Source organism: Canis aureus, chromosome 31 (genome assembly GCF_053574225.1).
Source record: "Canis aureus isolate CA01 chromosome 31, VMU_Caureus_v.1.0, whole genome shotgun sequence".
NCBI lineage: Eukaryota > Metazoa > Chordata > Mammalia > Carnivora > Canidae > Canis > Canis aureus.
Window position 1 is genome coordinate 24,283,155 of NC_135641.1, and position 119,286 is coordinate 24,402,440.

The window sequence follows — 119,286 nt, forward strand, 5'->3', positions numbered from 1 at the left end:
TTAGGAATATAACTTAAACTCCTTGAGTCCCATTTTCCTTCTCATCAAAATGGTAATAATACCTGTGCTTTGTTGGGCTATCATAAGAAATGAATGATGCACTGTTGATAACACTGCCTGATACAGAGCATATGCCCTTCCCTTTCCTCTTTCAGCTGGCAGCCTCTCCTTCGAGTCCTAGGGGGCTCTTTGTCTTTGGATTGCAGCTCTGTTGATAAATGCATTAGGTGGGAAAGAAAGAAAGAAAAAAAAAAAAAAAAGGAAGGCAAGGGTTAAGTTTCTAGCCAAAGGCTAAGAACTATTTATGTTTATTTTAATATATGTGGAGTCATTTCTTTCCTTCCTCTAAAATTTATTTCAGCAGTGACTTCATTTTTCCAGTGGCATGGTAGCCAGCCACTCTTCATTCTTCAAAGATAGCTATTTAAAAATCACCCCAAACAGAAAACACCAGTGATTTCTGGGCTCCATTCCCGTTAGCTGAAATACCCAAGAAGGAATTTAGTTGGATTCCAAGTCCCATTCTGGGTTCTCTGTAGGACTCCCTGAGGAAATTCCTCTGGAATCATTTTTGGGCCTCTGTGGGTACTGTCACATGCACTAGGGAAATGAAACCCACCTGTTGTGTGGCTATTTTGTGATGAAGCTTGTGAGGGTAGGTGAGGGTGGGGGTTGTACTATCGAGAGCTCATTGGCCTGGGGTTTGGGCAATGTAGGTCCCAGCTCTGGGTTAGATGTTATCCAGGCATCTCGGCTGCTGACCTTGGATGACTTAGTCTTTCTCCTCTCCTGGGTCTTGTTTTTCTTATTTGTAAAGCAAAGAGTGGAGGTGATCTGACAGGTTCCGGCTGGCCCTGACCTCGCTCATAAACTGCTGCTTAGTCTTATGTGTCCTCATGCACTTGGGGTGGCCCCTAATGCTGAACCGCCCAGCAGATTATCTAGGTTCAATACTTCAGTCTGCCTATGTGGGTGTGGCATTTCATCTTTTTTCTTTTTCCTTTCTGGAGGCAAACTTGTAGATATCTTGCTGTAACTAGACCTCTCTGTAGCGATATTCACATTTTGAAAGGCAGTTACCTTGAGAGGTGCTGTCTTATACAGAGACTTGTGTGGTAGCAATGGAATTTCTGTCTGTGTCTTGTTCCCTCACTTCTAAAATAGGCTCAATAAGTCTTCACTCTGGTCTATTCTCAACATGTAGTCAGTCATATTTTGAGGACATAATAAGATTTTCCCTATTTCCAAGATTCATTCATTCAACAAATGTTTATTGGATACATATTATATATCAATCATAGTTCTAGGCATTGCAGATAGAGGGGAGAACAAAGTGACTCAATAGTTTACCTTATGAATAATAGAGGAACCAGACACTAAACAGTCTAAGTAAGATGTGTGATATATTAGGGGATGTTCAGTATAAGGAGAAGAATGAAGTAGTCAAAGGAGATAGAAGAGTAAGGGCTAGCGGTACAATTATAGATTGTGTGACCAGGGAGGGTCTCCCTAAGAAAGTGACATCTAAAAAGTGAAAGACCCGAGGAAGGGGAATGGCAAGTGCCGAGGGCATCTGAATATTCAGGTGTGAGGAGCCCAAAGTGGCTGGGATGTAGTTCAGGCTTAGTAGTCCACAGGGGTCAGAGTAGTAAAGGGAATCAGAGCATATAAGTCATCAGTCCTGGCTGCGACATTGGTTTTTCACCTGAATGAGAGAAGAAGTCACTGGAGGGTTGAGCTGTGGAGTGATGCCATCCAATTTACAGTTACCACGTTGAGAATAGACTAGAGAGGGGCGAGAATGAAAGAGGAAGGTTTACCTGGGATGCTTCTGCAGAAGTCCAGGAAAGAGGGGATAGTGGCCTGGTCCAGCGTGGTGGCAACTGGCATTGAGTCTGGATATATTTTGAAGGTAGCATGAGAGGACTTGCTGATGTCTCAAACATGGGGTCTGAGAGAAAGAGGAGTCAAAGAGGCCCCAAGGTTTTCGGCCTGGACAACCAGAAGAATCTCTACCCCTTTCTGAGATGAGGAAGGCTGTGTGAGGAATAGATTTGGAGGCACTGTCAGGAGCTGGGTTTTGGACATGTGAAATTTGAGATGCATCGTAGGCATTCTGTTAGACTATTTAATGTGAGGCATTAAATTTGAGAAATGCAAGGTGGCTGTGAAATGTTCATGATTGCAGTTCAGAGGAAAGGCCCAAGCTAGAGATAAAATTGGAATCATCAGTATTTAGATGATATTAAATGTCATAAGATTAGCTGAGATGCCTCGGGGAGTGAGGGTAGAGAGAAAAGAGGCTGAGGACTGAGCCTGGGGCTGTTCATGTAGAGACGTAAAAGAAGAAGCAGCCTACCAGGGGCTGCGGAAGCTGAGGCACAAAGAACATGATTTGCTTGAACTTCTAGAACCATCGAGCAGCAGAGCTTGGACTGGAAGCTAGGCCTTTGGGGTCCGGATTCAGAGGGCTCTTTCCACTGTCCCAAAGCACCTTCCCTGTCATGGTGCCAGCTCGCTCCCTGCCTGGGAGTCCTGCCCCTCTCCCTAGCCCGGGAAGTGTCATTTCATCAAGTCTGAGCAGGATATGGATTTTTGTTTCTGTTTTTCTCAGGGTATTTGAAGTATTTCACAATTTTAAAATGCACTAAAATTAAAAGGCTTTGTGGGAGGCCTAGACTGCCACGATGGATTTGAGCAATGGACACACAAACTCGGACCAAAGGGAAATGTTGTCGGAGTTGTTTAAAGGAAGAATTCTGTTGTCTTGGATCCTGTTGGCAGGCCTGGGCCACGTGTGAGCATTTCGATGGTTGTGGATTAAATAAGCCAGATAGTGTCAGGAAATGGGCAAGATGGGATAGTGTCGCAGGATAAACAGCTCAAGGGGAGATGAAGGTCTCCTTTTTCAAAATAGGTCAGCATCTCAGGCCCAGACCATATCTACACTGTGCCCTTCAGATTCCCAGGGCTTGCTCTGCTTGCTTCTGGCCTATGGTGTGAATTGGGGTCATAACTTGTAAATTTGCAGAGGCCTCCACTGGGACTGGCAGACGTTGGTAGGAGAGATGTGTTCCCACCCACGCTGATCTGTTCATTCAGCACACTTGCCCTGGGCGCCATCCGGGCTTGACACACCTTCCCCTTGTCATAATACTGTCTTGTCCTAACACTCCATTCCTCAGAGGGGACTCTCTTGGAGCCTTTGTGATCTGCCTAGGTGTCGAAAGGGTCTTGGCTCTTGCTCCTGTCATCAGAAGCTCATTGCTGGGAATTGAGCCTAGGTTTCTGCATCCAAATGATTTTTCTTAACTTCTTCAAAAAAAGACCAACACATACCAGATGCCGGAGATGGTTGCAAAAACCCTGTGTGTCCTTCCCTCAAATTCAGGGACCCCCATGGATTCCTTTCTGGAGATAAGCACTGATGCCTGCAGCTCAGAGAAAGATCAGGGGCCTGGAAAGCCATTACCGCCCTTGGATTTGGGTCCGTGCCCTGTTTCCTCTCTGCTTCTCAGCTAATTCACCTTGAAGTGTTAACAGAAGCTGGGAATCTCTTAACAGTGTCTCTTTTAGGCTCCACCCTAGATTCCCAGAGCTCTGAAAAGCAGATTCTGTTCCTCCCCACAGGCCTGTCCTTGTTCAGGACCAGCAAGTCCCTTGTCTGATGTCTGGAAGTCATCCTGAGTTCCCTACCTTCTGCGTTTTCTTCCTCAGTTTCTTCTCTGCATTAAGGCATCTTTTGAAAAGTCAAGTGATCATGTATCTTTCCTCAGTTCAAAAAGCTCAAATGTCTCCCTGTTCCCAAAACCAAGCTGAGCATCTAAGGCCTACACTTCAGATCTTCCTGATGGTGTTCTCTTTTCTCCCAATTTTTCTGGCTCTCCAGGGATACCAGCTTAGTTTCCCCCAAACACCCACTGCCCTTTCATATCCTTGTTTTTGCATATGCTGTTCCCCCATGCCTGGAGTGCTTTTCCCTTCCTCAGTTTACCATAGCAAAGTAAAAAAAGACTATTCTTTCCAAGAAAACACTCATGCAGACACATCTTAATGATAGTTTTGTGGCTAAGTCACAGTTCTGGATTGTGTGCTAGAGCAGCAGGGCTCCTACCTCACTTCTACTTCCCACCAGCTGTGTGACCTAAGTCAAAGACCCAACCTGGGGAAATAGAGGCTCTCAACATTCTCCAGGTCACACATGGGCAGGATAGCCTAGTAATATAGTTCTCAAACTGGATACACATTACCGTTACCTGGGGAACTTTTAATCCCCACTCACCAATGCTCAGGACTTACTGCACACTGGTTATATCTGAATCTCTTGGTGGGGGTGCCACCCAGACACTGGTATTTCTGGTGCCACCCGTGTGCAGTCTACTTTGAACCACCAGCATCAAACTGGTGGAGTAAGACCTCGGGCCCTAGAATCCATAAGAACTGGTTTCAAAATGCAGTGTCCTGATCTCCTGACTGAGAGACCTTGGGTCATGTTTTTAAAGTAGAAACCTTTGATTTTAAAATGGTTTTATATTCATAGAAAAGTTGTAAAGATGGTACAGAAAGTTCCCATAAACCCTTCCCCAGTTTCTCCTATTATTAACCTCTCATGTTAGTATGATTCAATGGTCACAAAGAATAAATCAGTGTTGATACATTATTCTTAACAAAAGTCCATCTTTTATTCAGATTGCCTTAGTTTTCACCTACTGTCCCTTCTCTGTTCCAGTGTGCCATCTAGTATCCCATGTCAAGTCATGGCACGTCATTTAGTTGTCAAGTCTCCTTAGACTCCACGTTAGTTTCCTAGAGCTGCCATGACAAGGCACCCCAAGCTGGATGGCTTATAACAACAGAAATCTATTGTTTCATGGTTCTGGGGCTAGAGATCTGAACTCAAAGCATTAGTGGGGCCATGCTCCCTTTGAAACCTGGTGGGGAGTATCCTTCCTGGCATACTTCCAGTGTGTGTAGTTGCTGGCAACCCTTGGCCTTTCTTGGCTTAGTTGCGTGGCTTCCTTCCGCCTCCAACATCACATGGTGTTCTCCTTCCTGAGTCTGTGTCTCTGTGTCTCAGCTTTTCTTCCTATAAGGTCACTAGTCATATTGGGTGAGGGGCTCACTCTACTCCAGTATGACCTTATGTTAACTAGTTATATCTAGTTATAACTATTGGACCCTAGTTATAACTATTGGACCCTATTTCCAAATAAGGTCATGTTTGGAGATTCTGAGGATGAGAACTTCACGTATCATTTTTAGGGATACAGTTCAGCCCATTACGGGCTTTTCTTGGCTGGGACAATTTCTCAGACTTTCCTTAGCTTTGACGACCTTAATTCTGAGAAGTATTGGTCAAGTATTTTGTAGGCTATCTTTCAAATGGGATTTTTCTGATATGTTTCACCTGATTAGGCTGAGGTTACAAGTTGAAGGGAGGAAGAATGCAGCGGTACAGTGCTATTTTCCATATGGCGTGTCAAGGTCACACACTATCATTGAACTGTCATTGAACAATGACTTCTCATTGTTCATATTGACTGTGATCCCCTGGCTGGGGAGGGTTTTTGTTAGGTTTCTCCACTCTAAAGTTATTCTACTAACCACCCAATTTCCATACCATGCATTTTGGAAGAAAGTCACTGCTTGCAGCCCACACTTAAGGTGGGGGGAGAGTCATGTTCCATAATTAGAGCAAATTACTTACATAAATTATTTGGCATTCTCCATGGAGGATTTATCAGTTCTTCTCCATTTACTTATCTTCTCAATAACTTACTTATATAAGTATACACTCATGGAAATTTAGTTTATACTTTGGGTTATAATCCAATCCTGTTTTCTTTTGTTGCTCAAAGTGTTCTTGCTGTGGCTTTTGGAGCTCTTCCAGTTGGCTCCTCTGTCCCTTTGACATACCCCCATCACTGTGCGTGATCGTCTTACTTTCTGGAACAAGATATTCCAGGATCATCTTATATGTTTTCTGCCCTAGTCCTAAAATCAGCCATTTCTTTAAGGAGCCCTGTTCCTTTTCTTGGAGACTAGTGTTAGAAACCAAAATCTGAACACTAGTGTGCTTGTTGTTACTAGGGTGTTGCTGTTTGTAGGTTAGGCCACATTTTTAACCTCAGTTTCAGTTTTCTCACCTGCAAAATGGGAGAATAATAGTTTTTTTGTGAGGCTAGATTTGAGAATTATGAGAATTATGTCAGGGCTTAGTGTGGTCTCAGTCGGATAGTAAATGCTCAGAAATGTTAGTGATTATTTCCCATAGAACTTTTTATGTTTGAGCTACATTTAGTTTCCAAAGTTCTTTTTTATCTGCTAATTCATCTGATTCTACAACCCTCAGACAGAGGTGGGGCAAAGATTTTTCTGCCAGTTACTAGGTGGAGAAATTACGTGGATGAGAGTCAAGTCAACCTATGCTGCACTAGAAACTAAGTCTCTTGTTTTAACACCTCTTCTAGACCCAGATTGGCCACCATTTCTGTCACATGATTGCTATAGGTTTCCCCTCCCTGATCCTAGTTACCTTTGCTTGAAGGGCCTCTTGTTGGTGGTGATTCTTTGATTTCTTGCCATCAGGGAACAAGATTAACTCATAGCAAAGAAAAGTACATACTACAATCTAGAACAGGACATTCATAGACACGGTGCCATATTTTCTGAACCAAACAATTGAACACATGATCCAAAAATATGTTTTTTTTTCTATTCTGAGTATAGATGACAATCAAGGAATGTGACTTGGGGAGCACCTGGGTGGCTCAGTGGTTGAACCCCTGCCTTTGGCTCAGGTCATGATCCCAGCGTCCTAGGATCAAGTTCCACATTAGGCTCCCCATGGGGAGCCTGCTTTTCCCTCTGCGTTTGTCTCTGCCTCTTTCTTTGTGTCTCTCATGAATAAATAAATAAATTCTTAAAAAAAGAAATGTAACTTGGGTGCTGAAAGATTGGCATCCTGGGGTATTTAGGTAATTGATAGGAACAATAGGACAAGGTGTTTAATTGGAACTGATCTGAAAACCCTAAGACATGCTATTGTATTGACAATCCAATCTTCCTCCCATCTCTTTTCATGGTACAGTGATACTAATCAGATTCAGAGAAATGTTGATAAATGAAAACACAACTTACCAGAATCATCAGTGCATGAAAAACATACAAGCCAAACAGAATGCTTTGACTCAATGCAGATGTTTATTGGAACAAATGTGTAGTTACTCACAAGAACAATAGCTTCTGTTGCCAATGAAATTGGCATGATCATTATTGCTAATAACAACATTCATGTTATGGAATCACAGCTTTAGATATACAAACTATATTCCAGGCAGGTGGATTTTTATTGCATAGAATAGGCGATCTAAGAGGCAGCACATTTTGAAGTTGGGATGAGCTGCATTTGGAGGTAATGAGTTTCCTGCCTCTAGATAAGATGGTCCTAATAGACACTCCAAGCCTCTGTGATTCTATGACTCTGAGAAATCTGGGTTTCTTGAACCTTTGCAGAACTGCAAGGGCTGATATATCTAATAAATGCTTGCTGACAAGGGTGAGCTGAAGTTCCACAATGCATTTAGCCATTTCCTCAGAATAAGGATAAAATTGTAGATGAGCACTGGGTGTTATGCTATATGTTGGCAAATTGAACTCCAATAAAAAAAATAAAAAAAAACTGTAGTTGGGAAAATAAACAAGATGAATTGGGTGCAACCAGAAGTCAGGATTTTTACACAAATTGAAGTCCTGTAGTTGTCTGATTTTCAGATGTTGGGTCTGATCCCAGAATCAGAATAGTGGTCTAGTAAACATGTCATTTTTGTGAGAGAAACTAGTGTAATCTGAGGAAAACCTGAGTGGACATTTACTCTTGTCCTCCTTTCACCTGTTTTACCTGTGGAAATGCCCACCCTTCTCAATGGTTAGCACCAACACCATCTCCCCTGGGATATCTTCCCGATGACCCCTATTCCAATGTTTCCACACCAGAGTGGCCATTCTTTTGGCTCCATGTTGCTCCCAAGGATAGCACTTAGCAGAGTTCATTCTGTTCATGGTAGTCACTTGCATATGTGTCAGTTCTTTCTATAGGAGACCCTGGAGGGCATGACCATGCTTTCCTCATCTTGGTATTCTCCATAGTAGTCAGCCCAGCCTATCACACGGGAGCACCTAGGCAGTGCTGTGAAATGGGGTTTTGGAATGTCTTAGAGCAACCCCAAAATTTTGCATTGCAATTCTTTGGTGTCTGAGATAGCTCCAGCTTGCTTGACATATCTCTGGTGAAGCTGGGCACCTACTATCATCTTTCCTCTACACCACAGACTGTAGGGCACCAAGAGGTTCGATGTCTTACTCATGAAACCAGAAGCAGGATGTCAATAGCTATCCCTGAGCATTTAGACTATGCCTTAGTCCATGAGTTCTCACCCCTCACCCCTCTTCCAGCAAGAGATCCTGAATGATTCCCCTAGCTGTAGTGAAGGTAAGGGACTGAACTGTCCCATGAAGACTGATTTTGACAGAACAGAGGACAGGAACTTGGGGCTTCTGATCTCTTGAAGGGTCTAAATCTTAGAGCTCTGGAAGGGATGAGGTCTCTGGAAGCTTCCTGATAGAGGAGGTGGCTTTAGGAGGGAAGAGGCACTCTGCCTGGGAAATGTTTATGACCCTGCAGGGCTGTGGCATTAAGGGTGAGGGACAGAAGTGAAGAATCAGTGGAGTCAGCTGTGGACATAAGGAGGAGAGTGCAGGGGCCTGGTTCCCAGGTTCCCAGAAAGGGAAGGAGCAGATGCTCTGCCTAGGAATGAGGGAAGTTGTCTTGACCAACACTTTGCTGGGCTAAACTCTTGGGAACCAGGGCCTGGTGGACAGAGTGGGGGTGGGGTGAGCATTGCAGCAGATGCAGTATTGGGTCTGCAGCAAAGCCCTATCGAACCTTAAGGTAATTTTTGTCTTTTGGTTACTTATACTTTACTCATCTCATCAGGACAAAATGTCTTTGTTGGATTCTAGACTGTCTTGCATAGAGTCACATGGGAGCTGAGAGCAGAGCTAGTTCTAGAACCTGGCATCTGACTTCCTAGCCACTGTTCCTGGTCCCTCCCTCATTCTCATCCTGCTTCTCTCAGATACTCTCACAGTTTGGTGTCCAGCTCACATTCATAAGCATGTTGCTATGGCACATGCTCTAGGACAAAGAATTTTGTCTCTGCTTTTTTATGAGAATGGGGATTGGGACAGGAAAAAAAAAGTGCATGATGGCAAAGAAGCATAGGATATTTGCAGGCAGATGAAGGAGATGGTCAAGGTTGAGGGGAAGGGTGCATACTGATCAGCCCTAAGACCCAGTGGAATTTGTAAGAACTTCGTCTGCCTTGTAAACACAATGACTTTTTGCTAAGTCATGTTTATTGAGCATTAGGTTATGTCTGTACTGTGGTAAGTACCATGTATATATTAATTAATTTGATCCTCATCAGACGTTTACGAGGTAGGTAAGATATGCCATTTCCATAATATGGAGGAAGAAAGGGGTTCAGAGGTAAAGTCACTTGCCCAGTGATGCAAAGCTAGTAAGTCACTGGGCCTGGATTCAGCCTTACGTGCTGATCACTCAGCTACTGGGTGGGCTGAGATGCCCCCCTTATTGGCCAGTGAAGATGGGCTAAATGAAGTGGGTCAGGGTGAGGGACGGCCTGCATCAGAGAATTATCCTGTGCTGCTGATTGACCATGGATGATGGTGTGAGGGGTGGGGAATTGAATTCAGTTCCTCATCCTGGTGACCCTCTGGATCCAGTCCTTATTGTGGTAGATGTAGGAATATACCCCATAGCGGTCCTTCTTTCCACAGTCCTCGCCCCAGGACACTGTGCCCACCAGGTACCATTGGCCTCTCTCCTTGTCCAGGGTCACCATGGGGCCTCCAGAGTCACCGGCACAGGCGTCCTTCCCCCCTAGACGAAAAGGAGATGCGGGTTAAATTTTCCCTTTCTTAGCCCCAAATCCAAAGGAACCTCCTTTTCCCTACACCTGACTTGTAGTTCAGAGAATCGGACGCGAGGGGGAGCAATAGACCATGTGTCCCAAACCTGGGCTGAGAGTGGTTCGGTCCAGCCTCCTCAGAGCTCAGCAATTTCATAAAGTGCGGGCAGGTTCGGGACTTTTCTTTCAGAGGGAAAAACTCGGATTTGGAGAAGGGAATGATGGGAATTCCTTAGCGCTCCTTTCTCTGATGCAGGGGAATTCCCGGTGGAATCCTTCCTCTCTGACCTTCCTCCTTCCTCTCCTCTGACTCCTCCTTCATTCAGCCCTCCAGACTGGAGGGTCTCCAGCCTTTCCATTGCTTGCCAGTGGTGCCCTGTTGTACGCCTTTCTCTCTCTTTTTAAAAAAAATTTATTTACTTATTTATTCATGAGAGACAGAGGGTTGGGTGGTGGGGGGTGGGGGGGGTGGGAAGACACAGGCAAAGTGAGAAGCAAGCTCCCTGCATGGAGCGTGATGTGGGACTCCATCCTAGGACCCCAGGATCATGCCCTGAGCCAAAGGCAGATGCTCAGCCATTGAGCCACCCAGGTACCTTCCTTCTTGACTTACCTTCCTTCTCTCCAGCACAGATCATGTCCCTGGTCACTTTCTTCCTCAGAGGGGCATAGGCCTCTTGGCAGGTGTGGTGGTCCACAATTGGGATTTCGATCTGGAACATAAGGTTACCATTTATCTCCACCCCTGGCTGAGGAGTCCCTCTGCTCTGACACCCCTAGAACTGGCTCCTTAGACCTGGTCTCAGAAAGTACCCTATGGTGCAGGTGAAGAAACACTAAAGAGTCAGGAGATCCATAGTGGGCTACAGTCTCAGTTATGAACTTGCGGTGTGACCTTGAGTAGGTTTTTTGCCTTCTCTGGGCCTCTGTTCTCATTTGTAGAATGGAGGTAGTATTTGCCAAGCACATTCATGATTTCAAATGTGGAAATGTATACAAAACCTATGGTCAGTCTTCTTTCCCCACATTCCTACAAATGCTGGTTGCAGGACCTGTGGCACTTAGTGTAATTACTGCCTTTTAGACCTCTGAGACTGCTTCCTCATCTGAAGAATGGAAGTCACAGTATTTGACATACTAAACACATGCAATGGTACAGAGGAGATGACTGAGAGATGCTTTGTGAACTACCAGCGCTGTAGAAATGTTAAGTGCCGTAGGGGTTACTCTGCTCACCTTACAGCAGGCATTTACTTACTTTCTCCCTCACTATAGTATGAGCTTTTAGACACTTCTACTTACATAGCTTGGAATATAGTCAATACTCAGGGAAAAAAAATATATATTTTTTATATATAAAGACATTGTGATTATTATTGCTCTTGGGGCCTGGGAGTAAATGTCGGAGTAGAAGTCTGGAACAAAATGGGGAAACACATGAGTCTCATTTACCCAAACCAAGAACTGAATGAATCACATGCCCCAAAAGTTTAGCTTCTGTTGAATCTCACCCTTTAGGTCCCTCCTGGACCACGGCCTTCCCAGATAGGTGGGAGGAGAGAGTCAGGGCAGGGTGGTCATGAGCACATATCCTCAGCAAACCACCAAGTGCCGGCTTCACCTCTGTTTATCGTTCAGGAACTGATCAAGTGTCATTTCCTTTGGGGAGTCCTTCTGGACCCGAAGACGAGGTTGGATTTCCTGTTATATATTTTGGAGCTTCCCGCACTTCTTCCTCATCACATTTATCATGTTGCTGACTCCTTTTGTCCTTCTCACTTGACTATCAGCACAAGGAGGCCGGGGACCCAGTGTGTCACCCCCTCTCCCAGCATACCTAGATACCTAGTGGCTAGCACAAGGTCTGGTACATGGAAGGCACCAAGTAAATACCTGGGAGCTAATGAAGGGAGGGGTGAATGGTTGTCACAAATCCCAAATTTTAAAGTATGTGAAAATAACATGTTGAAGGATGCAGAAATTAGCTGTGACAGTTACCAACCCCAGTCATGTCAGAGCCAGGCAGCTCTTGGGGGACACCTAGCTAGCATCACCCCTAACTTTGCAGCTTGAGATACTATACAAGGCTCTAGAGAGACAAAGGACTTAAGATCACCCAGCAAGTTTGTAGGAGCCAGTACTTGGAGCCACGGCTCCTTACTTCTAGTGCAGTATTCCTTTATGAAATGATATAAATGTGAACTTGTAAGTGCAACCATCAAGTTCGTTACTGCGAGAACTGTAGCTCTCAGGAGGCCATTCTTTAGCTCATTCTTGGTTACTCCAGTATGTGAATCCTTCTGGTATACAGATGGATCACCTTCTGGGGCAGCCAAGCCTGCTGTTTTTTGGAAGAATTTCCATCACCTGAGCCTTTAATATACTATAGAAACATTAGACAATGTTTAGAGATAGAGCCCCATGTTGAGCAGACCAAGCTTGTTGGGATTCAAAGTCCCAGTGATCTTTGGAGGTGAGATGGGGCCCCTGGTGTCTCTCTTTCACCCACCCCCCATGCCCAAGACTCTGAATCCCTGAGAAGCAACATGGAGCAAGAGGGTGGATGCAGGGCAGACACATCACTCTCTATAGGACATAAATTGAACTTCACCTCCATCAGGGTCTCTGGGAACCTTTGCAAGAACTGCTTCCCCCAGCCACTGACGATGACAATGGCCCCTGGAGGAAAGAAGACACAGTGAGAGAAGAGTGGCCATCTGTGGGGTTTTCAGAGGGTTGCATCTTGCTCCATCACTCTCTGCCTGTGAAGGAAGGACGAAATCTCACCCCTCCACTGAGAGAAAGGCAGCATGGTGGGAGGAGGACCGCTGGGCTGGACCTTACCTGCAACAGAGGTTTGGACTTTTGTTTCTAGGTTGATTTGTTGTCCGTTACCTCGCACTCCCCTCCAGCACAGAACCTAGGCTCCACGAAGGGAGGAGTCTCAGCTATCCCACCACTGCTGTATTCCCGCGCCTACTGGTAGTGCTGGCACATAGGAGGTGCCCAGTCAGTAATTGTGAAAAATGTAAAGGTTCAGCTTAGTTCACAATGTGCTGTGCTGCTTTGGTGAGGCCCCACTCCTGCCTCCTTTGCTGAGCCTTTGCTTCCCTGTCCATGAAACAGAAAAGAAGAGGCTGGATTTGATATTCTCTAAAACCTTCTTCCAGCTAAAGAAGATATCCTTTTAGATATCCTAGAAGTCTGTGAAGTTGGCAACTGTTGGGACAATGTGGAATTGGGTTGAGCACTGATAGAGCAATCATTTCTTCATGGGAAAAAGAGTCTGGCTATTGAAAACAGCATTGAATGTTAAAGTAGGTAAACCTGGCTTCTAGCCCCAGCTATGCTTCTTCCAAGTTGTATCTTGGGTAAGTCGCTTCATGTTGCTAGGCCTCAGTTTTCTGATCTGGAAAATGGGACTACAATATCGTTTTTCACAAGGCTTTTATACATAGTAAATAAATTAATGAAAGTAGAGCAACAACTGGCATATGGTGGGCACATAGCACCTGATAAATTAGAACCATACCTTTGCCTTTCTTATTGGCTTGGTTCTATTGAGCCATTTTTTGTAACTTGTTTGAACACAAGGTTAGCTCCAACACAGCACCACTGAATTTAGAACAAGATGAAAAGGAAGCTGATATATTTGAGTATATTATTTTACTTAAATATCACAGCCACCCTATGGGGTGTTATCCTCAGTGTACAGGTAAAGGACTTGAGGTTTGAACACTGCCTCCACATCACCCAATTGGGAAGTGGCAGTTCATGGGGTTTTGAACCTGTGCTGGTGATTTAGCTATTGTCCCTCATCTCCAAACGTACTCTTTTGCTCTGCTTTGTGATGCTGCAGACGAGACTCTGCAGTAGCAGTTCTGCTTCATCAGGGAGGGGGGGTCCCCAAAATAGGAGGCGTTTCCAGGAAGGTTTGCTGTTCCTTTTGGCATTGCCGTAGCCCTGGGGCCGAGTCCCAGCTATTCCCCCAGCATATTAGCATGGGGCCCCTCTGCAGGCTTCTGAGTCCCTTTTCTAATTTCTAGATTCTGTGACTCCATCCTCTTCCCCTGTGTCCCCCTAGCTCCAGGAGATGTGGTTCTTTCCTGCGGGTGCTATGCATTATGTTAGCATCCCCTTTATCGCCCTAGTCCTCCAATGCCCTGTATTAAATTCTCTCTCTTGCAATAACTAGTCTAGTCTCTGTTTTCTCATCTGGACCCTGACTCATTCAGTATTGACAGCACTGACCAAGCCTCATCTCTACTGTGCACTGCCTTTAACTAGTTCTGACCTAGCTCTTTGAGGGGAGGCAGCTGCGGGATCACGCAGACACTGTCAGCTGGCTCAGTTGGCACCAGAGCCTCACCAGTGCTGGAGAAGTCCCTGTGGAGGCACCTGCTGCTCTGCAGACGTGGGATGAGGGCGGGTGGGGCAGAGTACCTTCCTCTGGGGGCTCCTCAGGCAGACAGATGGGCATCACAAAGTCATTCAGCACCGGGCTCTCCAACAGCTCCACCAGAGCCACGTCATTCTCAAATGTGTTGGGGTCATACAGAGGATGGAGGAAGATGCGTTTGACCCTGAGATGCTGTTCATTCCCATCTGACCGGCGCCTCCAATGCTTGCCTGGGTAAGAGAAGGCATATGAGGCATGGGGATAATGCAGGCACGGAAGGTGAGATCACCCCTTGTTCCCTATTGCCCCTTGTCCCATCCAGGCTGTTTTCAGCCTTGTCCCTTTGCTTCCCCTCGCTCCCCTTTTCCTAACCATCCCACCCTACGTGCCCTTCCCCAAGTATTCCCATGGGTTCCCACCTCTGTCTTTCTTCTTGAGCTGATCCCATTGCCTTATAATACTCATTCTGATGCTCATTGCCATGTGTTCAAACCATATCATCACATTTCAGTGCCTGGGTCATGTGTTCCCTCCTCCACGAAACCTTTCTGATTCCTGAGTCAGATTCTTCAGTTAGAAGTCTCTTTCTTGTGAATTCCCAATGGCACCTTATCTGTTCCTCTCCTATAGAACTTACTGCTTCCTATCTGATAATCCTAGAGGTCTCTGTGATCATATTTTATTCCTTTATTAAGCTGTAAGTTCCTTGGGGGCAGGGACTAGGTCTTAATTATAGTATGTTCTTAGATCCTGGCCTAGTGTCAGTAGGCCGAACCAAAGGTACATGCTGAATCAAACTGAATCAGCTGATGGTCTAGATTTCATAAAAGAGAAGGTAAGCTTGGATTGTCTGGGGATGACTTACTTGAAACCATGGATTCATAGAGGTCTGATGTGTCTTTAGAATTATCTAGACTGGGCTTTTATTTTACTATTATAGAAACGGAAGCCTAGACTTCAGTGACTTGCTCGTGGTCTTGCCGCCTGAAAATCATAGCCTTGGGCTTGGACTCAGGCCCCTCAACTCCGGTTCATTCTTCATCCCAAGGGTCCTGCCCTGATAAACGAGTGAGTGGACACACCTCATGCCCAGAATCACTACTGACTTCAGGCTGCCCCTCTCTCACCCATGATGACTTTGAAGTCAGAAGGTCTGAGCAGGTCTGAGTCATGTAGGGCTGGGTATTCTGAATCGAGTGACTGGTGGAGGCAGTGAGCTGCAGTCACGATCCAGCTAGAGCCTGAGAACAGAATTAAACATATGAACTGCTGTGCATTGCCCTGTCCCGCCTCCCATTGCTTCAGACTACTGCACAGTATTCCTTTCCATTGCATTTCAGAGCCCCACATCAGACACTCATATGACCCTAATCTGAAGGTGAGGAGTTAAATCTGTGATTTCATCTGCCTATTCTAACCAAGAGGCCAAGACTGAACATCTTAAACAGGGTTTTAGGGCTCCCTTAAACCTGTGGGCTTGGGGAGCTCCAGACAGCCCAACGTGGGTCCACAGAAAACCTTGGGCTTACTGGCCACCCTTCAGGACTTGTAGTCCCTGGGCCAGCAGGAGCAGCCTCACTTGGGAACTTTTTAGAAATGCAGAGTCTCAGGCTCTACCTCAGATCTACCGAAATAGAATCTGTATTCAGTAGTAAAATCTGACGATTTTAACAAGACCCTCAAGTAATCCCTATTCACATTGAAGTTTGAAAAGCACTGATCTAGCTTGGGGCTGTCCTCACCTGACTCCACTGCTGGGGAGGGCAGTCAGTGAGAGGTGAGGCTGGCAGTCTGGGGGCTGCCCAGACAGATGTGGATGCATGTGGCCTTCTTCCTCTGTGATGAAATGAGACCAAGAACTGTCCAGGGGCTCTAGGTTGCTATTAATTTTTCCTATGATGTCAGAACTTGGATGGCCCTTTGATCATCAGGGCCAAACTGTGGCAGGAAGAGCCATCAGCCATTTCTTTCCCACCCTCGCTCCCACTCCCACCCACACTCTCTCCATTGCAAAATGCTGACAATCTTATTTCCTAATGCTTTTGAATCTACCTTACTGCCATCCCTTGTCCCCTGTCCTTATTCTGAGGTTAATGACTTCCCTCTCCACAATTGCAATAGCCACCTCACTGAAATCCTGGCTTTAGGATTTACTCTCTTTGGAACCTGTTGTTGCCCCTGGGGAGAACATCCTTATAGATCTGCAGCAGCCTTCAGGATAGATTTAAATTCCTTAGATGGTTATTCAGGGCTTTTATAAGTGTCTCTTCCCTGACTTCTCCAGGGTGAGTTTTCTGGTTCTCTCTGGTCCCACAGCCTTGGTACACCTTGACTTTGAGCCTCATGTAAGTGCCTTGTAATCAATGTTTCAGGGTCTAATTCCTCAACTTAGTCCTTCCCAGTGCCCGAGACTGACCAGGATTTCATACATGTTTGTTGATGAAGGAGCAACTAGAGCAGAAACACATGTCTTCTAGCTCCACGTAAGGGCTCTTCCTACCACACTGTCCTTCTGGATCTCACTACTAGTGTGGAGAGTGATTCTGGATGAAGAAATCTTGGTCAGTCTCAAAGAAGATGGTTGTATTCTTTGGCTTTCACCCTGCCCGCTAATCCTGGGTTCCCCATCCTTTCCATATCTCCTTACCTAGAAGGGACCCCCCACAGAAGGGCTGCTCATTTGGGTATGACAGCATGGCAATCCAGGGGGTGGTTCCTTTCTGGACTGGGCGTCCATTGAAGATCCTGGCCATCAGCTTCCGGGAGAACTTGGGGACCCCACACACTGCAGTCAAAGGACGGAGGGACAGATCACACTCTGGTTTGTCTTGCTCTTTGCCAGAGCTACCAGCTCAGTACCCTCTCTTAGAAACATCTATTATTTTTGATTTCTTCTCAGCATTCATTGCTCTTTTAAGTAACAGCACCCCAATTTTTTTCTGGGATCCACTCTTCCTCCATTCTTAGTCCTTATGTCCTGAGGTGGAATGATCTTACCTCTGATTCTAGAGGTAGGAAAGTGACTGAGACCTGATAAATTAAATCCTCATCCTTGGGGACAACAATTGCTCAGAGATGGGAATGTAACCCCAGGCAGCCCACTGAAGGTCTGCCTTGGGAGCTTTGCTAAACATATTAGAAAAGAGAAGGTGTTTCTCTGTTTGGGTTGCTAAACTGGTGACGATAAGCCAAGATCTGTCAATGATCACTTCATGGGGAGTCTTCTGAGAATGATGCTACTAGTTGAAAAAAGTGGGTCTCGGTGATGAAGAGTGAAGCAAGAGGGAGATTGTATCCTGATATTTGAACTCCTTGATCTAACCATCCTGAAGCCTTGTGATATGGGCTTTTCAGCTATGTGAGCCTATAATCCTCTCTCTCTCTCCCGTAAGCTGTTTGTATTGGGTTTCTTTCATATGAATGAAAAAGTCCTGACTAATAAAGAATTTTCATGCTCTACCCACAGAGAAGTCCTTCTTCAGGGTCTTGGGGGGTTGAAGACCCCTACAAGTGTCTTCCTGCTCCATCTTGTTTCCACTGACACACAGCACCTTATAGCAGAACAGCCTTTGGAGACCATCTAGTTCATCCCTCTCATTGTACAGCTAAGGAAACTGAGGCCCTACGAAAGGATTAACTTGCCAAAAGTTACCGTATGAGTTAGTGGTGAGGCTTTAATTCTAGGCCTCCTGACTTCTGAGCTTTTCTTACCCTGGCCAGGACCACTAACTCTTACCTATGTGACTTCCCAGAGCACTCATACCCTAAGCTGGATCCAGGTAGCCATCTGCTTTCTTTGTAGCTATCACCAAGCTGCTGAGTAGGGCAAGGATGCATCTTTAGCATCTCCTAGTAGCTTCATTCTACATGCCCTTGGCCACTGCCTGCTAGTGTCCTGTACCCATTCTCAGTAGAATCTCAGAGCCCACTGGATTGGAACTCCCTCAAGCATCCTTTCTCCATCTGCCCCCTCTGTAAACTTTTTTCTCCTCAGAAGTAATTCTGGACTCTGGATCTCCTCAGTTTCACATTCCTGGGGACCTGGCTTGGGGGATTCTCACCCCTCTGCAGTATCTTGAATCTCTCCTTTGCCTACACCTTTAAAACATAGCCAAGTCTTCTTACCCTAAATGCCATGCTTTCACTTTTCTGGCTTCTCATCCATTCTGTAGTCTCTCCCTCTCCTCCCTTCCATAGCCAAGCTTCTGGAAAGAGGAGTTGACACTCAATCTCCACATCCTTCCCTCTCCTTTGGAAGTGGATTTGGAAGAAGGAAGTGCCGGCTCTGCACACACTTGGAAATAAAGTAGCTATTTGGGTATTTAATAGATCCACAATCATAGATGGAGGTAGAATGGCTCTGGGCCCATACGTGGGACATCAACAGTGATATTTACATGTGTAGGAAGATACTATTTGAAATTTTCTCTCATGTATTCTTCATCTCCAGGAATTCCCCCTTGCCCTCTGGCTCCCTATTATTAAAGCTGGAGTATCCATTGTTTTAGGTGAGGCTGGATGCAAATTTAAGTTTTGAAAGAGCAAAGCAGAAACCAAAGTTGGAAGTGCACATTTTTTTTTTGAAGAGTCAGGGATTGTGGTAAAAGATTTGTATGTTTCAAGGAGCCAAAACCCAGAGAACTAAGCATATAATCACATGATTTTTATATTAAGTCATAGAGAAAGGAGGATGTAAGGATAGTTTCCTGCTTCAGGAGAGAGACAAAACCTAGGAGAAGTCTGGAGACAAAGTGGGGAAAGGAGAGAGGGAGGGAGAGAGGGAAGAGAGAGAAGAAAGTGGGAGAAAGAGTGAGAGGAGGAGAGGGAGGAGGGGAGAAGAAAGAAGAAGGGGGAAGAGGAGGGGGAAGAAAGGGAAGAGGAGGGGAAGGGGGGAAGAAGAGGAGGGAAGAAGAAAGGAGGAGGAGGAGGGAGAGGAGGAGGAGGAGAAGAGAGGGAGGGAGAGCTGGAGACTTTAAACACAGCAGGCGGCCTGCTTCCTGGATCCTCTCAGAGTTGACAGTAGAGGCTGGATTCTTGTCCCTGGGGAATGTCCTGACAGAGGACTATTCTTCAGAGTGTCCAGGCATTGGCACTCTTGACTACTTAAGCCCTCCTGATGCTCCCTCCTTGGCTTCTGAGCACTTCTCTTCCTGTGTTTCTGACCTTTCTTTTTGGTCTCCTTCCTGGGGTTTCTCTTCTCTCCATGCCTTCCATGCTGAAATACCCTTGAACAGTACTTGGCCTTCTCTTCTGCACACTTTTGGTAGATACTACCAGTCTTCTCCTGTGCCACCCTACCACCTCTAGCATACCCTGATTTCAAATCCATGTCTCTGAACTTCCCTGTCCTCTGAGCGATTCCCTTCTTGCTTATTCCTTCCTTACATCTCCCCCTGGATTGCTCATGACCTTCTCCCCTCTGACATTCCAGATGTCTGAGAATGCCCACATAGATTGCATCCCTGTTGCCTCTGTTTCCTTCAACCTCCATATTCAATCAGCCTCTAAGCTGGTAAAAAAATCACCAGAGAAGCAGAGAGTAATATATTTCCTCCATCCCATGTCATAGGGTGCTTTCCATGTAGCCATGTAGCCTCATGATACCTCAGTGTCTCCATACATCTTTACACAAAATCCTAATATCTAGAAAGGAAAAATCTGAAACATAGTAGAACTCAAGACATAAGACAGGCTAATCCTCAAGACCAGCTGACGTTTTATGTCAAGCATAATTTGGGATTCTTTTAGTTTTCAATAGTGTAAAAAACATGATGTTTCAATGATAATACAAACCCCAAACAAAGGTAAACCACGAGTACATCCATGGAGAGGCCTCACTAACAGGTTAGCTGTGCACCACCAGCTCCCCTCGCCTCCCCACACCTGCACCCTTTCATATGATGTCTATACACCAAGCTCTGCTGAATGCACTACTTGGATGTTTTAAACTCCCCCTGTGCCCACTCCCCCTTAGCCCTAAGTCTGGTGGGTTCTCATCATCTCTCCAGAGTGCCTGCAGCAGCTTTCCCCCACTTCTCACATCCTGCTGCCCATCTTCAGGTCTGCCCATTCAGAATTCCCTGTGGATGAGACCCAGGAATCTGCATTTCTAATGAACATTCCAGGGGATTGTGATATACTCCCAATTAGAGAATCACTGGTTACAGGACAGAGCGTGAACATAGTATGGCCTTCAAGACTCTTTCCATTCGCCCCGATTCTCCACTGCTCCTGCTCCACTTATGCACGCTTCCCTGCTTGATTCATCCACCCTGGCTTCTCTCCTGTCTCCTGGTACATTCTCTGCAGCCTCTCTGCAAAGCTCTTGAGATCCCCTTCAGTCCTGTGCCTCTCTCTCACCTTTAAGCCCCTGCGCTGCCACAACCTCTACTCCTCTTATGACACTTCACTGCTTTCACCTGTGTGAGACCTAAATGCATGGGACACTGCCTTGCATGCTTGTTTGGGCTCTTTGAAGTCAAGGACTTGGCTGAAATGGCAGGCACTTCAGTAAGGCGCATGTAGCTTAGGGGGACACATGTCCATAATAGACTCCATTCCTCATTACCCTTTCTTGGATGATGCCCAGATGACAACATTTGTGACTTTTCTGTAATGGGAGAGATAGTAGCTTAACAAGGGGCCAGTTTCTCTTCAAAAAGTCAAAATAGGGATCCCTGGGTGGCTCAGCGGTTTGGCACCTGCCTTCGGCCCAGGGCATGGTCCTGGAGTCCCGGGATCGAGTCCTACACTGGGCTCCCTGCGTGGAACCTGCTTCTCCTCTGTCTGTGTCTCTGCCTCTTTATCTGTGTCTCTCATGAATGAATAAATAAAATCTTTTTTTTCAAAAGTCAAAATAAACAAGCACCAACAACAATCAAACCCCAGAATGAAGTCTATTGGCTATCCACAGAGAGTTTATTTCCACTTTAGATCCCTGACAAGAGAAACAGAGCATAGACGCGCCTTGCAGAGTAGTGAAGCTTATGATATAAAGTATGCAAAATACAGTATCCTCTACATGCACTGTTCATAGACAAAGGAGTGTGCTTTCATGAACTGAAAAGTGGACACTTTCCAATCATTCTCTTGGAATCCCTCTCAGGGGCTGCCTTTCTCTGATGGAGAGTCCCCAGAAGAGCAAGCTCTGGGGAGGAGGAACACAATCAGCCTGTGAGGGCTAGAGAGAGGCTGCTGGCAATCAGAAGACTGAATGCTAGAGATAGAAGGACCCTGAAGGAGATCTAATGTCTTCTTTTTAGAGATGGGGAAACAGGCCTACACAAAGGGAGTGTGATTTGTGAGAGGTTATAAAGCCAGCTCGGGGCAGAGCTGAGGCTGGAACCCAGCACTCTGGGCTGTGTCTCTTTTCATTGCCTTTCATGGGCAAGTCTCTGTTTCCCTTTTCTCACTTCTGGAATCATGAGGAGTGGGTCACTCTGAACATCCATGCCGGGTGGGTTCTCTGAAGAGCTCAGACTACAAGTATGCTGGGTCAGGTTACTTCCAATGTCTTGAACCCACTCCTTCTTCCATTTTCCTGCCTAGAAACACAGTGGGGCATGGTGTGGGCCTTCTCTTTTTTCAAGGATCCAGTTGAGTCTCTGTGTCTGAGGCTGGGGTTCAGGTTGTCTTTTCAGATGATACACTTCAAAGTTGGAAGCTTGCTTCCTACTTGTCTGGAGTGGCAGGTGTAGACACCCATGTTGTCAGCTGGTATTGGAGAGTGATATATGAGTCTAAATGATGTGTTCAAAATTGACAATAGGAATTTATCAGGGATGAGGAACCTCCCACTGATAGTCTCTTCCCCTTAGTCACCATAAACCTTCCCAGCTTTCTCTTTTTCCTTTAATAGAGAGATTTCCTTTACTAGAGAACACAGGGATGAGGCTTGGACTACAAGAAGCCTTTGGGAGAGAAATCCAAGGGACAAAATTATCCCAAGACATTCCACTAGGAGACTAGATCCCAGGCTTTGGGGGTCTGATCCCTGTCTCCTAAAGCCTAAGCACTTTCCCCCAAGAAGGGACTAGACTTATCTGTGCCAAGGGCCAATCTGGGAAAATATATGGACTCAGTGTTCAGCTCAACATAAGGAAAGATTGTCTAACAATCAGGTCCATGTACGGCACACTAACAGTGGGACGGAAAGGTTTGATAAGTGAGTAGGAGTGCATAAGGCCACCAAGGTCAAGCACTCCTGGAGAGGAGTGCTGGGATTGGCCAGAGGTCTAGCCCCCTCATTGTACTGCTGGGGAGAGTGAGGCCTATAGAGGGGAAGGGGCTTGCTCAGGGCCATGGACTTAGGCCTCTTGCGTGCAGCCTTTCCCTGTACCACACTGCTGCCTCTCAGAGCCCTAGGGGCTGTCTAGTGAGGATGGGAACAGTGTGTTCCATTCCATTTGGTCTGGTAAGTAACATGGAGTGTGCCATTGGAAGTGTGTGTATAGCCTCACTCAGGCTAGGGGAGGGCAGGTAGGCCCTGAAGAAGTTAGTTGGCTCACCGTTCCACTTGGAGGTCCCCCAGACCTTGTGGGGAGCCCATCTGTTCCCACAGCCAGTCCACATAGTTGGAGACCTTTGTGTAGACCCCATAGACCTGCTTGCTGCCACATTCTTCAGGGCCCCCCCAGGACACCAGGCCTTGGGCCACCCAGCGCTGGCTCAAGTCATCCAGAATGACAAAGGCCCCACCGCTATCTCCGAGGCATGTGTCCTTGCCGCCCTCGTAGTAGCCAGCACAGAACATGTTCTCTGTGACGCTGTAGTTCCCTGACCGGGACTCGTAGCTGGTTTTACATTCAGCATATGGTACCACAGGTAACTTGACATACTGCAGGACATCTGACAAGGTCCGTGTGCCACTGCTGATGATTTCGTCCACTGTCACATTGGGATTGGAGATACCCCAGCCAGCTACCAAGCCCAGCATATGGGGCTCTGGGCCTTCAGGCTCAGGACTTGGCAGGCAAATGGGCATGACGTGGGGTCCGAGGGGCACAGGCTCCCGTAGCTGCACCAGAGCTATGTCATGGTTGTAGTTCTGGATATTGAAGTCGGGGTGGAGCACCACTTGTGCAGCTGAGCTGTTGACAGCCCCCGATTTGTCCCGCACATCATGCAGGCCCAGGTAGACGGTGACATGCTCCTTGGAAACCGGTGTCACTGTGTTGTCTCTTCGCTGGGAGCGCAGCACATGGGCTGCTGTGAGGATCCAGGACTCAGAGAGCAGGGCCCCACTCCCAAACCACTTGTCATTTGGCACCCTCGAGGTGTCCTCCACCACTATCAGGGCCTGCCATGGAAAGAGGCCGGGCTCAGCATTCCGGCCCCCGATGATTCTCTTGACCAGGTTTGGCAGAGAGCGGGAGGGCTGACCGCACACTAAGGAGGAAGGAATGGGAAGAAGAGACAGAGACTGGTCAGATCAGCCACGTGAAAAGAGCCACTGAAAGAAATTCACATATCATCCACTGTAGATTATGCCACCATGAGAGCCTACCCTACATCACAATGCCATGGAAGCCCGGGAGAGTTCCACACAGGTGTTACCTTTGACTTAAGTCTTTCTGGTTGGCTTATGTGTGGTCTGGCCCTTCTGTAGCCAGTGCCATCTATGGACCAGACCATTTCATGTATGGGCCGTCACCATCCTGCATCATTTCCAGTCAAGGTCACTTTGGCCTGGATGATCTCATATTCCAGAATTGGCTCATGCAGGGGATACTTAGAAAAACCATAGATCATGGGGTTTGGGAGATGGAAAGAAACTAAAAGACTAACAGGTCACAGCAAACACTGGACTGGGCGGGGAGATACCTGGGACCTTGACCTGGCTTTTCTCTCCTAGGTCCCATATGACTCTGGGTAAGTAAATTTGGACTTAAATTTTTGATCTGCTAAATGAGACAGTTGGTCAATATGATCTCTGTGGATCTTTCAAATTCCAAATTCCCTCAATTTTTATTTCATTTCCCCTGGCCACCTCCATTTTATGGTGAGTAAAACTTCCCATAGGTTAAATAATTAGCCCAAGGTCACGTGGCTATGAAGTTAACAGGGGCATTAGAAGAGGGCTTAACTAGATTCTAAGATCAATGTCTTATCCTCTATCTCACAGTTCCTCATTACATATACAAATCATGGTCATGGACTCTGTAACTTTTTCTTCTTTGGCCAAAGGACTCATGCTGTGAGTGCATGCCCAGGCCATCCAGGGTCAGGAAAAGGTGGCATAATCTACAAGCAATGATGCAAAGGCCCAGCTCTGAGGCACCCATCATTGCACCCAGGAACCCTGTAGTACCTTCAGGGGAAGAAGAAAGGTCTGATCAAGCTTCATTCCACTGAGTTGCACCCCGAGCATGCACATGCATCACCAGCCTCCTGCAGCCAAATGCCTTTGGCCCATGAGCAGGGGGTCTTCAGTACCACTCCTCTGCTGGCTAAGAACAAGCTTACATGAGCCTTCCCAGCAAGGTTCTTAGGCCTAGGAGGTAAGCGTGGTGTGAGTGTGGGCTTCCTTTTGGTTGCAAGTGGCCAGGCTATAATCTTTGGTCCCAGACACTTTCAGTGATCCTTTAAAGACTAAGGAACATTTGACTTTTCTTGGCAACTTTGAGAGGTCAGGCTTTCAGCAACCTAATGCTTTTCAGATGCTCTTCTTCCTGATGCCAAAGGCTTCTTACATGATTCTTAAGCACTCTGTCATTCACACCAGGCCAGATGTGAGCTGGCCTTTGCTAACTTTTTTGGGGCCTGGTCTTTCAGAGTTGAAGGCCAGACTCTCAGCTACAAGCCACAGACTATGGAGTGACATCTCAAAGTGATCTGTGACTGGCCCTGCACAATAGTTCATTTAGTGCTGAAATGCCCTCATCTGGTTAAAGCTGGGCCTGTGGCTGAGTCCATGCTTACAACAAAGCTAGTGCTGAGAGGTGTTTTTCTCCACTGTCAGAGCTGGGGAAGCTTGGAGAACCACTAATTTACAGATGCAGAAATCGAGGTTCAGAGAAGGCAAGTGACATACTCAAAGACATTAGTGACAGAGCCAGAAGTAGAGCCCATTTCTTCTAGTTCTTGCTCCATTTTCTCCACTAAAGTCTGTTTTTCTTCTTGATATGCTTTTGTCCTTTCAAGAGGTTGAATGATGCAACAGGCCTTGAGAGAGCTCATCGAAATGAGGCCATTCTTTTTGGCTGCTACCATTCTCCATCCAGTCTTTCCTGGAACAAAGGAATCTTCTTGAAAGAAGCCAGATTTGGCCTCTTGAGCACTGGAGGTACTAAGAAGGGCCCTTAAAACAAAATGTGATATTCTAGAATTCTGGGTCCATGAGGATGGCATGAAACATAATCAGAGTCAGAAATGGCTTAGCATTGCTTGTGTTAATTAAAAAAAAAAAAAAAAAAAAAAGTCTTGGCTTCAGCTTCCAGCTCTGCCCCTAACTCTGTGGATAATCTTTGACAAATCATTACACCTCACTGAGCCTCTGTTTATCTCACATGAAAATGAAGGGCAGATATGGTTAATAAGGTTCTTTGGAAGGTGTATATTATGATGCTAGATAAAATGGCTTTCTCCATTCCAGCTTGCTTCTGTGTTCAATTTTGGTGTTTTAGGAGGAAAGAATTTAGAAATCTCTGGCATGGTCCAATGGTAAACCACAGTTCTTTCCAATACCAGGTATTAAAAGAATTTCATGATTCCCTGTATCTAAGATGCTTTGTATAAATATAGAGGGTAATGACCACTATGGGTCATAGAACGTTATGGATCACCTGGTCCTGCTCTGTCACTTCTGAGGTATGGGATCCTAGCCTCAGAGAGGTGAGATTACTCGCTAAAGATCACAGTAAGAAAATGGACTAGGACCGAAGTCCCTGACTCCCAGCTCAATACCTCTTCCCCTTCCAGAGGTTGTAGCATGGCTGCCTAGGATGGAATCCACCTGAAATGCTGTTTTCTTTGGCCCACATGGTACCTAACTCTTCTTATCTTAACTCCCTAAGTGGGAGTTAGGTTTTTCAGTTCACCGCATTCCATCTTCTATGAGGGTTCACCAACTATGCCCTAGGGTATGCTCTGGGCTAAGCCTAAATGAGATGATGGGGATCAGCAGAGTTTGAGTGGGCTGACCTTTCTTCTGCTCCACCTCCTTCAAGTTCTTTATTAGGCTTCATAAAGCCCTCCCAAGTGAAGTCTTCCTAACCAGTCCTCACCCCTCCATTCCCAGATTATCACACACAGTAAATGTCTCCTTCTCTAGGATCTCATAGCAACTGTGATGGCCAACATGGAATGCTGACATTTTCTTTGGTTCTTAAGGATAATGGTAAACAATGCCATAGTCTTTCCATTTTGACATCTAAATCTAACATCTAGAAGCTTACTGAGGGGATATTGAGGGTTACTAAAATGTGCCATTCAGATAATACACTAGCTTAGTTTACCCAACACTCTAATTCAGTAAAATACAAATGCCACCCGACATAGAACTACACTGCAAAGCTCCTGCTGTTCTGCTGAATGTGCAGACAGGACCTACATCGCTCCTCAGTGCTGTCCTAAATGGTTATATCTTTCAATGAATTCTGTTTGATTAATTAAATCAATTCCAGTATTCTTGCTTTTATTAAAAGTGTAAATTACTATGCCATGACTCTTAAATTTTTTGGTGTGGATTATTTGTTTCATCCTACAGTGTGCATTTGAGGCTATAATTTTCTAGTTAAGTTGATTTGAATATAAGTGTGTACTATGATTGCAATACAAATCACCCATGCTTTTAATGCTAAAGCAAATATCCACAAAATGTCCCCCAAATCTCTATTCACAGTGACACTTTCTATTACCACAGAATTCTTTTTTCATTTTAAAGTAGGGTCAGTAGGTGAACCATGGGGTTGTAGCAGTCAGTAAGACTTGAACACGTTGCTCTTTGGAAGAACTTCTTACTCTGTCCTATAGTTATTTGTTGTCTTAAGTTGCTCATCTCCCCTACAGCACAGTGAGTGTTTGAGGACGAGGTGCCCACTTTCCTGATTTCCCTGGTGCACAGCAGGTGTACACACAAACTGTTGGAGGGAAAGCCTGGTGGGAAGGGAGCAGAACGGCAAAGACAGGAGACAGGAAGGCTCTTGATGTGATAGCACAGGCTGAGTGTAGAGGCTGGTTGGTTTGCAAAGGCTAGAGGCTGGGCTTCTCTATTTTTGGCTCTCTGAGGTATCTCTTAATAAAGAACCAAAGCATCATGCTCCCCATCCCCACCCCATCAACAGCCAGAGAACCTTGGGTGGGAGACCAGGAGGCAGAGGACTGGAGGGTCAGGTACCTGGCAGGCAGGTGGGCTGGCTTCTCCCCAGTACTTCATTCATCCAGACTCCTTGGGCAGAACAGGTATATACACCTGGGAGAGTGAAAAAAGGTGGGAGAAGAGGGAGAAAAGTGTTGGTTTGTAGCACATGGAATATAGATCTGGGTTCTTAATTCTTATATGGACTGCTGCAAGCCTTCCACATGGTCTCTCTGATGCCATTCTCTAAGCCAGTTCTCCCTGCAATCTGAAGGATCTTTCCAAAATGGGAATCTATGCTTCCTTTCTGCTCAGAATCATCAGTGGCTCCCATTGCCCTCAAAAACAAACAGCATGCTCTTCAGCACGGTGCCCGCGGGTCTGCATAATTGGACTCCTGCCTGCCTGGGGGCTGCTTCCTCCCCTGGGCCAGCCCAGCCCCTGGCAGGCACTTCCTCCCTCTCAGGCACCAGGCTCCCACAGTTCTCTGTGGCACACTTACCTTTCTTCCTTTCCCCACTTCATAAACTCTTTAATAAACCATGCTTATGCCCACCATCTCATCTGAGTCTTATATTAGCCCTGTGAATTATATTGCTGTTGCCCTTGTGAAAAGCAAGGACTTAGAAACTTAGAGAAATTGGAAGAATTTTTCTTAGGAGCAGTCTGTGGCAGACGCAGAACTGATGGGCTTTACCATCTCCCTGAGGGCTCCTTCTCTGCAAGGGGCTCTGGGTGTACATGTGAAGGTGCTGGGATGCCATATGGCTTAATCCCTGGGATGGCAGCCTGAGGCAGGGAGAGGTGAGGTATGGCCCCAAATGTTTCTCCTCCCAGTTTCTCTCAAACTTCAGCCAGTGGCCTGACTGCTGCAGCCCCCAGTCCAACCCTGAGACCCAAATGGTGTGAGGTGGGAGAGGGCTGGTTTAGCATGGAGGGCTCACCTGTGATATTGTGGAGCATCTTATAGTAGGGCTGCTGGCAGGAGTATTGGATCTCAGATTTATATGTGGTAAGGTTGTTCCTGGTGGAGAAGGTGATCAGCCCATGTTTCAGCTCTGCTGGGGCTCCACAGTCCGCAACTGAGAGAAGAGAGTTAACACCTCTCAATTAACCTTTGCTCTTCTTCTTGGGGCCATATGGTAGGTCTGTCTCATACAGATGTGCAGGTTGTGCACTGTGCACAACTGCAGAGAGCAATGCTATAGTTCATGAGAGTAGTACCCTAGAGATTGTGTAGGGCCTGTGTAGCCATGGGTGGCACTGCTTTGGGGGTCTCTTCCATCTACCGTGGCACTACCGTGTGGCCAACTCACTGGACCTGGTGTTGATTCCAGGGCAGGGGCAGGGCTACCGAGATTGAAGCAGACCCTGGTCTTTTCCCCATGTAGCCCTCTTCTTGACTTCCAGTTCTATTGTGCAACCCTCTTAGTCTCTCCTGCCTAAGCATGAAGTCTCTAGCTCAGCAAAAAAACTCTGGCTGACACAAACTGAAGAATCTTCAGTCCTCCCTGACTCGATCACATGCTGAGTAAGAGCAGTTAATGTGCTCACATTAGTGCTTCACATAAAAAAACCCAAAAGCAAACAAATAGAAAACAGCTCCTGCATGAGTACACGACCCCATCCTGCTGTCTCTCTCTGTAAGCATCTTGCTTGATCACAGAAGGTGGGAGGTGGGGTCTGGGGTAGACTAAGTTTTAATCATTCATCTGCTTATGTTCTCCAATTGTTGGGGCCTGGATGTTGGGCTTGGCTATAGGATGGCTGCTCCTCAGAGGTGATCTCAGGGCCGTTGCCAGCACAGAGTCCAGCATGAGTCTGTCAGAAGCCAAGTCACAGGCTGAGGACCCAATTTGTCAGGGTTTCTTCAGGGGCTTCCTTTGGGGGGTGGTGCTCATTTCTAAGGAAATCTTCATCTTAGGTCTAACAGCCTATGCCAGAGCTGGAGAATCATACAAAAATCATAGAACTTTGTGGCTGACAAGGGACCCGAAGGCAGACAATTCAGAGTATCTACTTTACAAACTGAGCTCATAGAGGAGACCTGACTGGCCTAAGGTCACGTAGCGAGTTATAATCAGAAAAGTAGACCCGACTTTAAACTCAGTGTTCTTTTAAGAAAACCATCTGACAGTTCTTATGGATCTGCTTTCTAATTAAAATGGCTTAAAAAATCAATATTAACCAGGTAATGATGGACATTAGCTATTAATCTTCTGATAATTTCAGAGGACAACATTCCAAAACCAAGAATTTCCAATTTCCCCTCACCTTGGGAAACAGAGAGAGGGCAATTTACCCCTGAGATGCTACCCTGAACTTGTAGCTTTTGAGTTTAGAACTCTAAATTCATCATTTTGATTGAATAAAGAGTTATCTAATATAAAGCATGGATGACACCAAGGCCCTCCATTGTGGAGGAGAGAAATGAAGGCTGAGAGTAAAAGCAGGTGCCTTCTAGCCACAAGGAAGGCAAAAACCAAGAGGACTGGATAATGTTTTGTCTTGTCCTCTAATCCCCTTAAAGAAATTTGTTCCCATTCGTTTTGGTGACCCAAAAGTAGAAACATGCTTCCACTCTGTGAGTGAGGGTCAGCACTAGGATCACAAGAGGCAATAATATCTATTATTTAAAGTTACAAAATAGTTTTAAATGTATTTTCCTGCTGAGTCTCAAAGCAGAATTTTCTTCCTTTTCCCAGAAATGCCATTGACTGATGCCTGAATCTTGACTTTGGTCTAGCAGTTCATTTCGCCTAAAGTAGTCTCTGGACCTAATACCTAGTTCTAAGGGGAGGAATTGCAGGGTTGACCTTGGACATGGCTAGATGGTCAGGCTTTTGAAAGCCTGTTTACTTGGCCAGCAATAGTAGGGAGCTATTTCCTGAGTAGAGGGCCTGCTTTCATATCACTCCAGAGAAGTAGTTTGCTGGCCCTACAGCCAAATAGAGGTGATAAGTAGTATAAAATAGAGGGTTGCTTCAGCTTGGGTATGGTAAGTGGGGTGGTATGCTTCTACTCCCAAGTCTACAGTGGCGGATGAAGGGCCATGTGTCTCTGGGACCTGGAGATGACTTCCTTTTCTGAGGAGCCTGGAGCCCTGTTAGTCACAGTCAAAGATCTACACACCCAGAACCCGCTTCCTCAGCTGGTCTAGCTTCTTCGCTTTAGGAAGGGTCTCATCCCTTCTCTAATGCTCTCTCTGGCTACTTCCACACCCTGGAATCAAAATGCCCTTCCTTTTTCCATTCCATTGGCCTCACTTTCTCATCATCCTCTGGGATGGGACGCACCACCCCACCCTCTGTCTCTGGTGTCACCTCTGGCTGCCATTTATTTTCCTTCAGATATGTCTTTCTTGACCTGCTGACCTGAGTGTGCTTTGCCACAATCTGGGGCTTCCTGGAGAACTATGCACCACGGACTCCCCCTGGCACTCAGGCCTCAGGGGTGGCTCCTACCCCAGCATCCCTTCATCTCTGCCCTCCATGCACCCATGCTCCAGCATCACAGACGCTGCTCCCTTGCCAGCTTTCCCCGCACAGGAACCACTGTGGTCCATACTCTGGCCACCCTCGAGGCCTTGATCAAATACTGCTTCTTCCTGAAAGTCTTTTCTCAGTATTCTAATTGGACAGGGCACCTCTTCCTTTCTCCTTACAGAGGCCTCTATTCATCTCTCTGATGCATTTGTCTTCTGTTGCCCCGTATTGCCATTATTGGGGTCCATATCGAATCTTCTGCCTAAATTAGGATTCCTTTCATCTCACTGAGTACAATATCTGTTACACTTTGTGGGCTCAGGCATATTGATTGAACCGGTGCTCATCTTTACTGCCCACCTCATCTATGCTCTCGGAGGCACCCCTGCCCTAGGCTGGCACCACAATCTATGCACCTGCCACTGTCCACCCTTGCAGGAATCTACCTCATTAAAGCCCATTTAATCACCACATGGACTGAGTAGTCACAGTGTAATGCAGGGATTCTCTTGATACATCGATTCTGGTTTTGTTCAAGCTGAAGCAGAGGTTCCTGTTGCCACTACAGAGCCCTTTATCGCGTTACCCACTGATGTCCCATGGCACCAAAGCAGAGGACTGCTGCTTTCAAGTGTGATATCTATCTCTCGAAATCTTTAATCAGGGAATTTTCAGAAATGCAAAATTTATAACTCCCAGCCCAGAGGAAAGAACCTCTGATAGTGGATTTTCAGCCCCGAGTTAGGTATAGGTGGAATAGAAACTTTTGTGGTTGAGGATATGCCTATATTTCCTAAAAACCCATGCTCTCGGAGTTATTGTTAGTTTCACCTACTCATGGTTGTTAGAAAGTAACAACAGATAAAAATATTACAGTCCTAAAGTCACAGGCCTTCTGGCCCATTTTATCTTGAAGTGTGGAGTGGATTAGGAACCAGAGGCCACTTTGACCTTGTCAGCCTGGGGCCATGTGGTTTTATATGACATCTTGGGTCTCTAGGACCAAAGTGATTTTTTTCTTCGAGAAGAGTACCAGTCTACTTGGAGTTGCTAAAAAAAAAAAAAAAAAAAAAAAAAAAAAGGAATGCCTCTTGTCTTTACATTATTTTCCAGAGTACTGTTTGAATGATGGATGAGCCCTCCAGTGGAGAAATGTTCTCCTTTACGCAGCAGTTTCAACTGCTCGACACTGTGTTGCTTTGTTCAGCATCCACACTAATCCACAAAGAAATTGGAAATGGAGCGTTGGCGGGGTGGGGAGGGGTGCAGTAGCTCTGGGGCCCCAGGGTCTTGTGAGTGGTCCATTCCTGGACGTCTGCACTTTTGTGGGGTCCCGTCATTCATTCTGTCTGTTGCTCTGACCCGGGTTCGTTCTCCTCATCCATTTCAGTTTCTGCCACCAGGGTGAAGATCAAAGAAGGGTCAGGAGGTGCAGAGAAAGGAAGCAGAGAGAGGAAGGGAGAGAGAAAAAGAAGAGAAAGAGAAAAATTAGCAAGCAAAGCAGAAACAGTTTATGCAGGAAATACAGAAATCGCTCCACCAGATTGATTAAGAATGCAGTTTAGGTACAGCTGGTGTGGATGACAGTTGGGGATGGTGGAATTTGTACCATTCTGAGAATCTGCACAGTCATAAATCCTGGCTCGTGAGGATTACAGCACTCTGCCCCGGAGCAAGCTTTGTATTCATCTGGTCCAAACCTTCGTTTGACATACAGCATTCAGGGTGGAGCAGTACTTGTCTCGGGTCACCATGGCAAGGTGGAGGCGGTATAACAATGCATGATTTCCGCTTCCTATTCCAATACAAGTTTCTTCACTACACATGTACACTTCCTGTCTGTTCCTAACCTCTTTTCTCACAATCCCTAGGGACTTGAATTTCTCAGTCTTGCTCATCTTTGCACATCCTTAGGACCCAGCACATGCCTGGGCAGAGAGATGCTTAGTTAAAAACCTGCTCAGTGAATGAGCAGAGACACCAGGAATGCCTGAATGAGGATCCTAATAATTCAAATCTGGGCTATCCTGGGAGAACCAGGTCATATTCAGGAGGGAAACAAAACAAAACAGAACAAAAAAATTCCTCTTCTCTTTAGTACAAAATGGCAGGCGTTCTTTTGTATACTAACAGAAGTCACATAAAATGCTACCATCAAATACAGCTGTGCGTGACACTTATCAGCGCTTCTGTTACAATAAAAAGTGTGCATGCTTTATTAGGGAAAATATTACTATTAAAATTTTCTACCTCCAAAAGCATGAATGAGAGAAACAAAACCTCTGCCTAATGAGGCGATTTGGTGTAGGTGGGGGGGAGGGAAGAAATAAGCTTTTATTAGACTCTCACTTATTCCTGGTAGCCCACAGGTATAATTCAGTTAATTGATCCTTAGAAGAATCAGGAATGCAGGAAGCTGAGGCCAAAAATCTGAGTAAATTGCTTACGGACATTTGACTGGATGAGTCTGGATTTGATCTAGAACTTCCTGCTATTAAATATCCTGTCCTCTCTACACCAAATTCTCTTTTCCTTCCTCCTTCAGAATGTCCCTTTGCTTTGTCCCGCACAGTGCTTCCCACAGAACTCAGTCACAGCACTACTGAGTCGGAGAAGGTGGTGGCTGTGTTTACTGACACTTGAATTCCTCAATTTCTCAACCTGTGTTTTCTATCTAAACTCCCTATAGGCATCCAGTCAATGTTTGTTGAAACCAGTACTTGCCCCCTCTCTTCCCACAATGGGTTCTGACTCCAGCCACATCATTATATTAAAAAAGAAAAATTAAAAAGCAAGAATATCCTCCAAGATTCTGTCTGGGATTTGCCATAAGAGAGTTCACCCTGACGGTGTTCTCCTGGGACTGAAGGAGTGGATCTGCCTGCCTAAAGAATCTGAACCATTTAGAAGAAGGAATGAGGACACCACTTCACAGTTTATACGAGTCATGAAATGAGGATGGACGGGATCAACCCTAGTGCTTGACTTCTTACCTCTCCATCCTAAAGCCAATCCTCCCCTTGCTCCTTCTCTTCCTTCTCTTCTCATCATCATCACACTTTCCTTCCTCACTGCTACCATAATGAGTTTCCTAAAAATGTGGTCTTTACAAGTCTTGACCTAGAACTACCTGGATAGGGGGACAGGGTGGTGACTGGTAATCTATATTTTTACAATGTTCACTAAGTGATTTATATGGATTACATTATTTGGAAAACACCCCAATATATTCTAGAGTATTAAAGCTAGTTCAACTTTTTATTTTAAATTTAAGGTGAAGGATCTTATCCATGGTTGCAGGGTGGATTAGGAGCAGAGCCAATGTAAGAACTCTGCGCTGACCTCACAGCCTTTCCTGACAGGTCCTAAATCATGAGCTGTTCCAGAAACCTTAGTGGGTATGGCTGATGGCCACATAGAGACTGGCAAGGTCATTGAGCTCTGGGCGCTGGTGCTGAAATAGTTTCCTGAATTAGCAGTTGCCAGAGCTAGTTTCAAACCTGGGGACAAACTACTCCTTTAGCAAATTTGGCAACCTGTCTATAGGCAGAGGTAAAATTAGTATTTAGGAAGTAAACTGGAACCGACAAGAAGTTTCTCTTGGAATTCTAATGTCTTAATGCCAAAAGAAAAATTAATAGCCTTTTGGTCCAGCCCTCCTGTGCTTGCTGCATTCCTGCCCCCACCCCTCTTTGAGCCCATCTGTCGGGTTTTCACCCTTGTGTGGTCTCTGGTTGGAACCAACCAGTGCTGGGGAGCTCACTATCCTTGTCACAGACCAATATGGCTTTCTTACTTTTACAAGTGGGAATCCTGTTACTCCATGTCCCATCCTTCAGACACTCGATCTGGAATGTATCCATCTCCACATTATCCTAGGAAGAAACATGAAGAAGATGCAGCAAGAAGGAGGAGTAGGGTTGGTGGTTGTTTCCCAGTACAATCAGCTCAAATTCCAAACCCGGTTGTCCTTGACTGAGATTTTCCAACTATGGGCCTCCAAGGGCAAGCTTGATGATAAGGAAAAGAGAGATGCTGAATTCATAGTCCCTATTCCTACTCTGGAGAGGGGCAAGGACTATGTGGAAGAGAGGGTTTGGACAACGTCTGGGAGGGGAAACCTGTACCCCTGACTCCCTTTCCAGAGCAGTGGCTCTCAAACACAAGTAAGCACTAGTATCCTTGAGGATTTGCACAGACTGCTGGGCCTCACCCCCAGAGCTTCTGATTCAGTGGGTCTGGCCTGGAGAGCAGTTTGAATTTCTAATAAGTGATGTGATGCTCTGGAGACCCCATGTGAAAACCCATTCCTTAAGAGTGTTCCTCCAGCTTGGCTCACATCAGACTCAACTGGGTAACCTAACAGAAAAACCAATCACCCATCCTGCCCCGGAGATTCTGTTTTAATTCATCTTAGGTGAGGCCTGGGAAGTAATTTTGTATCTTTAAAAAACTATCCAGGTGATTCCTAGGAGAGTGAGCAGCGTCTGTCTGCCACCTCTAAAATCTCTGCTTCCTGTCCCAGTTTCCCCCAGTAAGCCTGATCGATGAACTTTATTAAGGTTATGTGTCCTGATAGTAGGGTTGAATGAATCTTAATTTGTGTTTGAAATTCAAATCAGCCCAAGCTCTGAAAGAAGACTTCTGTGCCATTTCCAGAAGTGAAAATCTGGGATGCATGCTTTGGATTTTCAGAGGACTGGAATTTCTGAAGCATGTTGGAGATTTATGGGAAAGTTAGCAAATACTGTGGTGGGATCATGCAAGCTCTGGAAGCCCATCTGCCTTGGGGGGGCACTGGACCATTTCTCTGACCTGATGGCTCTTCTTCCCCCCGCAGGACCCTGTACCTTCAGAACTTTGTAGCCTGTGTCACAGCTGATGAGCACCTGGTCTTTGAAGGAATACGTGGCTTGCAGGGGCTCGATTTTCCCGTGGGCAGGAAGCTCTGGATCTGGACACTCATTCCCTGGTGGGAGCAATGAAAGATTGGTGGGTGAGAAAACAAAGAAAAATCTGCAGCAGGCAGCCAGCCCCCATGGTGCAAGCAATGGTGCAGGAGAAACCCACAAAATGAGTTGTTGGGGGCCTCGTACCTACTAGGCCCTGATAACTTATTCTGGAACCTTGAGCAGGTCACTTTTCAACTTAGACCTCTAGTTCCTCAACTGTAAAATGAGGTGGTTGGCCAAATGATTTCATCACGAGTCAGGGTTTAATATCCACGGCAGGATATTTTTTTTAAATTTATTTTTTATTGGTGTTGTGTAACCCTTATCTGAGGCTGCGTTTACAACATGTTCAATAGTAGTCATCAGACATCTATTTGCATTCCTACAGTGACAGAGAGCTTAATACTTCTCAAACCTATACCTTTCTTACTGGACTTCTTTGATCAAAGGAACAGTGTTTTCCTATTCAACCATAATCTATATCCTTGTAATTTGCTCTCACAGGGCAGAGGTTGTCCTCTTGGGCAGCTCAGGATGACTTTAATCGCTCTTTCTCCCCAGGACCATTCTTCAAAGTGTTAGAGAGAGAGAGAGACTGTGACCATATGCCTCTGAGCTCTCCCTTCCAAAGGCCACATTGGACAGGATTCCTAGGTCTGAGTCTATCCCTGACATTTTTTCCTGGACAAACTCTCTTTTAATACCCTCTTTACATCCTTCTCCAGAACTGGACACCAATGTGATAATGCAGGCAAGGCCAGGATATCAGATCTATAAACTGGATTACCCACACCCAGCACCCTCTTCTTTCTTGGCTAACTATAAATCCCTGAGGCAATGGCTCTATCAGGGTTTGGGCCAGGACTGGCTGCCTTGGAGTACTGGGAAATGAGACCTGTGGGCACTGCCAGTCTGGTGCTACAGGAGGCAAACTGCCACGACAAAACATTTTAAGCTATGGGCCCAAACTCAAATTCCTGCCCAAAACCTGGAAAGGGCTGAGTGGGAGGGTTCTCTCCAGGCCCAATGAATCAGTGTAAAAGAGTTGAGTTTAGGAAATAAGCAGTTTTCTTTCTTTATTTGTTTTTGTTTTTTAAATCTCCTTATGTGATTCTGAAGTGCAGCAAGTTTGAAAACTATTTCTAGTCTAAATCCACCATTTTTGCTGCCCTTGCTCCCATTTTATGGATGGGAAACTCAGGGTAAGAGAAGGTACTTGGTCCCACACTCTTCTGTAGCAGAGCTAGGTGTCCTGCCAAATCCCCAGAGGAGTCTCAGGCCTGCACTGCTCATCCCTGAGCCACCCCTCATCCCTCAGCTCATGAGGGCTGAGCATGGTGACCAAGCATGATCCATGGAGGGAGAGGCTGTGTTACCTGTCGCCCTGTATGAGAGCCTCCAGCCCTGGTTCTCCCCTGAGTTGTCGCTGCGGAATAGAATCTGGACGCTGTGGCTCTCTGTGTTGATGGGTTCTGGGGCTTTCTCTCCACAGAAGGGCCCCAAAACTTTTGGGCCAGCTTTAATCTGTGATTGGCAAGATAGAGAAAAAAGGTCACATCTGAGTAGTGGTGGCAGCCGCTGGGACCACCTCTATGGTGCATCCTGGTTTTCTGGAGGCCTCCATGTGAACCCGTAGTATTCACTCATGTTTTAGTGGGCATTGCCATTCACCAAACAGTTCCATTTCCACTCTCTCATTTACAGATTACGACGGCCTTGGAAATGGATGAAGCTGGCTAATAACCCTCTGCTCAAAATGAACAACATATGGCTCAGAAAGGGACAGAGCTCTGTCCAGGTGCATGGGATAGAGAAGGCCTCTGCTCTCAAAGAACCTACAGCCTAGTCGAGGATGGCTGGGATGGGGTAGCAGATGGGACTAATAATAAAGATTAAGCAAAAATAAATAAATAAATAAATATTAAGCAAAAAATTACATGCTGTGGCAAGAATTATAAAAAATATTAAGCAAAAAATTACATGCTGTGGCAAGAATTATAAAAAATAATCAAGGTGATATACACACATCAGATAAATACATGTTATATATTTTTAATTATGTAGTAAAAGCTATGTAACCTAACTCATTACTCATATAATAAATAAAACTTTATTTTTTATTTTTATTTATTTATATATTTTTAATTTTTGTTGTTTATTTAAATTCCATTTAGTTAACATATAGTATAATATTCGTTATATCTTAGTAATTCATCACTTACATATAACACCCAGTGCTCGTCATAGCAAGTGCCCTCCTTAATACCTATCACCCATTTAGCACATTCCACCGCCCACCGCCCCTCCAGCAGCCCTCAGTTTGTTTTCTCTGGTTAAGAGTCTCTTATGGTTTGTCTCCCTATTTTTTTTTCCCCTATGTTTGTCAGTTTCATTTCCTAAATTCCACATGAGTGAAATCATATGGTTAAAATGCTATTTTTAAAAAATTTAAAGTTCTCTTTCAAAGAAATGAAAAATTTTTTTAAGATCCATTTTTTCTAAAAAAAAAAAAAAAAGATCCATTTTTTCTATTTACCTACATAGTTAGCATTTTTGGTGCTCATCCTTTTTTCCTACAGATCAGAGTTTCTATCCGGTGTCAACTCTTTAATAGTGCAATCAAAAAACTTTATTTTTTATTTATTTTTTATTTTTTTAACTTTATTTTTTAATAGATAAAACTTTAAATAGGTGGTCAGGGAGGGCTTCTTTGAGGAGGTGACATTGGATTTGAAACATGTAGGATGAGTAGAAACTTGTTATTTAAGGAAGAGGGCAAAATATTTCCCAAGCGGAGAAAGTAGCATATGTAAAGGTCAAGGTCAAAGGTGGCAAAGGGCTCAGCAAGTATTAAGAACAGGAAGGAAGCCAGAGTGGCTGAAACAGAGGGAATACCATAGCTTGAGGTAGGCAGGCAAGTGCCATATTGTGTTGAGGAATTTATGTTGATTTCCAAGAACAATCCTGATTTAATCTGGCTTTTATAAAGATTAGCCTTGATGCCATGGTGAGCAGACTATGTAGGGCAAGGATGGAAGCAAGAAAACCAGCTAGAAGCTTTGCATCAGACCAGGAGATAATGGGCATTGGCCTGGGATGGAGTCAGTGGGATGGAGAGAAGGAAGTAGGTACTATTAGCTGATCTAGATTTCCTGACTCCCAGACTCAGTTCCTTTCTGTGCCTCTAACTCTTTTTCTTCTATCTCCAAGGACCAGGACTCCTGAACCCTCATGTGGTGACTTCTACAATCCTGGATGATATCTCCGTCTTGTCGCCCTTATTGTGGATGGGGGGGAAGTGAAGCCTCATGAGATTAAGTGTCTGGAGAAGGCTCACAGCGTAGCTCCGGGGATACTTTGTGTGATAAGCAGAATTTTAAGATGGTCCCTATGACCTTCACCTCTGGTGTGACTTCATGATGATATCATGTAACATGGCAAAAGAGATTTTACAGGTGGCTGAGGAGCTAGTGTTCAATCAGGGAAGGTCCCTAGGCTGGATCTGATTAAGCTGGTAGATGCTATTTTAACTAATTACCTTTTGGGAAGCAAGAGGCTTGGTCCCCTATCCCGGGAGAAGGCAAAGGGCCAAGAATATCAATTTTCCCAATTCAGCCAAGATTTCCCAGTATCCCCAAGGCCAACATCCACTGTAGGCTTACCTTGATGTAGTCATAGGGGCAGGGCACCTCAGGATGATCCTCAATGTCGAAAATGTCCTCGAACTGCAGGCTGACCATGAAACCCTCCTCTAGCTCTATCGTGTAGAAGCATTCTGAGCTCTTAGGGTAAGGGTTGGGGAAGTCAGGGCTGGTGATCACGCCTGTCCTCTGGGTATAGACGTTGTCACTGCACTCCACTGTGGAACACATACCAGAGCAAAGTGACACACCACAACCATGGCTAGGGCAACCCGTTTCTTATCTGTTACTGTACAATTTTCTCACTAGTCCTGAGCAGCAAGCAGGGAAGACATCACTATCCCCATTTTATTGATGGGTAGAAGCCCTCATGGAAAATGGCCAAAGCCTTCCATTTCTCCATCCCTGCTCCACCTGGAGAGGACATCAGGGTGGGCATATGGATGAGACATGAAACAAAGATAGAAGGAATAGGGCATTTTCTTGCTGTCTCTCTTTGCCTCTCTCCTCCCTCATCTTTCCTTTGGACTGAGGTTCTCTTGATCACAGAGGAACTTGGGAGGCCATAGGAGTGAAAAGAAAAGGAAACTGCTGGGTGAGGCCAAGCTTATGGCTCAGAGCGATGGGACTGGTAAACCCATGTTTTCCCATAACTTGGCCAGCCCGGGTACCTACAGTAACCAGGAGAGCAGAAGTTGCTGCTATCCAGGGAGAAAGATGGCCTAGAGCCTAGGGATTCTGAAATGTGGTCCTTTGAAAACCTGAACCCGGACTTCCTGGCTGCTAGGCATTTCAGCATCTTCATCCATGTGGTATCTGAGGCAGAGCTCTCTGGCTTCATTTTTAGTTATTCCTATTCCATATGTATCCCTCTTCTGAGCCTCCCCTAATCTTATTGGGAAACTCAGCACAAAATGGTGATATATATACAGTGTCATCTCTGGGGCCCACCTCGGCAAGTCCTGTTGTCTGTGTGGAGGAGGTAGCCAAAGCGGCAGGAGCAGTAGTAGCCGCCAATGTAGTTATGGCAGTAGTGGTCACAGGACAGCTCCTCATCCTCTCGTTCAGTGCACTCGTCCACATCTGCAGGGCAATCAATCCACGCGTGATGATGAAGACAACAGCCAACATTTACAGAGCATGTAGTATGGGCCTCTCCCTGTGTTAGCCCCACACAAAGCCCAGAAGTAGCCATTACTTCCATTTACAAATGAGGACACTGGAAATCAGAGCAGCGAGGCAACTTCCCAAGATGACAGAAAGCCAGGTTCAAGGCCAGGCAAGCTGACCCCCGGTGGTGCTAGTGCCCTCTAACAGTTGTGACAATAGCAAGCAGGACTCTTACCATCCCCATTCCACAGATGATGAAACAGAGACTTGGGGCCTTTAAAGAACTTACTCCAACTCACAGAGATGGTATGTGGTGGAGTCAGCATTCACACCCAGGTAGGCTGGCTCCAGAACCCACTCTTTACTTCTAGTCCATGCTGCCCCTTTCTTTCTATGTCCCACTTCCCTGGGCAGTGGCAATGTAAACGTTAAAAAAAACTATGCTCTCAACCCAATGTAAAGATTTCATGGTACGTTTTTCCCCAGAAAATATAGGAATGGCCAAAAAGCACATGAAAAAGATGCATGACATCACTAGTCACCAGGGAAATATAAATTAAAACCATATGAGGTACCACTACATACCCCACCAGAATTCTAAATTTAAAAAAATTTAAAAATTGACATCAAACTGTCATTTGTTGGTGAAGGAATATAAAATGGTGCAAAAAAACTTTGTAAAAGGTCTAGCAATTTCTTATAAAACCAAATATACACCTGTCCTATGATCCAAGGATTCTATTCTTAGATATTTACCCAATAGAAGTGAAAATATATTTTCACAAAAAGTCTTCTACAAGAAAGTTCATAGAAACTTTATTAATGGGAGCCAAAAAAAAAATGGATAGAGTGCAGGTGTCCATCAATGGAAGAATGGATAAACAGACTGTAGTATAGTCATTCAATGGAAAATTACTCTGCCAGGAAAGGAGCAAATTTCCAATGCATTGCAACATGACTGAACCTCAAAAACTTTACACTAAGTAAAAGAATCCTAACTTCCAAAATATATTCTGTGTATGTTCATCTACATGAAATTTAAGAAGACGCAAAATTAATCTATGGTGGAAAAAAATTGGAACAATTGTTGCCTCTAAGGGAGATAAGAGCAGAGTGTGATTGGGAAGGAGCATAAGGGAACTTTCTGGGTTTAACAGTAAAGTTCAATATCTTGTTAGGGGTTTGGGTCACATGCAAATATAATTTTTTCAAAACTCAACAAGTGTGCCTAAGGTTTGTACCTTTCATTGAATGTAAATTTTACATTAAAATAAAAAAATTGTGGGTAGATATTGAACTTTAGCAAAATGATATGCATGCTGAAATATTTAGGAAAAAGTGTACTGTTGTCTGCAATGCACCTTGAAATGCATCAAAAAAGGATGGACTGATGGATAGATGGAGGATAGACAGATGGGTAGATATGTGATAGAGCAAATGCAGTAAGGCAGTAAGAGAGCATAAGGTACTTTTAGTCTTTAGAGAGAAAAGGAGATCTCGGGATGAGCCACCCTCTTCTCCAACATACCCACAGCCATGTAGTGGGCATCAAAGCCCGTGAATCGCTCCTCATTGGAGAAATCTGACCGGAAAGTGATGGACATGAAAGAGCCGGGGGAGAACACGACTTCCTGGCCGGGGGTCTGCTCTGTGTCTGTAGTCTCCCTGCCACAGAAGGTTGCCAGCACCTGCTCTTCAGTTTCTACCTTTGGGATCAAAGAGAGAGGGAACAAGATGAGTTGCTTCCCAAATTAGCTTCCCTGATGGTCTCCAGGAGAAAAGAAGGAGAGTCTGTTTATGAGTAGATCAGGGATAGAGATAAGGAATTCGGGATTCTGGGCCTTGAGGAAAGATACCATACAGGTTAAGTCTCTGGGTCTGTTCAGTCACCGTTTCATTCATTTGTTTAGGCCCATCAGGAGTAGCTTGGCATTTATCATTCCTATTACTGGCTTATTTGTTGAAAATAACTCAATATTAGAATTCAGAAAGAGATCACCTCACTGATAGATTCCACATGCAACAGAAACTGACCACATTTCCAAAGAAGAGAGATAAACTTCAGGTCATTCATTGAGCATTCAGTGTGTGCTGCGTGAGCAGAGCATGGGAGCTGTGCATGGGGAGGCAGTGTTCAGAGGGACGCAAACACAGACAGGGCTATTATACAGTGTGACAAGTGCTTTAATGGGAACACAAGTGCTGGGACTGCACTCCGAAGGAGATGAAAGATCCCATCAGAATGGAAACTGCAGGAGAGCGAGACTTTGTTTTCTTTACAGATGTGTTTTCAGTGAGCGGAGCAGGATCTGGCGCATAGCACTTACCCAACAAATGTTTGTTGTCAAGAACTAAAATGCAAGGCTTGTTCTGAGAACAATGAGAAGCCAGGGAGTCTGTGGGGATTATAGCAGGAGAGGTTGAAGAATAGGTTGAAATGACATTATACTGTCTTTGAATGCTATCATAACACTACGCGACTCTTAATTCTGTGAGTAAAGATACTGAAAACTTTTGAGCAGGGAAATTGTGTATTTAGAGCTACATTTAATAAATAGTTTTAATAATTCAGAAATGACTGGGTTCATCCCTGAAACAATTGTGTTTGTGTTAAGACTCAGAGGCAAAAATGACCTATTTGCTAAAAGAATTCCCTACTTTGGAAAAGCTAGAGGCCCTGTGTAAATTCAGAGACCCAAGTAGAGATCCTAAACTGGCTGCCTAAAGCTGATTTTGTGTGAATTTGGTTTGGGAAACAGTGTGATAGCTGGCTGATCTATTTATTTGACTATGAACACTTGGCCTACCTACCGCTCTTACCATTTACACTAACTGGGTTCTTTTAAGGTTGTATTTGTGTTTGCAAGCTCTAGATTGACATTTTAGCCAAGATGCATGAGAAAATCTTTTAGCAAGAATGATTCTGCTGCCTTTCCAAGTCATTAAAGGAAAAGTTCTCAAAGCCTCTGCCTATCTCTAGTAGCTTCTAATGCATTCATTGTTTTGTTCATTAGCTTAGTATGTCAGAAGTATCTTGACATTTGACACTTCTGTTTTGAAACTAATGATTTATTTATTTAAGATAAGTGGGAGTTTTAAAGAAAAACAATTTGCCCTGGCAACAAAACACAAGGACAATTAATCACTAACTTTGGGAATTGAAGTGTAAACAGAAGATGAGATCATGGCTTTGCTGTTTATTCCTCTTCTCTGCAGATACTAGCCAAACTCACACCAGCCTTTTTAAAGTAGAATGTACCTATCTGCACACAGTCACTTCCTTGACCACCACGGCTGATTAGATCTTTCGCTTACCTGAGTTTCCTAGATAGCTGAAGTTTTACCTGACTATAATTAATTTATCATCATCATCATCATCATCATCATCATCATCATCATCATCATATTTGGCGTAATGCTTTATAAGGTGCTTTATACAAATCTCTGCTTTCTTAGGTGAAACATGCTAACCCTCTTTGGTGATCCGGGGACCTTTTTATGAATGTCAACCATCTTGGGGATATTGTGTTGTGTGATGTTACTTGCTCTGCATTGAACATCCCCAGACTATAATGCCTTTGCAATTCTTATGTCTCCTTTATGTAATGTTTTATTTTGTGTCTTTTTAAAATCAGTTAGCTGATATATGTTATAAAATAGAATCTCATTGAGCTGCTCTTATTAGAACTTAATAAAGATAAGACTAAATAGTTTTAGTGTGAAGGCCTAGGAAAGGCATGAAATTGGGTAGAGGTCTTGGTGACTTCTGCTTTGGAGTAATATAAGGTAGATGGACCTGGCAGTTAGAGGTCATGAGCTTATTCTTGACTACCATAAACAGTTATATGGCCACCTCCTCTCTAGCTCTCAGTTATCCACCTGATAGAACAGAGTTTTGAACTAGCTGAGCTATATGTTCTCTTCCAATTCCGACATACTAGTATTCTAACAAGTCACCATACCCACACATTCGATAGGCCAACTAGAAGATGATGAGCAGGAGTTTCAACACAGTGATTGCTTTCTGTTGAAGAACTTGATGAACTCGAACTTCTTCGTGACCTATAACCATGTAATACCAGGTCAGTTATTTAATGAATAGTGACGCCTTGAGCATTAACACCTCCAGACTCACAATTCCCTTCCTGTACTTTGATATCCCCAAAGTCTTTGTAGCATGGACACGTTCCATGTAGCTACTCTCTGTAGCTTGGACACTTTCATGTGAAAGCAACCAGGGGAGGGGTGCCTGGGTGGCTCAGTGGTTGAACGTCTGTCTGTGGCTCAGGGTGTGATCCCAGGATCCTGGGATCGAGTCCTTCATCGGGCTTCCCTGCAGGAAGCCTGCTTCTACCTCTGTCTATGTCTCTGCTTCTCTCTGTGTGTCTCTCATAAATTAATAAGTAAAAGCCTTAAAAAAAAATAAAAAAGAAACCAACCAGGGATAACTTAGATCGGGGGAGACCTAATGAAAGACTGTGATAATAAACTCTCTTATAAATTCCTGGATAAAGGACATTTTCATGATGGCAGATAAAACAGTCATCCCATACAGAGCCACACTATTGCAGAGAACATGTAAGCATGTTTTGGCTGAAGCCCATGGGAACATCTGAGACATCTACACCTTTAGGAGCAGGGAAGAGAAGGCCCTGGAATCCTGGGAATTCAGCCTACAGCTCAGAATAGAGTCTTGGAATATCAGAACTGAGGAAACTGAGGTCCAAAGGCCAGTGACTTGCTCAGGAGTAGAGAGATAACCACAAGCATTTCCTGATACAGTTTTACTTTTGGAACTATTCTGACCCTGAAGAAAGGAACCCACCAACCCAGAGAATACATGACCAAACACATAGGCACTTTGCCAAACAAATTTTCTGGCTCAAGGGCCTCTTCAAACTTTATCTTGGGTTCGTGGACTGTCTCCCAGAGAGGATGTGGCTCAGTGACAGCTCCAGCCATAACCCAAACAGAGGGGTCACTGACCTTGGTTAATATTTGCAGCCCCTGCTATGAATTAAAAAATTCTACAAAAATCATTTACCTCTGAGTATAGGCAGAAGATTGAGTCCTGGCTTCTGTTTGGACTGTCCCATTTCTAGGGTCATCATATTAACATGATGGAGGGAAGTACCTTATCAAATGAAGACACAAAATTCATAATAGAGAACTATCTGGCCAGGGATCACAGACTCCTCATTTTTCTATTTTTTATTATGGCAACCATATCCTTTCAGGCTATTGTTATTTAGGGCAGCAACACATGGATGCATGTCCTCAATTTGTTTTCTTTCAACTCAATTCAAAAAATATTTATATACCAAATTCTGTCTGGACTACAATGTGGAGGATGCCAAAAATTACTTATTTGTTGCATGAGCTTAAAGAGCAAGTCCCCTGCCTCTGGGAATGTGAAATTTAATAGGAGAGTAAGATAAGTACTCAAATGGGTATGTGTCAGGGCATAGTTATTGCAGTGAAAGATAGGAATCTCCAGGGGTTAAAGGAGGAAAAATAAATTACATCCAGCTGAGGGAAATCATAAAACATTTAGGAAGAAGAACATTCTTTGAGCTGAGGCCTGAAAGATGAGTAGGACTTAGGGAGATGGAAATAGTAGGTGGAGGGTAGGGGGTAGCAGGAAGAGCTTCCAGGCCGAAGGAATAGTGATGTCTCAGAGATATTCAGAGTCTCAACTGTCCCTTCCTTCCCACTACCACCTGCCATAGGAAGGGGGTTCTATTGAGGACAGGGAGCTGGGGAGAGAGATCTAAGGAGGAGAAGCCAGAGTCTGTTTTCTATGAATTTTCACCTTAGTAGAAACAACAAATTTGGCAAAGAACAAACTTTGGCAAAACTAAGGCAGGGCTGAGACATTTTGGCCCAGTTTCTGTGGGAGGACCATGGTGGCTGCTCTCCATGTGTCTATAAAGTCATCTCATCAGAGATTAATACTGACAGCTCTCCACCAGTCCCTGGAGCAATGTATGGAGGAGGTAGCTCAGGAATGAGTGTTCTCATTTTATAGAGGAAAATCTTGAAGCCCAGCTAATTTAAATGAATTAGGCCAGGTTATTATCTATCAAGTGGTGGTTTCAGGCCCGGGATTGTAGCCTAATTTCCTGGCCAATAGCCTCCTGCTCCTTTAAGGCTTGAGGCAAACAAACAAAGACTGTCATACAGATCTAAATACCTCAAGGCTTTGCTTGTCAGTGTTCCCAAGCTAAATCTTGGAGCTTCTCCCATCTTCTTTGGGCCTTTGAAGTGCTTTTCAGAATTAATTTAGTCAGATATTCAGGGAGTGTGCTGGATTGTCCTGCTGTTGATTTAGTTAATCTGGGAACTACATTCCCCAGAATCTCCCTTCTTGTATACTTCCAGGCTAGAAGAGAAACTTGTGTGAGTTTAGAACACAACAATCCTTACTCTCTGCAGGGTGTTTTGTGATCAGATACCAAGATGGACAGATGTAGATGTGCCCATTAGGTTCTAACCTGTCTCACTTTCCTCCACTCTACATCCAGTGCCTCTTTCCAACAACTGGCTCTAATGACCAACAGTGGCCTAAACATACCACCGCTTGTAGATGGACCCACAGATGTGGGAGTTGCTCAATGCCAACAGCTTCTCACAGAACTCCTCATGGGCCCCCTTCACAGGCCCACTTTGGCTCCTTAGATGCTCTTGAATTCTCACATTCCACTGCAGATGTCAACATCTGCACCCATGCCAGGGCTTCAGGAACACTGATTAGTGACTGATCCTCTTAATTCCAAGCCCTGCCCTTCACAGCCCCAGCTTCTCCTCTAGTCATGTGATTTCTGATACCCAAAATAGCCATTACCTCCCAATCCTCACAGAGGATCTGCCTTCCTCACTGAACTCTGGCTGATACAGTTACTAGAGCCAGAAGTCCAGTGTTGTAGTAACAATTAAGACCTGTGGCTTGGGTTTTGGGATTGTCAGCAAGTAGAGGGTAAAAAAGCAGTGAGCTATAGAAAGCTTGCAAAGGCACTGGAGTCACTTAGTGGTGAAACGTTTGGCACAACTCCCCATGGCCACATAGAAGATAGAAAAACGTACACAATAAACTTGTGGATCTGCTAAGGAGATCTCTAGGCAATGTTGAAAGTGTCAGTATGTATTTCTAGCTGTATATGGCAAGGTACTTCAGGAAGAAGTAGGTCTTCAGTGTGTAAACCTGTGACTTGCTTTGACAAAAGGCATGTGATATGCAGAGATATGCCACTTCCAAGGGGCCCTGTAGCTCTTTCAGGCATCAAGGGGTCTTGTAGCTCTTTCCCATGTGAAATAGTGCCCTGAAGCCTCCATGTGAGGAAGCCCTGCCAGGCCTACTGGAGATGAATCACCCCAGTTCAGGTCTCTAGGCCAACCAGCTGACAGCTACCACCAACTGCCAGACAAGTGAGTGAGGCCATCTTGGACTTTCTAGATTCTCAAGCCTCTACTGGAATGGCCTTGGGCATATCCAGCAAAAGCACCATCCTGCTGAGCCTATCCCAAACTTCTGATCACAAGATCTAGGCAAACGTAATGGATGTTGTTTTAGCTACTAAGTTTTAAAGTGGTTTGTTGCACAGCAAGAGATATGCTATGGGGTATAGGAAGCAACTTCCGACAAAGGGAAAGATGGACATTTATGAACTGACACTTGGAGAATTTCAATCTCATGGGTTCTCGAGGCCTTGAAAGTTACTTAATCTAATTTCTTATCTTTGTACCACACCTTATAGCAGTCATGTATAATGGTAGAAAACCAGAAACAATGTAAATATTCAATTTTAAGAGAGCAGTTAAATTAGCCTTAACTTAGTAACCATTAGGCACCCATTACTTATCACATTAATGGAGAATTTGCAATGATCTGAAAACTTTCCTAGTAGGTTATATTAAGCAAAAAAAAAAAAAAGGGGGGGGGAACCCATGTACATGGTGAAATTACAATTATGTTAAAGGAATACAAAAATAAAAAGGAGAAGGAATTAGAGCTAACTGTTAACAGTGGCTAGTTGAACTACAGGTAATATTTTTTCTCTGTTTTTATATTTTAAAAGTATTTTGAAAAGAAACCTGAACACCGCCCCCCCCCCCCCAAAAAAGAAACCTAGACCCACAACTACTTCCCTCTATAGCATAAACTCAGTTAGTTGGGGTGTAAATGGATGGATGAGAGGAGACAGAAGAGTCCCTGTTGTGGAGTTCATGAAGACTTTGTGAGAAAGAAGAGGGGGGAGAAGAGAGACAGAGAAAGAGAGAGAGAATGTGTGTATATGAGAGGTGGGAGGGATTGGGCATTTAAGACTGTTTGCGGTAAGAACATCACTGCTCTGTTTTGGTTTCTCAAGAGAGAGTTGAATTGTGAATTGCTTTGAATTTTAAAGTTTTCTTTTTTTAATGTAACCCCTTGCTGAGACTGGATCATGAGGGACATCATCTTTATATGAGTCATACATGAGTCTTCACCAATTATTACATGCTGGGAAAATCACTTAAATTCTCTGTGTTGTAGGTTGAATTGTGTCCCTGCTGAAGTATATACAGTTAAATCTTAACCCTTGGATTTGACTTGACCTTATCTGGAAACAGGTCCTTGCAGACGTAATCAAGATAAGATGACATCATGCTGGCTTGGGGGTGGGGGGACCCTAATTCAGTGATTGATGTCCTTATAAGAGGGACATTTGTTCACAGAGACACACACAGAGCAAAGTGTGAAGGCAGAGGGAGAGATTGAAGACACTGCTGCCACATAACAGGGGATGCCAAGGATTGGAAACAAGCACCAGAAAGCTAGAAGGGGCAAGGAAGGATTCTTCCCTAGAGCCTTCAGAGGAAGCATGGCCCTGCTGACACTTTGATATGAGACTTTGGGCCTCCAGAACCGTGACATAATATATTCTTGTTATAGGCCATCTAGTTTGTGGTACTTTGTGATGGCAGCCCTAGGATATGCAAATACTCTGGATGTAGGTTTTGTCATCCGTGACACAGTGACAGCAATAGTGGTAATATTACAGGACTCTTGTGAACATGACATGAACTAATACTCATAAAATACTTAGAAGGGCCCCTGGGATCTAGTCAGCACTCAGTACCTCGGTGAGAAGAACAGGACTGCTGAGGTTCCATCATCCGAACAGAGCTGCTTCTGGACTCCTTGCTAGGTGGGCATGGGTAATTTCACAATTTGAAGAAGAATGAGAGTCTGGAACTGTCCCTGGATCCCCTCTGGTTTCTAATTCCTAATCTCACTGAAGCCATCAGCATAGACTCCTTTCCTGCGAGGACTCCAGAACCCTCTTAGTCCTGCCACTTCATTTGGCAGGTGGTGTCTGTCTTAGGTTCCTTTAGCCCTCAGGGGAGCCTCCTGGCAATGCTGGGAGGTGGGTGACAGGCAGAGGACAGGCAAATGATACTGATCTCCCAGAGGAATGTGAGGGATCTCTAAAAGCTTTCATCCCACAAGAGAATGTAAGTCCAGGAATCTCCTCACTTCCCTATGTTTCAAAGGATTGCTCTAGATGTGTGAATTTAGGTCAGTGATTCACTCACAGCCCCAGCCCAGGACTTCTGACTCAAAAAGGAGTGCTCTGCCCTTCTGGGGTTGCGCTCTCAGTAAGTCTGTCACCTCCAGGGACTGGGCCAGGGCTCCACAGCCCAGTCTTGCTATTTTACCCACTTGCCTACATTTCAGTTAAAGATCATGAGAAAGAGCAAATTAAAGTTACCGGATTCAGACAAGAGCCTGGGACCAGGGGAAAAAGGAGATGTATGTGTGCACGCATGTTGTGTATTGCACTCGGGAAGCTCTTGAAAGCAAAGCCATGGAAGTAAAAATAGCACAGCTGGTGGGTTTAAGACTCATGATGGCCCCATCTGAGAGGAGCTGGAGGTTGATGCTTTGATTTTGGCTGAGTCATTTGGCCATAAAGCTAATAATAATAATAATAATAGTAATACTAGTAGTAGCCATCTCCCTCCTCTGTGTGGAGCTTTCCAGCAGACAGGTACATTCACCTTCTTTATTGAATATATTTGCTTCTTTTTAAATTTTTTTTTATTTTTTAAAGATTTTATTTATTTATTCATGAGAGACAGAGAGAAAGAGAGAGGCAGAGACACAGGCAGAGGGAGAAGCAGGCTCCATGCAGGGAGCCCGACGCGGGACTTGATTCCGGGACTCCGAGATCATGCCCCTGGACAAAGGCAGGTGCTAAACCACTGAGCCACCCAGGGATCCCCAATATATTTGCTTCTGATGGAGGCTTGCAATGAATGCACTTCAGGCTGATATTATGCTTCTGGACCTGAAGAGGTGACATGAGTTCCCAAGGGAACACAGCTTAGGAGTGACAGACCTGAGACAAAACCCTGATGTCCTGACTTCCAGCCCTGGTCCAGTAATTGGAATCAGAGAACCATAGAAGGTCAGAGATAGAAAGGATATGAAAGGCTATCAAGTTTATCTCTTTTCTTTCTTAGATGGGCGCAATGAGACTCAGAGAAAGGAAGTAATCGGCTCAGAGTTGCATGGCCAGATAATGGCAGATCCAGTCTCAGAGCCCAAGCGTATGATGGTCCCAGGACAATGTTCTTACTGACATGTGAACCAGAGTAAAAAGCTCCTAACAGAGCTGGGTGAGCCCCTAAGAAGGTATTGTGTCCATGCAAATGCTAGACACCGTTAGCAGCAGGGCCTGAGCCGTGCCTGGCAGGTCTTTGGAGTCCAAGATTCCATTGCTCCAGGGAAGGATTGCCGTTTTGCAAGGAGGGCTCTGGACAGAAAAGGGGATGGTCTCTAGGCAGCATGAACACGGGGAGAAAAGGAGGGCTGGCAGGGAGGGGTCTCCGAGAGCCTGGGAAGCGGGCGTCCCGCAGGTGGGAAGCTGGCAGCGCCCACCGTCCCAGCAGGAGCAGGGTTGAGAGGGGGTAGGCCAGACAGTCTGGGAACTGGGGCCAGTTGGAGAGCCAGGAAGGATTCACTCTTTGGCCCTGAAAGACTCCCCACCCCGTGCCTTCTGGGACTCCAGAGCCAAGCTCATTCACATGCAAATCTCCCCAGGGACTGGGAGGCTGGGCCTCAGACCGTTGAGAGCTGGAAAACAGTCCCAGGACAAGAAAACACAGCAGTGTTGTGTTCTTCTGTGGCAGAGGCAGCCTGGTTCAAGGTATGTCATGGGACAGGGGTGAAAGCAGTGATTGAGTAAGAGCTGGGTACAGCGAGGGGACCCGCCGCAGGCCAGTGTCTCCAGGCAGAGTTCCCAGGAATGTGTGAGCTGGCGTGGTCCCCCGCCACTGCCCTGGACCCTGTCTCGCCCCAGCCTCCCATCTTCATGTGGAAGCCCCTGTAGAGCCCTGGAATAAGGACTGGACGACCTGGGTTCTGGTTTGCGCTCTGCTACTCATATGTCATGTGTCACCCTAACCCCCGCAGGCAGAAGTATGCCCACGCTGGCTGGTACCAGTGTATAAGGCCAAATTGTGAACTTTTCAGAGATTCTGCGAACCCTGTTGTTAAATGCAGTCATCATTCGGAATTAGGTTTCATAAAGTTACAATTCATCAAATTATATTAAAGACAAATTACACAAAACCGCGCCCTCTCCTATTTTTAGCATCTGACGACTTGCTCTGCTCTCAAGGTCATTAAGGTCTAGCATATCTGAATGGTGAATGGTGTGCTACTGTGCCTCCCTTCTCCCTGCCAGTCCAGATCCACCTGTTAATCATTCACAAGCACACCACTGTCTTCCGGTCTTGGTGTTCACAGACATCAAGGTGGGGACAGTGCATTAATACTGTCCTCTAAGAGTCAAGAGGTCATGAAACACTGCCATGGGAACAATGTGTAAAGTCTATCATTCATGGCCTGTTGGCACCCAGCAGGGGCCTTATCTCCCAGCCCCCTGGTGACCTGGCCCTCCTTCCTTGCTCCCTACCTGCACCTCTATCTCCACTTCTCATCCCTGTCCTTCCTACTCCAGTCACACTGCTGTCCTTGCTGCTCAGCAGAAGCACCAGCTACTTGCCTACCTCAGGGACTTTGTGCTGACTATTCCCTCCAGTTGGAAGGGTTTTCCCCAGAAAGCCACATGGCTAACTTCCTCAACTTCTTCAAGTCTCTGCTCAAGTGTCACTCTGTCAATGAGGCCTATGCTGACCAACATATTTAAGTCACAGCCCTCACCCCTCCTCATGTAGACCCTCTTTGTCTTGCTCTATTGCATTTCTCTGCCTATCACCTTGCAACTCACTGTATAAGTTAGTCGTGGATTATGCTTAGTGTTTATCTCCTGTTTCCCCCAATGCAACATAAGCGTCTTGCTGGCAGGGATTTCTGTATGTTTTAATTACTGCTACACCCCAAGCTCTAGTAAATAATAGGCCTTCAATAAATATCTCCTGAATTAATGAATAACTCTCATTCCCTACCTTTTACCTTTATGAACACACCAAAGGAAATTCAAGCTCTGCTTTTTAGCAAGGTATATCAGAGAGCGGCCTGTGTCCACACAAGCATGTAGATTTGCACACCAGGTGCAATGCCTCCCCAGAGCACTGCACTTCACACTCCTCTGAGCTCTCCTGTGTGCTCTGCCCCACCACTGGAACCTTCCTTCTGTTTTCCATCACCCAGAGCCTGTGCTGTTTGCACTTCCTGCATAAAATGAGCCTTTGTCACACTTTTCTGGAGCTCATTCCCCCTTCCTGATTTCCGTGTGCCTAGAATTGAAAACCGCTATCTCGGGAGTAGAAGAATCCCCCTGCGGACTACAACCAAACTTCATGAGAAACGTCTCTCCTTTTCTTCTTTCCTTTGGGGACCAAGGCTGCCTGCCTGTCTACTCGCAGAGAATTAGCAGAGCTCCTGCAGTAGCTGGGGTCAGCCACAGCATGAAGGTCGAGGGCATGTTCTGAGTAAACACAGAGCATTGCACAGAAATTAGGAGCCTGGGGGTCAGGGGAGTCAGTCTTGGAGCAGGGCCATGGGAGGGACTTATCTCTCAATAACATAGCAGGATACAGACTGACCCAATGAGGCCTGGGGAAGGGAGCACTGGACTGGGCGTTGTAGGCCATCAGAACCGGAAGGGCTTGGAGAGGCTGGCAGGTCCACTTTCCCCATTGGGCAGATGGGGAAACTGAGGCCTGAGCAGGTTGCTCACGTGTCCAGCATCTCAGCAGGAGTCAGTGGCTGACTTCTAGACCAGAGCCCCTTCCTTATGCTCTCTGCTGAGAGATGTATGCCTTTTCCTGCTTTGCCCCAAGACTGTGCTTGCTGCTGGAAACAAACCTTGACGTGGACCTTGAGGGGCTGATGGTCTAGTAGAATGACCTGGAGTTCACCGTTGGGGCTTGTTTGCCACAAACAGATAAATCAAGCATACTCATGCCTCATAGCTCACTCTCCATTTCTTGTTGTGTTTGTAAAATATATTTCTTCTCAATGTGAGGATAAAAGAGAAAGTTCTTTAACAAAATCTAGACAACAGAAGGACCCTCAAGGGGTTTTTGTGTTATTAATTTTACTAAATTACCCCGACAGCAGAGTTGCCTTAGGAATAACACATAGGCAGGGAGCATATCCAGGTCTCTTCCAGGACAAGACCCATTCTAACAGAGAAGGACTAAGGAGACAAAATTATGACGGGGGTAAGCTGATCAGGGGCTGAGAACTGGCTTTCTATAGAGACCAGACAAATTCCCTCAGGTTCTTTGTGCTGTTTCTTTTTCCTCTTTATCTCTTTTTTTAAAAATAGGCTCCATGCCCCACACAGGACTTGAACTCACCATCCTGAGATCAAGACCTGAGTTGAGATGGAGAGTTAGCTACTTAACCTACTGAGCCACCCAGGTGCCCCTGTGCTGTTCCTTTGACTGTAAATGAGATGTAATCATCCCTGCTCTTCCTATTCCACGAGAATCAAGCATGGCGATAAATTAGGAACTACCATAAATGTGTGTTACTACAAGGGAAATACACAGGAAAATAAGCTTTTGCATCTGATCAGTCCTTTTAAAGTACTTTTCCATAAATTGCCTGAAAATACTGAGTGACATGAGCAGGGTCATAGACAGTCAGTTAGTAGTACAGTCAGAGCAGATGAGAAAAATGACGTTCATTAAGCACCTAGTGACCCCAGCAGGCACTTTATTACTCACACTGCTGCCATCGTTGCCGCTCTAACAGTATTGTCGAGTGAGTTACACATGTCCTGGACATACGTCATGAAAACATTTGCCTCGTTTGGCAATATGCCCACAAGATAGGCATTATTATTATTATTATCATCCCCATTTTATAGTAGGAGATGGAGGCAGAACCTACGCCAGGTCTGACTGTCCCTAAAGCCTGATCCTGGAACCATTGGGCATGCTTGCCTCTTGTAGTAGGAATTCCACTTACAGTCAGCATTTCATTTGAATCCTCCCACAACCTGTGAGGAAGGTACTATGTCATTATGAACTTCTTCTTCTTCTTCTTCTTTTTTTTTTTTTTTTTTTTGTACTAATGACAAAACCAATGCTTAGGGAGATAGAGAGGCTTAGGGAATTGCACTGTGATCTCCTATTTACCCTTCAAGACCTGTCTAAACATCCAAAGCCTTTCTTAAAACCCAGAAATGACTACTCCCCGTCTTATGTAGTGCCTCACATCCTTTGTGATACTTTATACAGCTTTAATTTATTAATAAGATATTTGTCTCATGATGCACAGTGAAATCACAAATTCTTTGAGGGCAGGTGCTGTCTCACTCATGTTTGTAGGCCCTGTCTTTGGTGTAGTGTCCAGTTTCCAGTGGGTTTTTACTGGGATTCTTGGACGTCATTCCACAGACAGTGGGGAACCATTGAAGGATTTAAGAGTGTTGCAATCAAAGACATGTTTTAAGATCTCTCTGGACACATGCCTCTAGAGGGTGGACTGGTTGAGGAAGGACTATGGCTCATAGAAACTTAGGAGATGATTGCAGTAGATTAAGTGAGAGGAATAGGAATTGGAATGAAGGCAAGAACAGTGGAAAGAATGGAGGAAATGTTGAGTAGGTCAAGGGTAGACGGTTGATAGGAGAAGTTGTGTGACATTACAAGAGCATCCAACAGACGCCAGTGGAGCTGTGTGCACTCAGTGAGAAAAAGAGAAAGAATAAAAGTGAAATGCAGCTTCTTATTATCTCTTTTTCCAGTGAACAGGTGCTATGATGTGAACTTGAAGATGGGGTATGTGTGGCTCTGGTGTTCCCTCAGTGATTCTGGTTTCTCAGTACATCTTTTCAGTGACTATGACTCTGGGGCCCCTTTCTAGGCACGAGTCCCCACTTCATCTGATACCCAACCAAAGGAACTAATTTGTTATATTCCTGGGGAAAAAGGCCCTTCTGGACATACAGAAATACAGTGGTCTATTGTACTGAAGAGATTCAGTAAGTTTGACTATTGGCAATTTTTGCCTTATGTTACACTGATTTACATGTACATTATAAGATGCAGCTTCACTGTCATTTAGTTTTTGTTTTTTTTTTAAAGAAAAGGGGAACTCACAAGATGGGATTTCACTGTCATTTAGTCGTTGTTGTTGTTGTTTTTAAAGAAAATGGGGCACTTGGATGGCTCAGTGGTTGAGTGTCTGCCTTTGGCCCAGGTTGTGATCCTGGGGTCCTGGGATGGAGTTCCACATGAAGGTCTCCACAGGGAGCCTGCTTCTCCCTCTGTCTCTGTCTCTGCCTCTCTCTCTGTGTCTCTCATGAATAAATAAATAAAACCTTAAAATAATTAAAAAAAAAACATTTAGAAAGAAGAAGAAAAGACTGAGAGTCTTGAGATATAAATTCTGGTCCCAGTGTGGCCCTGGACAATGAATTGTCTTTCCCTAGGTTTTGGTCATGATGGCCATAGAGTTGAACAGTGATTTCTGAGGTCTTAGACACACAGACTATTGGGGCTGGGGCAACTTCGGAGACCGTCTGCTTCGACTTCCTGTATTTAAGAGAGGAGGAAGTAGAGTTCCATCTAGAAATATTCACTTGCCCAAGGTTCACTAATAGAGAATGACCCCAGGGAACCAGCTTTTCCTACTGCACAGCCAGCATCCGTGCTCTGCCCCTGCAGTGTCAACCGGCTGTGACTCATATGCTACATCTGTGCACTGCAGGAATCCACACATTGCAGCCACATTCCAAGGAAGCAGATGCTGTCGTGCAGATGTGCACATGCCTCGAAGACCAAGGACTGCGGGGAGTCAGGCTGGAGAGGAATTTTCATAAAATGAGAGCATCCGGACCACAGCCTTGAGGTCCTGCTCTTCTTCAAGCTACTGACGTACAGAGTCAGCAGTTCCATCATGGTCACCCCTAAGAGCCGGGGTAGGGAGGGCAGTTGTGAGCGTAGGCGGGGCCAGAAGGGGATCCCTGGGAACTGGAGGGGGCTTTAAATCTCTTCCTTGGCCTGTCAGGGGAATTCAGCCACAGAGTGTAAAAGCTTCAAAATAGGTGATAGGATCCCATCAAATGGAAATCAGTGGTATTTAAAGTTGCCTGGAAAAGGACAGTGGTGGCATAGTGTGGTTCCAAGTTTTCTTGAGATGACATGTTGCCAAGGCATCCCCAGTGGACGGTAGGCTCTTATTGGAATGCTTATGGCCACAGAACTTAGAGGAGTGCATGTTCTAACATATTATTACCATTTCTGGCATTATCCTAGCAAGAATAATGAGGGTTTATTGGGGTCATCTGGACTGTTCTGGCAGGAGGATTAGGATTAGAGTCCAGGAATCTGAGGGACTGCAGGGATCATCTCATGTCACCCCCTCATGGAACAGATGAGAAAACAGAATTTTGGAGAGGGATGTTGACTTATCCGGGAATGACATGGCGTGCTCCTGCTTTATTGCTGCTCTCATTCACAGCCAGGAAAGGCACATATTTTGGTGGCAGAGGGAGTGAGTCAGTTAGAAAAAAGTGAATGGGTTTCAACTGTATGTGGAAGGCTTCTGGATTCAGGAGTTCAGAGGCCAGAGGACTAGTCTTGTGCTTGAATTCTGAGTTTCAGGCCCCTCTTCTGTCCTTTGGTGACAAAAGCAATATTCGTTGTAAATCCCCTAAGGTAGGATCCTTTTTGGAGGATGAGTGAGCTGAATAAGCTTCAGAGCCACCTTTAACCTGCCAGCTGCTCTTCTGTCTTCTATATTGGGCCTACCAGAAGATTTGTTAGCAGAAAGCCAGGAGAAAATGTTTGAAAAACAATACTAACAACAACTCTGGGATTAGATGACTCTCTAGAGGGCTGCTGCAACTTGACCTTCTGTGAGAGTTCATGACTCCAGGACAGGAACCCTACCAGGTGCTTGTGGACAGAGGCATGGGGCCTGTCTCCACATTAGCACCAGTTGCCAGCCAACCAAGGTGCGGCGTCCTGCAAAGAGGGGCCTGCTCAGGCCCCATGGCCAGTGGAACCTCTTCAGGGAGGCTGATGCCGATGCTGGGACGGCATCCTGGAAGGGAGTCAGCACGAGCAGAGAGATACATCTTGCCTGCCCTGCCTAATACATTAATCCCTTTTCCCAAAGGACTTAGGAAAAGGTGCCTGAATCAGAGAGGCTAGACTATTAGGCACTTCAGGTAGCAGACGGCTTCTTTGCTATGCCAAGGGTCACAATCTTATTGGGAGTGGAGAGGCTACTCCAAGATTTTATTCATTCATGAGTTAGTGGCAGATCGGAGACTAGCCCAGGCATTTCCTGAATGTCTGGCAAGAATCCAGGACCACGCTACCCTTCCAGGAGACCTACCTCCATCTGCCTGAGCTTTCATGAAGGTGTCTCACTGTTCCTGATAGAAACCATCAATCAGTTTCTAAAAAATTCTCCAGCCAGAAAGGCCAAGTTTTGGGTAGAATGTATGCCAGGGTCCTTAATTCAGTTTCAGAAGAGGTCTTCAGTTTCTTTCATTGCCCTTGAAAAGTACCTGTTTGTTTTTATTTTTGTTTTTTGGGTTTTTTTTTTTTTATTCTTTTTTTCTGTTACAAAATGCAGCTGATATCAGCTTCTTAATCTGCTTTGCCAGGAGGTTCAGTTTATTTGGGACAAAGGAATGAGTTAAACCCTCTGTTGTGTGTTGTCTCTAGAAGGGAGTCCTAACAAGGTCAAGCTTGGCATCTGTCTGAACAAGAGGAAAACTTGTGAGAAATGATTGCTTAGTGTATTATGAATTGAGAGTTAATTCCTCGGGTAGAGGAAGGATGGGGTGGATAATGAAAGTAAGTTGTTACAGCTAAAGAAAAAAAAATTTCTGTAATGTCCATAGTCTTAAGACCTCAACTACTAGTAAAAGCAAGTGTTTTCTTTCTTTTTTTTTTTTTTAAAGATTTTATTTATTTATTCATGAGAGACGCACAGAGAGAGAGAGGGAGGCAGAGACACAGGCAGAGGGAGAAGCAGGCTCCATGCAGGGAGCCTGACGTGGGACTCGATCCCCAGTCTCCAGGATCACACCCTGGGCTGAAGGTGGCGCTAAACCGCTGAGCCACCTGGGCTGCCCAGCAAGTGTTTTCACTAAAAAAAAATCTAGGTGGTTTGACATGTTTGAAAATAGAGAAGAAAGTAGTTAGGAAGTTCACATCTAGCCTTGTCTAAACCTATGGAACTTTCTGTGGTATTGAGCCAATGTTTGATCATTTTCCTTCTGGTTAAGTCCACTCTCTAATCCAAATATTTGAGAATGCCACAGTTTTATGACCAGCATTAGTTGGGGGAATGGGCTGGAGGAGTCAGCTAACCTAATGCTCCCTACCCACAACGCATCTGCTCCTGGAGTCTGGCTCTAATAGAGGCTAGATTATATCCTGGAAGATATAACTAACATGCTTGTCAGGAATTTCACTTTATGATGATGAACGCATAGGGTCTTAGTGAATACTCCTTGCTGGATCCTTGTGACTCAGAGAAGTTGGCTCCATTTTTAATGAATTCACAGAAACTCTATGTCAATCTAGACTGCCAACTTCCATTATCTCCTAGAGCAACTGGCTCTCCCTTTTCTCATTCTTTATCATCAGTCTTTAATTGTCGTTACTTTTCCATCTTATGCAGTGGCTACTTTTCTAGGCTCACTTCTCTTTGTAAGGGATCAGATCTTTTGTATCTTTAAATTCTCATAGTCCCCAGCACAGTACATTCACAGGGGTGCAGCATCCCACTGAACGGTGGTTCTCAAATTAAGAGATTCTGTCCCTCTGGGGATAGGGCCAGCTTCTAGGGATATTTTTGTTGTCACAACTGGAGGTAGAGTGATATTGGTGTCTAGTGAGTAGAAGCCAGGCATGCTCCTAAAAATCCTATAATTCTCAAAACAGCTTTCCTCAGCAAAGAATTATCTGTAGGTTAAAATATCAATGGTGCTGAAGCTAAGAAACTGTCAGAGAGCACCAATTTGAGGGAGTTTTTCATCACAGAAACCTTGTTGTAAATGAGATATTTGATGCATGCCCAACATATAAAATAAGCAATACCCAACATTTAAAATGTGTTTAAGCAGGATGGGGGTTCATATTCCCACTTAGCCCCTCCTTCCTCCCAACAGTAGTCTTACAAGTTCCTGCAGTATCCTGCGGCTCAGTGGAGACAAACTTGAGAGCAGTTCAGTGTAGACAAAAGAGTATGGGATTGAAAGTCAGAAGACATGGGTTTGGAAATTGACCCACCACTTACTAGCTGTAGCTTCACCTTCTTAGGTTTGTTCCTTTGCCTGTGAAGCAGGACAGTAGTACCTGTCTTATAGAATTATTTTAAAGATTGAATGGGATTACAAGTATAAAAGTACATTGTAAACTCACTACTTTGCTGTTGATCCAATATTCTGGTTAATACAAGGTCAACTCCTGTTGAATTACTGGCTGTGGAGAACAGAGATCACATTAATACTAACAATATATGAAGTCTACTCTAGAGTAATTTGATGAGATCTTTTCCAGAAAGCCAGAGAGAGCTTAGAAAGTAGGTTCTTGGACCTCCAGATCTTTTTGAGCCAGATACAGCCTTAGTAAACTTGATCTCTCAGAAGTACTCCAAACTTTCTCAGTCCCACTTTCAAAGAACAGCTTTCCCATCCATGGCATTGTTTGTGGGTTCTCTCTAAATTCCAGAGAATAGGGCATTGATGTTGTAATCATTTCCTGTTTCTCTTCCACATGGTTTTTACATCCAGCTCTGATGGCCCCTCAATCCTGCCAATACCCTTTGCAGAGAAAATCCAAACTTCTTAGCATCGCATTCAAGACCCTTCAGAATCTCACCTCAATCCAACCTTCTGACTTCATCTCCTACTGTCTACTACTCCAACCTTTCCCAAATACTTGGGAACTTGAGAGCAGTTCAGTGTAGACAAAAGAGTATGGGATTGAAAGTCAGAAGACATGGGTTTGGAAATTGACCCACCACTTACTAGCTGTAGCTTCACCTTCTTAGGTTTGTTATGACCAGCATTAGTTGGTGGTCATAACATACTCAACCTTTCCCAAATACTTCCTCTTTACTCAGGGAAGTGGGCAATGCTTTTTAATGCCTCAGCTTTGGACATAATTATGGCTGTGTTTCAGTCTGGTTATCCTTTTCTGGGGTCTCTGCCCTTTTCTTTCTGCTGGTAAAGGATTAGTGGAAACATTAAGGACTTTGAGAACAGAAAGAAAAAGTAGAAGTTATGTTTGGCTGAGTTATACTTCACCAGCCCCAGTTTCCCTTGTGGTCCTTTCTAGATCTACCATTCAGTCTGCACCTAGCATACCACCCCCAAACTTCATCATGTAACTTTGTGCATATTCCTCACTGGACTGCTACCCTGGGGTGGGGGGTGGCGGGTAAGCACAGTATCTAGTTCATCTGCGCTTCTCTAACTCTCAGCAGATTCTCTAGTAGAGAAACTGCCTCAGTTAGGGAACATCAGAGGTCTCACCTTCACATAGTCATATTCACAAAGGTAGGAGGACTCCAAGTTGAAGTGCATGAAGTAAAGCTTGATCCGAAATCCCTCTGGGACAGTGATATTCCAAGTCACCTCTGAATCACTCGGATAGGAGTCTGGATAGCCAGGTGACTGAATCTGGCCAAACATATTGTTAAGCTCCACGGTATGGGCCGAAGCTTTCAACAAGGAGAGGCACAGAACATGATAGAGAAGGAGCCACCTGAAAGACATGAATGGATTCTCTTACATTCATGGACACAGGTCCCCACCCTTTCACTAAGTCAGCAGCCAGGAGACCATGCTATCAGCATATCTCTGCCACTGACCTGCTGCATTTACTTTTCCCCACTCAGGGCCTTGCTTACTCTGTCCTTTCTACAGGGAGATGGTGACTCCATGATTTCTAAGCTTTCTTCCCGCTGTGCTCTTCTTTTTATTATTATTTTTTCAAGATTTTGTTTATTTATTTGAGAGAGAGAAAGCATGTGTGCGCATGTGCATGAGTGGGAGAAGGGGTGGTATGAGGCAGAGGGAGAGGGAGAAGCTGATTCCCCACTGAGTGGGGAACCTGAATTGGGCCTCGATCCCAGGAGCCTGGGATCATGACTTGAGCTAAGAGTAGATGCTTAACTGATTGAGCCACCCAGATGCCCCCAGCTGTGCTCTTCTGAAGATTTGATAATAAAGATTCAATTCTCCTAGACAGTGCCCTATTTGGGACTCTGACATACATTATTTTATTGTTGAGAATGTCAGTTTCATAATTAGGTAAAAGTTGTGTCCTTTCTTCAACTCAGCTTCATTTAAGAATCATAAACTCTTGGTTCAGTTTTGTAAGAAGTAACTAATAGTAACATGGTAATGGCGAGATAAGACTTCTACTCAGAGACGGGATCTTGCATTACTTAAAACAGATTTAACAAAACTATTCAAAGTATTATGCAAAGTTTTGAATTAAGAAAGAATAAGCAAAACAAGTTTTTTCCCCTCTTGGTAAATATTCTTACGAAAGGATCAGAAACCTACAATTTATTTCCAGCTGTAGGCATCAGAGATAATGGAGGGTTAAGAGAATTGCCTAAGGAAGGGGCAAGGAAAACCCAATAAAACTTAGGGAACACACCCAAAGTGGCGCAATAATGAGGCAGGATATCCAAGGCTAATCAGAACCCTAATGGTCAATATGCATAACATCAGGCATCTAATAGACTGCTCCCCTGCAAGACCCAATGATCTTGAACTCGAACCCCCCAAACCTGGCTCATCGACTTCTTCCCTCATTCCTGTTTATTCTGCTTCCTATCTTTTGGAAATCCATCTGCTTCTCTCCAAGTCATTTAATTTAAATGTTCTTATCTGGCCTATCGCTACTGCATCCTAAGTAATCTCCCCTTACTCCATTTCATACCATTCAGCACTTTTCTGCCAAAGTTGATTTTTTAAAACACACGTGTGACCATACTGCTTCACTGTGCCTGCAGCATAAAGCATCTGCTCCCAGGATGGCAGATGAACCCTTTTTGATCTAGGGCTGATCTGCCTGTCTGGCCTCATCTCAGTGCCAGCTATGCCCCGGCATGCCATTCTGAAAGTCTGTCATGCCTGTCCATGCTTGGGCCCCCTTGCACAGACCCTACTCATTCTTCATCTGCTTGCCTTATTTATCCTCCGTTATCCAGCTCAAAGCTTCCGAGGCTATGGAGTACCCTTCACACCTCCAGATTCCATTCTGTGTATCTCATATTGCACTGCTTTTAGACACAGTTCCTGAAGTTAGATATATTGGGTTCAAATCCCCATTCTTCTACTCACTGGAGGTGAAATCTTGGATAATAGTCTCTCTGAGCCCTAGTATCCTCGCATGTTAAATGGGGATTATAATTTCTAATTATTGGACTCCCATGAGCATTAGAGATGATGTATATAAAGGACCTAGTATACAGCCTGGTTTATAGTAGATGATGAATGAATAAAATGAATGGATGAATGAATGAATGAGTGAATGAATGAATGAATGAATGAAAGAAAGTGGTGCCAGTGCCTTCTATAACCTAAATTCATGCTGGGAAATTATACCAGCATCCTCAGATTACAGTATTTCTCCTTATCCACTATTTCCTTTTCTGTGGTTTCAGTTACCCATGGCCAGTCCTGGTCCACAAGCAAGATGATCCTCCTTCTGACATATGGTCCAAAGGTCAGTAATAGCCTAATGCTACATCATAGTGCTTATGGCACTCACCTTGCTTCATCTCATCACATAGACATTTTATCATCTCAGTACCATCAGAAGAAGGGTGAGTACAGTATAATTAAGATTTTTTTCAAAATTTTACATATTTATTCATGAGAGACACAGAGAGAGAGGCAGAGACACAGGCAGATGGAGAAGCAGGCTCCATGTGTGGAGCCCGATGTGGGATTCGATCCCCAGGCCAGGATCATGCCCTGAGCCAAACAAAGGCAGATGCTTAACCACTGAACCACCCAGGTGCCTCACAATTAAGATATTTTGAAAGAGATCCCATTCACATCATTTTGTTGCAGTATATTGCTACAATTGTTCTATTTTATTATTAGTTACTATGATTAATCTCTTATGCCTAATTAATAAATTAAATTCGAGCATAGGTAGGTATACATAGGAAATACATTGTGTCTAAAGGGCTCCCTGTTCTCTGTGGTTTCAGGAATTCTCTGAGGATCTTGGAACCTGTCCACTGGGGATAAGCAGGCATTACTGTAATGCTCATACTTTACTAATCGGCAAGTTGTTTCTCCCTACCCAGACGCATGTATGTGTATATATGGATACGCATGAAGTTTTGAATATGTAACACAACAAGATAACTGTAAACGTAGATTATCTAGCTGTCTCATATGATATTTACATGAAACGTAAATAGTAAATGCAAAAAGGCCTAGAAGGATATCACCAGTGTATTAACAGTGGTTATCTCTGAAATGGGAATATGAAAGTTTTAAGTTTAATTTTTGTGTATATGCGATGTTCATATTTGCCAAGAAGGACCTTCTACTGTTTTTTCAATAAAAACAAAATAATAAAGTCATTTAAATTTTTTCCAGTGTCCCTACAATAGTAACTTGTGAGATTTCAACTGAGGAAACAAAATGTTTTAATCCAATTGCCAGGGTCAATATTTTTTTTAAAACCAATCTTGTGGGGGTAGGGCCTCCAAGGGAGAGAGAAGGGAAGGCATAGGTCCAAGCTCTCCAGTGAACTCACAGGAAAGCAGAGTCTAGAAACCCCGTCTCTCAGGGCCCACGCAGCCCCAATTTCAAGCGAGGAAAGGTGTGGATGTTACCGGGAGCTGGGAATTCCGGTTCAGTTCTGCCTGGGGGAGGGGAGAGCCCTGGACTTGGATCAGAAGATCCATCCTTTGACTTTATTTATCTGACCCATCTCGGGGAAGGCATATAAGCTCTCAGTGTCCTCGTCCAGTAAGCGGTGATAATAATAAGTTGCCATCGGACTGCTATCAGAGTAAAGGAGGATTGGAAAGTCCTTTGTTAACTGTCCAGCCCTCAGCAAACATTGGTTATAATTACTCCATCTTGCTGCTTCCCGAAAAGCAGAGGTTAGGAAAGAACTTTGGCTCCCAGGCTGGACTTCACTGCAATAGCGACACCCAGATTATGCAAGGCTGAAAGGTCAACTTTCTCCATGCCTGCTTTTTCCAGACCACATGGAGGAGACTCTGAGCCTCCTAATGCTGGGCCTGTCAAGGGCTGGCTGCCGACAGCCCCATTCAGCTCCAAAGGCCCACATGTGGTAGGTAACTGGCCAGTGTGGGAAGAAGCTTTCTGTTCTATTTTGTTTGCATCTCAAAACAGTTTCAAACATATGAAACAAATATCTCCTTGCACATAATGGGCTTGAGCATATGCTTGCTTGCTTCAGGGGCTGCCAATCGAAGAACGAAGAACGTAAGTGGTAGCTTTTGTTTCTCATCACACTCTCTGAATGCTTTTTGCTTCCCATACACCAGGCACCGGCTGTACAATTCCTGACACCTGCTACCTATTCTTGAGCTCATCAAAAAGTTTCACTACATTTGCTTGAAATGTCAAATAATATAGAAAGCTGGGATTTGATAGGTCCTCCTGCTGGAGCAGGCTATGGGGAGTAGACAAAAAGCCTCCGTGTGTCAAAGATTGTGGAAGAAGTAGCACTTTGTATCCTCTTCATTCCCTCCCTTCACTTCAACCTACACTACACCAAGACTGTTTTTTAGTAGAAGAGTTGAAAGCGACTGTGTAGATCCCTCGGACAATGCGCTTATTTGACAGATGATGAAAAGGATACCCCAAGTAGTGACATGTCATGCCCAACACCATATGGTGAATTAGTTCAACAGAAGAAGGGAATAACAAAAGCTAACAGAGGAAGCCGCTGGGTCCATGCCCATATCATGCCTAGGCATTTGGCCAAAGCAATTAATCCTGTGAAAAATAATTAAAAAACTCACGGCTTTATGTAGAAATATAAAAAAAAAAAGATACTAATAACAAAGCCCCTCCCCAACAAATTCTAGTTTAATTGTTTGGAGTAAGGTCTGGTCATTGGCATCTTTGAAAGCATCACAGATGATCTTAATGTACGACTAGAATCGAGAGCTGTTGGTATAGGAAAATACACTTAGATGAGAGTCTGGCGGAATGTAGCAGAAAAAATATTGGACTTGGAGTCCAGAGACCCAAGTTTGAGTCAGAACCTTTTCAAGATCATCTGTATGGCTTTGGGCAAGTTACTTAATGGCTTTTATCCTCACTTCTCCATAAATCCTCACCTCATCTAAAATCTAAAGACCAGATGAGAGAGGACTATAAAAAGTGCTTTGCAAACTCTGAAGTGCTGTGTCCCTGCAAGGCAAGACCCCTTGGAGACTTCTAGTGGAGCACTTCTCTACTGGTTGGTTTGCTAGTCAACTGAATTCCATTCAGCTAGCATTTATTGAATGCTTCTTAGGAAACATACATTATGCTAAGTGCTGGGGATACTAAGAAGAACAAGACACAGATCCTATACCTTTTAAGGAGCATTCAATCTTGGAAAATCAGATAGACATTTGAACAGTGAAATATTAAGAAGATGAAGAGAGATGTAGCTCCCAAGAACAGAGATAGCACGAAGGAGAAGATGCTCATTCTGGGGATGCTGGCCAGAGAAGAGGAGATGATGTTTGAGCTGTGGTTTGAACAATCTGGTCCTTTAGGTGGAAAAAAAGGAGGGGGGGCGGGGAGAGCTGTTCTGCGCTAAGGGGGAATTGAACACAAAGATACAGGACTGGTAATCAGCCTGTATGTTGTTATGGATGGGGCCTGGGGTGGTAGGTGGGATTCTGATCTCAACAGACCAGCCAAATTATCCCTCCACATAGATGGACATAAATCCTATCTCTTTCAGGAGAAAGGAAAATGAAGTTAGATGGCAGGCTTAATGTTACAATGGATTTTAAAAGAACAGATCAAATTAACCTTAGAGGCCTGATTATTTCTCTGAACCACAGGTAATCTGAGCTCAAAGAGTTAACCCAGTGTGAAGCCCCCCATTGGCCCCAGACCCAGAAAAGTTGCTAGGTGACTTTGCAGAAGAGAAACAAATAGAAATCCTTTTCCAATTGAGAAGAAAATCAATGAGAAAAGAGGTGCTTAGGGACTTAACACATCTGCAGAGTGTTTTTCTTCTCCTTTCTCTTTTTTGGTATTTTTAACGGCATTAACACTTATAAATAGCAAAAATAATTACAGTGGTTAGGTTTTGAGACTTGCAGAGGAAAACTTAGAAGGAATGCCTGGTAAGAAGGATCAAGTAACTCTAAGTATAGGCTGAGGAATAGGAAATGTTGAAGAGTTTAAAAACAATTAGAATTTAAAGTCCTGGATTTAGAACGCCAGAGACTCCTTTTTAATTTTTTTTTTTTTTAATTTGTGGTATCCCTTTAAGAGCCATTCAGTGCAAATCATACCCTGATTCATGCCACCAGCTGCCTCTGATTTCAGGGAAAAATGCAGAAATTTATAGGGAACTGTAAAATGGGAACAGGTTTTTACTTTTCTAAATTGAGGTTTTAACGGGCAAACTTCTGAAGGTTTAAGAAACGGCAGAGCCGAGCTGTGGGAAGCTGGTTTCTTTTCCGGTCAGGACAAATAAACACACAAACACATACCTAACTCACAAAGTGTTGGAAGAGATAAACCCATGCTCTTTGCAGAGAGGGAAAACCTAAAGTCGGCCTTGTGGGCAACAGGAGGAAAGTCACATTCGCCAGCAGACAGCACCCTACGCTGGCAGAGGGAGAAACTGAGCTTCAGCAGGAAGCTGGGGCAGGATTTGCACAAAGTCTCCCGTCTCAAGCTGTGGGTCTCCGCAGTCCCAGGGCAGCGCCCAGCCCACATCTCCTTTCTCAAAGCCCCAAGGATTGATGAGAAGCCCCTGCAACACCCGCAGGACGCGCAGGTGAGTCTGCCCAGAGGCAAGGTCAAATGCTCCAGGGCTACTTGACACCTGGTTCCCGAAAGGGCACCCGTGCCCCCTCCTGCCCTAGCACTCACCTCATTTTCCTGCCTGGGGTGCTCCTGGCTGCCTGGCTTTGGTCCCCTCGGCCTGACTTTCCTGTGAGCTTGTCCCCGGTGTGGTGTCAGCGATGCCTTATCTTTGTTCTGAGGTCCCTGTGTGTCTCTGGAATTGGCTGGCATTCTTCATTCAGGTCACGCCTTCCCCTGCCTGCAACAGATCCCCTCTCCCCCTCTCTCTCTGCCTCTTCCTCTCTCTCTCTCTCTCTCTCTCTCCCTCCCTCCCTCCCTCGTCTCTCGTCTCTCTCCTCTCTCCCTCTCTCTCCCTCCTCTTTCTTCCCCCCTCTCTCTCTCCTCTGACTCGCTCTTACACACACTCATAGGAACCTGACAGAACAGAATCTGTCTTCTTGCTTAAAAGATCTGCTCCTCTAGTTCCTTCCTTTATCCTGTGTGGCTAGCTCCAGCTCTTGAGAGGAAACTGAGAGGCTCAAAAAGGTATTTGTATCTGTGTGTCTGTGTGTGTCTGTGTGTGTGAGTGTGTAAGTGTATGTGTATGTGTGTGTGGATGTGTATGAGTGATTTGTATGAGTGAGTGTGTGTGTATGAATGTGTTGAGTGAGTGTGTGAGTGTGTGTGTGTGTGTGTGTGTGGAGGGTGGAGAGAGACAAAGTCTAATTTCTCTTTAGTCTCCCTTGCCAGATGGCCGTAGTTTTCTGCTCTTCTTCAGGACACCAGCAAAAAGACACCAGTGAAGCAGAAACAACCAACTAAGAAGGCAATTCTGACATCTACACTAGGAAAGGAAAAAGGTCCAAATCCCAAAGCCTCAGTCAGCCTGCAAACAGCGAGACAGATTTTCCTGTGCACAGAGCTGTTGGCCAGGAATGTGAGGGAGCCCCAAGTCCTGCAGTTGGCTAGTGGCTCTTCTCCACTTAAAAAGCAATACTCATGCTGTTTTACCAACTCAGGGTGTTGGTAATCCAGCCAATCCAGCCCGGTGAGGATCCCTCACCGCAGGAAAGCCCGCACCCCATGGGTGTAGAAAGCCCTAGGTCTGTACACATGTCTACACTCTGAGATCGTGGAGAAATGCAGCACCAGATCTAAGCCGAGCTGAATAATAGAGGTAGTTACTTCCCCCACAACAATGACAACCAATACTGAATAGGGAGAGAGATGTCTGGGTGCAAAAAATGGATTTTACAGAGAACCTTTTCTGTGTTAGGCACAATGCTAAGCCTAAGCATCATCTCAAGCACTCCCACAAACTTGTAAGAGGCCCACAATTGTACTCATTTTACAAATGAGAAAACTGAGGCTCAGAGAGTTTCGGCACCTCGCCAGAATCATCCAGCTCTCTCCTCTTTTTACTCCTTACTGCTACTACCGCTAATAGTCAACATTTATTGAGCACGGTGGGTCAGAGACTGTTGTAGAGATGTGTTAATTCCTTTCAATCTTCTTTATACCTTGGATAGTTGAGTAGTTGACAGATGAGGAAACTGCCCAGAGAGATTAAGTAACATGCCCAAGGTCACACAGTTGGAAAGTGCTAGGGGAAGAATCTGAGATCCTACCCACTCTGTTGCACTGCATCTCCCTCATATAGTCTAATGCATTTGGTATTTCAAATACAACACTCATGGAGAAACTCAAGTTGAGGCATCCTGAAAAGAGCAGTAGACGTAGAGTCAGACTTTAATCTTTCCTTTCTGTCCAAGCCAACTCTGCACTCCGGGTCCAATCCTTAACACCTCTGCTCCTGCTTTGCCTCTGGGGAATGAGGGTTGCTATGAGGCTGCAAGGAGATTATGGCTGTGGAAGTGCCGTGTTAGCTGTCTGGCGGTGCACCTGACGTTAGGCCCCGCGTCCAGTCTGACCAACGTAGCAAAAGCATGTGCTACCCACGCTCTAACACTGCTGCTTTGGCACATTTGGGGGAACACTGGTTTGAATCTTGCTAGTATTCCCTCTGCTCCCTTTTCTCTCCAGTTTCTCTATTTTAACACTTTCAAATGTCAGTCTTGCCAGGCCTGGCATTAGTAAGAGGCTGTGGTCGATAATGTGGGTGCAAATATATGAGATGAGAGAATATGTTTGAACTCAGGCACTGTTTTAGCAAAATGTTGCTTTCTGTTTCAGGCAGAGTGAAAAAAAAAAAACATTTAAAAGTCCCATTAAGAAGCCTCACAGGCTCCTCAGACATCAAATAACTCTCACAAAACAACATTTTAATGATTTAAGTGTAAATGAATCTGAAACACATGGACTACATTTCTCTTGGAGTACCCAAGGGTTTCAAAACTGAAGGAGAAAGAACTTGGCTCGAAGCACAGTGCGCTGTGCAGAGGGCTTTGCCCGTCACAGACATTCCCTCTATTCATGCGGCAGCAGAGCTGGCCCTCTCCTCATTTAGGACACATACAGGAATATGCAGTCATTTGTTCTGGGCACAGAGGGAAGAGCTTGGGAGGGAAAGCCATCAGCTTCTCCTTGTAAAGTGTCATAGAGCAATCGAGCTTCCCAGAATAATTTCCTGGCCATATTTTTTCAAGGCTGCCAATGTTCAATGGGAGGGATTTGAAATACGTTCTAAGCCAAAGTTCTGCCAATATACAGCAGATCTGATATGTGCTTCCCTGGGAGTTAGCCAAGGCTCAGATGGAATCTGCACGAAAACAGGAACTACATGGCTCAGTGAATGATCTGGGTGAGATTCAGGGCAGTTTCCCACTAGCCTAGAAGACATTGGTGATATTGTCCGGACCTTTTGATAAAGACTCTGAAGGATCATGAATAGATTATGCGAAGTAGGACGAATGTGAGAGACACTGATCTTGGAGTAGGCTCAGTGTCAGTAGGCTGACTTGTATGTGACCTTGGGCAAGTCATCTACTTTCTTGGTTGGAGGGAGGGAGAGGAGGGGCCTCCATCTGCTACTGTACAGTCAGGGGATTGGACCCTGTTGAGATGATGGAGCACATATAAATGTGGGTATGAAAACTGGGGAATGGTATTGCAGTGAAGGTAGTCATGTGGGTTACTCTCATGACCTGTGAAGAGAGTGGAGTCCAGAGTGGCACTTTCATCTTGACACTTATTTTATCTGTGGTCATAGCAGCATGCTCAGGATTCAATCATAGGCATTCATAAAAATAATTTTTAATAAGATTCAATTAGTTTTTAAAAAGTTTGACAGAAAGGTTAAGATATGCCCACAATGAACTAACAGTATGTCACATAGAATCATAAAATGTAGAATGACAGATGTGGGCATCATACCCCTAGGTTATTGTTAGGGACAAGGATCAGAAATGTAGTTCTAAGAGAGTACATGTTATAGCATTCCTACCACTAGAACCGGGTTTGGTTTACATGCTCTACCGAAGTATTTATTATATGCAACTCCTGAACTGAGACTTTCTGGAATCCCATGAATGTGTTAGAAAATGTGAAGTATTTGGGCAATGGGATTTTGTTGGCAAAGTCTGAAATCCAGGCTTCCTATAGAATATCTAAGAAACTGATAAATAGCCCCAAAGATGGCACATTAGAATTAAATTTTGGGTTCTACAACACATGACTATGCTAAAAGCCATTGCTTTGGATCCTGGATATCATATTATCAGAATAATACAGGGAATTAGAAAAAATACCAATCCCTAAGCTTCATCCCAAGAGATTCAGATTCAGTGAATTTGGGGTGGTGCTCCTGAATCTCTAATTTTAAAAGCTCTCATGGCATGATTTTGCCAACTTGGGTACAGAGATCATAATGGTGCATCTTGTAATTGATGTCATTTTAGATTTGATGAAATATCCTTAGCATGTGCCAGATACTTCCATATACATTATTACATGTAATATTCATATATTTTTACAGAGGAAGACAGAAAGTTTCAGAGAGACTATGTCAACAAGAAGATGGTTGATGTGTAGAGCTCAGGCCTTCTGACCCCGGATCCCGGACTCTTTCCCCTCATCTACAGGCTCGGGATCCTGCCTATGGATTTTGAACATCCATGAGCCATGCTATCTTGTGTCTGCAAGATTGCAGGGAAGGAAAAATAATTTCTATTAGAAAATAAACTACTAGGCTCTGTTATAGGCTGTACTGTATCTTTTCAGAATTCATATGTTGAAGCCCTAACCTTACCCAGGACCTCAGAATGTGACAATTTGGAAATAGAGTCTTTGAGAGGTGATTAAGTTAAAATGGGGCCCTGATCTGATGTCATTTGTGTCCTTATAGTAAGAGGAGATTAGGACACAGACAACACAGAAAAAAAGACCACGTGAGAAAACAGTGAGAAAATGGCTATCTGCAAGCCAAGGAGAGATACCTCAAAAGAGCATTTTGACCTTGAACTTTAAAACACATGCCAACATCTTGATTTTGAAGTGCTAATCTCCAAAACTATAAGAAAATAAATTTCTGCTGTTTTACTCCCCAGTCTGTGGTACTTTGCCATAGCCTAGCAAAGCCCTAGCAAACTGACACAAGCTCTCTTACGCAAAGTTCCTGAAAAGCATGAAACACATGTCCCCCAGGGGTGTCAGGCTGATGTCAAGTGCCACACACATGGAATTAAAAAATACTGAGTTAATTAATATTCTGGTAAATAATATTTGGTAAATAATAAAAGAGACCTTCACTAATGCTCGAATAGAATTTATTTTCCTCACATAGCAGGAAGTGAGGAGGAACATAGGTCTGGGGTAGCTGCTTGACATTGTTTTCTTGTTTTCTGCTCCGCCAGCCATAGTATATGGGTTTCATCCTCATGCTTGCCACTTCATGGTCACCAAAAGGCTGCTGTAACTCCAGATGTCAAGTCCACATTCAAAACATAAAAAAATGAGGAAGAAAAAAAGGGGACTGGGGGACTTCTCCTAATGTCTCACAGACCAGAGCTGGGTCACATGGCCACCACTAACTGGAAAGGAGACTGTGAAGTCTGTTTCTTACTTTTACAGCTTTATAGAGCAGAGCCAGGTGGCAAGGAAGACAGGGATTAGAAATGGAAATTGCATGAGTCAACCTTCAATATCTGTCACCACCATATGCCAAGAAAGTCCTGCCTTTTTCATTTCTCTTTCACTCCTGATATTGTTGAGAAGAAAATCTCAAGGTGATGCCATTATGCCACTGATGCTCATTCTCATTTAATAAGGAAAGACTGGTCTCAAATTCAGAGTCTTGAAGAGGCAATATTATTCTGCTAGCATTTAACAATTTTTACTCATTATTTTTATTTTTATATTTAGAGTAGCAACATACTTTCAAATATATGGATTTCAGTTAAAAAAACAAATCCAGAGTAAAATAAAAATATGAAATAAATAATAATAACACAGATGATATTCATGGATACAAAAAATTTATAAATGTAAGTGACTAAATATTGGAAACATTGTTCTAGAGGGTGGACACGGTAAAAGCAGCTCAGCACTTTGGAATAGGACTGGCCTATGAGTCAGTATGCTGGGGATGGGGGTCACATTCCGCCCCAATCTCCTGTGAAGCTTTGTTTCCAGGAAGAATGTTTTCATCCTGAAAACAACTGACGAAGGCCATGCATTATTATCTGTATTTTACATAAATGATTAATAATATTGAAATGAGGTCGTTGAGTCCTAGTGGAGAGAAATGTGTTGCCCAGGGTCTCATTGAAATTAGATGGTGGGCTGAGACCATGAATCAGAGTTCCCTACTCCCATGTTATTTCCTGTTAGGTTGTTGGTCACTCTATTTGAGAATGAGTACTTTGAAAAGAAAACTTACTTGTTTTTCTGAAGGCACCAAATGATCCTTGCCTGGCCAACACAGCTGGCTCTCCATGACACATTTTTATCGAACAAGGAGGTTGATGAGGTGTTTTGACCTCTCTTGAAGAGCAAAATCTTCATGCTTCCTCAGCTGCCAGTAGGCTTATAGCTTCTAGAATCTACTTTGGTAGCTGTGTAAGAGAGGACACCTCTCTCCTTTTCCCACTTTTCAGCCTATCCTGATTCCCACCTCTTTCCTTATGCTTCAGGCCATAATCTAAGCTTATTAGTGGGCAGTGGAAGTAAATCAACTGGCCATACACATCAGCTTCTCTTGCTTTTTTGCTTTATTTCATTCAATGAAAAAAATATCTGGGAACTAGCCTTCTTTGGGTCTTCTGGCTCCTCTTTGCTCTACTTTCTCCATGCACCTGGCCAAAGAGTGATAGGGGAGGATATTAGGATTTAAGTTCTGGCAGGCAGTGGGCATGCTCTTTTTAAACTTCTGATCAAAGGAGGTCTTGTCATGGAGCCATTGAGCTCCAGCTTTACTGGAGACCCCAAGTCTGTGGAGCCAGGTACTAGCCTAGCTGGTAACACAGGGTACCTGGTTTTCTGTTTGGTAATTGGTCCTCATGGTGATCTTGCAGAAGGAGGGGTGATGATGTGTAATGATCCTGGGATTCTTAAATACTTGAGACATATACCATCTGTTTAGGTTGAACTGTGTCCTTCCCAAACTCATATGTTGATGTTCTAGAATATGATTCAAGGAGAGGGATCTCAAGAGAACCCAAATCTCAGAATATGATTATAAGGAGAGAGGTCTCAAAAGAACCCGAACCTGCCAACACCTTGATCTTAGACTTCTAGCCTCCAGAACTGTGAGAAAATAGATTTCTGCTGTGCAAGTAACCCAGTCTGGTATTTTGTTATGGCAGTCCTCGGAAACTAATACACCTTCCATATTTCCCATACCTTTGCTCACCTAAATCCATTTTATAGCAACTATAGTTGCTATTTACTCACATTATGTCTCCTCTCTCCCAGAGGTTCCCAGGTACTAAGGCCACATGGACCAAGCAGATCCAACCATAGGACAGTATTGATTATGCCATAAGAAGCAAATGGACATTTGGGGTAAGACCATGGGGCGGGTTCAGATCTTGGAGGAGTCACTGTCCTTACTTCCTTAACTACCTACTGCTATTTCATGACTACTATTTTTCACATCTATTTCCAAATTCCCTTGCTCTTCTATCACTCTGGCAAACTCTACTTATCCCTGCTACTTCTACCTTCTGACTTCTTGGTCCTATTTTTTGTTCTTTTTTAAAAGAATTTAGGCATGTGGCACCAATGCTTACCTTTCCTTCAGTTCCTCTTGATGTCCTGAGTGACACTAGGCTCTTGTCCTTTGACCTCCTCATCTTAAGTGATGACTTCTTCCACTTTACCTTAGCTTTACCCATACTGCATCCACCTCTGAAAGCTTCAGCTCCTAACACCCCATTATCTCCTATCTTTCTAGGTCTTTTACTCCTTCAAAAACCATATAGACTCCAATAACCCTAGACTTCAATCTCATCAAGACATCCAGTCCTTTGACGCCATTCCATTTTAAGATTAACCGATTCTCTTACCTTCACATCTTTTCTGAATCGCACAATCAATCACCAGCACTCCTTTGTGGACTATTTTTTCCCCACTTGCTTTCTCAGCTTGGTTCTTGCTTCAGAGGAATTATTCTTTATCTTTCTAGTGAATCACTGAGAATCTAATGGAAGGTAGATTTCCTGTCTGGAATACACCCAATAAAGCCACATAGCACACTCCCTCAATTCCTTTGACTCTTTCTAAAAGTGTTACCTTAAAAAAACCCAAAAAAACAAAAATAAAAAATAAAAGTGTTACCTTCTCTGTGAGGTCCTTCCTGACCATTCTATTCCACTACTACTTCTATTCCTACCCACACTCACAATCCCCATATTGGTTTCAGTCTTTTTCATGGCACTAACCACCAGCTAATATACTACTTATTTTAATTATTTATTTGTTTGTTGCTGACTTTCTGTCCCATTAGAATAACAAAATCTTAAAAAAAAAAAAAAGAATAACAAAATCTTGAAGTGGACAAACAGTTTTGTATTTTTTTTTAAATTTTTTTCAGTTTTGTATTTTTTATTTACTGTTTTATTTCTAGTACCAGGCCAGTGCCTTTGACTTGTACATAGTAGGACCTTCATAAACATAAACTCAACAACAAAGAAACAAACAATCCAATCATGAAATGGGCAAAAGACATGAAGAGAAATCTCACAGAGGAAGACATAGACATGGCCAACACGCACATGAGAAAATGCTCCGCATCACTTGCCATCAGGAAAATACAAATCAAAACCACAATGAGATACCACCTCACACCAGTGAGAATGGGGAGAATTAACAAGGCAGGAAACAACAAATGTTGGAGAGGATGTGGAGAAAAGGGAACCCTCCTGCACTGTTGGTGGGAATGTGAAATGGTGCAACCACTCTGGAAAACTGTGTGGAGGTTCCTCAAAGAGTTAAAAATAGATCTGCCCTACAACCCACCAATTGCACTGCTGGGGATTTACCCCAAAGACACAGATACAGTGAAACGCCTGGACACCTACACCCCGATGTTTCTAGCAGCAATGTCCACAATAGCCAAACTGTGGAAGGAGCCTCGGTATCCATCGAAAGATGAGTGGATAAAGAAGCTGTGGTCTATGTATACAATGGAATATTCCTCAGCCATTAGAAACGACAAATACCCACCATTTGCTTCGACATGGATGGAACTGGAGGGTATTATGCTGAGTGAAATAAGTCAATTGGAGAAGGACAAACATTATATGGTCTCATTCATTTGGGGAATATAAAAAATAGTGAAAGGGAATAAAGAGGAAAGGAGAAAAAATGAGTGGGAAATATCAGAAAGGGAGACAGAACATGAGAGACTCCTAACTCTGGGAAACAAACAAGGGGTGGTGGAAAGGGAGGTGGGCGGGGGATGGGGGTGACAGGGTGATGGGCACTGAGGGGGGCACTTGATGGGATGAGCACTGGGTGTTATGCTATATGTTGGCAAATTGAACTCCAATAAAATGAAATTAAAAAAAAATAAAAAAAAATAAAAAAAACTTTGTGGAATGGGCTTTCTTTGGAGAAAAATTTAAATATGCACATATTCTTAAAACTTGCTGGTGTTTAGTGCCATGAAAAAGACTGTTGTATACTGATTACTTACAAATCTATTTCTTGAGCATGTCTTTTTTTTTTAAGATTTTATTTATTTTTTTATGTGAGACACAGAAAGAGAGAGAGGCAGAGACACAGGCAGAGGGAGAAGCAGGCTCCATGCAGGGAGCCTGATGGGGACTCAATCCAGGGTCTTCAGGGTCACACCCTGGGCTGAAGGGGGCACTAAACCGCTGGGCCACCCGGGCTGCCCTAGCCTACATGTCTTGCCACAGTTCCTCACTCACTAATCAAATGTCTGTCCCCACCTCCACCTGAAGTGTCCATTGGGTAGAGATTATCTTTCCATTCCAACCTGCTCATCCTCCTGAACCAAAAATGTCCATGAACCACCATCAGCTCAGAAACTCAAGCCAGATATTTGAGTGTCATCCCTGATTTATTTTTTCCTCCCTTCTCATATGCCATCAGTCAATCAGTTCCATTGTTTACATGTAAGTATCTTTCAAATCCAACATCAAGCATAGCTTCCATTCCCTCCTGCCCTTGCATTACTGGAAGATTATCTTAACAGCTTCTTAATTGGTTTCTCTGTCTATAGTACCATTCTTATAAAAATATAAGTCTCATTGGGATCCCTGGGTGGTGCAGCGGTTTAGCGCCTGCCTTTGGCCCAGGGCGCGATCCTGGAGATCCGGGATTGAATCCCACATTGGGCTCCCGGTGCATAGAGCCTGCTTCTCCCTCTGCTTATGTCTCTGCCTCTCTCTCTCTCTCTCTCTCTATGACTATCATAAATAAATAAAAATTAAAAAAAAAGTCTCATTAATTCTGTCCTTTTGTCAAACCTTCTTCTAAAGGCCCTCTTTGCTTAAAGAGTAAAATAAAAATGTCTTAAAATAATATTTGAACTCTGAAGCCTCATGTTGACGTGAGGTGCCATGAGATCGAAGTAGCCTGCAGTATTGAGCCAACATGTGGAGGGCAGCTGCCTTGGAAAGTCAACTGGGCCCACAGCACACTTTTCATGAGTGAGAAAAAACCCTGCTGTATGAAGCCACTGAACTTTTGTTATTGTTTGTTTCTGTGGATGATCTGGCCTATCCTGACTCACATAGTACTTTTACGAGAGATTGTTCTTTCACTTCTTTATTTTTCACCACATTTAGGCACACACACTTTAATGTCTAGAACTGGTTCCAAACTAGTTGCTTAATCCAGATTCCATCATGCTCTTTCACACTTACATGCACTACATACTTGGTTCTCTTGGTCTTTAGTGTTATTCCCTTCCTCATTTGCTTATGGAATTTCTTCTAATTTGTCCTTTGAAATCTTGCTTAAATGTCAGTTTTCTTTGAAATCTTGCTTAAATGTCAGTTTTCCTGGAAAATCTTCTCTGATCATCCAAAAGGGAATTACATACTACCTTGTTCCTTACACATGCTTTAAATTATTGCATGTGTCAAATTACAAAACCAATATTTGTCTACTCATACCCTTCTTTCATTATAGTAATTCAAGAGCCTGAACAATATTCTTGGTACCTTGGGATCAGTAGTGCTTTTTGAATAGATAGATGTTCAAATAATCTTTAAAAAGGCATCAAGATAGGTAAGCACACAAATTAATGTATAATTACAAATTGTGATGATCACTATGTAGGAAGAGGACAGAATTCTATGGGAGAGACCAATAGAAGGACCTAATTTATAGTAAGTGGTCAGCAAAGTCACAGTGACACGGTGGCTAAATAGAATGGGCGTAAGTTAGCTAGTGAAGGTTTGGTGGGTTCAAATGATGGATTATATTACCTGGACTTCAAGACACACATAAATTCCCTATTTCTGTATCTAATCCATAGAAATAAAAAGAAAGATAAATGAGATAAATAAATGAATAGCTGCACTCAGAATCAAGATAAGGAATTATCTGTGGATGAGAAAATAGAAAGGTCTGTACAAGGAGGTCTGTAGATGAGAAATTGTAGCAGTGAGCTGAGGGAACCCATCCTGATTGGGAAACTCATCCTGTGGGAACCCATCCTGACCATATGGGAAACTGTCAAGGTCCCATAGGGAAGCTGGAAGCTGACAAGGCTGTAGCATGAGGTTACTTGGGAAGAAATAGAAACCACCACTACTGAAACATTGACAAGAATCAATAAATTCTTTTTTTTAATTTTAATTTTATTTTTTAAGATTTCATCTGTTTATTTATGAGAGACACAGCAAGAGAGAGGCAGAGACATAGGCACAAAGAGAAGCAGGCTCCATGCAGAGAGCCTGATGTGGGACTCGATCCCTGGACTCTAGGATCACACCCTAGGCTGAAGGCAGGGACTCAGCTGCTGAGCCACCCAGGTGTCCCAACAGATTCTTTTTAAAGATTGTATCTGGAAAAGGGATAATAAATTCAATAGGAGAATCTCATGTAAGGAAATAAAGTTAACAGAAACATAGGAACACGATTTTAAAATAAGCTATCTCCAGAGAACTAAAGGAGGGTGTATCATCTATGAAACAAGAAGAAGAGAAAAATTTGAAATAAGAACAGATTAAAATACAAAAAGAAGCAATTGTATGATTAGTGAAATTAAAACAATAATTTTGAATTTATTAAATATAATTATGTTAAGTATAATTATTGAAATTAAAAATCAAATGCAATCATAAGTATGATAGGTGAATGGTCACAAGTGAAGAATTATTTTTTTTAAGATTTTATTTCTTTATTTGAGAGAGAGATTGAGCACCGACAGGGGTGGGGCAGAGGGAGAAGAAGGGAGTTGGATGCAGGACTCAGTCTCAGGACCCTGGGATCATGACCTGAGCCAAAGGCAGATGCTTAACCGACCAAATCATCCAGGTGCCCCTCACAAGTAAAGAATTAATTAATGATCTGAAAAATCAAGCTAAGGAATTTCCCCAGATAAAGAGATCAAAAGTATGAAAGAGTAAATAGAGTATAGATTCAGAAGATCCTACATGGGTCTAATAGAATTTTCATTAAAAAAGGAATAAAGAGAAATCTTTGAAGAAATATTAGCCTCAGTTTTCCCAGAATTGAGAAAACCCATGAATTCTCAGACTGAAAGGATCTTCCTCGCCTCACATAAGATACACGTGTAAAATTATACATAGATTCCTTGTAGTGAAATTTTGGCGTATCAAGGATAAAGTCAAAATTTTAAAAAATTACCAAGGAGAAGGAATGAAAACTATATTAATATCTAGATTTCCTGCCATCTACCTGGAAACAAGAGGGAAATAAAAAATGTCTTAATGTGCAAAATACCTTTAAGCCTATCATTCTACACTAACCAGAGGATTATGTCAGCATAGTTGAAATAAAGACATAATCAGGTTCTAAAAGCTTAGGATGTGCAGGCCCTTTCAGAAAGAATGATTGGATGATGTTGGAGATGGCTAGTGTTGGTGAAAGTGGGAAAGAGTAAACTGATACAATGCTTGTAGGAATGTATATTGGCATGGTCACTGGGAGGGTGAGCCAGAGCTATTAGTAAAATAAAAACATGCATATCTTATAAATCAGGAATCTTTTTTTTCCCCTTTTTTTCCCCTGTCTTCCTACCTTGATAGAAGCACAGACTCTTCTCACTGTAGCATTCCAGCTGTTTTCTCTTTAAATCTCAGACCGAATTTGTAGGTTTTCAGGATGTTTTGAAAGTTATCTAGGTAAGTTGGGGGGGACAGGTGACTTGGGGACCCTACTCTTCCGTCATCTTTCCTAGCCTCCTCATAAATCAGGAATCTTACTTCAAGATCTGCCTTAGAGAAATGCTTACATGGGTGAGCATGTTCCTTTTAGCATTGTTTGTCAAGGTGAAAAGTGGGCCTCAGTAAATGTAGTATAGTCATACTATGGAATATGGAGCACCAGTAAGAGAAAAATGGGAAAGATCTATGTACAGCAATAGGAACTTATTTCTAAGACTTATCACTGAGTGAAAAGGGAAGGTCGAAGAATGATATGTATGTTAGGATACCACTTATTGAGTGAAAAAACAATAGGCTCACCAAACAACACATATGTATTTTGTACATATCATAGACATTTTGTATGTATTTTCCCTGTTATAAAAGTAAGTGTGGAAGGAGGTATATCAAACATAACCAGTTTCTCATGTGGAGGATGTAGTCAAAAGGCTTCATTCCTATTTATAATAATGCAAAGCCTTTAGAGACACCTGGATGGCTCAACTGGTTAAGCATCTGCCTTTGGCTCAGATCATGATCCCAGGGTCCTGAGATGGAGCCTGGCATTGGGCTCACTGCTCAGCACGGACTCTGCTTCTCTCTTTGTCCCTCCTCCACTGCTTGTGCTCTCTCTCTCTCAAATAAATAAATAGAAATCTTTTTAAAAAAATGCAAAGCCTTTAGTGCCTGGTAGGGGTGCTTAGGCAGGGGAGTGGCACGATCCAATTTACAGTGATAAAAAGTCCCTCTGGGTATTGTCAGGATAATGGATTTGGAAGAGGGGAGCCAAGGAGGCCAGGTAGAAAGCTGCCCTAGTAGTTAGGACTAGGACTCATTCATCCATTTGGCATAGTGAGTTCAGAGCCTGGGGCCCATGAAAATGTTTTAATTAAAAAAAAACAAAACAAAACAAAACAAATATATAACAATAAACTCAGCCTGGATTATGTTTGCCTTTATACCAATGTAGTGTTAAAATATAATTTTTATTTATATTCTAGATGGATGAAAGAGCTCATAAAGGCAAAAGTGCCTAGAACCCATGAAAGTCATAAAGCAGCCCTGATTAGGAGAGACAATGGTTGGATGGATCAGTGTGGAGTCAAGTGGACAAAGGCAAAATGTGTTTTGTAATAAGAAGAGCCTGAACCTGGCCCTAAATTGAGTGAGAAATCTGGGAAGGGAGAAAGCAAAGATAGGTCCCAGAATGCTGACTTTAGGGGGTGCTGGGGCCATTTACTGGGACGGGGAAGAGAGGAGGAAGGTCCCAGGGCCCATAGGATCACAAGCCCTGCATGCCAGGCCAGCTGTGGACAAGTCACCACTGATCCAGGATCTTGAAAGGGCTGAGGACTGCCACTGAATCTTTACACAACAGGAAGACAGAAAAGATTTCTTAGCGAAGACTGACATGATCATACGGTTTTAGAAAATGCGTGTTTGATGAGCCCACGGGACATTGAAATGCATTGATGAGAGATTGGAGGATAAACCAGGAGCTAACAATACCTAAGTAGCCAGGCACCCAGATTCTCCTGCCACTCCCAGGCTCAGGAAAATGTAATGAAACTAAAGCAGTTTGGAAAAGAGCTGGAAAGACCTCCCAGCTAGACCCAGCCCAGAGCGCAGCTTGGCTGGAGCTCAGGCTCATGGGGAGCACATGGCCCTTGTGGCTGGCTGCATTCACCGGCCAAACCACAGGGCAAATTTAAACACTTCAGTTGTCACAACACAGCAAACCTGAATGACAACGGCTTTTTTTAAAGCAGGACTTAAAAAACAAAAATACTTCTTCACAAAAAAAAAAAAAAAAAAAAACCAAAACAAACCAGAACAAAAAAACCATCTCAGGAAAGCTGGCTATCTCTCAGGCAATTGTTTTAAAAGGTGGGGCCTCTAAATATTTTCAACCCTGGCCCACATGGAAGGGGCACAAAGCCCTGTGGACCTTCTGTTTTCACCATATCTGACCAAGAAAAAGAAGGACTCTTCAGAAGACAAGGCAGTAGACCCTGATAGTTAAGTGTCTACACATGATGCTCACCGCTGGATTATTAGGATGGTGGGGCTATGTGGTGGGTAAGTCAGGATGACTCTTTGGGCCTGAGCTGTTTTGAGTTTTCTCTCCATAAATGGGTGGAATGATAACATTTTCTTACATATTCTTTCAAGGACGTAGTTCTTCTTTCTTTAAGATGTATTTATTTATTTTTTGAGAGAGAGAGAGAGAAAGAAAGAAAGAGAGGAGCAAGACAGAGAATGGCAAGGGGCAAAGGGAGAGGGAGAGAGAGAATCTCCAACAGACTCTCCACTGAGCTCAGAACCCAATGCAGGGCTCATTTCATGACCCTGAGATCATGACCTGAGCCGAAATCAAGAGTTGACACTTAACCCACTGAGCCACCCAGATACTTCTCAAGGACATCATTATTCTTAAAGTCCTTTCAATAACAAATACCTTTGAGAATCTAATAAAGGCTGTTTATCCCAGAGAAAATTGTGTATTTAAATAAAAATTTTCCTATACCTGGGTATTTATAGGAACAGTGATTAAAAACTTGGTAATATCTTTAAACCACCTGCAAAACGCTGTCCCTTTACAGGACTCAACCTATAGTAACAATTATTAGTATCCACGGGAAGTAAGAGTAGAAGGATCATGAGCAGGATATCAACAGGCTGAAGGAAAGAGCAAGGGCTATAGAAACGGCAAACTGTAAAGTGGGAAAACCAGTGATGGAGGGATTGTGCGCAACCAGTAAAGATACTGACCATTTGTTGAGCATGCGCTATGTGCCAGGCATCGTATGCATTCTCATAATCAATCTTCACAAGTTTGTTAATGCTAGCTCCATTTTAGACATGAGGAAACAGAAAATTAGGGTATAAATAGTGAGGCAATAGTAGAGATAGGGGCTTACCTTTTAGTCTCTATTTCAATTCTTCATGTAATTCTCTTTAATTTTGGGTATGCATGGAAATTTTCCTAATAAAACATTTTTGAAGTCTGCTCCTTGCAATTTCTCTACCACAAGATGGCTTAATGGGAAGAGCACTATCACCAAATACCTGTTATCTGTGCAGCTTTGGACATGTTGCTCTCTTCTGAGTTTCATATTTGTTCTTATCTGCAAAAGCAGAGGATTCATCTAGAATGAACTCAAAGTACTCTTCCAACCTTAGAGTCTGATTTTTTTAAAGGAGAAATTATTCATTGTTCAATAAAAAATTGTCTGACTTGTTCATGCTCCTACTTTCTCAGTAGCTTATTTTATTTTATTTTTTAAGAGAGAGAGAGGGAGAGAGAGAGAGAGAGGTGGGGAAGGGGTGGAGGGAGAGGGATAGAATCCCAAGCAGACTCCATGCTGAGTGTGAAGCCCAATGTGGGCCTCAGCCTTAAAACCCTGAGATCGTGACCTGAGCTGAAATCTTAAGTCAGTCACTTAACTGACTGAGCCACCCAGGCACCCCATGTTATTTTATTTTTAAGACAGTTTTATTGAGATATGATTGACATCTAGTAAACTATACAAATTGAATGTGTGCAATCTGATAAGCTTTGACATATGTAACTCTGAAATCATCACTATAATCAAGATAATGAACATTTTCATCATCCTCAAAAGTTCCTTGTGTCCCTTTGCAATCACTCCTTCCCCTCTATCTTGTCCCTGCCTCCCTAGGGAAAAACTGAGCTACTCTCTGTCAGTACATCTGAGCTTGCATTTTCTACAATTTTATGCAAATTAAATTGTACATTATGTACTCATAGTTGTCTGGCTTCTTTCACTCAGTGTAATTATTTTGTCATTCACCCAGGTTGCATGTATCATTAGTTCATAAGCCATAGTTTGTTTATCCATTCACTCATTATGGATATATGTATTGTTTCCAGGTTTTAGCTATTAAAAATAAAGCTGCTATGAGCATTCACATTCTTGTATTTGTTTGGAAACATGCTTTCATTTCTCTGGGTACATTTCTAAGAGTGGAATGGTTGGGTCTTATGGAAGGTATAAGTCTACCGTTTTAAGACCCTGATGGTTTTCCAAAGTGAACATTCTAGTTGTGCCACGTGCTTGGTAAGGTCAGTCTTTTTAACTTTACCTATTCTCATGTATTTTTAGAGGCATCTCACTGGATTTTAATTTGCATTTCCCTAATAGTGATTTTGAGGATCTTTATTTGTTTGTTATATATATATATATATCTATCTATATCTATCTACTTTGGTAAAGTGTCTGTTCAAAAGTTTTATCTGTTTTTTCAATCATATACTTTGTTTTTTGATTACTGAGTTCTTTATATGTACCAAGCCCATTATATAGACAAATCCATTATCAGATGCAGGATCTGCAAAAATTTTCCCTAGTTTATGACTTGTCTTTTCAATATCTTAGTGTCTTACAGAAAAAAGCTCTTAATTTTGATAAGTACAATTTATAAATCGTTTTCCCTCTGAATCATGCTCTTGGTGTCATGTCAAGGAAGTCTTTGCTTAACCCAAGTGTTGGCGTACTGAAGTACCATATGCTGGGTTGTAAATAATACACATTTATTTTTCATAATTCTAGAAGCTGTAAAGTCCAAAATCAAGGTGGCAGCAGATTTGGTTCCTGGTGAGGGCCCTCTTCCTGGCTTGCAGACTAGGTTTGTTTTTTTTTGTTTTTTGTTTTTTTGTTTTTGTTTTTTGTTTTTTTGTTTTTTTTTGCTATGCCCTCATGGGGGAAAGAGAAGGGATGCAAGTTTTATGGTGTTTTTTCTTAGAAGAGCACTGATCCCATCATGAGGGTCCTACCCTCATGATTTCATCTGATCCTAATTATCTACCAAAGGCCCTTTCTCCAAGCACCATCACACTAGAGGTAGTACTTTAACATGGATTTGGGAATGGGACACAATCATTCAGTCCATCAGTCACAATGGTTTTTTCCCTGTTTTCTTCTAGAGTTTTTACAGGTTTAGGTTTATAGTTAGGTCTATGACTCATATTGAATGGATTGTTGTTATATATGGCATGAGAGATAGGTTGAAGTTAATTTTTAAAAATATTCAGATATCCAATTTTTTTTTTTTTTTTAGGATTTTATTTATTTATTCACGAGAGACACAGAGAGGGAGGCAGAGACATAGACAGGAAAAGCAGGCTCCTCACAGGGAACCCTATGTGGGACTTGATCCCAGGACCCAGAGATCATGCCTTGAGCTGAAGGCTCTGAATATTGCTCTGAAGATTTCTTATAACCACTGAGCCACCCAGGTGTCCCTAGATATCCAATGTTCTAGCATGTTTTGTTAAAAGGAATTCTTTCTCTGCTGATTTGTCTTTGCATCTTTGTCAGTTGTCCTGTATGTGTGGATCTATTTCTGCCCTCTCAATTCTGTTTCATTTCTCTATTTGTTGGTCTTCATGCCAATACCACAGTATCTTGATTTCTGTAGCTGTAGAAAAAGACTGGACATCATGTAGTATTAGTTCTCAAACCTTGTTCTTTTTCAAAATTGTTTTAGAAAAAGCTTGTCAATTTCTACCAACAAACTTGCTGGGATTTTGACTGGGATTGTGTTGTATCTGTAAATGAATTTGAGGAGAATTGACATCTTATGTATATTGAGTGTTCTGACCCACAAATATATCTTTTCATTTATATAGTTCTTTAATTTCTCACAATGATGTTTTATTGTTTTCAATAAATAGTTCCTTTCCATGTATTGTCATATTTATCTCTAAGTGTTTCATAAATTTTGATTTTATTGTAAGTGATTTTTATTATAATTTCTGATTGCTTATTGTTAATATTCTAAAAATATGATTCATTTTGTATATATTGATCTTATATCCTGCAACCTTGCTGAATTCACATGTTAATTCTAGTAGCTTTTTAAAATTTAAGATTCCTCAGGTTTTCTACATAGATGATCATATCATCAAGAGAATAAAGAGAGTTTTGCTTCTTTTCTAATCCGGATGCCTTCTATTTCTTTTCCTTGCTTTGTTACACTGGCTGGAACCAGAAGTATAATAACATATACATATAATAGAAGTGTGAACATAAATGTCTCACTCTTGATCTTAGGGAGAAGACACCCGACCTTTCACCATAGAATAAGATATTTACTGTAAGTTTTTTATAATCGTCCCCTTATCGGGCTGAGGAAGTTTTGTTCTATTCCTACTGTGCTAAGAGTTTCTATCAGAAAATGGCAGTTGGACTTCATCAATTGTTTTTATTTTCCATTTATTGAGATGATCATATGATGTTTCATTTGTAATTTCTTAACTTGGTAAATTCCATTGGTTTATTTTCTTGATTTTTCCAGAAAATTAGTTTTGCATTCCTGAGAGAAATTCTACGTCATGATATATTATTTTTTTCCATATTTTTTCATATTTTTTCTAAAAGTCTATCGAAAATTTTTGTGTCCATGGTTATGAAGGATATTGCTCTGAAGATTTCTTATAACATTTTTGTCTGGTTTTCTTGTAACATCAGCAAAACATGGCCTCACAGTGACTTGAAAAGTATTCCCTCTTCTTCAATTTTCTGGAAGAGTTTATGTAGAATTGATATTATTTCTTCCTTAAGTCTTTAGTAGAATTGACCAGTGAGTTGATCAAAGCCTGCCACCCCCCCTTCTCCTTTGTGAGAAGATTTTTAACAACAAATTCAATTTTTAAAAATAGATATAGGGTTATTTAGATTGCCTATTTCATCTTGAGTAAACTTTGGTAGTTTGTGTTTTTCAAGGGTCTATTTTGTCTATATTGACAAACTCATTGACATAGCATTGTTCACAATATTCTGCTATTATGCTCTTAATATTTTTAAAATCTTAAGTAATATCATCTCTTTCATTCCTGAATTTGGTATTTTATAATTTTGCTCTTTTTGTCCTGATCAGTCTATATTAAAATTTGTCAATTTTATTACCTCCTCAAAGAAACTACTTTTGGTTTCATTGATATTTTTCCATTATATTTCTGTTTTAGATTTCACTGATTTCTTCTCTGATCTTTACTATTTCCTTTGTTCTGTCTAACTTTGAGTTTGATTTTGGTTTGATCTTTAGTGCTATAAATTTCCCCCTAAGTACTGCTTTAGTACCATAACACAAATTTCTATGTGTTATGTTTTCATTTCATTCAGTATTTTATTTTTTGAATCCTGGTTATAGAGAAATGTATTATTTAGATTCAAAATATTTGATGACTTTCTAGAAATCATTCTGTTATTAATTTTAAATTTAATTCCATTTTGATCAAATAATCTAGTTTGTATGACTTGAACCATTTTTAAATATATTGAGATTATTATAGGCCTGAAAAATAGTTTATCTTGGAAAATGTTCCATGTATACTTGAAAGGAATGTATATTCTGCTGTGCTTGAGTGAAGTTGTCTTTAAATGTCAAATTGCCTAATTATCTTATTTGAGTGTTCCATATCTTTACTGATTTCCTGTGTGCGTGTTCTCATCAACTATTTAGGGAGGAGTATTGATATCACTAACTATAGTTGCCATTTTTTGTATTTCTCCTTGTAGTTCCATTAATTTTTGCTTCATGTATTTTAAAGCTCCTTTATTAGGTATATAACACTAGGATTGCCACAGCCTCTTTATCAATTAATACTTTCATTTACCATTACGACTTTCTTTATTCCTGGTTATATTCTTGGCTCTGAAATCTACTTTGTCTCATATTAATATAGCCATTCCAGCTTTCTTTTATTTATTGATTGATTTTTATTTTTTTAAGCTCTACACCCAACATGAAACTTGAACTCATGACCCTGAGATCAAGAGTCACACATTCCACCCACAGAGCCAGCCCAAAATTGAAAGACTGAAATGTCAGTTAAATAAAAAACAAGAACCAAAGTTATACTGCTTATAAGAAACATATTTTAAATACAAAGATAGAAGGAGGTTAAAAATAAAAAGTAAAAAGATATACCACAGGAAAAGATATATATATATATATATATATATATATTTTATATTTAGATAATTTACATTTTCTAAAATCTTTTTTAAAAAGATAGCATTTATTTATTTGAGAGAGAGAGTGAGAGACAACATGAGTCGGGGGAAGGAGAGGGAGAAGCAGATTCCTCTGGTGAGGAGGGAGCCTGACACAGGGCTCCATCCCAGGACTCTGGGATCATAACTTGAGCCAAATGCAGATGCTTAACCCACTGAGCCACCCAGGTGCCCTAGATCATTTATGTTTAATGTGATTATCAACATGGGTGAGTTTGAGTGTATCATATCACTCTGTATTCTGTTTATCCCACCTGTTCTTTGTTTTTCTTGCTTTTAGATTAATTTATATTAGAATTAGTGTATGTGCTATAACTTAATTTTATCTCTTTTGTTATTAGCTTATAAGATATAATTTTTTGTTTTGCTATTTACTGGTTGGTTTAAGGTTTCACTTATCACAGTTTACCTTCCAGTGATATCATACAAATTCAAGTATTAGAACCTTATGGTAATATACTTTCATTTTCCTCTTTTTGTCACTAGCCTGCTATTGTCAATAATGTTCCTTATACATATGTTATAAATATACATTGGTATTACCTTATTATTTTATTTTTAAAAGATGATTACATTTTAAATAGATTTAAATAATAAAAGAACTCACTCCCTCTTTTTTAACCGTTTCCAATACTCTTCATTCCTTTGTGTAGATCCCTATTTCCATTTGGTATAACTTTCATTCTGTATGATGGAGTTCCTGTAACATTTCATTTAGTGTGGATCTGCTGGTAATCAAGTCTTTCAAATTTTGTTATCTATTAAGTCCTTATTTTGCCTTTATTTTCATTTATTTATTTATTTAGAGCAGCAGGGGAGGGCCAGAAGGAGAGAGAGAATCCCAAGTAGACTCCCCAGTCAGTGCAGAGCCAAACCTCAGGCTTGATCCCATGACCTCAGGATCATGACCTGAGCCAAAATCAAGAGTTGGACACCTGACCAACTGAACCACCCTGCCACCTCTATTTTGCCCTTGTTTTTAAAATAGACTTTCACTGGAAGTAGAAAGTATTATTTTGAAGGTGAAGAGAGGCACAATTAAAATGACAAGTCACATATATTAGGCACTTACTATATGTCATCCTCTGAATTAAGTATTATTATTATTTGCATTGTACACATTTGGAGACTGAAGCTCAGAGACATTAGGTAAGCTATCCAATATCATATGCCTGTCAAGTGGAAGAGTGACGTTATTCATGTGACTTTAGAATTTCTAATATTAACCTTAATATTCTACTATCTATCAAGAAAAATAGAAGACATGTGGGTACACACTCCTGGAAATGCCTCATGCTTGTATTTCTGAGAAAAGATCAAGTCATTTAAGAGTCATTCCAGATTCTTTCCAGGACAATAGTCTCAACAGGAAACTCCCGGAGCCCTGTGAATCCAAACAACTCCCCAGAGACAAACTTATAGAGAGTATGATCAACAAAGCTCCACAACACAGCTGGTTGGTTAAGTCCAGCCCAAAGTAATTCCTAGAGCCTGGGAAATGGTCTATAAAACCAGCTATTCAGGGATTTGGGATGGGGACTTACAATGTATAAAGGAGCCTTTCCCACATATCCTCAGGGACATGGCCAAACCAGTTATTGGGATGGGGAGCAGATCAAGGTTTTAGTCCTGTCTTTATTACTTTTTCTGGTGGTGTGAACTTGAGAAATAAGCTTACTGCAACTCAGTCCCCTCTCTATAATATGACAATAGTAGTAAGATGGTAATAATAATAATAATTTTAGTCTACTCTTTTGGGTTTTCCTGGAGAATCTGGGAGTATCTGAACATACTTGAGAATCCTCTAAATCATTCTCTTATTAGTCATCTGTCCAAGAAGCCTTTCTGACTGCCCCTTTACTCATACCTCTTCAGCTAGAAGTGTCTTTCTTTCAACTTTCAGAGCCATTCTGCATACCCTCTGAAGTCATGTAGCTCTATCTTGTGTTTCAGTCATTTATATCTAAAAAGTATATTTTATACTTTCTTTTTTTTAGATTTATTTATTCATTTTAGAGAGAGATATTGAGAGAGAGAGAGAGAGAGAGCACAAGTGGGAGGGGCAAGGAAATGGAGAGAGAATCCCAAGAAGACTCTGAGCTAAGGATGGAACTGGACTTGGCTTTATCTCAGGACCCTGGGATCATGACGTGAGCTGAAATCAAGAGTCAGATGCTTAACGAACTGCACCACCCGGTCACCCCTGAATTTATACTTTTTACTATACATATAGCTTCTTGAGTAAAATACTTATAACTGTATTATTGCTGTATCCCCTGGTGACTTGTACAGCGATTCACATATTTAGGAGTGCTTCACACTCCTAAATAGATTTAAATAATCTATGTAAATCTAAACACATGGTAAACATGTGTTTAATCAATAAAAGACTGTCAGAATGAATATTAGAAATAGTACTGGAATGGACATTTCGGAAAGACCCCATTGGATCCAGGTGAAGATGTCCACAAGAATGTCCCTGATGGGTTTATACTATTTTCATCCTCCTTGGTTTGAGGAATTTAAAAAATCGATTCATCTATATTAGTGCGTTTCACTAAGCCCTGGCTCAAAGCTGTATCTGAAATGTACTCCAGGTCCATGCTATGATGTTTAGAGAAAGGTCATGAATACCCTTAACCAACCTGGTCACAGCTCATATCTCTTTCCAAGAACAAAGACTGTGGGCTATAGGGATTTCTCTGTGGATAGTAGCATTTATCTTCATGTTAACATTCATGCCAGGTCTCACCAGAGAATAGGGCAGATGCCCCAATTCATCATTCCTTTTCTGCTGTCTGGTTCAAGCCCTCACTATGTCACTGGGAAATTTGTGAGCATCTTTGAACTGGATTTCATTTTTCCAGACTTGCAATTTCCAATTTATACTCCACAATGCCCATCAGTGATTCTTATTGAACACAGATTGAGAAGTAATTTGGGTTCCTATACCCAATTCTGAAGTGTGGAGGAGAAGGGGCTTCCCCTTATGCCACCAAGCAACTCAATTCAACTCAATTGTTTTTTTTTTTAAAGAATTTTATTCATTTATTTGAGAGAGAAAGAAGAGGAGAGAGCGAGCATGAGCAGGAGGGGGGCAGGGGTGAAGCAGACTCCTTGCTGAGCAGGGAGCCCAAAATGAGGCTCAATCTCAGGACCCTGGGATCATGACCTGAGCCAAAGTCCACTTAATGGACTGAACCACCCTGGCACCCAATTCAACTCAATTTGACAGGATATACCTATAAGCCTGCACCTCTATCCTCACACTTCAGATGCCAATCACAAATCCAGGTTGTCGCCTGTGCTTCTGTTCAACCAGCTATAGATTGGAGGTTCTAACAATCTCCTTCAACCAAGGGTGCCAATTACTAGTCTAGGTTTTTACTTATACTTCTGACCAATTGGCTATAAATCAAAAGTCCCCATGACTCCCTCCTCTGGTTTGATTAATTTGCTATAGGAGCTCAGAAGTCAGAGAAACAGTTTATTTACTAGGGTATCAGCTTATTATAAAAGGTTGTAACTCAGAAACAACTGGATAGAAGAGATACATAGAACAAGATAGGGGGAAAGGGCATGAAATTCTCATGCCCTCTGTGAGCACACTGTTTTCTCCAAATCTCATCAACCTGGAAGTTTTCTAAACCCTATCCTTTTGGGATCTTTATGAAGGCCTCATTACATAGACCTGGTTGATTGAATTATTGGCCATTGACAATTGATTCAACATTAAGCCCCTATCTCCTCCCTGAGGTCAGGAGATGGGACTAAGTTCCAACCCTCTGGGGCAACTGGGTGGCTCAGTTGGTTGAATGAATGACTCTTGGCTTTGGCTCAGGTTGTGATCTCATGGGTCAGGGGATTAAGCCTCACATGGGACTCCATGCTCAGCAGAGAGTCTGCTTGAGGATCCTCTCCCTCTGCCCCTTCCCCCTCATTCTCTCTCTCTCCAACAAATTTTAGTAAATAAATAAGTAAATAGATAAAATCTTTTTAAAAAGATTTATTTATCTATTAGAGAGAGAGAGAGAGAGAGCATGACCACAGGATGGGGGAGTCAGAGGGAAAAGCAGATTCCCCACAGAGCAAGAACTCTGATCCGGAGCTTGATTCCAGGTCCCTGGAATCATGACCAAGGCTAAAGACAGATGCTTAACCAACTGAGTCACCCAAGTGTTCCTAAATAAATAAATATTAAAAAAAGTTTCAACCCTCTCATCACCCAGTTTGTTTCCCTGAAAACCAGCCCCCATCCTTATGTGGGGTTCAAAAGTCATCTCAGTAGCATAACAAAAGACATCTGTATAATTTATCACCTGGAAGATTACAAAGATCTTGGGAGCTCTGTGCCAGAAATGTGTATGAATATGCAAGAATATGTATTTCTTATTATAAATCAGAATATCATGAGAGGCAGTAGTGCATGGAGTTGGAGACACGAGCTTGTAGCCTGACAGACCTGGCTGTGAATCCAGACTAAGCCACTTCCTAGGTGTTTGACCATGGGGAAGAACCATCCTCTCCCTCCATTCTTCATTTCTTGTAAGCATTATACGGTATGCTGCATGGGCATCTCTTAGCCCCGTGCCTGGTGCATAGTTTTAAATTTGAGTAGTTGTTACTAATTCCTATCTTTGTCACAGTGAAATATACGTGGCTTTGAACAAGTCACATTTGGTCTTTGAACTTTAGTACTCCCATTTGAAAAATAGATTATTTGGGATCTCATTCAGTTGCACCAATTGATAATTCTATAAATGGACTATTAATTCAATGACATGTTTGAAAATTTAGAGCTCTCCAGAATAACTGTATAGGTTTTACATTCTGATGTTCTAGAAGCCCCCTTCAGTGCTTGACAGCCGCAAACCGAGAATTCATGGTTTGATGGGCAGGAATGAGTGTGTCCTGACTCAGCACCCCTTCCTAGCAGGGTTCTGGGATTGGTGGGGTAAACACCTCTTCAGATCTCTGTGGCCTGAGGATGGTGGAGGAGGCTTCTAACCCCTTCTGGCAGTGTGAACTTAACTGTTCTGACTTCTCAGAAATTTATACTTTATGTTAATCCTTACAACAATCTTCAAGCCCCTTCCAACTCTGACATTGTCTTGGTTCTGATGGCTAATCCACATGTATGAAAAGAGAGCTTGTTGTGTGGAAGGATGGGTTATTGGTATAGGGTGGCGTGGCATGTTCTTTTCTCAAGTATTTTATGAAAGTAGCATGGTGTGAAACGAGGATTCTGTGTCTGTACCCACAGCACCTGGAGAGGTAGACACAGCTCTAAGAACTTGAGCATCCCATGGATCTTGCCTGAACCTATTTCCTTGTGGGATAGGAGTCATCATTCAGCCTCCCATTAAGCACTATTAAAAATGAGAAAAACTATTCTGGCTGTTGTTATTTTCTGAGTACTTAAGATTTTGCACAGAAATATGATGAAAACATTGTATACCACACACTAAAAAAAATCGAAATATACACAAAAAACTTTTATACGAAGTTAGAATTTGGAGCAGAAATTATTTATAAAACAGGCACTGCTACTGGGCATGTTTTGGTCTTCAATTAAATTCTTTTCAAACTCTGGCTCCGTGGCGTAATGGTTTTGGAATTAGTAATAATGAAACATTAGTTACACTGGTTAGTAATAGTTTTGCTTACAACAGGATGAAAACGTTAACCCAGTGGTGTCCAGAACCAAACATAAGACCTCTAAGTGGTTACCGTCCTGCATATCAGAGGTCATGGTCATTACTATTGGCCTTTAGTTGGGTGGTGGAGACACACAACAACCTGCATTTCACTTTGCAGTTTTACTTGACTGTTTTCTCTGTCCTTCAAAGCCTTTTAGACAGTACTTGATGTCATTTTTTTTTTTTTTTTATCTAGCAAAGAAACTGGTTCTCAGAAATATTGATTTGGCCAAATTCACACAGGTTGTAGGGGCTGATAAAGCCCAGGATGTCATGAGGCAGTAAACCAGTGGAGAGAGCAGTCTAAAGTCAGGCATCAGCTGGTGTGGGTACCTGCGTAACCTGGGAATAGTTACCCTGTGTGAAGGGGAGTAATGGCTACTTCATGGAGTCAAAATGTGTACAGTGCTCAGCCCAGGGCTGGGCACTTACTTAAGTACTTAAAAACAGTTACATGCTTCTTTTTTTTTCCTTTTTCTTTTTCTTCTTCCTCCTCTTCTCCTTCTCCTTCATCTTCTACCTCACTTGCCGCTAGAGCACATGAGTGTTGACAAACACAGCCACAGGCAACCTTCTACTTACGCAGTTCCCTTGAAACCACCCTGGAATGTTCCCCTATAAACCAGTCTGGAATTGACTACATTTCCACTTTCCTTTCAGCCTGTGTGTCCCCGGCTTTGGAGATTTTCGTCCCCTCAGTCTCTTCCTCTCTCTGCTTTCGCAGTCAGCTCTTCAGCCTGAGTCCTGACCTTACTTGGCTCTGGAGTGTGGGGTGTTGGGGACAGTGCTTTATTTTGGGTGGAAAGAGGGGGGAAGGAAAAACTGGAGCAATTTTTCTCCCTAGCCTTCCTCAGGAAAAGCCCCTGCTCTGATGTCCTAGAGCCCATCCCAGCTGTCACCTTCCCTAAACCTGCATTTCTTTCTCCTTGGCTTAACTTCCTTGTTCCATCCCTTAGGGCCAAGATCCCTCTGATTTCCTCTGCATCATGGGGTGTGGAGCCATCCTCTGTGTTTGCAAAGAAACTCATGTCAGCAGCAGCATCACCTGAGAACTTTCTGGAGTCCCACATTCTCTGAAGTCCTGCACCAGACCTACTGAAAGAGAACTCCCGAGAGAGAGAGAGGCCAGCCATCTGCATTTTAACAACCTCCCCCAGGTAATTTGGATGCACTCAAAGTGTGAAAACAACTGTTCTAAGGAAGCTAAGAACCTGTGTGTTCAACCTTGCTTCTTGCTTTGCACAGTGAGACTATCACAGGGGCGGGGCATGGGGATGGGGGCAGAGGGTGAAGCAACTCAGGGTGAGTTCTGCTCTATGGGAAGGGAAGGGGCAAAGGGGCAGGAATTAAATATTTTCTGAGTATTTACTATGAGTCAGGCACTTGGCATGTACTGCTTCCTTTTATCTTTAATTTAACAATTAAAAAGAATAAGTGCTATTTATTCCTACATCGAAGGTGGAAAATCTGAGCAGCCGGGGCAGGAAAAGGATGAAGAGAGGGGCAAGACTGACATAGACCTGAGGCCACAAACTGGACCACAGATGGGGAGGGCGTTATATAAGAAGAGCATAGTAGCACAGTATGGGATACCTTCATATTACTGGTGTAGAAACTGAGGACCAGAGAGAAGAGAGGACCTGCCCAAGGTCACATAGCAAGACAATGTCTACTTTTTTTCTAAAAAGATTTTATTTATTTATTCATGAGAGACACACAGAGAGGCAAAGACATAGGCAGAGGCAGAAGCAGGCTCCCTGTGGGGAACCTGATGCGAGATTTGTTCCCAGGACCTTGGGATCACGACCTGAGCCAAAGGCAGACGCTCAACCGCTGAGCCACCCAGGTGCCCCGGCAATGTCTAGTTCCTCATCTGGTGCTCTGTTCTCCTCCCTATCAATAAGCAGTTTCTTGCATTTTTATAAACTGTTTCTAAACTTTTTATTTTGAAGTAATTTCAGATTGTCAGAAAAGTTGGAGAAACAGTATAGATTTCCATTACATCCCTCACTCTGCTTCTAAAGGTAACATCTTACATATTCATTAAGTGTAGTTATCAAGAACTCTCAGTTTTACTTAAACCTTTTATTGTGAGGTCATTACATTCAGTTCAAAGAAATAATACAGAGTTCCCGTGTAACCTTCATGCAGTTTTCCCCAATGGGGAATGATTTACACAGAACTTTAATGTTTGTTGATATGTTTTTGTTTTATTTTTCAAGTTCATCCTCACTCGGGAGAAAGTGTTCAGATTTCTTTTGAGGGGCCAGAGAAGACAGAAAAAATAAATAAGAATGGTAGCGGTTTTCTCAGCAGGAAAGACGAGCGGTCTGCTTTTTCTGGACCCACTGTTGTTCCTCCAGGGACCTCTGGTGCCTTCCAGCACAACCCCCTGGGGCTACGGTTCTGCAGGTGCCTTTGGTACCTTCCAGTGCAACCCTCTGGGGCCACGGTCCTGCAGGTGCCTTTGATACCTTCCAGTGCAACCCTCTGGGGCTACAGCCCTGCAGGTGCCTTTGGTACCTTCTAGTGCAACCCTCTGGGGCTACGGTCCTGCAGGTGCCTTCAGAAGAGAGCCCCGCGGGCAGGAGGCAGGAGGCAGGAGGCAGGAAGGCAGCAGGGCAGTGCTCCAAGAACTCAAACCTCAGGAAGCTCGCTCGCCCTCGAGAGGGACCTCGGAGGTCAGCCACCGGATCCTGCATCTGCCACTTGCGTCTCTATCCACCTCTGCTCCAACACTTGCCAGTGCTGGGAACTCGCCCTTATTCCAAAGCTTTGCTAACTCGGGCTACTAGGAAGTTCCTTCACTCGACGTGACAGCAGGACCGCGTTTTCTCCTTCCTTGCCATATTCTTATCCCCCAGGCCCAGTGCCCAGGAAATGCCAGGTGCACGAGTGGCTGGATGAATGAAGCAGCGACAGACATCCTGCCCAGTTTGCGAGACTGGAGGCAGGACGGTGGTGAGGAGCTGCCGGGGACGCCGGACCAGGCGCCTGTGTCTTGTCCCGGGAAGGAGCCCTGGGCCTTGCGAGGGATGGCGAGCCCCGGGCTCCGGGCAAGGCGTCTCCGGGTGGGGAGAGCATCTTGCAAGTTTTCCGAGCGCCCGGCCGAGTGGCTGCCTCCCTCCACGGCCCTGACTTCTTACATTCCTGGGTAAGTTGAGGGAAATTCAATCCATGTGTTCCCGGGGCTATTTACACGATTCTCAGCAAGATGCTGTCATTGTGTAAGAGCCCTTTGACGTCGATGGTGCTGCTGTCTTTTCCATTCTGGAAGGAAAGTCAACTCTGCAGTCCCTGGGGAGGGCGGGGCAGGAGGCCAGGGAGCCCTCATCTGGGGCTGGACCCACTGGGCCATGCAGTGTCCGGGGAGGCTGCTTTCAGTGAGCCTCAGGCGGAGGCTGAAGAGAGAAGGGGGGATGGGCATTGGCAGGTTGCTGCCCCAGGACCCCTGCCCAGCACGCACCCATGCGGGCTGTGCCAGCTGCTGCCAGCAGGGTCTCAGCCCAGGGAATGGAGGTGGGAGCTCCTCGAGGACTTACAGAAGAGCGGGAGGGCCAGCAGGGAGATGGGGGCTTCCAGGAAAGGCACTTGCCTTCGCGCTCTGGCATAACTGTGGCTAAGTTACTTCTTCCCCTTGGGCCTCAGTTTCCCCTTCTGCAAAGCGTGCAGCCATAGTCCATCCCACAATCATTGTAGGTACCAATAGTGTATTCTAGAACCCCCCCCTTTTTTTGTCAAACTGTGAGCATTATCTGGCACCACTTGGATAAATGATTTTCAAGAAGATATTTTTACCACAGTCCTCAGTAAGAAATACATTTTACACATGAACGTGGTGTATATAATCAAAACGTTTTCACAAATCAATGCTTATCCTTCCTACAAGCATGGACATGTAGATCAATGGAAAAGAAGAGTCCAGAAATCAACCTACATATTTATGATCAATGGATTTCCAATAAAGATGCCAAGGCAATTCAATGGGGAAAGATCGCCACTTTAAATGGTGGTGGCATTGGGACACCTGGTGGCTCAGTGGTTGGGCATCTGCCTTCCACCCAGGATGCAATCCTGGGATCCGGGATTGAGTCCAGCGTTGGGTTCCCTGCATGGAGCCTGCTTCTCTGCCTGTGTCTCTGCCTCTCTCTCTCTTTCTCTCTTTCATGAATAAATAAACAGAATCATAAATAAATAAATAAATAAATAAATAAATAAATAAATAAATAAATAAATAACTAGTGGTGGCACAATTGGATATCCTTGTACAAAAATACATGCATGTATACATACATACACTTAGTCCCTTACTTCTCATGATACAAAGTATGCATTAAAAATGGATTGTAGGGACGCCTGGGTGGCTCAGCGGTTGAGCGTCTGCCTTTGGCCCTAGGGCGTGATCCCGGGAGCCCCGGGATCCTGTCCCACCTCGGGCTCCCTGCATGGAGCCTGCCTGTGTCTCTGTCTCTCTCTCTCTCTGTGTCTCTCATGAATAAATAAATAAAAAAATTTTTAAAAATGGATTGTAAACTGAAATGTAAGAGCTGAAAGTATGGTGCAAACTGTGTGTTCACGGAACAAGAACAATCCTCACAAATGTTATGCTAAGTGAGAGAAGCCAAACCTGAAACATTAAACATTTTGTGTTTCCCTTTATATGAAGTTTCTAGAAAAGGCAAAAAATCAGAGACAGAAAGGAGATCCGAGGAATACATAGGCTGTCGGGCTGCTAACAGGTGTGAGGGAACTTTCTGGAGGTGGCGGCATTCGAAACCATGGTGATGGTTGCACAGCTGTTTAAATTTACTGGAAATTGGACACTTACTGGGGATGAAATTTTTTTTAATTTTCTTTTTTTTTTAATTTTTATGATAGTCACAGAGAAAGAGAGAGAGAAAGAGAGAGAGAGAGGCAGAGACACAGGCAGAGGGAGAAGTAGGCTCCATGCACCGGGAGCCCGACGTGGGATTCGATCCCGGGTCTCCAGGATCGCGCCCTGAGCCAAAGGCAGGCGCCAAACCGCTGCGCCACCCAGGGATCCCCATGGGGATGAATTTTATGGTATATAAATTATAACTCAATGACACAAGTCAGCTAATAGAAATAAACTTAAATGATAAAAATGATAAGGGATTTGTTCCCTTGTGTGCTTTGGGCGTGATGAGGTCATTCCAAACTACCTCTTGATCAGTCTCTATCTCTCTTACACCCATGGCAGCATTACACATGGATATGTTACTTATAAAAGATTAACCATTTGAAAAGATTATAATATATATATGGTGATTTATATTGAAAACTAAACCTATATAAGAAAAGGAGTTTAGGGGTGTCTGGGTGGCTTGGTCTATTAAACATCTGACTTGATTTAGGTTTAGGTCATGATCTCATGGGTTGTGGGATCGAGCCCCATGTTGCGCTCTGTGCTTAGCAGGATTTCTGTTTGAAGATTCTCTTCTTCCGCCCCACCCCTCCGCTCAAATAAGTAAATAAATCTTAAAAAAAAAAAAGGAAAAGAAAAGGAATTTATAAATCTAAGCAAGTCTTCCAACGCTTGTATAGGCGATACCAACCCCTGGCATTGGTATACCACAATAAGCCATAGTTTCAAGCATGTAAGTGTCAAACTCACTAAAGGCACAGTCTGTTGGTTCTGAATACTTGCGAAGCACAAGGGAGAATGTTCTGTGACTCCTTAGTGGCTTAGGATGGGAACCAGATACATCCAAAGATTTCCTTGCCACTTTAGTGGCTTCCAAACCTCTCACTGTGGTTCATTGACAGTTCCCTACCCTCAAGAGCTACACAATCAGAATCTCTTGGAGGCCAGAAGGTCTTGGGGATCTTGCAAAACTCCCTGGGTGGTCAGGGAGATTTGTGAGGTTTGTTTGATGGAATCAGCACAATCAATTTTGAGATCGATCACAAAAAACTGGCTTCCAATTATGGTTAAAATATCAAGGTTTGCAAGTGAGTTACTTTATTTTTTATTTTTATTTTTAAAGATTTTATTTATTTATTTGAGACAGAGAGAGCAGGGGGAGGGGGAGAGGCAGAGAGTGAGGGAGAAGCAGGCTTGAACCCAGGACCCTGGGATCATGACCTAAGCTGAAGGCAGATGCTTAACCGACTGAGCCATACAGGTGCCCCTAATAAGTTATTAAAAGACATTTATAAACCAGAGTATAGGCTGGGGTGTCTCAACATTCACACCACCCACTCTTTCTCACCCTCACATCTTTAGAAAAAGGTGGAGTAACAGTTGGTGGGCTAGAATTTTGCAAGTCCTGGGATCTCACGTTGGTAACCTCAGATCCTTAGCTTTTAAAGCCTCAAAATCCTTTTCAGTAAAATAGAGACTATCTTCAATTAATTTTTTAAACTGTTGACTGCTATGGGGTCAAGTGCTTGCAGAAGCTAATTTTTAACCAGGTGCAGAGTTTATGTTTGCCTGATTAAAACTGGGTTTTGGTTCTTTACTCTAGACTCTTAACATCTTTTTGAATCTTCATTCAGTTACTTAATGAACTTAGCTATTTCTCCCAGATTTATATCAACTCAGATTTTGGCCAAGTGAGTTGATGTGTTTATGGTATTTCTCTTCTTTGCACCTAATTTGAATCAACCTGTGAACCAGTTTTGGAGCACACCTTTCCCCTCCCCCTCCCCACTGTCCTCAGGGGAGGAGAGGCTCGACCTCTCCCCTGCTCCAGCTCCTCCCCAGGACAATCCCTTCTTGGGTCACCCCTCCCTCCCAGATCCTCTGCTGGGATCTCCACCCACTCTGCCTCCACAGGAGAGAGATAGTCAAGTGTCTCCTCCTGAACACCCAAATCCTTCTCTGGCACCTATTTCCTTCCTCATCCAGCGCCATGTCTTTCCTCATTTCCTTTCCAGGCCCAGCTTCTGGAGGGAGGAAGAGCCCCTGACTGTCAATACTCCTCCAGTTACTTCTGAGCCTCTGTTGTCTGGCGCTGTCCCCACTATTCCAGCAAAACCTCCTGCTGGATAGTCATTAAGGATTTCCTCATTGCCCAAAGCCAATCAACCCATTTTTCTGTTCATACCTAATTTAACTTTCTTGGGGAGTTTGCTTTGGGGGACCATTCTCCTTAAAACAGCTTTCCTGTGGTCTTACAGGCGCTGCTTATTCTCTTGTCCTTTGCCACCCCTCCATTGTTCCTCCTCGGCTGCCACCACAAGGCATCTTTTTCACAGCCCATCCCTTACGGTGTGGCCTTCTGTCCTTAGCCCTTGTTTCCTCTCATTCTTTTCCAGAGCTCCTTCAAGGGTGGCCCTTGACCATTTGTACCAGAAACACCCAAAATGCTTAATTCTTGCTGAAAGTGCCAAATCCTGGGACTGCAAGCCCAGACTTACTGAATCAGAATCTGTGGAGGGGCCCTGGGACTCTGCATTGTAAGACCTCCATTTCACTGTTGTCCTTAAAATCCTTTGCAGGCACCTCACCTCTGGAAACCGAGGCAAAGCTCCCACATGCTGGCGTTAGAAGTCCTTGTGACCTGGCCTCTCTGGGGCTCCTGGGTTTGCCTTTGCGACCCACAACTATAGGGTGCATTCTGTACTCCAGATGTGCTCTTAACACACTTACTTGTTCACACCTCTGGGCCTGGTTGTTTCTACTGCCAGATGTCTTCCACCAAGAGTCACCCGAGTTCACCTTGAACATCACAGCATCACCCCAATGTCTCTTTGCCCTTAGGGCACCTGTGTGTAGGACTCTCTGCACAGTATTGTGATCCGTGATTGACCTTGCTGGACCTCCTCTCTGATTCTTCAGTCCCACCACGTGATAGGGACCATGTCTTTTCTCTCCAGGACCCTGAAGTATAGGAGGTGCACAGCACAGAACAGGAAGACAGTGGTCCTGACGACAGGTGCAGTGACGGTGCTCCTTGCCCACATGCATGCTGCACTGCTCACCTGTGTGATGGGGGACTTCACGCACCTGTTCATGCATCCCAGGCTCCAGGCTGGGTCTTGGGTCACAAGAGTCCAAACAGTTTCTGCTCTCAAAGATCTCTTGTTGAGTGAGAAAAGTCAGCAGGACAGCCTGGGTAGCAAAGGCTGTTGCAGAGGGAAACTTCAGGAACTGTAGGAGCACAGAGGAGGACAGTTAGCACAGACATTGGCTCCAGATGGAAAATTCCTGTCCCAGATGAAGAGTGAAGTGGTGGGAAAAGTTAACGTTGCTCAGGGTGGGAAAGTGCTCTGGAAGGAGAGTGTGGAGGCCTAAGCTTCAAGGTCGGCTCTGCCACTGATCCGCCACCAATCACATCCCTGAGCCTCAACCTCCATGCAGGTGAAGGGAGGAGTTTAAACTGAATTCAGTTTTGAATTAGGTAAAAAAGAAAAGAAATACAAACAATGCCATTATGTGTTGTAAAAGGTGGGTTCATGAGTGGTGACCACCAGATGGCACCAGAGGATCACTTTTAGCACAAACTGGCTTTTGCCTGGTAACTGAACCCTCAAGGGGGTGGGCTGGGTCCTGCAGGATTTGAGGTAATAGATGCCACAGGCTCGAGGTCTGGCCTCTATGTAAAGCTCTTTTGAGACATATGAGCGGAAATTCTCACTTAAAACACCTCACTTTGGGGGAACTAGGCATTAGTTGTCTGTAAATAAAGTTTAAATGCAGCTCCTTCGATGCCCGCGGACGTCCTTTGGAGCCGGTTCCAGCATCCGCAGGCCGCAGCTCTGGTTCTGAGCCCACGGGCTGGACACATGCTGGACACACGGAGGGAGAGGTGTGGCTCGGCTCCCAGTGGGACGACCTGCCCACCCCTCGCTCTGTGGGGGGCAGGCACTGACCACAGGAAACAGCATTTGCAAAGGACAATGTCCTATCCCTGGGGCTTCGAGCAAAGCTTAGCAGCTGGGAAGCTGACACGTCTATTCTAGATGCTGATGTGGCTGGATTTGGATCAGAGATCCCTGTCAGGATCTGATGAAAACCACGGACCCTCTCCTGGAGAACATTCACGAAGTGCATGTTATTTCAATTGCTTCCAGCCCTTGGCTTAGGGACTCGGGCCATGGCCCATTCAGGGTTCCCCATGACCTTAAGGACCCAATGTTGCGTGGTCGTTCTCGACCATCAGCTGTGCACATTAGCTTCCTAATTTCCAGGAAGACTCTCTCCTCCTGAGATGGTTATTTCCTCCAGAGAACAAGCAGTGGCAACGACAGGGCCTGAGTCTTAGGGAGGCGAATATCTAATCCGCGGACCGGGCGCAGGTCAGTTAGAACTCTGATGTGTCTGGATCTGGGTTTTCGTGGGAGCACTTCAGCTGCCCAGAGGGCTGCCAATATTCCCAGCTGAACCCTGCCTGCTGGGAACCGACCTCTGCTGCAGAAGGAGGACTCAGGGCTTCTTGCCAGTTGCTCGTCCACATCTCCGTCTTGAGCTTTCTTTGTAAAGCTTTCTCTGTGCTAGAAAGCTCTACGGGTTCCATATGCTTTTCTGCGCACAGTTCAGCCGCTCACACATTAACGTCTTTGGGATTCTTTGCTTCCTGAAGCTAATGACCTAGAAGCATCGTAGGACAAAGTAACTAGCAATGACCTTGGGACGAGAGTCTCCGTCTGGTCCTGGCTCTGCCATTCATTAACTGTGAGACTCTAGACCTCAACTATAAAATGAGGATAATGGCTTATTTTTCTTGCTTCATAGGGTTCATTTATTCCACAAATACGCATTGAATGTCTAGAGCTATGTGCCTCTCACTGCTCCAAGCACTGCGGATACAATGGGTGAGACAGACAGGATTTCTCTGTCTCAATGAAGCTGACAGGGCAGGACAGTTTGAGAATCAAATCTGAAAACATATCTGAATACCGTTTGACTCTGTAGTGCTTTGCTGCCAGATACTCTTCCTACTCCTTTTATTTGAGTGGTTTTGTGGCCCATTGTGGCAGGAGACACACACAGACTCAGAGTCACAAGCATGGGGAAGTTACTTCCAAGCAAAGTTGATGGCTCTCAACCCGGGTCAGTGGGAAATTGTAAAAGGGGCTGGCCTCTCCGGTCCTCCTTCCTCCCTCATACTCTCTCTCCTGGAAGATACATTGGTGGGACTGAGACCTCATTATTTAAACAGGCCACAAAGTCCTCCACTGAGGCCAGGGCAGGCAAAGGAAATCTTGTGGAGAATATATGCAGGACATTGCCACTACCCCAGCACCCTAGGGCATCCTGAGTTACAAGTCTCTTGAGGGTTTCTCTCTCTGATCCCACTACCCACTGTAGTTGATGCTGGGTGCCCAGCTTCATACCCTCCCCCACTCTGTGTCCTCATCTTTCTTTCTTTTCTTTCTTTCTTTCTTTCTTTCTTTCTTTCTTTCTTTCTTTCTTCTTCTTCTTCTTTTTCTTTCTTTCTTTCTTTCTTTCTTTCTTTCTTTCTTTCTTTCTTTCTTTCTTTTCTTTCTTTCTTTCTTTCTTTTCTTTCTTCTTTCTTCCTACCACAAATTGATTTAGTGCGGTGTGGGGAAGGAATACTGTTAAAAACTAACAGGAAATAAAAAAGAAAATGCTGAGCTGTACCAAATGAGACATATTTATAGAGAACAGGGTTTCGAGCAGAAGAATCTGTAGCAGAGAGCTTCGAATTCCTTCTTCGGGAATATCTGCTCCCCAGCATCCACCCTCACCTATGGACCACCAGCTGGCCTAGCATCTTCCACGTCAATGTCCTTATAGACTCAGACCCATCTTATTTCCTGGTCATTCAGGCCTCTTCAATGACGGACTCCAAATAACATGAAACTAAGCCTTTCTTTCACTCCCAACTCCCTCACTAGTCCAAGTTTTTTAAGTGTTGAGGTCACAACTGAGTTGAAGCCATCTTCTGCTTTTCTCCCCAGTTTTTCTTGTACCCATCCTCTCTCCTTAGCCCACATCTGCAGAGCATTGATTTTCATGTTTCCTTGGGTCCCTCACATGGAATTTTGGTTCAGGACACTTACTTTGGAAAATGGAACAGTAGCAAACTCGATGCACACAGAGGCTTCAAAAACATGCCTGATTTCTCACTTGGACCTCTGACATGGCCATGAGAGCACGCTTGGGCTGAACTGCTGGACAGATGTGACAGACATGTGATACAGAGATGACCAGAGAATCCCCAGCCAACCTGCCAGCTGAGCAACCACAGACATGTGCATTAGCCCAGTTGAGACTGGCCAGTTAGGCCAGGTCAGTGAGACCTATAAATTTCCTGTAGATTTTGAAAAATAATAGACCGGAAGTTTTAGGGTGACTTGTTACTCAGGAGTTCCTAGCTGATACAACTGTTTCTCAGACCATTATTATACCTTTCCTAACAGAGCATGAGAAAGGTATTAGCAATTTAATGGTAGCTCATATCCTGGCCTCCAGGCAATTTTCTTGCAATCCAGCCTCCACTCTGATGTCAGAGTGATTCACTTGTGGTATATAGGACTGAACTGAATTGCTACCTGAAGAGGCCGTGAGGATCATTTTATCCATTTCACAGATGAGAAAACGGAGGCCTAGAGATGGAAAATGACTTTATCATGTCAAAGCCCCAGTCAGCCCCAAAACTGAATCTCTGAATCTGAATCTGAATCTCTGGGCTCCTGTTTGAGGCTGTGTCCCTGCCTTGGAAATCTGCTACTTGCTCAGAGTAGCCCATTGCCATCTCCTACTCTAATGTGTCCATTCCTGGTAGCAGAGGTCTTTCTCTTTTCACTAAGGGAGAAGCCCAAATGTCTCTCCTCCAATGTCAATGGTGACAGATGTGTGATGGCCCAGTTCCAGTGACACCTCCAGAGGACCATCAGTTCCCTCATCACATCCCACCTATCCTCTGCTCAGAGGTAGGCCCTGGCCCTGCTCAGACTGGGAGGTGGGACCTCTGTTCTGGGACAGTTGTCCCTAACCTTTTTAATGATTCCATACACATGATCTGTGAGGTCTCTTTGCCAGATATGCATGGTTCTGCCCAAGTTTACAAACATGGCCAGCTCGAAACTTTAATTCTATTTCATTTGCTCCTTTAAGAAAGCAAATGGGATGGGATAAGGATGACATTATTCAAGGAACAACTTTGATGACACTTGGGTTTAGAGAGCAGGGAATCACTAGAAAACTGTAACACAGCACCTCTGAGCCAGGCGATGGCAGGGCCCTTGACCCTGGGGCTGTTTGCAGGCTCTCACCTGCTGGTAACTGAACCCACTTTTGGGCATCCTGGGCACTGCAGGAGCCATGGCCATGCTTTTACATCATGTGTGTCCTTCCCTGCAGTGCCCAAGCCTCCCAGGCAAAATGATTCCAAAAACAATCAGTCCAAGGCTTCCACTTGATCTTACTGCTTCATGTGGTTCTAAACTACAGGTAACATATATAAAATATATATGTATATTATATTAGTATATTAGTGGTGGGGAGCTGGGAGACCCTGGATCCCCACTTCCCACTCTTATTCCCTTTTCACTTCCAGCAAGGCTTTCCTCTGGGCCAGGCTCATCTTGGGCGAGGTGCTGTCAGTGGACAGGCTAACACTGAGTGGCAGCAGAAAGCCAACAGCTCAGGGGACTCAGGACCGGAAAGCCTGGCACCTCACCCCAAGTGTTTAGAAATGTAAAATATAATCCCTTCCCCTTCTCCAGGACCCTTTCAATCATTTGAATACCCACCCCTCTTACTTGGCGGGGGATGGGGAGTGAGGGGTGCTTGGGGAAGGGACCTTTATGTAGAGTGTGAGTTCACTGGGGAAGGGGGTGCAGGGAGGTGTCCATCAGGAAAATCACATTTTTATTGAAGAATAAGAGACTGGGGCTATTCTATTTTGTGGAAATTATTCAGGAAGCTCATTCTCCTGGGCAGAGCAAAAAAAGCAGGAAATACAGCAAAAAAATGATTAGGGGTTCTGAGGATGAACCCTTCTCTCTTGTTTCTGAGGAAGTTGAGGAACTTTTGCCTGTCCTGCTTTGAGGAAGATGTATGTGCTGTATGTGTGTACAAAGCAGTTGACTTAACGCAGCCTTGCCTTTGCCCCCGTCCCCATGCACACACATATTCTCAGTGCACCAAGAGTGTCCCGTGTGTCCTGTGAGCTGCTGTGAGGCCCCATGCTTCCAGGCACTCAGCCCCACACTGTGGTACTTCTCTACCCTGGCTCCTTACACTCTCTTTTCAAAATTACAGCCAGGGTGGTCCTGCAAAAACATAAGCCACATTAAATCAATTCCCTTGCAAGCCCTTTCATCAAAACAAAAACAAATTAAAACCCATTTGTATTCTCTACTGATGGCTGAAATGTCTTGACAGGCTTTGCAGAATCTATCCGTGCTTTGTTCACAGCATTAAATACTATATCAGCTCTTGGGTTTGGGCCTAATTCTCCGATTTCCTCTAAAAGACCAAAAAAATCATGAAAATGAGGGAACAGCAGAAATAGGCTAAGAATTCTTTGAGGTTATTAATTTTTATCTCCCACTAGCTAAATTGGGCCTGAGGTTCTCCTGAGAAGTACAGAGCAGTGATTTCAGCAGAGCCCTGCCAGGGTTAAGTCCAGGAGATCCATCTAAGGTTGGCACAAGAGAGCGATTGGAAGAAAACCAAAAAAGCCCATGCAAGTCAACTGGAAGTAAATGAGGCTTGGATAAGCTTCATTACCCAGCAAGCTTCTCCCCCCACCCAATGTCTTCCCTTTAGGGGGCACTCTGCCAGCCATGTTCCTGGAGCTGCATGCTGTGAAATCTGAGTGGAATAATGGGAGGTAATATTGATGATGGTTAATAATTCTGAAGCACTTACTTTGTGCCATACACTATTCTTCTAAACCCTTTCTACTCATCCATTCATTTACTCATTCATTCAACAAATACTTATTGGGCATTTAATACATATATAAATAAACAAACAAAAGAGAAGAATAAATCCCTGCCCTCCAGAGCTTACATTCTGGAACAAGGAGAGAAAGCATATATCATGACTATAAGGAACAGGTGAATTGCATTGTATAGTAGAAGGTGATAGACTAAGGAGAGGAAAGGGAGTATTTGAAAGTGGGGATGACTTGTATATAGTTGGTCCAGGTAAGGTCTTACTGAGGAAGTGACGTCTGACTGGGGAAGGATGTGGTAAGGAAGGTATCTATGTGGTTATCCAGGGCACCAATGTTTCAGGTAGAGGGGACAGCCAGTGCAAAGAGTCTGCAGTGAGAATAACCTGGATCCTCTAGGACCAAGAAGGAGCCCTGTGGCTGGAATTGGAGGCCACAGAGGAGGGAGTTGATAAGGTCAGAGATGTAAGGGTTGGCATATGCCATGGAAGTCTTAGGGGGCTGTAAGGGCCTGGCTTTCTCTCTAACCAGCTGGGAGGCACTTGAGGATTTGACCAACCATGACTGATGTTCTACAGAATTTCTCGGACTGCTGTGTTGAGAATCGAGTGTAGGTGCAAGGAAGACACAGGGAGACTGGTCAGGTGTCTACTGCAATAATCTTGGTGAGAGATGATGATAGATCAGGAGAAGGGGTGAGAAAGGCTTAAATTCCAGATATATTTTAAATGTAGAGTCAATAGGGTTTCTTGGACCCGTGGAATTAAAAATGAATACCAAGGTTTGGGCCTGAGCACCTGGAAGAATGGAGGTTCCCTTAGCTGAGATGGAGAATGCTGGTGAGCAAGCTTTTGGAGGAAGAACTGGAGTTCAGTTTGGGACATGTGGTATTTACTGGATTAGGCAGTTGGATATGTGAGCCTGGACTTCAGGGGAGAAGGCCAGCTGGAGGTATAAATGTAGGGATTGTTGGCACATAGGTGGTAATTAAAACCTTGAGCTTGGATAAGCTTACCCAGGGAATGTGCATAGACAGAGGGTGGACTGAGGACAGGGCCCTGCGGTCTCTCACATCCCGGGTCTGAGAGAAGATGAGGACCTCCCCAAGAAGAATGAGAAGGAACAGTCAGACAGGAAGGACAAAGCCAGGAGCGTGTCGTCTCAGAAGCCAAGGGAAGGGACTGTGTCAAGGAGGCAGCAAGGATCCGCCGTGTCAAATGTCACTGGTGGCTCGGATAGGAACAAGGTCGAGAATTGGCATGTGGATTTAGCAACGTGGAAGTCATTTATGGCCTTGACAACAACCTCTTTAGGTGAAGGAAAGGGGATGCAAGCCTAGTTCCAGGGTGTTTAAGAGAAAGTAGGAGAGGAGTTGGACATAATAAGCACATCAACATGGGAATAAGCGAGGTGGGAGGGGTAGCGGAATGAAGGCTATTGGAGAAAAGAGGAGTACTGTTGGAACAATGTCTTTGGGTAGCCTAAATGGGGTAAGAATCCAGTCACTTTAGGTCACTGGAGGGCTGGCTTTTGTCTTAATTTTCTAGGGCTGCCATAACAAAGCACCACAAACTGGATGACTTAAACAATGGAAATTTACTGCCTCACAGTCCCGGAGGCTAGAAATCCAAGGTCAAGGTGTTGGCAGGGTTGGTTGTCTCTGAGGTCTGTGAAGGAGAATCTGTTCCCAACCTAGTGGTTTGCTGGAAATCTTTGTCATTTCTTGGCTTCCAGGCACATCACCTTGTGCTTGCCTTCTTGTTCATATGGTGCTCTTCCTGTGTGCATGGCCGTGAACAAATTTTTCCTTTGTATAAGGACACTAGTTGTATTGAATTGGGGGCTCACTCTACTTCAGTATGACCTCATCTCAACTAATTACATTCACAACGGCCCTATTTCTAAATCAGGGCACATCCTGAGGTGCAAATCTTTAGATTTGAAGCCCAGGTTGCTCTTAACTGGCTGTTGGGTTTATCTCTTTACTATTCTAAGACTCATTTCCTTAAGACTTCAACATATACATTTTTAGAGGGTGTAATTCAACACATAATCCCTTTAGACAGGGGATGGACAATGTATCTTTAGTAAGAGGAGAGAAAGTAGAGTACTTGTTTGAAAATGCTGGCAGGTTTATAGATACATCTGTGAAAGTCTGTGAACACGCTTTTCTGACTGCTTCAATTTTTTCAGAGATGGGGAAAGCACAGTCATTAGCTGAGAGTGCTGGCAAAGGCAGATTGAGGAGAGGGGGTGTTGTGACATTGTTTCCAGCAGGATGAGAGTGAGTGGTCTAAGGAAATACAGCCTGACAGTTGGGCAGATTTACCGGCACACCTGTGGTCCTCAGTTCTGTATCTGAAGCAGGGAAGTCGGTATGGTGTTGAATTTTCTCCACTCAGCTGCATGGGGGCAGCAGGGTTTGTGGGGGAGGGCTGTGATTTACTAGGGCTGGGGTTTTCCACTGGGAAGAGGAAGGGGAGAAGGGACTTGAGAGTAAACTCAAGGAAGTTGTACTGATAGACTATGGAAGTAAAAGTGGGTAAGAGGGAAGAGAGAACCCTATGTGGAAAGACTCTGATTAATCCAATTTTATAGATGAGGGGATGATGGCTAGAGAAGTGAAGTGCTTTTTTGGGGTTCAATTAGTGGCAGAATCAGGATCCAAATCCAGCTAAGCGACTCAGAGCCCATGTTCCTAGAGGCAAGACCAGAAAGGTGGGAGGAAGGAGGCAGGACAGAGGAGGCATCAGATTAGTTTGGGGACTGTTCTTTCCACTGACTCAGCTCATAACCATTCATAACCATAATAAGCAAGGCATTCCTGATTCTTGTAACTCGACATCTATGATTCCTGTGATTTCCTTCTTTTGGAGAAGGATCTTTTCTCCTTTATCTTGACAGATACTCTCTTTTATTGAAAATAGATAACTGCTTCCTTACTAACCTCCCATCCTTACTTCCTTTCTTACCTTAAATATATATAGTGACTTTTTTCACTCAGCATAATACCCTCCAGTTCCATCCACGTCGAAGCAAATGGTGGGTATTTGTCGTTTCTAATGGCTGAGTAATATTCCATTGTAAGTCAATTGGAGAAGGACAAACATTATATGGTCTCATTCATTTGGGGAATATAAAAAATAGTGACAGGGAAAAAAGGGGAAAGGAGAAAAATGAGTGGGAAATATCAGAAAGGGAGACAGAACATGAGAGACTCCTAACTCTGGGAAATGAATAAGGGGTAGTGGAAGGGGAGGTGGGCAGGGGGTGAGGGTGACTGGGTGACGGGCACTGAGGGTGGCACTTGATGGGATGAGCACTGGGTGTTATTCTGTATGTTGGCAAATTGAACACCAATAAAAAATAAATTTATTAAAAAAAATATAGTGTTTTAAATGTTCCCCAGATATTTTATATTCATTTTCACAGTTTGTCCATGGCCATCCTACTATGGCAGTTATTGTTATTCCTATTTTCAAGATAAGGAAATGAGGCTTAGAATAGTAAAGAGATAAACCCAATAGTCATTTAAGAGCAATGTGGGCTTCAAATCTAAACCTTTAATTTTAAAAAGTATTTATTTATTTACTTTATTAAAGCAGGCCCCATGCACAGTGTGGGGCCCAATACAGGGCTTGAATTCAGGGCCTGGAGAGCCAGACTCTTGAGCTGAGATCAAGAGTCAGATACTTAACAGACTGAGGCACCCAGGTTCTCCTCTGAATCTTTAATTTTATATTCAATTCTCTTTCTATCTCCTAAGATACTTTCTCTAGAAATTGCTTTTTGCTGATTTTGAAGTAGGGTGAATTAGAGAACAGGTGTGTTGCTGACAATGGAGAAGTTCAGGAGCCAAGATTAGCACTCTTCTGGGATTCTGTAGAGTACATTCAAGCAATAATCATGGTTAGACTAAATGACCACTGGCTCGCCTTCCATCCTTGACTCTGGGGTAAATCAGAGAATAAATATCTATGTTACTGTAAGAAGACAGGCTGTTTGGGCAGCCTGGGTGGTTCAGCGGTTTAGCGCCGCCTGCAGCTCAGGGCGTGATCCTGGAGTCCTGGGATCGAGTCCCAAGTCAGGCTCCCTGCATGAAGCCTGCTTCTCCCTCTGCCTCTCTCTCTCTGTGTCTCTCATTAATAAATAAAATCTTTTTTCTTTTTTAAAGAAGACAGGCTGTTTAAATGGTTTAATTATGAAGTACAACTATTGTTTACATCATTTGTAGTATGGTAGGTGAAGTTGTCTTATTTGTTCTTGGGGCATTCTTTCTGTATCAACAAAAATGTTTATGAAATATTTGGTAAAGATCCTCAGTAAAGTTTATTCATTCAAATATTCAGTCATCTGTTCATCAAATGTTTATAGAGCCCTTGCTATGCACCTGGAATTATGCTAGGTTTTGGATCCTTGCCTTAGGAGGTTTGTAATCCAGCAGGTAATACAGACTTGTAAACAAACAAATACTCTATCAGTGCAGTGGGGTGAAAGGTACTAACTGCTAAGGAGCATGAGCTGGGCTTCACTGTCTGAGGAAGGGAAGGAGGGCTTCAAGTTGGAGGTGACTGCAGCTTCTAGAGGAGTTCTCTAGACCATGCAGGGGAATGATTGCACAACTCCCACAGCTCCCTCCATTGCCCTCCGTGAGACTGGTCCTAGCATGGAGTCCACACCTGTAATGACAGGACACCTGCCACACTAATACTTTCAGACCAGCAAAGAGCAGAATGATTTCTTCAGCTCTGAACAGCCATGGAATTCAAGAGATAGACATTGCTGTGACCAACATGATTATGGGCAGAAATGTGGACATAAGCAGGCAGCACTGAGGGCTCAGCTGAGCTTCCTGAAAAACACAGTAACTCCACCTAGGCTTGTGGCCAATCTTGTGTTCCTCTAACCAAAGAGACAAAAACCAAAGTCTTCCTGTTTCAAAGGGAAGTGCAGAAGACTGGTGTGGAAGAGACCGGGCCCGTGACCTGCTGACCTACCACTTCTCTCTGGACCACGCTTCATAAATTACAGAGCTGGTATTGCTAATTGTAATTGGTTTATGAGTCAATTCTTTTCTTTATATCATTTTACACTTTCTGCATTTTCCTTATTTTCTACAATGAGAATGTCTTAACCAACTTTAAAATGTTAATATATTCATTAACCTTAAAAAAAGTGAAAATGAAGGAATTGAAGTAAATGGCTTCTGAGACTCATTCAAATTCAAAATATGATTTTCAAGAAAGAGTAGAGACAGAGAAAATAAGCAGAAAGTTATGGTTTTTGCTGACAGTAATATTCTGTTAACAATACTTTTTCATAGTAGCACTCATTTGAGTGCCAAGTCTTGTGTAAAACACTTTAAATACATCTTTACTATGTCCTAGATATTTGTGTATATAGAGATACAGCATATATCTATGTAAATGTCTACGTGAATGTCTCTATATAGACAGTACAGATACAGATCTATAGATAGATACTGGGTATATCCCCAGAATAAGGAAAAGCAAAATAGTGAAGTGCTTAAGGTCCTTTTGACTGTGAATTAAGTTCTGTTAATATAAGTTCTGTCTCATCTGTCTCTGAGCTGAGTGTTAATAAAATTCAGAGAGGCATATTTACTCTTCATATGAGCATCAGCAATATAATTCTCCAGGTCTAGATGGTCTCAAGACCCACTGCTAGTGTTGTCTGTCTTCACCTTCTCCTTTCACTGAGTCAAGCGGCAAGCTGCATGGGGGAGTACCCTTAGCGTAGGCAGTGCCTCTGCATGCTAGGGCTGCAAGGCAGGGCCCCTGTGACATCCAGGAGTGGCTGGCAGCCCCAACACCCAGAAGTCTGGCCACATGCATGGCTCATTGCCTAAAGCACATCCCACCCTCCCATCACCCATCACAGGGCTAGATTAGATTTTGTTAAGGAAGAAGCACTCAGGTGGCCTTAAAAACAATCTCTAATAGAAACTGAGCATGTTACCAAGAATTGCTGAAGATTTAAGGAAAACAAACACTGTATAAGAAAGGAACAAAACTCAACAAACAGAAAAATTAGCACCCTGGGAAAGAGAAAACAGAACAAATAAAAATGGGGAAATGTAATTAATACTTACACTTAAGAAACAAGAATGGAATCTTCTGGAGAAGTTCCGTTAGAGAACTTAGAAGTGAAAAAAAAAAGCTTTTTGAAGAAAAAGTCAATAAATGAAGTAGCAGAGCATGTTTCTCTTAGCATCAGTGAAGAGCACATGAGTGTGTGGTGAGCAGTCCCTGAGCAATCCCACAGAAGGATCAAGGGATAAAACATCCAGAGAAAGTTCAGATTACTTGGAGGAAAGAATCTGAGGTCCAAAATATCTCTGTGATAAAAGTTCAAGATGGAAGGGGTAGACCAAATGACCAAGAGAAAATCAGAAATTTCATAGAAAATATCCCAGTGCCGGAGAAAGATACACATTTAGATTGAAAGGACATGCCAGGCTTCTGAAGAGAGTGAAAAAAAAAAAAAAATCAACCCTAGACACATCTTAGTGAAATTTTGGAAAGTGAAAGGGAAAAAGAGCCAAACAATCTAATAGCTTTCAGAAAGAAAACAGATGATCTACAAAGAAAAAAGAATCAGATCAACAACAAGCTTCCGGTTGTCAATAATGACTGCAAGAGATAATGGAATAATATCTAAGGAAAGAAAATGATTTTGAGCCTGGGATTCTATATTGACCTGGATGATCATTAAAATGTAAGGTCAAAATTAAAGCATTATAGACATACAAATCTGTACAGCAACTCTCACTATAAGAATTTCTGAAAGCTCTAGTCCAGCAAAAGGAAAAAAGAACACAAGAGAAAACTACTGCAGGGAGGAACATTCTCGAGTAAAGAAACAGAGACAATTTAAAAATAAATCTTAGTAATTGTTGACTATTAAGAAAATTAACATTATACTAGAACTCAAATCCAAAATGGTCCCTATGTATAATGTGGGGGAAGAGGAGGTTAACATTTTTGTTATAAACAGGGGGAAATACAGATACAGTTCAATTTTAAATTATAGAAAAATTGATTTTTAAAAATATTTTATTTATTTATTATGAGAGACACACAGAGAGAGGCAGAGACACAGGCAGAGGGAGAAGCAGGCTCCATGCAGGGAGCCCGAGGTGGGACTCGATCCCAGGACTCCAGGATCACACCCCGGGCCGAAGGCAGGTGCTAAACCACTGAACCACCTAGGTGTCCCTAGAAAAATAGATTTATTGTATTATTTGGACTGCAGCATTAAGTGTGAGTTGCTTTCAGAGTTTTAAAGGAAAGCCAACGAGTTATATATAAAAGAAAAAAAATACTCTGCCATCGAAATGGAAATAGTCTTAGCTAACACCTCAATCACTGAGTATAATTTCCCTCTAACACCTACTGGTTGTCTGTTTAACTAAAAACAAAAAACAAACAAACAAAAAAAAACCCTGTTTAACTAAGAGTAAGAATGGAGCTGTGACTCTCAAACTTTGGTGCATATTAGGATCAGCTGGGTAGTGTTTATGACTCAATAGCAGGTTCCACTCCATATTAATAAGGTCAGAATCTCTGGGGCCGGACTTAGGCACCAATAGTTTTTAAAACCCCCCAGGTGATCGAGTGCCTGGGTGGCTCAGTTGGTAAGCATCTGCCTTTAGTTCAGGTCAGGATCCCAGGGTCCTGTGATGGAGCTCCACGTTGGGCTCCCTGTGCAAGTGGGGCGTCTGCTTCTCCTCTCTCTGCTGCTCCCTTCCCCTGGCTCATGTGTGCTCTCTCTCACTCTACATACTCTCTCTTAAATAAATAAAATATTTTTTAAAATATAAAACTTCCCAGCTGATTTCAGCGTGAGTTTCCTGAAAGGAACCGGTCCCATTTCATGTGGGATTAGGCGGCAGAGTGATGGTGGAGAGGTCCTCGCACCCTCTGATAATTCATCTTGTCCATATCCGTGTTGTAGGAGTTGATATGGATGAGCTTTATGGGTTCTTTCAGAGCTAAGAAACCCTGATTCTAAAGGCCAGAAAGAAAAGTACGCATTTACTTCCTTTTAAAACGTGTCACAGGGGACCCATATGAATATAGACCTCACCCCTTTCTGGTCGTCAGAGCTGGCACCTACGTTGTTGCTCTCTCTGCCTTATTGTTAGCCAAATCTCACCCTTTCTCATTAGGAGCTTGTTAGGTGGCGGCCCATAGCCACAGGGCAAAAAGCCTATGAAGGTCTTCTTGACCTGTAATAATGGTTAGCACCCTTGCTGAGCACTGCTACTGGTCCCAATGCCAGGCCTTGCCAAGCCTAAAATATCCTCTCCTCTCCTCCTCAGTATGTACTATTCAGGGCATACCCAGCCTAGCTAAGAAGATATTGCTTCTTTCTCTCAACTCACTGTCTTGGCTCCTAGGTAGACGTCCACTTTCTATTTGCCATTTCTTTTTAACATCCTCCAAATGCTTGATTGTAAGTCCAATATTATGAAGAGACATTTAAGCCTGCAGTCTTTGATTTTTGTTTGTTTTGTTTTTTTTTTTTAAAGAAATAATCTCTGTGCCCAATATGGGGCTTTAACGCATGATTTAAAGCTGCATGTTCTATTGACTGAACCAGGCAGGCACTCCAAGCCTGCAGTCTTTGAGTGCATTCCCATCATAACCCATCAGAGCGTATGGTAGTCTTCTGGACATTTTTTTCCTCTTGGACATGGGGAAAGCCAAATGCCTTTGCTTAACATCCTTACACTCATCAATCTAGCACTCATCAACCTCATGAAACACCACTCTCTCGGGAAACCTGGGTGGCTCAGTGGTTGAGTGTCTGCCTTCATCTCAGGGCATGATCTCAAGGTCCATTCTGCATTGGGCTCCCTGTGGGGAGCCTGCTTCTTCCTCTGCCTATGTCCCTACCTCTCTCTGTATTTGTCTCTCATGAATAAATAAATAAAATCTTTAAAACCCACTATTCGCTTTGACGTGGAGGGACCTGGAGGGTATTGTGCTTAGTGAAATAAGTCAATCGGAAAAGGACAAACGTTATATGGTCTCATTCATTTGGGGAATATAAAAATTAGTGAAAGGGAATAGAGGGAAAGGAGAGAAAATGAGTGAAAATATCAGTGAGAGTGACAGCACATGAGAGACACCTAACTCTGGGAAATGAAGGGAGAGCAGAAGGGGAAGTGGGCAGAGGGTTGGGGTGACTGGGTGATGGACATTGAGGGGGGCACTTGGCGGGATGAGCACTGGGTGTTATGCTATACGTTGGCAAGTTGAACTCCAATAAAAAAAAGAAGAAATTATTCTTAAAACAAAACAAAACAAAACACCACTTTTTTCTATCTTCTGGTTAAATTCACTTTCCAGTCATGTCTCAAAAGCTCCATGCCTTCAGTGCTGGGAGAGCATGCTGTAAATGCAGGGTGTCCACTAACCTTCTCTGTGAAACACTCTTGGATGCTGCAGTCAGAACTGAGTACACCTGCCTCTGTGCCCCCATACCACTGTTTTCCTCTCTTTATGATGGAAGTCATCACTGCGTATTTTAATTACTTTTCTCATGTGCCAGTTTCTCTTGGTAGACCACAAGGAACTAGAAAACACTACTGTTCTCTACCTTCACCCATGACAACCACAGTGCCTAAAGTGTAATAAATATTTCAGATGAATGAATGAATCCAGTGAATGAAAATGATTCAAGACCCTAACAGACCTGGCAAAACAAGGATCTGGAACTTGGTCAAAGCAGGATTCACATGAGCATTTGTTGAAATGCTCATTCCCAGGCTTCAGTCCTTAAAGCTTTTGGTTTGAACCAAGATAAGATTTGGCAATCTGTATTTTCAAATGCCTCCATGAATGAGTCTGAGTCGTCAGATCTGGGGATTTGCCGTAGTCTTGGGGATTTTCCTTGGCAAATGATGTGCTTTTGCCATTTTCCCAGTGCACACAGTCCAGAGCAATAGGGCTGGTTGTGGGTCTGTTTGGCCTCTCACTTTCCAGGAGGGCCCAAGAGGCCAGCTGCTTCTCCACCTTGTTCACCCCAAATAAAGAAGTCTTTACAAATTAAAACTTCCTATGGGCTATGCCCTGAACAAGGCAGACCTGACCTGTGTCCATGCAGATGAGCACGGTCATGAATCCTACCCTGACAACAGATTTGCATTTTGGCTGACTTCTAATCCAAGAGGATCTGAGGAAAATAGAGCAACATTTTGCTATCAGGGTCCTGCCATCCTTTTACTTTCTAATGTGATTGACAGCCCGGGTGTGAGCAGTCTGCTTTTCAGCCTCCATCCTCCTCTAAATGAATATTGATGCTGTGTTTACCTTTAATTAATATTCATTGCGATAAAGGAATTACACTCATTCACTTTTAATTATATCCTTCTTGCATAAACAGGCTTTTAATAACAGATTTTCCAGGGTGGAAAAAACAAGCTGTCTGCCCCCAGCCTTGCCTGGTGCCAAGAAAGCCGCCTCTGTGATTGATAAAGGGGATTTCAATTTGTAACTTGGTGCAGTGGGAGGAGCTGTGGGTGGAAAGTTAGCTCCTCAAAGTTCTAGCTCCAGCTTTGCTACTGTGGGTT

The 119,286-nt window shown here is 43.6% G+C and overlaps 1 protein-coding gene and 2 long non-coding RNA genes across 10 annotated transcripts; 2 read left to right on the plus strand and 1 right to left on the minus strand.

Annotated features, from left to right (window-relative positions):
• Positions 1–7,184: 7,184 nt before the first annotated feature.
• MASP1 (MBL associated serine protease 1) lies at positions 7,185–68,647 on the minus strand. 7 transcript variants are annotated; one of them, XM_077880034.1, is made up of 15 exons: positions 61,843–62,085; positions 42,405–42,582; positions 40,718–40,849; positions 39,788–39,984; positions 37,502–37,649; positions 36,024–36,142; positions 34,970–35,048; positions 28,633–28,770; positions 27,728–27,802; positions 17,039–17,176; positions 15,519–15,632; positions 14,436–14,621; positions 12,604–12,671; positions 10,606–10,705; positions 7,185–9,964 (listed from the first exon to the last, which is right to left on the minus strand). In XM_077880034.1, exons 1-15 carry the CDS (start codon positions 62,083–62,085, stop codon positions 9,774–9,776), a joined length of 2,106 nt encoding a protein of 701 aa, XP_077736160.1. In that variant the 3' UTR covers positions 7,185–9,773. The 7 variants fall into 7 exon arrangements, with proteins under 7 accessions (XP_077736160.1, XP_077736154.1, XP_077736156.1 ...); XM_077880028.1 differs by lacking the exons at positions 7,185–9,964; positions 10,606–10,705; positions 12,604–12,671; positions 14,436–14,621 and adding exons at positions 22,899–23,778; positions 68,431–68,564 and having other exon boundaries at positions 61,843–62,074; XM_077880030.1 differs by lacking the exons at positions 7,185–9,964; positions 10,606–10,705; positions 12,604–12,671; positions 14,436–14,621; positions 61,843–62,085 and adding exons at positions 22,899–23,778; positions 68,431–68,647.
• LOC144302565 (uncharacterized) lies at positions 23,950–38,065 on the plus strand. The gene is made up of 3 exons (XR_013369468.1): positions 23,950–24,261; positions 36,014–36,165; positions 37,830–38,065. It is a non-coding gene; the product is annotated as an uncharacterized LOC144302565 (long non-coding RNA).
• Positions 51,933–75,201, plus strand: LOC144302566 (uncharacterized). Of its 2 annotated transcripts, XR_013369470.1 has the most exons (4): positions 51,933–52,065; positions 63,990–64,151; positions 64,545–64,649; positions 72,278–75,201. It is a non-coding gene; the product is annotated as an uncharacterized LOC144302566 (long non-coding RNA). The 2 variants fall into 2 exon arrangements; XR_013369469.1 differs by lacking the exon at positions 72,278–75,201 and having other exon boundaries at positions 64,545–64,935.
• The last annotated feature ends 44,085 nt before the right edge of the window (positions 75,202–119,286 follow it).

Excerpts from the sequence above, each read along its gene's own strand:
- MASP1 (XM_077880028.1), bottom strand. Across the intron at positions 28,771-34,969 it reads CAGGATTCCCACTTGTAAAA|TTGCGGACTGTGGAGCCCCA; the intron begins GTAAGAAAGCCA and ends CTCTTCTCTCAG. Across the intron at positions 23,779-27,727 it reads CCAGCCCACCTGCCTGCCAG|TGTGCGGTCAGCCCTCCCGC; the intron begins GTACCTGACCCT and ends CTTCCTCCTTAG.